The following is a 144,179-nucleotide window of genomic DNA, read 5'->3' as shown; positions in this document are numbered from 1 at the left end:
GGGGGCAGCAATGTATAAAGGTCAGCAGCGTGGAGTGGAAAGGTATAGATGGGATTGTACGTGATTCACTGGCTCTGGTTGTACGATACAGTTATGGGGGACGTCCAGTTTATATAACACAATCATTAAAAAACCCATTTAAGGCATTGTGATTTATTAGAGGGGAGTTCCTCATTCAGGACCCTCACCCATTAATACCCCGAGCCAGGGGCGTAGCTAAAGGCTCATGGGCCCAGGTGCAAAAATTCAGCTTGGGCCCCCCTACTCCTCCCCAACACCACCAGACCCCTGTGCACGCCAATGCCCAGCTAGCTTGCCCGAAAGACCCTATGAATGCCCCCACACTATAATGCCCCCACAGTATAATGCCACCACACAGTATAGTGGCCCCCCATAGCTGCCCCCACACAGTATAATGCTCCCCATAGCAGCCCCCACACAGTATAATGCCCCTTATAGCTGACCACCACAGAATAATGTCCCCATAGTTGGACCCCTACAGTATAATGCGCCCATTGTTGCCCCTCGCACTATAATGCCCTCCAGAGCTGTGTCAACAGTATAATGCCCCTATAGCTGCCCCCACAGTATATTGCCACCCATAGCTGCCACATCAAGTATAATGCCCCCCTACAGTATAAAGCCCCCATAGCTGTCTTATTCAGTATAATGCACCCGCAGCAGCTGCCATATAACCCTCCCCCCTCCAATACCCAGTATAATGCCCCAATAAGTATGTACCTAATAGAAAACTTCTAACATAATTACTTACCTATCCCCGTTCCCACGATGGGTGGAGGATCCTTCTCCTCTGCACTGTGCTGTGAGTGACTCGGCGCAGACAGGCTTAGGGGCCGGGGTGCCGTTTGCGACCCCTATAGCTACACCACTGCCCTCATCTATAAAGAGCGTCTCTCTGGTGGAACCAGCACATCCGTGTATTACATAGAGGGTCAGTATTTTGTTCCCTGGTGGTCTTGGGTAAGGAAAAGGTAAATTGCTGTCTCCTTGGTGGTCTAATAGTTTACCATCCTCCACAGGCTCTAGTGGTGTGTCTGGCCGCTGACGGGAAGCTGAATGCAATATTCACATCGTGATCGAATTCCCTCCCCACACACCATCGATCATACAGATCATGGAATAACATTCGCAACCCCTCAAAAACCTTAAATAAAAGTCAAGCATAGAAAATAGTTGGAAGTAAAAGGCTGTGGTGTTTATTATGGGTAACATAAAAATATTAATAAATCTTTATAATCAACTTGAATGAATTAATAAATAAATAATTAAATAAATAATGTCCAATAACGACATAGAGACAAACCACTAACAAACTCCGCGACGGGGATTCTGTCCTTGAACAAGGGAGGGCGGGCGGGAATTCTGTCCTTGAACAAGGGAGGGTGAGGGGGGGAATTCTGTCCTTGAACAAGGGAGGGTGAGCGGGAATTCTGTCCTTGAACAAGGTAGGGTGGGCGGGAATTCTGTCCTTGAACAAGGGAGGGTGGGCGGGAATTCTGTCCTTGAACAAGGGAGGGTGAGCGGGAATTCTGTCCTTGAACAAGGGAGAGTGAGCGGGAATTCTGTACTTGAACAAGGTAGGGTGGGCGGGAATTCTGTCCTTGAACAAGGGAGGGTGGGCGGGAATTCTGTCCTTGAACAAGGGAGGGTGAGCGGGAATTCTGTCCTTGAACAAGGGAGAGTGAGCGGGAATTCTGTACTTGAACAAGGGAGAGTGGGCGGGCTACTTCAAACAGCTTCTTCAGACAATCTGCTGATCCGACCAGACATCCTTTTATCCTCCAGCATTTCCCGCCGCTCAGCTCCTCAAACCAATCCCTGGACAGTTGCCAACATCTGCCTGGTCACAAGGTCAAACCTGAGGAAACTTCTAGAACAAGGTAAATACCGTAAAGCCACACCCCAAAGAAGGGGTGTGGGAAGACACCAAAAGACAAAATAGGGGGAAAAGCAGAATATAGGAAAAACAAGGGAACAGAATAATGGAAAAGAAAGAAGAAAAAAGGGTAAAAGGGGGTGCGAAGTGATCCCATGTGTCCCCCACGCTATTCGCTCTAAAGGGGGGGCCTCTCATTAGGTTTAATAATGGGCCGCCAGGCTCCCCTGAGTCCGGACTATCACGTGTACACATTTTGTAGCAAGATTTTTTTATTGATAAAATGTACGTCTTATAGTGTAAAAAATATATTAATATTTTTCATAATTCTGAATTTTGCTACAAAAACATTGAGACGTTCTTATTCCTCCAGGTTCATGAGGACAGATCTATGGAAGACTCAGTGTTATTATTATTATTATTATTATTATTGACAGTAATGAAGACAAAAACAGGTTTCAGGTGGTAGAAAATGACTTTACTAAACCGTTTTATAAGCCAACAAACAAGGACCATGAGGATAGTAATCAGTCCGCTGCTTCTCTCTCCTTGTGGTAAGATGATATTTGGGAGAAAGGTTGGAGGTGGTGGATGTCTCGGCACTTGGTTGTATAACCGGAGCTTCTGCAGTTTGAGATATTCCTGCTCGGCTGTGACGTGCCATTCCACCTCGCTGTAGAGTCCGCTGGTCATAAACGGATCTTGTAGATCTTTCTCCCTGATGTAAGTTGTTTTTTGGAGAAAGGTTGGAGCTGGTAGATTTCGTGGCATTTCCAGAGCCTTTGCAGTTTGAGATGTTCCTGCTCGGCTGTGACTTGCCATTCCACCTCGCTGTAGAGTCCGCTGGTATAAACGGTTCTTGTAACTCTTTCTCCCTGATGTAAGATGATATTTGGGAGAAAGGTTGGAGCTGGTGGATTGGTCGCCATCTCTGGAGTTAAGCAGTTTAGGATGTTCCCAGAGAAGTTCCTGCTCGGCTGTGACGTGCCATTCCACCTCATCTGTAGTGTCCACTGTTTATAAATGGTTCTTCTCGCTCTTGGAGATGGTGAAGCTTTTCCAGGTAATTGTTATAGATAAACTCTAAGAAAAGAAACACATATCCACATTATAAATCCCATGATTGTAGAGATGAATAATAATGTTATTACGAGGTCTGGTATACGAGGTGATAATGAGGTGACGTCTACTGACCTGCATATTCTTATAGTAGCTCAATAGATTCACCAGAATGAGGACCAACATCGACCACTCCATGATCTTTGATGTCATTTCACTGATCTGTGAAAAAATATCAAAATTAATATAGAAAAAATTGCGCAAAACAAGAACTTTCCGCCCCAGCCGAGGTTTTGCCGCATTAATATTTATTACATGGAGTCATGTGACTGACGGCGATGCCAAAATGGACCTGACCCATTGTCATATGACACCATATCCATTACATTGCGGACGTCACGATCACCATGGTGCTGAGAACGAGCCCAAAGATTATAGGTCCAATTGCTTTCCTATAGAACGGCTTCTAGGGGTGCAAATAAAATCTATACAATAATCCAGAATAATCTCATTAATACCGGATTAAAGGAATTTTACATCGACTGGTTTGTACCAGCAGCTCAGCATGTCAATAACTTGATATTATGTATGAGATATACTGTACATACCTTTACACACTGATCTCCAGCACACAGGTGGGTGTATACAGATACCTTATTTCCAATGACTGGTAATTTATTATATAGGAAAATAAAGTTTCTTATGTTTAGTAAGTGTCTTATAGGATTTACTACATATTTATGTGAGATAAATGTTAACATAATACATATATAGCAATGACAGTACCGCTGCTTTCTATTCAGCATCTTCCTGCAAGAAGCTGAACAATGTTACCAGATGACGCTGTGTTACACCAGCATGTCGCCATCTGACGGCAGAGATCAGAAAATGAAGGGAAATGATCACCTCAGGATCTGAAGTTTTCTACATGTGAACCTAAAGACAAGGACGGTTGGATTCCATTCAAATATTATTTAAGAAAGGATACATGAAACCACTAAGGTCACGGCCATTATGCAGGACGCCAGTCTGAAATGGCTGATGAAGTTTCGGATTTTGGACAATTTGTAGAGGAGTATGGACTGCCAAAGGTTGTAAAGGCTGCCAAACCCGAATGCAATGCAAGCATTAATCCGGTGAGTTATTGGATAATAGTAGGTCTAGAAAACAAGCAGACAGAGGTTAGAGCAAATCTTATGGAACTAATCACTAATTTACCCTCAGAACTTCCCAATAAATCCTAAATAACGTGTTCTGATATAATAACCCCAGAGATATAATGGATCTATAGAGGGGGGTCTCCTGCTTCCCTATTAGAAAGAGCAGAAAGCCACTAACAAAAAATGGCTTCTGCTCTGGGGGGATTGAGGACACACATCTATTACATGGCCGTCCATTCATTCTAATAAGCCATGTAATACCACTTTAGTGTGTGGCCACCCGGTGATAACCGCTGATCATGATCACCAGGGGTTCAGCTGCCGGACCTACAGTAATTAGCTAATTGCCAGCGGGTCCCTATTTAGTGAAGATGGGACAACCCTATCAACGTAAAACATTTATTAACTTACCGAGAATGTAGCCATCATGGCTGTCCCGACGCATGATGACCATCCAATTGCCAGGAGGATCTTTTGAACCAAGGCCTGACGATCCCCAAAGGCTTCAGCATGGAGCATGATGTACTTATAGTGTAGAAACGTCAGGCCCAGAGCTGAAAAAGAGCAAATGTGCCGAATTAATCCTGTACCACGTGTAAAACAACCTAATAACATCTATGAAGCACGGACCAAACGCTAAACCAACAAGAAACCTTCAATAATGGACGGGAACATTTATCTACATCGTCTAATCCGGACAATTATTATCAGTTGAAATTAACAAAACTTTATTTTTATTTTTTAGAAAATTCTGATTACTACTGTAGACTGAGATGGGGCAGGGTGCGACTGATGCCAAGTCTGAGTCATGTCTGACAGTCTGGTTGCTAGGGATACACTACCTAACAACCACAGTCTTGTCCAGCAATGAGTCCCTAGCAACCAGCCTGCATCTCTCACTGACGTAGTAATCACATTTTTGTAAAAAATAAATGTAGGTTTGACCCCAGAGTAATATAATCAGATATAAGACTTTTTATAATAACCCGCCATCCCCCAGAAGTAAGAGCATATTATAATCACTTCCGTGATATTTACTTACAGGCAATGGCCATTCCTATGAATCCTATTCTAAACAGGATATTTTCGGGAAAGAAATTTCCCGTTTCACTGTAAAAGAAAAAGAAAAACGTTCAATGTTAAATAATATAGAAAAATTGTCAGAATTGTTTCATCTTAATAATCAGCAGTCAGATAATAATCTATAGGACTGAGGAGATGCGTTTCTCTGTCCTCTTGCGGCTCCTCTGGGTAATGGAAGCCATTTTGTTAATTAGATATTTCCTCCTTATTTAAGTAATTACCTTATACATTCCCAAACTATAAAAGTCGTGTAATTCTCCATCTTACCTGATGTACATCAGTGGAGGGGCATGGCTGTTGATAACAGTCAGTGTGTAGCTACCAGAGAGCCAGGCCACACACCAAAAGGCCAAGAAGATGGTGAAGAATCCCAGTCCATTGATTTCCATAATAATGAAAAGTCGCCAATCAATTAGAAAATCGCGCTCTGTGTCAATTCACAGAAAGTAAGACCGCGCAGCTGTCACGTGAATATTTATAACCTCTCATTATCTCTCTGTGACATCATAGCTCCGTGATGTCATCATGATGTCACAGTAAGGTCAGTTCTGCTGCTGTCAAGGGGAATTCCCAACTTCTCAGCTCTCTGTGACATCATAGCTCCGTGATGTCATCATGATGTCACAGTAAGGTCAGTTCTGCTCTGGAGCTGCTATGGTTTAGTATCTGCTATGAACTTATATCTGCTATGGGCTTCGCAGACCCCAAAACACAAGTCATTGATGTAGTGACATTTTCGCGTCTTTTTTCACAGAGGTCAATGTAAGGTCATCTGTTATACTGTGCTAATAAAAAGTATTTACCCCCCTCCATTGATTTTTCCATGTTGTTTTGGGTGATGGCATTGTTTCACAGGGGATTACATTTGGTAAAACAAGACTGACAGGACCAATGATGGCATCACCCCCATATAACACAACCTCTAACATTTATATGAAATAACTGAGACCCAGACCAAGATGTGGGGTAAAGTGGGGGTCGGCCACAGCTTTTATTATTAACAATAAATTTGAGGACGTTGTCCGCTGGTTGGATAAACACATTGCAAGATAAACAGGTCACCCTGGGTGCCAGAACATTGCAGGCGCGATGGACATGCTCCACTTGTTTCCGGGTGATTTCACGAGCGGTAGAGACAAGATCCTCCTAGAACCGCCGCTGTGACATCTGGAACAGAACAAAATGATCAAAACAGGATGAACATAAAAACTCTGAAACAATTATCAACAAAATGACATTTAAGGCTATGTTCACACGCAAACTCAAAAACGTATGAAAATACGGAGCTGTTTTCAGGCGAAAATAACTCCTGATTTTCAGACTTTTTTTAACAACTCGCGTTTTTCGCGGCGTTCTTTACGGACATTTTTGGAGCTGTTTTTCAATAGAGTCAATGAAAAACGCCTCCACAAACGCCCCAAGAAATGACCTGCACTTCTTTTGACGAGCCGACATTTTACGCGCCGTATTTTGACAGCGACGCGTAAAATAAAGGCTCGTGGGAACAGAACATCGTAATTCCCATTGAAAGCAATGGGCAGATGTTTGTAGGCGTATTAGGGGCGATTTTTCAGGCGGAATTCGAGGCTTAAAACTCCCGAATTACGTCTGAAACCACTGCGTGTGAACATACCCTAACTCCTTAACAAGATGCCACATACATGTACGTGACAGTCATTAAGGGAAAGTATGGAGCGGGATCACGGGCTGAGCTCGCTCCATACTTAGCGGGTATTCGCTGTGTAATATAGCCAACACCTCACTGCAACGGACAGAATCAAAAATCACTTTGTCTTCCCGTTTAACCCCTTAGATGCCACAGTCAATCACGACCGCAGCATCTAAAGCATTAGAATGAGAGGGGCGACCCCCTCTGACGTGCCCTTGTGCCCCCACGATGCTCTAGCGGGATGCCGATGGTTATCATGGCAGCCCGGGGGCCTAATGAAGGGTCTGCCATCTTTGTTCTCCGGCAGGGCTTCATAGGTGGCTGTAAAAATCATGATATACTGCAATACTTTAGTATTGCAGTGGATCGTGTGAGCAATCCAATGATTGCTGGTTCAAGTCCACTAGGGGGACTTCTAAACTGAATTTTAAAAAGTTAAAAAAAGTTTTTTGCAAATATCCCAAAAAATAATATTTAAATTTCTAAAAAATTCCCCCTCTTCCCATTTTTTCTCTAAAGTAATGTTGAACAACATATAAGTTAGAACAACTCATATCGCCGCGTTTGCAAAAGTCCGAACTATGAGGGTATGTTCACACGAGGTCATTAGGTCATTACGTCCGTAATTGACGGACGTATTTCGGCCGCAAGTACCGGACCGAACACAGTGCAATCATGTTTTCAGTACGAGACAGTTGTCCGGCAGCGAGGCAGGGACTCCTAGCGTCATACATAACTATAATGCTAGGAGACCGGCTCCCTGCACTGTGTTCGGTCCGGTACTTGCGGCCAAAATACGTCCGTCAATTACGGACCTAATGACCTCGTATGAACATACCCTTACAATCTAATGTTATCTAACCCACTCGCTGAACAGCTTAAAAAAAACAAAAAAAAATGTTTAAAACACCCAATTTGCTGTTTTTTGGTCACGTTAGTTTCCCCAAAAAATAGAATAAAAACTAGTCAAAAAGACGCACCCCAAAATGGTAACAACAAAAGCTCGCCTCGCAAAAAATAAGCCCTCACATCGCTCAATCAATGGAAACATAAAAAAGTTATGGCTCTCAGATTTTTGCGACGCAAAACTAATTTTTTTTAACAAATAGTTTTCCAAAGTGGTAAAACATGAAAAAATATAAAGTCGATATCACCGTAATCGTATTAATCCGTAGAATAAAGTGAACATGTAGTTATTACTGCACAATAGACGCCGTAAAAACGAAATCCCCCAGAAATGGCGCATTTGCTTTTTTTTTTTTTTTTGCTAATTTCACCCCACAAATAGTAATAAACTAAAATAAAAAAAACTACATTGGTCGTGTCATTAAGGAGTCAAATCAAGAGAGGGAGTGGGGGAGGGAAAGACGCCAAGCTGCAGGGTCCAAAGAGGACGAAGGGCATTACTATCTTATAGGGAGCTCTATAGCCCCCCTACCATGTGATCACTGGCCAATCCCTGTAGATCATGATGATGTGATGCCACCCCCCATTTATTTATGCTAAGGGCTTATTCAGACGAACGGGATATACGTCCGTGCAACGCGCGTGATTTTCACACACAGACCTTCCCCACCGTGCAGACATGTGCGTGATTTTTACGCTGCGTGAGTCCGTTGCGAAAAAGTCACTACATGTCCGTTCTTTGGGCGTTTTTCACGCATCACGCACCCATTGAAGTCAATGCCACACGGAAGCACTTCCGTGCGGACTGCATTTTTCACACAAGACTTGTTAAGTCTATGTAAATGAGTTGAGAAAACTTGGCCAAACAAGCACCAACCAGGAAGTGGATTTTCACTTGTTGGGTGTCACGGCACAGGGTGTGGACCCACTGGGCCGTACCGCGTAGCGGGAAAGCAGCTGGCCAACAAGGTACAAAACAATGTCTATAGTTCTGAACGGGTAGCTGAGGCAAAGTAGACAGTGGCAAGAACACGACTTGGCTTTCACAGCAGGTAACGATAGTACGGGATGCAGGGTATAGGCAGCAGGAACGGGTAACACTGGGAACTAGAAAACACTGGGAGACCTTTAGCAAGACAGACTAGGGTATACAATGCCCAGCTAGCTTGCCCGACAGACCCTATGAATGCCCCCACACTATAATGCCCCCACAGTTTAATGCCACCACACAGTATAGTGGCCCCCCATAGCTGCCCCCACACAGTATAATGCTCCCCATAGCAGCCCCCACACAGTATAATGCCCCTTATAGCTGACCACCACAGAATAATGTCCCCATAGTTGAACCCCTACAGTATAATGCGCCCATTGTTGCCCCTCACACTATAATGCCCCCCAGAGCTGCGCCAACAGTATAATGCCCCTATAGCTGCCCCCACAGTATATTGCCACCCATAGCTGCCACATAAAGTATAATGCCCCCCTACAGCATAAAGCCCCCATAGCTGTCTCATTCAGTATAATGCCCCCTCAGCAGCTGCCATATAACGCCCCCCCCTCCAATACCCAGTATAATGCCCCAATAAGTATGTACCTAATAGAAAACTTATAACATAATTACTTACCTATCCCCGTTCCCACGATGGGTGGAGGATCCTTCTCCTCTGCACTGTGCTGTGAGTGACTCGGCGCAGACAGGCTTAGGGGCCTGGTTGCATTTGCGACCCCTATAGCTACGCCACTGCCCTCATCTATAAAGAGCGTCTCTCTGGTGGAACCAGCACATCCGTGTATTACATAGAGGGTCAGTATTTGGTTCCCTGGTGGTCTTGGGTAAGGAAAATGTAATGACGGGGGTAGGGAAACGGACAAGTTAGCCCTAATCTACCCGCCACTCTGTCCCTGCCTACTTGCAACGACCCGCCCTAGGCGACGGGGTACAACTGGGCGGCGGTCCCTATGCTCAGTAAGTGCAAGAGACAAACAGACAAGGGAACACAAAGCAAAGGGAAATGGGGCAGTTGCCCACGGCAACACCTTGAGCAAAAAGAGTGGTGAACGAGCCGAGTCAAACCAGGAGTGCACGAGGTACCAAACGCAGAGCAGGAGAGTAGTCAGCAAGCCAGGGTCAGTATGGAGCAGGATCAAATAGTCAGAAGCTGTAGCTGGGCCAGGAAACCACACGAGAAGAATCACAAGCAAAGGAGGAACAGGAAAGGCAGGTATAAATAGACAGAGGGCGGGAGCTAGCTCCGTCTGGCCAGGCTGCGATAGGCTCTCCCACTCCTAAGCCTGCCATCCTGAGTGGTGGAAGCTGGAGTCAGTCTCAGAGACATAGACTCAGGTGCAGACTGATTACCTATGGGCGTATACACAGAAGTTGTGCCTGGCAGATCCTTTACAGTACCCCCCCTTTTATGAGGGGCCACCGGACCCTTTCTAAGTGGACCTGGTTTTTTGGGGAAACGAAGGTGGAACCTCCTGACCAATACCCCAGCGTGAACATCCCGGGCGGGTACCCAAGTCCTCTCCTCAGGCCCGTATCCTCTCCAATGGACCAGGTACTGGAGGGAGCCTTGGACTATCTTGCTGTCCACAATCTTGGCCACCTCGAATTCCACCCCCTCAGGGGTGAGAATGGGAACAGGAGGTTTCCTCGAGGGAGCCAAGGACGGGGAGCAGCGTTTAAGGAGGGAGGCATGAAACACGTCATGTATTCGAAAAGATGAGGGCAACTCCAGTCGGAAGGAGACAGGATTGAGGACTTCAATGACCTTATACGGCCCAATAAACCGGGGAGCAAACTTCTTGGACGGGACCTTAAGGCGCAAGTTCCTAGACGATAACCACACCAGATCCCCGACCATAAACAAGGGGTTCGCAGAACGTCTTCTATCAGCCTGAGTTTTTTGTACGCTCTGGGACGCCTCTAGGTTCTTCTGAACCTGGGCCCAGACTGTGCACAGTTCCCGATGAACGACCTCTACCTCGGGATTGTTGGAACTACCAGGTGAGACGGAGGAGAACCATGGATTAAACCCAAAATTACAGAAAAAGGGGGAGACCCCTGACGAGTTACTGACCCGGTTATTAAGGGAAAATTTGGCGAGGGGAATGAATGAGACCCAATCATATTGACAGTCAGAGATAAAACACCTTAAATATTGTTCTAGAGATTGATTAGTCCTCTCAGTTTTACCATTAGTTTCAGGATGGAAGGCAGAGGAGAAGGACAGATCAATCTCCAACTTTTTACAGAAGGCTCTCCAAAACAATGAAACAAATTGTACCCCTCTGACCGAAACAATATTGACAGGGACCCCATGGAGACGCAGGATGTGTTTGACAAACAAGGTAGCTAACGTCTTGGCATTAGGTAGTTTCTTGAGGGGCACAAATTGGCACATCTTACTGAAGCGGTCTACTACCACCCACACCACCGACTTGCCTTGAGATGGAGGCAAATCGGTGATAAAATCCATGGAGATATGGGTCCAAGGTCTCTGGGGAATGGGCAAAGAATGTAGTAAGCCCGCTGGTCGAGACCTGGGAGTCTTGGACCTAGCACAAACCTCACAAGCGGCGAAGTAGGCCTTAACGTCTTTAGGCCACCAATAGTTTCTGGCAATGAGGTGTTTGGTACCCAGGACGCCTGGATGACCAGATAGTGCGGAGTCATGATTTTCCCTAAGTACCCTTAGCCGGTATTGCAGGGGAACAAACAGCTTGTCCTCAGGAAGGTTCCCGGGAGCTGAACCTTGATCAGCCGCAATTTCAGAGACTAAATCAGAATCAATAGAAGAAATGATTATACCAGGAGGCAAAATTCAAGCAGGATCTTCCTCCGAAGGAGGGCTGGCCACGAAGCTACGCGACAGTGCATCGGCCTTAATATTTTTAGACCCAGCCCTATAGGTAACCAAAAAGTTGAATCTGGTAAAAAATAGTGCCCATCGAGCTTGTCTCGGGTTTAGCCTCCGGGCAGATTCTAGGAAAACCAGATTCTTGTGGTCGGTAAGGACGTTACCTGGTGCCTAGCCCCCTCCAGGAAGTGGCGCCACTCTTCAAATGCCCATTTAATGGCTAAGAGTTTGCGGTTGCCAATATCATAGTTACTCTCAGTGTGCGAAAACTTCCTGGAGAAGTAGGCACAGGGACGGAGATGGGTGAGGGACCTGGTACAAGACAGCCCCCACTCCCACCTCGGATGCGTCAACTTCCACGATAAATGGCTCCATTTGGTTGGGCTGAACCAGCACCGTGGCCGAAATAAAGCACTTCTTAAGGACCTCAAAAGCCTGGACAGCCTCAGGGGGCCAGTGGAGGAGATCAGCACCTTTGCGAGTGAGGTCCGTAAGAGGCTTAGCGATGACCGAGAAGTTAGCAATAAATCTCCTGTAATAATTAGCGAACCCCAAGAAACACTGTAACGCCTTCAGGGAGGCAGGTTGGACCCATTCCGCCACAGCTTGGACCTTGGCGGGGTCCATGCAGAATTCATGAGGAGTGAGGATTTGACCCAAAAATGGTATCTCCTGTACCCCAAACAAACATATTTTGGTTTTCGCAAACAGTTTGTTTTCCCGAAGGACCTGGAGCACCTTCCTGACATGCTCAATGTGGGAGGACCAGTCCTTGGAAAACACCAGTATGTCATCAAGGTACACTACAAGAAATACCCCCAGGTAATCTCTTAAAATCTAACTTCTGAAATTCTGGAAGACCGCAGGAGCATTACAAAACCCAAAGGGCATGACGAGGTATTCGAAATGACCTTCGGGCATGTTAAACGCAGTCTTCCACTCATCCCCCTCTTTGATGCGGATAAGGTTATACGCCCACCGTAGATCAAACTTAGAGAACCATTGGGCCCCCTGAACCTGATTAAAGAGACCAGGAATCAAAGGAAGGGGATACTGGTTCCTTACAGTGACCTTATTCAAGTTACGGTAGTCAATGCATGGCCTAAGACCACCATCCTTCTTCCCTACGTAGAAGAAGCCAGCACCTACCGGAGAAGTAGAGGGGCGAATGTAACCCTTGGCCAGGCATCCCTGGATATACTCTCTCATGGCTTCACGTTCGGGACAAGAAAGATTAAATATCCTACCCTTAGGGAGCTTAGCTCCTGGTACCAATTCGATAGCGCAATCGTATTCTCTATGAGGAGGTAACACTTCGCAGGCCTCCTTAGAGAAAACATTAGCAAAGTCCTGAACAAACTCAGGTAGCGTGTTCACCTCCTCAGGGGGAGAAATAGAATTAACAGAAAAACATGACGTCAAGCATTCATTACCCCATTTGGTAAGCTCCCCAGTATTCCAGTCAAACGTGGGATTATGCAACTGCAACCAGGGAAGGCCTAAAACCAAATCGGACGATAATCCCTGCATCAACAGTACAGAGCACTGCTCCAAATGCATGGAGCCAACAAGGAGTTCAAAAACAGGGGTATGCTGTGTAAAATAACCATTAGCAAGAGGAGTGGAGTCGATACCCACTACCGGGACAGGTTTAGGCAAATCAATTAAAGGCATAGCTAGAGATCTGGCAAATTCCACAGACATGATATTAGTAGAAGACCCTGAATCCACGAAGGCACTGCCGGTAGCAGACCTACCACCAAAAGAGACCTGAAAGGGAAGCAAGATTTTATTACGTTTCATATTTACGGGAAATACCTGTGCGCCCAAGTGACCTCCCCGATGATAACTTAGGCGCGGAAGTTTTCCGGCTGCTTATTCTTACGCCTAGGACAGTTGTTCACTTGATGCTTGTCATCTCCACAGTAGAAGCAGAGACCATTCTTCCTGCGGAACTCTCTATGTTGTCGGGGGGACACGGAGGCCCCGAGTTGCATAGGTACCTCCGAGTCTGCCGTGGAAGAGCGAAGCAACGGGACCTCAGGAGGCATCATGGGGGAGTCAGAGGGGAAAACACAAAAACGTTCAAGTTGTCGTTCCCTGAGACGTCGGTCAAGTCGTACCGCTAAAGCCATAACCTGGTCAAGGAAGTCAGAAGAGGGATAGCTAACTAGCAGGTCTTTCAGGGCGTTCGACAGACCCAACCTAAACTGGCACCTTAAGGCAGGGTCATTCCACCGAGAAGCTACGCACCACTTCCTAAAGTCAGAACAATACTCCTCAACAGGTCTCTTACCCTGACGTAAGTTCACCAGCTGACTCTCAGCAAAGGCAGTCCTGTCAGTCTCGTCATAAATGAGTCCGAGAGCAGAAAAGAAACGATCAACGGAGGAAAGTTCAGGGGCGTCAGGAGCCAAGGAGAAGGCCCACTCTTCGGGCCCTTCCTGGAGCCGGGACATAATAATACGCACCCGCTGGCTCTCAGAACCTGAGGAGTGAGGCTTTAAGCGAAAGTAGAGCCTACAACTCTCCCGAAAGGAGAGAAAAGTCCTCCGGTCCCCTGAGAACCGGTCAGGCAACTTGAGGTGGGGTTCAAGAGGTGAGGTGAGGGGCACTACCATGGTAGCGTCAGGCTGGTTGACCCTCTGAGCCAGGGCCTGGACCTGTAGGGAGAGACCCTGCATTTGCTGGGCCAGGGTCTCAAGGGGGTCCATAGTAGTGTCAGGGACCAGGGTAGACTAGGTATATGGGCTTGTGATTATGTAATGACGGGGGTAGGGAAACGGAGAAGTGAGCCCTAATCTACCCGCCACTCTGTCCCTGCCTACTTGCAACGACCCGCCGTAGGCGACGGGGTACAACTGGGCGGCGGTCCCTACGCTCAGTAAGTGCAAGAGACAAACAGACAAGGGAACACAAAGCAAAGGGAAATGGGGCAGTTGCCCACGGCAGCACCGTGAGCAACAAGATTGGTGAACGAGCCGAGTCAAAGCAGGAGTGCACGAGGTACCAAACGCAGAGCAGGAGAGTAGTCAGAAAGCCAGGGTCAGTATGGAGCAGGATCAAATAGTCAGAAGCTGTAGCTGGGCCAGGAAACCACACGAGAAGAATCACAAGCAAAGGAGGAACAGGAAAGGCAGGTATAAATAGACAGAGGGCGGGAGATAGCTCCGTCTGGCCAGGCTGCGATAGGCTCTCCCATTCCTAAGCCTGCCATCCTGAGTGGTGGAAGCTGGAGTCAGTCTCAGAGACATAGACTCGGGTGCAGACTGATTACCTATGGGCGTATACACAGAAGTTGTGCCTGGCAGATCCTTTACAGAAAAGGTAAATTGCTGTCTCCTTGGTGGTCTAATAGTTTACCATCCTCCACAGGCTCTAGTGGTGTGTCTGGCCGCTGACGGGAAGCTGAATGCAATATTCACATCGTGATCGAATTCCCTCCCCACCCACCATCGATCATACAGATCATGGAATAACATTCGCAACCCCTCAAAAACCTTAAATAAAAGTCAAGCGTACAATATAGTTGGAAGTAAAAGGCTGTGGTGTTTATTATGGGTAACATAAAAATATTAATAAATCTTTATAATCAACTTGAATGAATTAATAAATAAATAATTAAATAAATAATGTCCAATAATGAAACGTCCAATAAACAAGCACTTGTCCACACAGCATTAGCTGCTAGACAACCCACTAACAAACTCCGTGACGGGGATTCTGTCCTTGAACAAGGGAGGGTGGGCGGGAATTCTGTCCTTGAACAAGGGAGGGTGGGCGGGAATTCTGTCCTTGAACAACGGAGGGTGGGCGGGAATTCTGTCCTTGAACAAGGGAGGGTGAGCGGGAATTCTGTCCTTGAACAAGGGAGGGTGGGCGGGAATTCTGTCCTTGAACAAGGCGGGGCGGGGCTGCTTCAAACAGCTTCTTCAGACAATCTGCTGATCGGACCAGACATCCTTTTATCCTACAGGATTTCCCGCCGCTCAGCTCCTCAAACCAATCCCTGGACTGTTGCCAACATCTGCCTGGTCACAAGGTCAAACCTGAGGAAACTTCTAGAACAAGGTAAATACCGTAAAGCCACACCCCAAAGAAGGGGTGTGAGAAGACACCAAAAGACAAAATAGGGGGAAAAGCAGAATATAGGAAAAACAAGGGAACAGAATAAGGGAAAAGAAAGAAGAAAAAAGGGTAAAAGGGGATGCGAAGTGATCCCATGTGTCCCCCACGCTATTCGCTCTAAAGGGGGGGCCTCTCATTAGGTTTAATAAGGGGCCGCCAGGCTCCCCTGAGTCCGGACTATCACGTGTACACATTTTGTAGCAAGATTTTTTTATTGATAAAATGTACGTCTTATAGTGTAAAAAATATATTTATATTTTTCATAAATCTGAATTTTGCTACAAAAACATTGAGACGTTCTTATTCCTCCAGGTTCATGAGGACAGATCTATGGAAGACTCAGGATTATTATTATTATTGACAGTAATGAAGACAAAACCAGGTTTCAGGTGGTAGAAAATGACTTTACTAAACCGTTTTATAAGCCAACAAACAAGGACCATGAGAATAGTAAACAGTCCGCTGCTTCTCTCCTTGTGGTAAGATGATATTTGGGAGAAAGGTTGGAGGTGGTGGATGTCTCGGCACTTGGTTGTATAACCGGAGCTTCTGCAGTTTGAGATGTTCCTGCTCGGCTGTGACGTGCCATTCCACCTCGCTGTAGAGTCCGCTGGTTATAAACGGATCTTGTAGATCTTTCTCCCTGATGTAAGTTGTTTTTTGGAGAAAGCTTGGAGCTGGTAGATTTCGTGGCATTTCTAGAGCCTTTGCAGTTTGAGATGTTCCTGCTCGGCTGTGACTTGCTATTCCACCTCGCTGTAGAGTCCGCTGGTTATAAACGGTTCTTGTAGCTCTTTCCCCCTGATGTAAGATGATATTTGGGAGAAAGGTTGGAGCTGGTGGAGTGGTCGCCATCTCTAGAGTTAAGCAGTTTAGGATGTTCCCAGAGAAGTTCCTGCTCGGCTGTGACGTGCCATTCCACCTCATCTGTAGTGTCCATTGTTTATAAATGGTTCTTCTCGCTCTTGGAGATGGTGAAGCTTTTCCAGGTAATTGTTATAGATAAACTCTAAGAAAAGAAACAAATATCCACATTATAAACCCCATGATTGTAGAGATGAATAATAATGTTATTACGAGGTCTGGTATACGAGGAGATAATGAGGTGACGTCTACTGACCTGCATATTCTGATAGTAGCTCAATACATTCACCAGAATGAGGACCAACATCGACCACTCTATGATCTTTGATGTCATTTCACTGATCTGTTAAAAAAATATCAAAATTAATATAGAAAAAATTGCGCAAAACAAGAACTTTCCACCCCAGCCGAGGTTTTGCCGCATTAATGTTTATTACATGGAGTCATGTGACTGACGGCGATGCCAAAATGGACCTGACCCATTGTCATATGACACCATATCCATTACATTGCGGACGTCACGATCACCATGGTGCTGAGAACGAGCACAAAGATTATAGGTCCAATTGTTTTCCTATAGAACGGCTTCTAGGGGTACAAATAAAATCTATACAATAATCCAGAATAATCTCATTAATACCGGATTAAAGGAATTTTACATCGACTGGTTTGTACCAGCAGCTCAGCATGTCAATAACTTGATATTATGTATGAGATATACTGTACATACCTTTACACACTGATCTCCAGCGCACAGGTGGGTGTATACGGATACCTTATTTCCAATGACTGGTAATTTATTATATAGGAAAATAAAGTTTCTTATGTTTAGTAAGTGTCTTATAGGATTTACTACACTTTTATGTAAGATAAATGTTAATATAATACATATATAGCAATGACAGTACCGCTGCTTTCTATTCAGCATCTTCCTGCAAGAAGCTGAACAATGTTACCAGATGACGCTGTGTTACACCAGCATATCGCCATCTGACGGCAGAGATCAGAAAATAAAGGGAAATGATCACCTCAGGATCTGAAGTTTTCTACATGTGAACCTAAAGACAAGGACGGTTGGATTCCATTCAAATATTATTTAAGAAAGGATACATGAAACCACTAAGGTCACGGCCATTATGCAGGACGCCAGTCTGAAATGGCTGATGAAGTTTCGGCTTTCGGACAATTTGTAGAGGAGTATGGACTGCCAAAGGTTGTAAAGGCTGCCAAACCCGAATGCAATGCAAGCATTAATCCGGTGAGTTATTGGATAATAGTAGGTCTAGAAAACAAGCAGACAGAGGTTAGAGCAAATCTTATGGAACTAATCACTAATTTACCCTCAGAACTTCCCAATAAATCCTAAATAACGTGTTCTGATATAATAACCCCAGAGACATAATGGATATAGAGGGGGGTCTCCTGCTTCCCTATTAGACAGAGCAGAAAGCCACTAACAAAAAATGGCTTCTGCTCTTGGGGGATTGAGGACACACATCTATTACATGGCCGTCCATTCATTCTAATAAGCCATGTAATACCACTTTAGTGTGTGGCCACTCGGTGATAACCGCTGATCATGATCACCAGGGGTTCAGCTGCCGGACCTACAGTAATTAGCTAATTGCCAGCGGGTCCCTATTTAGTGAAGATGGGACAACCCTATCAACGTAAAACATTTATTAACTTACCGAGAATGTAGCCATCATGGCTGTCCCGACGCATGATGACCATCCAATTGCCAGGAGGATCTTTTGAACCAAGGCCTGACGATCCCCAAAGGCTTCAGCATGGAGCATGATGTACTTATAGTGTAGAAACGTCAGGCCCAGAGCTGAAAAAGAGCAAATGAGCCGAATTAATCCTGTACCACGTGTAAAACCACCTAATAACATCTATGAAACGCGGACCAAATGCTAAACCCAACAAGAAACCTTCAATAATGGACGGGAACATTTATCTGCATCGTCTAATCCGGACAATTATTATCAGTTGAAATTAACAAAACTTTATTTTTATTTTTTAGAAAATTCTGATTACTACTGTAGACTGAGATGGGGCCAGGGTGCGACTGATGCCAAGTCTGAGTCACGTCTGACAGTCTGGTTGCTAGGGATACACTACCTAACAACCACAGTCTTGTCCAGCAATGAGTCCCTAGCAACCAGCCTGCATCTCTCACTGACGTAGTAATCACATTTTTGTAAAAAATAAATGTAGGTTTGACCCCAGAGTAATATAATCAGATATAAGACTTTTTATAATAACCCGCCATCCCCCAGAAGTAAGAGCATATTATAATCACTTCCGTGATATTTACTTACAGGCAATGGCCATTCCTATGAATCCTATTCTAAACAGGATATTTTCGGGAAAGAAATTTCCCGTTTCACTGTAAAAGAAAAAGAAAAACGCTCAATGTTAAATAATATAGAAAAATTGTCAGAAATGTTTTATCTTAATAATCAGCAGTCAGATAATAATCTATAGGACTGAGGAGATGCGTTTCTCTGTCCTCTTGCGGCTCCTCTGGGTAATGGAAGCCATTTTGTTAATTAGATATTTCCTCCTTATTTAAGTAATTACCTTATACATTCCCAAACTATAAAAGTCGTGTAATTCTCCATCTTACCTGATGTACATCAGTGGGGGGGCATGGCTGTTGATAACAGTCAGTGTGTAGCTACCAGAGAGCCAGGCCACACACCAAAAGGCCAAGAAGATGGTGAAGAATCCCAGTCCATTGATTTCCATAATAATGAAAAGTCGCCAATCAATTAGAAAATCGCGCTCTGTGTCAATTCACAGAAAGTAAGACCGCGCAGCTGTCAGGGGAATATTTATAACCTCTCATTATCTCTCTGTGACATCATAGCTCTGTGATGTCATCATGATGTCACAGTAAGGTCAGTTCTGCTGCTATCAAGGGGAATTCCCAACTTCTCAGCTCTCTGTGACATCATAGCTCCGTGATGTCATCATGATGTCACAGTAAGGTCAGTTCTGCTCTGGAGCTGCCATGGTTTAGTATCTGCTATGAACTTATATCTGCTATGGGCTTCGCAGACCCCAGAACACAAGTCATTGATGTAGTGACATTTTAGCGTCTTTTTTCACAGAGGTAAATGTAAGGTCATCTGTTATACTGTGCTAATAAAAAGTATTTACCCCCCTCCATTGATTTTTCCATGTTGTTTTGGGTGATGGCATTGTATCACAGGGGATTAAATTAGGTAAAACAAGACTGACAGGACCAATGATGTCATCACGCCCACATAACACAACCTCTAACATTTATATGAAATAACTGAGACCCAGACCAAGATGTGGGGTAAAGTGGGGTCGGCCACAGCTTTTATTATTAACAATAAATTTGAGGACGTTGTCCGCTGGTTGGATAAACACATTGCAAGATAAACATGTCACCCTGGGTGCCAGAACATTGCAGGCGCGATGGACATGCTCCAGTTGTTTCCGGGTGATTTCACGCACGGTAGAGACAAGATCCTCCTAGAACCGCCGCTGTGACATCTGGAACAGAACAAAATGATCAAAACAGGATGAACATAAAAACTCTGAAACAATTATCAACAAAATGACATTTAAGGCTATGTTCACACGCAAACTCAAAAACGTCTGAAAATACGGAGCTGTTTTCAGGCGAAAATAACTCCTGATTTTCAGACTTTTTTTAACAACTCGCGTTTTTCGCGGCGTTCTTTACGGACATTTTTGGAGCTGTTTTTCAATGGAGTCAATGAAAAATGCCTCCACAAACGCCCCAAGAAATGACCTGCACTTCTTTTGACGAGCCGTCATTTTACGCGCCGTATTTTGACAAAGGCTCGTGGGAACAGAACATCGTAATTCCCATTGAAAGCAATGGGCAGATGTTTGTAGACGTATTATGGGTGTTTTTTAATGCGTAATTCGAGGCTTAAAACTCCCGAATTACGTCTGAAACCACTGCGTGTGAACATACCCTAACTCCTTAACAAGATTCCTCATACATGTACGTGGCAGTCGTTAAGGGAAAGTATGGAGCGGGATCACGGGCTGAGCTCGCTCCTTACTTAGCGGGTATTCGCTGTGTAATATGGCCAACACCTCACTGCAACGGACAGAATCAAAAATCACTTTGAGTCTTCCCGTTTAACCCCTTAGATGCCACAGTCAATCCCGACCGCAGCATCTAAAGCATTAGAATGAGAGGGGCGACCCCCACCGACGTGCCCTTGTGCCCCCACGATGCTATAGCGGGATGCCGATGGTTATCATGGCAGCCTGGGGCCCTAATGAAGGGTCTGCCATCTTTGTTCTCCGGCAGGGCTTCATAGGTGGCTGTAAAAATCATGATATACTGTAATACTTTAGTATTGCAGTGGATCGTGTGAGCAATCCAATAATCGCTGGTTCAAGTTGTCGTGGAAGTCCATCGCTCAAAATATATTAGACTGAAATTTATACGAGTCCCAACAGACTCTCAAGGCCAGACTCCATTAGTCAGTATCCTAATTAGGATATTTCACCGATATATATCGAGAGAGGAGAAGAAAACACACAGACTCGCTTATATGTTCAAAATGCTCCTCTGAAGGATTTATTACCAAACTCAAACTGTTAAACTGAAATTCAGAAGGGGTGTCGGCTTGAGGTAAACCAATCAGAGACAATGTAACAGTATTTGTTATTCAGTAAAAAGCATACAATAAAATACATCCCAGATACATCATTATAATTCTTCACACATTATGTTTACAAGTGTCTTATCTCTCTTTTGGACAGAATGTCCTCGTGGAGATGGGGGAGACCTTCCCTCACGCATACTTGCCATCCCCCCATCTCACGCCCTATCCAACTTCACATGGGAACCAAGGTCAAAGATAAAACATACGAAATCAACATTACTTGTATTAAAGGAACAATGACTTTCCTATTCACTACAAAAGAACCAAGATGAGAACTCCAGACAAGATGGCTGCTGCACGAAACTAAATCATTTAAACATTATCATCACTTTCACATATTACATATCTTAGTAATTTGGCCTCCTGCTTGATAATTCACAATGTAATTTCATACAGAGAATATAAGCAAATAAATCATCCACTAGGGGGACTTCTAAACTGAATTTTAAGGCTATGTTCACACGGGGTATTTTGCCGAGTTTTTTGACGCGGAAACCGCGTCGCAAAACTCGGCAAAAACGGCCCGAGAACGCCTCCCATTGATTTCAATGGGAGGCGTCGGCGTGTTTTTCCCGCGAGCAGTAAAACTGCCTCGCGGGAAAAAGAAGCGACATGCCCTATCTTCGGGCGCTTCCGCCTCTGACCTCCCATTGACTTCAATGGGAGGCAGGAGAAAGCGTATTTCTCGCTGTTTTATGCCCGCGGCGCTCAATAGCCGCGGGCGAAAAACGGCGCGATAATCGCCGCGAAAATCGGCGTCCAGGGAGAGGAATATCTGCCTCAAAGTTCCAAACGGAATTTTGAGGCAGATATTCCTCCACCAAAATACTCCGTGTGAACATAGCCTAAAAAGTAAAATAAAGTTTTTTGCAAATATCCCAAAAAATAATATTTACATTTCTAAAAAATTCCCTCTTCCCATTTTTTCCCTAAAGTAATGTTAAACAACATATAAGTTAGTATAATTGCAGACACTGAAGCGCCTAGGGAGAGTGTCAGGGACTGCGAGGGGTTAAAGAAGGATGGAACGTTTAAATAATGCCCAGGACCAGTATTGGTGAACAAGGGGTAAGAGGGGAGTGGTTAAGGAGATATAAGGCTGGGGTTTGGGGCAGAACGCCCTCTTACCTCCAAGCTGCAGCAGGAGAAACATCCTCTGGTGGAGCTGGGAGATTCAGAGCCTTTTTTCCTGTCGTTTCGGCGGACAGTCTTGCACTGATGGTGGAGGATCTTTTGCGGCAGGTGGCACAGCGGGTGGCTTTGGAGGGGCCTGTCTGGCTGGAATCCCTGTTGGCGGATGGGAGAAGGAGTGGATCGGATTGGGGCATTGCTGCTTCTCACCCCCGGTCTCCTCCGGTCCCCTGCCAGCAGGGGTCGAGGCCGGGTGGGGATTGTTCTAGTGAGTGTAGGGTCAGGGGAACGTCTGGTCCGGTTTGCCCTTCTCCTGCCTCAACTAATTTTTCTCCTGTAGGTTCGGTGAGGGAGCGTTCCAGGCGAGGGAGGAAACGTCGTTCTGGAAGACATCGCCGCCACGGCCATCGCAGACGTCGCAGATCGGGTGGCGCGAAGAGGCATGGTCGGCGGTCTTCCTCGTCATCCAGCGAAGGATTCTCCTCCTCGTCAGCGTCATCAGCATCTGCCTCATCGGAGTCGCGGAAGAGGTCTTCGCGGAGATCATCACGGCCGCAGGGACACAGTCGACGCCGGGAGGTGCGGCACTTGTCGGAGGATCGTGAGCAGCTGTCCCAGGTTGTTTCTCCCGCCGGGTCGGTGGAGGAGGTTCAGGCCATGGTTCCAGTGCCGCGGCAAGTGGCTGAAGGACCCTCTGGAGTCGGTGGGACCTCTGGGAGCGGTGAGTCGGCCTGCGGTGACGCATGGCTTAATAAATCTAAGGCATCGGGTACGGATCTGATTTCTGTTTTAAAAGCCGTGGTGGCTGGTTTGAATGTGAACGAGGGAACGTCAGTTCCCTCTGTGCCACCAGGGGGGGGCTAGGCTCCCCTCTGAGAGAGAAAATACTTTAGCTAGTCTAAAGTTTCGGGATTCTTTGTTTTGTGGGGTCGCTCCTCTCGGGACTCATTTGTCAGCGGAGATCAAGGACAAAATTATGAGGAATGAATTTGTGGATATTTGGTCCTTGGTCTCTGTGGAGCAGGTGACTGTCGATAAGGAGCGGGTATTTGAGAGAGGTTCAGATAAAAAAGTTAAGGTCGCGAAAACTTTTGGCAACTGGGTACAGTGTTATGCTACACTGGCTCATGTTATTTGCCAGCGCTACTCCGTAAAAGGGGCCGAGTTGTTTGTTTACTTTGACACAATTTTCAGCGCCCACAGGCTGCACGGAGGTGCAGCCTGGTGGCGTTACGATGAAGAATTTAGGCGTCGTTTGGCTGTGTCGCCGGATATTAGTTGGGCGACAAAGGCAACGGATGTTTGGTTGCAGCTCATCTTAGCGCAAGGGAGCAGACAACAACGCCCCTTTCCCAGTGCGGCCGAAGCGCCAGGCCCCGTCCCTGGAGCTGCGGCCGCTAGGCCCACGGGAGCCTGCTGGCTCTACAACGAGGGTCATTGTCGGTTCTTTGCCACGTGCAAATTCCGACATGAATGCTCCATCTGTGGGTGCGCTCATTCGGCGCTCAGGTGTTTCCGGAGAGGTAAGCAGCCGGCCAAGGCACCTCCTTCCGGCGCAGCGGAGAACGCCGGTGGACGTTCTCGAGATGGGCCCATGGTTTGAGCGGTACCACAGGAGACGGGAAGCAGAGGTGCTCACTAGTGGCTTTTCCTATGGTTTTGAGATCCCTTTTGAATATTCTGCAACATTGTCATTGGCTGACAATTTGAAGTCGATCAATGAGAATGTCGGTGTTGCGCGTCTAAAATTGGCAAAGGAAGTTGAGTTGGGGTGGATGGCAGATCCATTTCGCGAGCCGCCGTATCCAAACTTACGAGTTTCCCCCCTTGGCTTAGTTCCAAAGAAGGAGCAGGGGAAGTTTAGGTTGATTCATCACCTTTCCTTTCCCCGCGGTGGATCGGTTAACGACGGGATCTCCAGGGCGGATGCGGCGGTTTCGTATACTTCTTTCGATGTTGCAGTGAGGTTGGTGCAGGCGGCAGGACAGGGCGCGTTTTTAGCTAAGTCTGACATTGAAGCGGCATTTCGGTTGCTGCCGCTTCATCCGGACTGTTTTCACCTGCTGGGTTGCTGTTTGGACGGTGCATTTTATGTTGATATGTGCCTTCCCATGGGTTGTTCCATATCGTGCAGTTATTTTGAAATGTTTGCTTCATTTCTAGAATGGGTAGTTCGCTTGGAGTCTGGGTTTGCTTCGGTCATTTATTATTTGGATGATTTTCTTTTTGTGGGCCCTAGGGACTCTGGGTTGTGCAGCACGTTGCTGCGGGTGTTTCGACAGGTGATGTCTCGTTTTGGTGTACCTATTTCAGAAGAAAAAACTGAGGGCCCGGTAACTGTTTTGTCCTTTTTGGGTATTGAAATAGATACCGTACGGATGATTTTTTGCTTGCCTGATGACAAATTGGCAAGTTTGGTGTCCCAGGTTGACCAGGTCATGGGGTCTAAAAAAGTGACATTAAAGCAGTTACAGTCGTTGTTGGGATTGCTGGTGTTTGCCTGTCGGATAATTCCTATGGGTCGTGTTTTTTCTCGGCGTTTGTCATTAGCCACTAGGGGTATATTGAAATCGGATCATTTCATCCGGGTAACTTCTTGGATGAAAAAGGATTTATTTGTCTGGCATTCGTTTTTGAGTTCATTTAATGGGAGGTCGGTTTGTCAGGACGCTGAGTTGTCTAATATAGATTTGGAATTGTTCACGGATGCAGCTGGGAGTGATGGTTTTGGAGCAATTTTAGGCCGAAGTTGGTGTAGGTCCCCTTGGCCCTCGAATTGGAGGGAGTTAGGTTTTGTACGTAATTTGACGTTATTAGAGTTGTTTCCTATTATAGTTGCTATAGATTTGTGGGGTAGCGTGATGGTGAATAAGCGGATTGTATTCTGGAGAGACAACATGGCGGTTGTGCACGCGGTGAACGGTTTGTCGTCTAGTTCATTGCCGGTATTAGCTTTATTACGATGGTTGGTTTTGAAATGTTTGGAGCTGAATGTGTGGTTTCGGGCGAAACATGTTCCGGGAGTTCATAATGTGATGGCCGATGCTTTGTCTCGTTCACAGATGTCCTGGTTTCGGGAATTGCACGCGGCAGCTTTGGCAGAAGGGGAGTCCCCACCCCTTCACTTATGGGCCCTGGTCGAGGACAACTTATGAGACTGTTGAGAGGTTCTGTGGTGGCAGCGACTTGGAAGAGTCATTGCAGAGCGTGGGATCGGTGGTTGGAGATTGCGGGGGGTAATTTTCCATCACAGGATGGTTGTCACCTTGATATCACCCTTACGAGTTTGGTGCAATTACGTCAGGAGGGTTGCAGTGCGGTCACTGCAGGTAAACATTTAGCAGGGGTGGCCTTTATGTTAAAATTGTGGGGATGTAGAGATGTTACAAAAGAATTTGTCGTTAGGCAGTCTTTGAAAGGGTGGAGAAAAGAGGCGTTTTCCAGGGACACGTGGCGTCCGGTATCCTTTGCGCTCCTGGGTCGGCTTCTATCCGTTTTGTGTGCCGGGATAAATATGAGGTTTCGTTGTTTGGCGCAGCGTTTTCTTTGGCTTTCTTTGCCACATTGCGGGTTAGTGAGCTGGTTCCACCCAGCGTGAACACACGCGGTGGGCTTCTCGGATCTGATTTGGTGGTGTTGGGTGATTCCCTCCGGGTCTGCGTTCGGAGGTCAAAAACAGATACGGCAGGGAGGGGAGCTTGGTTGTCGATTGGGAAGATGGGAGGCCAGGATTGTCTAGTAAGGTTGGTTCAAGAATTTGTGTCTGTCCGGGCGGCCGGGGCTCAATTCTTGATACATCAAGATGGTTCAGCATTGTCGCGCTTTCAATTTGAGGTGGTTTTTAAGGCTGGGCTGAAATACCTGGGGCTGCCACCGGGCGAGTTTGGTACGCATTCGTTTAGGATTGGCGCTGCCACGGATTCAGTGGCTATCATGCGTTTGGGTAGATGGTGTTCGAATAGCTATAAGTCGTATGTGCGACCGGATTTGGTTTTAAAGTGTGATTAATTATGGTGGTCCCTCTGTTAGTTCTTCTTTTTTCCCCCCTTGTGTTGCCCCCCTCCCCTCCCTCTCTTCCCCCCTCCCCTCCTTCCTCGGTTCTTTCCGGGTATCGTGTTATGCTATTCCTGTCTGTATCCTTTCTCTCATTTGACCTGGAATTTAGCTCGACTTCTCTTTTTGTTAGGGTCGCGGCGCCCCCAGGTGTGGATCCTGGGGCACTCATATGTGTATTGGGCGGCGGTCCGAGCAGTACGGAGGCCGTTGAGTCCGAATTTGGGCCTCTCACAGGCCGACGTCCACTGGAGAGGTGTCCAGGGACTACGGTGGGTGCAGTTGCTGCCAGAAGTAGTGGCAGTTCCGAGGCACACTGACGGACCTGTTGTCCTGATCATTAACGCCGGGGGGAATGATATCGGCCAAGTTAAAATGGCCGAGTTGTTATCATTAATTCGGACAGATTTGGCGCGTTTACAGGATCTGTTCGCTCGCTGCGTGGTGGTATGGTCTGAGATAGTGGCGCGGACGGTGTGGCGGGGTGCCAGGAACTTGGCAGCGTTGGAGAGAGTGCGCAGGTTGCTTAATGTGCGGGTGTCGCGGTTCGTTCGCTTGATAGGTGGAGTTGGGCTGCGGCACCAATCCTTGGAAGGGGATAATGCAGATTTGCTGGCGCCGGATGGGGTACACCTCAATGATATTGGGCTCGATATCTTTCTGTTAGATTTGTTGGATGGTGCCGAGAGAGGACTGGCGTTGCTTGGTGGGGGTGGTCGAGGGACTGAGTAGGTTTCTCAGTTCCCCTCCTTGGCGGAAAGTACGGCAAAGAAGACAGAGTTAGCACCCTACATGCCTGATGGAGTACAGGGAGCATCGGCATTTCAGGAGAAGGAGAGAAAAGAAAATATATATATATGTCTTCATGCCGATGGTTGTAAATAATAATAAAGCTGTGGCCACTTCCACATTTCCATAAAGAAGGTGTTGGTGTTTTATTTAAAGAAGGATGGTATAAGGTCCTGGGCAGGTAAGGTGGACAATGGGTCCTTGCAGTCTTGCAGACACTGAAGCGTCTAGGGAGAGTGTCAGGGACTGCGAGGGGTTAAAGAAGGATGGAACGTTTAAATAATGCCCAGGACCAGGATTGGTGAACAAGGGGTAAGAGGGGCCTGGTTAAGGAGATATAAGGCTGGGGTTTGGGGCAGAACGCCCTCTTACCTTCAAGCTGCAGCGGGAGAAACACCCGCCCTCCCTCCCCTTGTGGTGTTGGTTTTGGTTTTAAAAAATTTTCTACGGTTATGTTCTGGTGTTTTTCTGGTTCTTTTGTAGATGTCACAGCTGGCGGAAAGTACGGCAAAGAAGACAGAGTTAGCACCCTACATGCCTGATGGAGTACAGGGAGCATCGGCATTTCAGGAGAAGGAGAGAAAGAAATATATATATGTCTTCATGTCGATGGTTGTAAATAATAATAAAGCTGTGGCCACTTCCACATTTCCATAAAGAAGGTGTTGGTGTTTTATTTAAAGAAGGATGGTATAAGGTCCTGGGCAAATTAGGTGGACAATGGGTCCTTGCAGTCCTGATATCGCCGCGTTTGCAAAAGTCCGAACTATGAGGGTATGTTCACACGAGGTCATTAGGTCATTACGTCCGTAATTGACGGACGTATTTCGGGCGCAAGTACCGGACCGAACACAGTGCGATCATATTTTCAGTGCGAGACAGTTGTCCGGCAGCGAGGCAGGAATTGTATTAATCCGTAGAATAAAGTGAACATGTAGTTATTACTGCACAATAGACGCCGTAAAAACGAAATCCCCCAGAAAATGGTGCATTTGCTGTTTTTTTTTTTGTTGCTAATTTCACCCCACAAATAGTAATAAACTAAAATAAAAAAAACTAAATTGGTCGTGTCATTAAGGAGTCAAATCAAGAGAGGGAGTGGGGGAGGGAAAGACGCCAAGCTGCAGGGTCCAAAGAGGACGAAGGGCATTACTATCTTATAGGGAGCTCTATAGCCCCCCTACCATGTGATCACTGGCCAATCCCTGTAGATCATGATGATGTGATGCCACCCCCCATTTATTTATGCTAAGGGATTATTCCGACGAGCGGGATATACGTCCGTGCAACGCGCGTGATTTTCACGCGCATCACACAGACCTATTGGGGCCGTGCAGACATGTGCGTGATTTTTACGCTGCGTGAGTCCGTTGCGAAAAAGTCACGAGATGTCCGTTCTTTGGGCGTTTTTCACGCATCACGCACCCATTGAAGTAAATGCCACACGGAAGCACTTCCGTGCGGACTGCATTTTTCACGCAAGACTTGTTAAGTCTATGTAAATGAGTTGAGAAAACTTGGCCAAACAAGCACCAACCAGGAAGTGGATTTTCACTTGTTGGGTGTCACGGCACAGGGTGTGGACCCACTGGGCCGTACCGCGTAGCGGGGTAGCAGCTGGCCAACAAGGTACAAAACAATGTCTATAGTTCTGAACGGGTACCTGAGGCAATGTAGACAGTGGCAGGAACACGACTTGGCTTTCACAGCAGGTGACGCCGCGGATGCAGCGGAAGACACGACTTTGCTTTCACAGCAGGTGATGCCGCGGATGCAGTGGAAGACACGACTTGGCTTTCACAGCAGGTGACGCCGCGGATGCAGCGGAAGACACGACTTGGCTTTCACAGCAGGTGACGCCGCGGATGCAGTGGAAGACACGACTTGGCTTTCACAGCAGGTAACGATTGTACGGGATGCAGGGCACAGGCAGCAGGAACGGGTAACACTGGGAACTAGAAAACACTGGGAGACCTTTAGCCAGACAGACTAGGGTATACAATGCCCAGCTAGCTTGCCCAACAGACCCTATGAATGCCCCCACACTATAATGCCCCCACAGTATAATGCCACCACACAGTATAGTGGCCCCCCATAACTGCCCCCACACAGTATAATGCTCCCCATAGCAGCCCCCACACCGTATAATGCCCCTTATAGCTGACCACCACAGAATAATGTTCCCATAGTTGGACCCCTACAGTATAATGCGCCCATTGTTGCCCCTCACACTATAATGCCCCCTAGAGCTGCGCCAACAGTATAATGCCCCTATAGCTGCCCCCACAGTATATTGCCACCCATAGCTGGCCACATAAAGTATAATGCCCCCCTACAGTATAATGCCCCCATCGCTGTCTCATTCAGTATAATGCCCCCTCAGCAGCTGCCATATAACCCCCCCTCCAATACCCAGTATAATGCCCCAATAAGTATGTACCCAATAGAAGACTTATAACATAATTACTTACCTATCCCCGTTCCCACGATGGGTGGAGGATCCTTCTCCTCTGCACTGTGCTGTGAGTGACTCGGCGCAGACAGGCTTAGGGGCCCGGTTGCAGTTGCGACCCCTATAGCTACGCCACAGCCCTCATCTATAAAGAGCGTCTCTCTGGTGGAACCAGCACATCCGTGTATTACATAGAGGGTCAGTATTTGGTTCCCTGGTGGTCTTGGGTAAGGAAAAGGTAAATTGCTGTCTCCTTGGTGGTCTAATAGTTTACCATCCTCCACAGGCTCTAGTGGTGTGTCTGGCCGCTGACGGGAAGCTAAATGCAATATTCACATCGTGATCGAATTCCCTCCCCGCCCACCATCGATCATACAGATCATGGAATAACATTCGCAACCCCTCAAAAACCTTAAAGAGGCTCTGTCACCAGATTTTGCAACCCCTATCTGCTATTGCAGCAGATAGGCGCTGCAATGTAGATTACAGTAACGTTTTTATTTTAAAAAAACGAGCATTTTTGGCCAAGTTATGACCATTTTTGTAGTTATGCAAATGAGGCTTGCAAAAGTCCAAGTGGGTGTGTTTAAAAGTACAAGTCCAAGTGGGCGTGTATTATGTGCGTACATCGGGGCGTTTTTAATACTTTCACTAGCTGGGCGCTCTGATGAGAAGTAACATCCTCTTCTCTTCAGAACGCCCAGCTTGTGACAGTGCAGATCTGTGACGTCACTCACAGGTCCTGCATCGTGACGGCCACATCGGCACCAGAGGCTACAGCTGATTCTGCAGCAGCATCAGCGTTTGCAGGTAAGTCGATCTTACCTGCAAACGCTGATGCTGCTGCAGAATCAGCTGTAGCCTCTGGTGCCGATGTGGCCGTCACGATGCAGGACCTGTGAGTGACGTCACAGGTCTGCACTGTCAGAAGCTGGGCGTTCTGAAGAGAAGAGGATGTTACTTCTCTTCACAGCGCCCAGCTAGTACAAGTATTAAAAACGCCCCGATGTACGCACATAATACACACCCACTTGGACTTGTACTTTTAAACACACCCACTTGGACTTTTGCAAGCCTCATTTGCATAACTACAAAAATGGTCATAACTTGGCCAAAAATGCTCGTTTTTTTAAAATAAAAACGTTACTGTAATCTACATTGCATCGCCGATCTGCTGCAATAGCAGATAGGGGTTGCAAAATCTGGTGACAGAGCCTCTTTAAATAAAAGTCAAGCATACAATATAGTTGGAAGTAAAAGGCTGTGGTGTTCATTATGGGTAACATAAAAATATTAATAAATCTTTATAATCAACTTGAATGAATTAATAAATAAATAATTAAATAAATAATGTCCAATAATGAAACGTCCAATAAACAAGCACTTGTCCACACAGCATTAGCTGCGAGACAACCCACTAACAAACTCCGCGACGGGGATTCTGTCCTTGAACAAGGGAAGGTGGGCGGGAATTCTGTCCTTGAACAACGGAGGGTGGGCGGGAATTCTGTCCTTGAACAAGGGAGGGTGAGCGGGAATTCTGTCCTTGAACAAGGGAGGGTGGGCGGGAATTCTGTCCTTGAACAACGGAGGGTGAGCGGGAATTCTGTCCTTGAACAAGGGAGGGTGAGCGGGAATTCTGTCCTTGAACAAGGGAGGGTGGGCGGGAATTCTGTCCTTGAACAAGGGAGGGTGAGCGGGAATTCTGTCCTTGAACAAGGGAGGGTGGGCGGGAATTCTGTCCTTGAACAAGGGAGGTTGGGCGGGAATTCTGTCCTTGAACAAGGGAGGGTGGGCGGGAATTCTGTCCTTAAACAACGGAGGGTGGGCGGGAATTCTGTCCTTGAACAAGGGAGGGTGGGCGGGGCTGCTTCAAACAGCTTCTTCAGACAATCTGCTGATCGGACCAGACATCCTTTTATCCTCCAGGATTTCCCGCCGCTCAGCTCCTCAAACCAATCCCTGGACTGTTGCCAACATCTGCCTGGTCACAAGGTCAAACCTGAGGAAACTTCTAGAACAAGGTAAATACCGTAAAGCCACACCCCAAAGAAGGGGTGTGAGAAGACACCAAAAGACAAAATAGGGGGAAAAGCAGAATATAGGAAAAACAAGGGAACAGAATAAGGGAAAAGAAAGAAGAAAAAAGGGTAAAAGGGGGTGCGAAGTGATCCCATGTGTCCCCCACGCTATTCGCTCTAAAGGGGGGCCTCTCATTAGGTTTAATAAGGGGCCGCCAGGCTCCCCTGAGTCCGGACTATCACGTGTACACATTTTGTAGCAAGATTTTTTTATTGATAAAATGTACGTCTTATAGTGTAAAAAATATAATTATATTTTTCATAAATCTGAATTTTGCTACAAAAACATTGAGACGTTCTTATTCCTCCAGGTTCATGAGGACAGATCTATGGAAGACTCAGTGTTATTATTATTATTATTATTGACAGTAATAAAGACAAAAACAGGTTTCAGGTGGTAGAAAATGACTTTACTAAACCGTTTTATAAGCCAACAAACAATGACCATGAGGATAGTAAACAGTCCGCTGCTTCTCTCTCCTTGTGGTAAGATGATATTTGGGAGAAAGGTTGGAGGTGGTGGATGTCTCGGCACTTGGTTGTATAACCGGAGCTTCTGCAGTTTGAGATATTCCTGCTCGGCTGTGACGTGCCATTTATCCTCGCTGTAGAATCCGCTGGTTATAAACGGATCTTGTAGATCTTTCTCCCTGATGTAAGTTGTTTTTTGGAGAAAGCTTGGAGCTGGTAGATTTCGTGGCATTTCTAGAGCCTTTGCAGTTTGAGATGTTCCTGCTCGGCTGTGACGTGCCATTCCACCTCGCTGTAGAGTCCGCTGGTCATAAACGGATCTTGTAGATCTTTCTCCCTGATGTAAGTTGTTTTTTGGAGAAAGGTTGGAGCTGGTAGATTTCGTGGCATTTCCAGAGCCTTTGCAGTTTGAGATGTTCCTGCTCGGCTGTGACTTGTTATTCCACCTCGCTGTAGAGTCCGCTGGTCATAAACGGTTCTTGTAGCTCTTTCTCCCTGATGTAAGATGATATTTGGGAGAAAGGTTGGAGCTGGTGGATTGGTCGCCATCTCTGGAGTTAAGCAGTTTAGGATGTTCCCAGAGAAGTTCCTGCTCGGCTGTGACGTGCCATTCCACCTCATCTGTATTGTCCATTGTTTATAAATGGTTCTTCTCGCTCTTGGAGATGGTGAAGCTTTTCCAGGTAATTGTTATAGATAAACTCTAAGAAAAGAAACAAATATCCACATTATAAACCCCATGATTGTAGAGATGAATAATAATGTTATTACGAGGTCAGGTATACGAGGTGATAATGAGGTGACGTCTACTGACCTGCATATTCTGATAATAGCTCAATACATTCACCAGAATGAGGACCAACATCGACCACTCTATGATCTTTGATGTCATTTCACTGATCTGTTAAAAAAATATCAAAATTAATATAGAAAAAATTGCGCAAAACAAGAACTTTCCGCCCCAGCCGAGGTTTTGCCGCATTAATGTTTATTACATGGAGTCATGTGACTGACGGCGATGCCAAAATGGACCTGACCCATTGTCATATGACACCATATCCATTACATTGCGGACGTCACGATCACCATGGTGCTGAGAACGAGCACAAAGATTATAGGTCCAATTGTTTTCCTATAGAACGGCATCTAGGGGTACAAATAAAATCTATACAATAATCCAGAATAATCTCATTAATACCGGATTAAAGGAATTTTACATCGACTGGTTTGTACCAGCAGCTCAGCATGTCAATAACTTGATATTATGTATGAGATATACTGTACATACCTTTACACACTGATCTCCAGCGCACAGGTGGGTGTATACGGATACCTTATTTCCAATGACTGGTAATTTATTATATAGGAAAATAAAGTTTCTTATGTTTAGTAAGTGTCTTATAGGATTTACTACACTTTTATGTAAGATAAATGTTAATATAATACATATATAGCAATGACAGTACCGCTGCTTTCTATTCAGCATCTTCCTGCAAGAAGCTGAACAATGTTACCAGATGACGCTGTGTTACACCAGCATGTCGCCATCTGACGGCAGAGATCAGAAAATGAAGGGAAATGATCACCTCAGGATCTGAAGTTTTCTACATGTGAACCTAAAGACAAGGACGGTTGGATTCCATTCAAATATTATTTAAGAAAGGATACATGAAACCACTAAGGTCACGGCCATTATGCAGGACGCCAGTCTGAAATGGCTGATGAAGTTTCGGCTTTCGGACAATTTGTAGAGTAGTATGGACTGCCAAAGGTTGTAAAGGCTGCCAAACCCGAATGCAATGCAAGCATTAATCCGGTGAGTTATTGGATAATAGTAGGTCTAGAAAACAAGCAGACAGAGGTTAGAGCAAATCTTATGGAACTAATCACTAATTTACCCTCAGAACTTCCCAATAAATCCTAATTAACGTGTTCTGATATAATAACCCCAGAGACATAATGGATATAGAGGGGGGTCTCCTGCTTCCCTATTAGACAGAGCAGAAAGCCACTAACAAAAAATGGCTTCTGCTCTTGGGGGATTGAGGACACACATCTATTACATGGCCGTCCATTCATTCTAATAAGCCATGTAATACCACTTTAGTGTGTGGCCACTCGGTGATAACCGCTGATCATGATCACCAGGGCTTCAGCTGCCGGACCTACAGTAATTAGCTAATTGCCAGCGGGTCCCTATTTAGTGAAGATGGGACAACCCTATTAACGTAAAACATTTATTAACTAACCGAGAATGTAGCCATCATGGCTGTCCCGACGCATGATGACCATCCAATTGCCAGGAGGATCTTTTGAACCAAGGCCTGACGATCCCCAAAGGCTTCAGCATGGAGCATGATGTACTTATAGTGTAGAAACGTCAGGCCCAGAGCTGAAAAAGAGCAAATGAGCCGAATTAATCCTGTACCACGTGTAAAACAACCTAATAACATCTATGAAACGCGGACCAAACGCTAAACCAACAAGAAACCTTCAATAATGGACGGGAACATTTATCTGCATCGTCTAATCCGGACAATTATTATCAGTTGAAATTAACAAAACTTTATTTTTATTTTTTAGAAAATTTTGATTACTACTGCAGGCTGAGATGGGGGCAGGGTGCGATTGATGCCAAGTCTGAGTCATGTCTGACAGTCTGGTTGCTAGGGATACACTACCTAACAACCACAGTCTTGTCCAGCAATGAGTCCCCTAGCAACCGGCCTGCATCTCTCACTGACGTAGTAATCACATTTTTGTAAAAAATAAATGTAGGTTTGACCCCAGAGTAATATAATCAGATATAAGACTTTTTATAATAACCCGCCATCCCCCAGAAGTAAGAGCATATTATAATCACTTCCGTGATATTTACTTACAGGCAATGGCCATTCCTATGAATCCTATTCTAAACAGGATATTTTCGGGAAAGAAATTTCCCGTTTCACTGTAAAAGAAAAAGAAAAACGCTCAATGTTAAATAATATAGAAAAATTGTCAGAAATGTTTTATCTTAATAATCAGCAGTCAGATAATAATCTATAGGACTGAGGAGATGCGTTTCTCTGTCCTCTTGCGGCCCCTCTGGGTAATGGAAGCCATTTTGTTAATTAGATAATTTCCTCCTTATTTAAGTAATTACCTTATACATTCCCAAACTATAAAAGTCGTGTAATTCTCCATCTTACCTGATGTACATCAGTGGAGGGGCATGGCTGTTGATAACAGTCAGTGTGTAGCTACCAGAGAGCCAGGCCACACACCAAAAGGCCAAGAAGATGGTGAAGAATCCCAGTCCATTGATTTCCATAATAATGAAAAGTCGCCAATCAATTAGAAAATCGCGCTCTGTGTCAATTCACAGAAAGTAAGACCGCGCAGCTGTCACGTGAATATTTATAACCTCTCATTATCTCTCTGTGACATCATAGCTCCGTGATGTCATCATGATGTCACAGTAAGGTCAGTTCTGCTGCTGTCAAGGGGAATTCCCAACTTCTCAGCTCTCTGTGACATCATAGCTCCGTGATGTCATCATGATGTCACAGTAAGGTCAGTTCTGCTCTGGAGCTGCCATGGTTTAGTATCAGCTATGAACTTATATCTGCTATGGGCTTCGCAGACCCCAGAACACAAGTCATTGATGTAGTGACATTTTAGCGTCTTTTTTCACAGAGGTCAATGTAAGGTCATCTGTTATACTGTGCTAATAAAAAGTATTTACCCCCTCCATTGATTTTTCCATGTTGTTTTGGGTGACGGCATTGTATCACAGGGGATTAAATTTGGTAAAACAAGACTGACAGGACCAATGATGGCATCACCCCCATATAACACAACCTCTAAAATTTATATGAAATAACTGAGACCCAGACCAAGATGTGGGGTAAAGTGGGGTCGGCCACAGCTTTTATTATTAATAATAAATTTGAGGACGTTGTCCGCTGGTTGGATAAACACATTGCAAGATAAACATGTCACCCTGGGTGCCAGAACATTGCAGGCGCGATGGGCATGCTCCAGTTGTTTCCGGGTGATTTCACGAACGGTAGAGACAAGATCCTCCAAGAACCGCCGCTGTGACATCTGGAACAGAACAAAATGATCAAAACAGGATGAACATAAAAACTCTGAAACAATTATCAACAAAATGACATTTAAGGCTATGTTCACACGCAAACTCAAAAACGTATGAAAATACGGAGCTGTTTTCAGGCGAAAATAACTCCTGATTTTCAGACTTTTTTTAACAACTCGCGTTTTTCGCGGCGTTCTTTACGGACGTTTTTGGAGCTGTTTTTCAATGGTGTCAATGAAAAACACCTCCACACGTCCCAAGAAATGACCTGCACTTCTTTTGACGAGCCGTCATTTTACGCGCCGTATTTTGACAGCGACGCGTAAAATAAAGGCTCGTGGGAACAGAACATCGTAATTCCCATTGAAAGCAATGGCCAGATGTTTGTAGACATATTATGGGTGTTTTTTAATGCGTAATTCGAGGCTTAAAACTCCCGAATTACGTCTGAAACCACTGCGTGTGAACATACCCTAACTCCTTAACAAGATTCCTCATACATGTACTTGGCAGTCGTTAAGGGAAAGTATGGAGCGGGATCACGGGCTGAGCTCGCTCCATACTTAGTGGGTATTCGCTGTGTAATATAGCCAACACCTCACTGCAACGGACAGAATCAAAAATCACTTTGAGTCTTCCCGTTTAACCCCTTAGATGCCACAGTCAATCACGACCGCAGCATCTAAAGCATTAGTATGAGAGGGGCGACCCCCACCGACGTGCCCTTGTGCCCCCACGATGCTATAGCGGGATGCCGATGGTTATCATGGCAGCCCGGGGGCGTAATGAGGGGTCTGCCATCTTTGTTCTCCGGCAGGGCTTCATAGGTGGCTGTAAAAATCATGATATACTGTAGTACGTTAGTATTGCAGTGGATCGTTTGAGCAATCCAATAATCGCTGGTTCATGTCCACTCGGGGGACTTCTAAACTGAATTTTAAAAAGGAAAATAAAGTTTTTTACAAGTATCCCAAAAATAATATTTACATTTCTAAAAAATTCCCTCTTCCCATTTTTTCCCTAAAGTAATGTTAAACAACATATAAGTTAGCATAACTGATATCGCCGCGTTTGCAAAAGTCCGAACTATTACAATCTGATGTTATCTAACCCACTCGCTGAACACCGTAAAAAAAACAATAAAAATGTTTAAAACACCCAATTTGCTGTTTTTTGGTCACGTTAGTTTCCCCAAAAAATAGAATAAAACCTAGTCAAAAAGTCGCACCCCAAAATGGTAACAACAAAAGCTCGCCTCGCAAAAAATAAGCCCTCACATCGCTCAATCAACGGAAACATAAAAAAGTTATGGCTCTCAGAATTTGGTGACACAAAACAAATTTTTTTAACAAATAGTTTTACAAAGTGGTAAAACATGAAAAAAATATAAAGTCGATATCACCGTAATCGTATTAATCCGTAGAATAAAGTGAACATGTAGTTATTACTGCACAATAGACGCCGTAAAAACAAAATCCCCCAGAAAATGGCGCATTTGCTTTTTTTTTTTTTTTTGCTAATTTCACCCCACAAATAGTAATAAACTAAAATAAAAAAAAATAAATTGGTCGTGTCATTAAGGAGTCAAATCAAGAGAGGGAGTGGGGGAGGGAAAGACGCCAAGCTGCAGGGTCCAAAGAGGACGAAGGGCATTACTATCTTATAGGGAGCTCTATAGCCCCCCTACCATGTGATCACTGGCCAATCCCTGTAGATCAGGATGATGTGATGCCACCCCCCATTTATTTATTCTTAAAGTGACCCCGCCAGTCAAAGCTCCCAACCGTATGCCCCTGGGGAACTGAGAAGCTGTATACAGTGATCTGCATGTAATATAATTATTAACCCCTTGATGTTGCAACCAATTTTGTCGATTAAGCTGCAAATAATTTTTTCCGCTTTTGTCTTCCTTCATTGTGACCATTTTGCAGTACATTTAAATTAGCATTTAAAGGAGCACTCCACTTTATTGTTTTATTGCACCCTCCATTTGTACATTGGTGTTTCACTGGAGTGCTGTGTGTAGAAATACTTACCGATCCCCGAATCCTGTCGTTTTCCGGGTCCATTCTGACCTGGTCTAGAATCACTGCTGTTCAGAATTCCTGGAAGTCAATGCATTCCTATGGAGCCTCGTTCTGGCCTCGTTGTGGCCTCGTTCTGGCTCCCATAGGAATGCATTGAGAGCCGGAGTTCCGGTTTATTCAAAAGCACAGTAACTTCAGACAAGTCTGGGGGAAGGTCACGTGAGCGGCGTTGGACCCGAAAAATACAAGATGCGGGGATCGGTAAGTATTTTGCTCACAGCACCCCACTGAAACACCAATGTACAAATGGAGGGTGCAATAAAAAAATAAAGTGGAGTGCTCCAATAATTTATCTTTATTTTTATTGTTTTTTGAAGTTTTTTAAGCCCTTCATCATTCACCATAAATAAGATGTTATTGTTCGCGTCAGAAAACTGTTATAGGAGTCAGTAGCTGTCACTGTTATAGGGGTCAGTAGCTGTCACTGTTATTGGGGTCAGTAGCTGTCACTATTATTGGGATCAGTAGCTGTCACTATTATTGGGGTCAGTAGCTGTCACTATTATTGGGGTCAGTAGCTGTCACTATTATTGGGGTCAGTAGCTGTCACTATTATTGGGGTCAGTAGCTGTCACTATTATTGGGGTCAGTAGCTGTCACTATTATTGGGGTCAGTAGCTGTCACTATTATTGGGGTCAGTAGCTGTCACTATTATTGGGGTCAGTAGCTGTCACTATTATTGGGGTCAGTAGCTGTCACTATTATTGGGGTCAGTAGCTGTCACTATTATCGGGGTCAGTAGCTGTCACTATTATTGGGGTCAGTAGCTGTCACTATTATTGGGGTCAGTAGCTGTCACTATTATTGAGTCAGTAGCTGCCACTATTATTGGGGTCAGTAGCTGTCACTATTATTGGGATCAGTAGCTGTCACTATTATTGGGTTCAAAAGCTGTCACTATTATTGGGGTCAGTAGCTGTCACTATTATTGGGGTCAGTAGCTGTCACTGTTATTGGGGTCAGTAGCTGTCACTATTATTGGGGTCAGTAGCTGTCACTATTATTGGGGTCAGTAGCTGTCACTATTATTGGGGTCAGTAGCTGTCACTATTATTGGGGTCAGTAGCTGTCACTATTATTGGGGTCAGTAGCTGTCACTTTTATTGGGGGTTGCAGCTGTCACTATTATCGGGGTCAGTAGCTGTCACTATTATTGGTGTCAGTAGCTGTCACTATTATTGGGGTCAGTAGCTGTCACTGTTATTGGGGTCAGTAGCTGTCACTGTTATTGGGGTCAGTAGCTGTTACTATTATTGGGGTCAGTAGCTGTCACTATTATTGGAGTCAGTAGCTGTCACTATTATTGGGGTCAGTAGTTGTCACTATTATTGGGGTCAGTAGCTGTCACTATTATTGGGGTCAGTAGCTGTCACTGTTATTGGGGTCAGTAGCAGTCACTGTTATTGGGGTCAGTAGCTGTCACTATTATTGGAGTCAGTAGCTGTCACTATTATTGGGGTCAGTAGTTGTCACTATTATTGGGGTCAGTAGCTGTCACTATAATGGTGGCAGTAGCTGTTACCTCTAGAGGATCTGGCTGTTACTGCATGGTGGGCTATGGTTGTCACTTATCAGACCCTCCAATCTACCTACCAACTCTCATCTTTTGAATTGGTTGCTATGGTTACTTCTGGGAAGATGTGGAGTCGAAAAATTAGCAGTTTTCCCCCCATTCTTTTCGGATTGGGGCAGCGACAGAGGCGGTGGCATGGGGATTGGGTGAGGAAGTGGTAAAGCGGATAGGTCGATGGGATTCCCGCCGTTTCCAGCTGTATGTGCGCCCTCAGTTTATATCAGGGGTCTCAAACTCGGCCGGGTAAGTGGGCCGCATATAGAAAAAATGGGAAGTTGACGGGCCGCATTACTTTCAAATTTGATACAATACTAAATTATTGTTAATCAATTAGTTATTTGAACTACTATAACACTATATTACTAGAATAATAATACTACATTACTATAATAATAGCGCTAGGTTTAAAATTTGAGATATTTCTCCACGTGCTTATTTCAACAATCCAACTTTCCAGTTTAAGTGTCGCTAAATGCAGTCCGGCGGCTCAGTTAGCACACATGTCAAGATTGGGCAGCCCCTTTTTAGATAGTGCCGCAGTGCCCTCTGTGGATGCTGCCACAGTGCCCTCTGTGGATGCTGCCGCAGTACCCTCTGTGGATAATGCAACACACAGTGCCCTCTGTAGATAAGGCCACAGTGCCCTCTGTAGATAAAGCCACAGTGCCCTCTGTAGATAAGGCCACAGTGCCCTCTGTAGATAAGGCCACAGTGCCCTCTGTAGATAAGGCCACAGTGCCCTCTGTAGATAAGGCCACAGTGCCCTCTGTAGATAAGGCCACTGTGCCCTCTGTAGATAAGGCCACAGTGCCCTCTGTAGATAATGCAACACACCCCTAGATAATGCCAGTGTCCTCTTCAGATACTGTCACACACCCACTTGTAGATAACGCCACAGTGCCCTCCCTAGAGGCTGCCACAGTGCCCTCTGTAGAGGCTGCCACAGTGTCCTCTGTAGAGGGTGCCCTATGTTGAGGCTGCCACAGTGCCCTCTGTAGAGGCTGCCACAGTGCCCTCTGTAGAGGCTGCCACAGTGCCCTCTGTAGAGGCTGCCCCAGTGCCCTCTGTAGAGGCTGCCACAGTGCCCTCTGTAGAGGCTGCCACAGTGCCCTCTGTAGAGGCTGCCCCAGTGCCCTGTGTAGAGGCTGCCACAGAGCCCTCTGTAGAGGCTGCCCCAGAGCCCTCTGTAGAGGCTGCCCCAGTGCCCTCTGTAGAGGCTGCCTGAGTTCCCTCTGTAGAGGCTGCCCCAGTGCCCTCTGTAGAGGCTGCCCCAGGGCCCTCTGTAGAGGCTGCCCCAGTGATGTCAGGGGCTTGCCCAGAGCTGTAGTCCCAGGCAAAGCGCTAGTAGGCTCTTCCTGGGACTCCAGCTGTGCTCCTGACATCACTGGGACTCCTGCTCTAGGGAAGCCCCTGACATCATTGTCGATGTATGGACAGCGATGTCAGAGGCTTCCCCAGAGTCCCGGAGCAGAGCCGATAATAGCGCTCTGCTCGGGACTCCGCTCTGGGGAAGACCCTGACACACTGTCCATATATGGGCAGCGATGTCAGGGAATTCCACAGAGTCCCGGAGCAGAGCCGACACCAGCGCTCTGCTCGGGACTCCGGCTCTGGGGAAGCCCCAGACATTGCTGTTCATATGTGGACAGCGATGTCAGGGAATTCCACAGAGTCCCGGAGCAGAGCTGACACCAGCGCTCTGCTCGGGACTCCGGCTCTGGGGAAGCCCCAGACATCGCTGTTCATATGTGGACAGCGATGTCAGGGAATTCCACAGAGTCCAGGAGCAGAGCCGACACCAGCGCTCTGCTCGGGACTCAGGCTCTGGGGAAGCCCCAGACATCGCTGTTCATATGTGGACAGCGATGTCAGGGAATTCCACAGAGTCCAGGAGCAGAGCCGACACCAGCGCTCTGCTCCGCTCTGGGCAAGACCCTGACACACTGTCCATATATGGGCAGCGATGTCAGGGAATTCCACAGAGTCCCGGAGCAGAGCCGACACCAGCGCTCTGCTCGGGACTCCGGCTCTGGGGAAGCCCCAGACATCGCTGTTCATATGTGGACAGCGATGTCAGGGAATTCCACAGAGTCCAGGAGCAGAGCCGACACCAGCGCTCTCCTCCGCTCTGGGCAAGACCCTGACACACTGTCCATATATGGGCAGCGATGTCAGGGAATTCCACAGAGTCCCGGAGCAGAGCCGACACCAGCGCACTTCTCGGGACTCCGGCTCTGGGGAAGCCCCAGACATTGCTGTTCATATGTGGACAGCGATGTCAGGGAATTCCACAGAGTCCCGGAGCAGAGCTGACACCAGCGCTCTGCTCGGGACTCCGGCTCTGGGGAAGCCCCAGACATCGCTGTTCATATGTGGACAGCGATGTCAGGGAATTCCACAGAGTCCAGGAGCAGAGCCGACACCAGCGCTCTGCTCGGGACTCAGGCTCTGGGGAAGCCCCAGACATCGCTGTTCATATGTGGACAGCGATGTCAGGGAATTCCACAGAGTCCAGGAGCAGAGCCGACACCAGCGCTCTGCTCCGCTCTGGGCAAGACCCTGACACACTGTCCATATATGGGCAGCGATGTCAGGGAATTCCACATAGTCCCGGAGCAGAGCCGACACCAGCGCTCTTCTCGGGACTCCGGCTCTGGGGAAGCCCCAGACATCGCTGTTCATATGTGGACAGCGATGTCAGGGAATTCCACAGAGTCCCGGAGCAGAGCCGACACCAGCGCTCTGCTCGGGACTCCGGCTCTGGGGAAGCCCCAGACATCGCTGTTCATATGTGGACAGTGATGTCAGGGAATTCCACAGAGTCCAGGAGCAGAGCCGACACCAGCGCTCTGCTCCGCTCTGGGCAAGACCCTGACACACTGTCCATATATGGGCAGCGATGTCAGGGAATACCACAGAGTCCCGGAGCAGAGCCGACACCAGCGCTCTGCTCGGGACTCCGGCTCTGGGGAAGCCCCAGACATCGCTGTTCATATGTGGACAGCGATGTCAGGGAATTCCACAGAGTCCCGGAGCAGAGCCGACACCAGCGCTCTGCTCGGGACTCTGGCTCTGGGGAAGCCCCAGACATCGCTGTTCATATGTGGACAGCGATGTCAGGGAATTCCACAGAGTCCCGGAGCAGAGCCGACACCAGCGCTCTGCTCGGGACTCCGGCTCTGGGGAAGCCCCAGACATCGCTGTTCATATGTGAACAGCGATGTCAGGGAATTCCAGAGTCTCGGAGCAGAGCCTATACTAGCGGCTCTGTGTCCCGCGGGCCGCAGATGACAGCCCCAGGGGCCGCATGCAGCCCGCGGGCCGCGTGCTTGAGACCCCTGGTTTATATGATAGTCCAGTCGTAATCCCTCCTTCTCTACACTCCCTCCTGCTCCCCTCGTCGCTTTTTCTCTCCTCCTCCATGTTTCGCTTGCATCCTTACTCGTTTTGTTAATCAGTGGTTTTATTTTTCAGGACCCGCGGGCCGATTGGTGTGGATCGTCGGGCATTCCTACGTTCATTGGGGGGCGGAGCGGGCGGATGTTCGTCCGGACGGGCGGCAGTTGGGTTTTCGGCGGGAGGATGTAGTCGTGCGGTGGCTTGGGAGTAGGGGGATGCTGTGGAGTCGGGTGTTGCCGGACGTGCATCGGTTTGCACTGATGGACAGGGCCCCGGATGTCTTGGTGTTACATGTCGGGGGTAACGATTTGGGTAGTCGTCCTTTTCGTGAGTTGATCAGGGATATAAAATACGATCTACTCAGGTTATGGTCCGTTTTCCCGCGTATTAAGGTGGTGTGGTCAGAGATTGTCCCGCGGAAGTTTTGGCGGCATGCATGATCGGTGCCGCGGTTAAATAAAGCCAGGGTAAAGGTTAATCGGGCAGTTTCGGGTTTCGTGGTGAGAAACGGGGGGGTCTTCGTGCGTCATATGACTTCGAGGATGGCCAGGGTAATTATTAGCTAGGTGATGGTGTGCACCTGACGGCCGTGGGGATTGACCTGTGGACTCTGCGCCTGCAGGAAGGTATCGAAAAGGCCCTCTTGTTGGGTGGGGGCTTGCATACTTAAAGGTGTCTAAGTATGTTCGTGTGGCGGATTGGGGGTCCTTGGAGTTGGTGGTAAATTACTGTGGGGGGGGATTCATAGGGGGTATGGTCCCTCCCCAATTTATTATGGTTGGTAGTCTGGTCAATTTGGGCTCCTGCTGGGTGGTGTCCCGAGGAGTGGTCAATTTGGGCTCCCGCTGGGTGGAGTCCCGGGGAGTGGTTGCGGTTGAGGTCAGCCAACTGCAGGTATACCGGTGCCCCTGAGCTAGTAGGGTGATGGCTGGGAGTAAAATACTATGCAGGTGGGCTGTTTCGTGACAGACTTTTGTAGCTCCAAGGACTCCCCTTCCATTGTTATTATTATTTGTAAATTGTTGTTCTTGATGTTTGTTTGTAAATAAAATGGCTGCTGTGGCCAAATTTATCCAACCCAAGTGTCTGAGTCTTATTAGAGGGACAGGGGGTTTGGGAAAAGGTATGGCCATTAATGGGGAAGGTGAGTAGATGAAGCCACTTCCCCCCGGTAGGAGTGTACGCACTCTACAGTCCCCTGATCAAGTACAGGCTGGACCCGGCAGAATGCCATAGGGGGAGGCCACCATGATCAGGGATGTAGGAAGGGAAGGAGTTAAGGAGTTAGGGGTGTGGTTAGGAGGGGGCGTATGTGAGTGGGGCGAGGTCAGGTTACTTAAGGGTAGGAGAGAGGAAGGACGCTGCCATCTTTAGTTAACAGCACAGGGAAGCTTGTCCCACCCTCCCTCCCAAAATGTTGTGTTCGTCTGTGTTGGTTATTTTGGTATTTCGCTTTGTTGCTCGTTGTTTTTGTTTTTCCGCAGGTACCAGAGGATGCTGTGGAACAGTTTTGCAATGTCGCAGCAGTTGTATGGCGGATTGGGGGTCCTTGGAGTTGGTGGTAAATTACTGTGGGGGGGGGATTCATAGGGGGTATGGTCCCTCCCCAATTTATTATGGTTGGTAGTCTGGTCAATTTGGGCTCCTGCTGGGTGGTGTCCCGAGGAGTGGTCAATTTGGGATCCCGCTGGGTGGAGTCCCGGGGAGTGGTTGCGGTTGAGGTCAGCCAACTGCAGGTATAACGGTGCCCCTGAGCCAGTAGGGTGACGGCTGGGAGTAAAATACTATGCAGTTGGGCTGTTTCGTGACAGACTTTTGTAGCTCCAAGGACTCCCCTTCCATTGTTACTATTATTTGTAAATTGTTGTTCTTGATGTTTGTTTGTAAATAAAATGGCTGCTGTGGCCAAATTTATCCAACCCAAGTGTCTGAGTCTTATTAGAGGGACAGGGGGTTTGGGAAAAGGTATGGCCATTAATGGGGAAGGTGAGTAGGTGAAGCCACTTCCCCCCGGTAGGAGTGTACGCACTCTACAGTCCCCTGATCATGGTCCAGTGCCGGCAAGTGCTGTGATTTGGCAGTCTGTATTGACTGGCCAATCACAACGCAGAAGTATTATTTTACCAGCATCTCCTGCTCTGTGAGGGCTCAACTGTGTCCTGGAAACTGACAGAGCCAGATGCTGTGTAGATAGGAATGAAAATGAACATAAAGCCGGCAATCAGTCCCCTCACCAGCTGATAAAACACTACAACCACCATCATCTGGTGATCAGTGTCACCAAACCAGTCCTTAGTCCTGTCCTCAGTCCTGTCCTCAGTCCTCTTATCACCTGTACCCAGCTGTATACCCCTAGATTGCCCACTGCCTGAGGTCCTGGTTAGGTAGCAACGACACTTCTCATTTAGAATTTGGTAGGTAGGTAGGGTTTCCACACTTTCAAATACAGCAGGGTCAATGGTGGACGCTCCGCTCCTATGGTTCAGTTGAAATGTAAAAAAACCAACGCTCATCAGACCTGTCATCGCCTGTCATCAGACCTGTCATCGCCTGTCATCAGACCTGCAATCGCCTGTCATCAGATGTGTCATCGCCTATCATCACCTGTCATCAGACCTGTCATTGCCTGTCATCAGACCTGTCATAGCTAATTGTAATATTAGTAAAAACCCAAAATAAACTAAATATTTTCCCTATAGCCAATACACTATGCCCTGTAGGCAGCTGTAATAGTAATGGAGGGAGTGACCCTCTCACCCGGGTTATAAAGCTGGGTGAGAGGATAAAATGCAGAGTAGATGTGTAACTTTAGCAAAAAAAAATATTTTCATATGTTTTTTAATAAATGTATTTTCTGGGCTGCATTTTATGGAATGGTGGGTGGGTTAGCAGTGGGACCTGCCATTCCACCTCCCTCCAGTGCGGGATTTTCAGGCTGCCAACTTCACAACTAATAATTCTTACTATACCCCTAGATGAATACCATGAGATGTGTCCGTCACATAGTCACAATTCTCACTATACCCCTAGGTAAATTTCTTGAGGGGTGTAGCTTCAAAAATTGGGTTACTTCTGTGGGGTTTATAATATTTTGACACCTCAAATCGTCTGTAATCACGGCACAACATGATAAATACCACCATAGTGGGCCTTGAAATATTGCATAGTGCTCCTTATTTCCTGAGCCGAACCGTGTGCCTAAACACCAGTTTACATCCACATATGGGGTGTTGCCGTACTTGGTAGAAATTGTGTACAAACTTTTGCCGTGCTATTTCTCCTATTACACCTTAGGAACAAAAATGGAGAAATTTAGATTTTTCATTTTTCATGGACCAAACAACTGTGGGGACAAGTTTTCTAGGCCACTAGATTAATTCCTTTCTTTTATGGGTATAGATTCCAAAATGGCATCATTTTTTGGGGTTTCCACTGTATTGATACTTCAGGGGCTCTGCAAATGCAATATGGCGGCCTTAAAGCATCCCAACAAAATCTGTGCTCCAAAAATCCAAATGGCGCTCCTTCCCTTCTGAGCCCTGCTGTGGGTCCAAACAGCAGTTTATTACCACATATGGGATATTTCCGTAATCAGGAGAAATTGCTTTACAAATGTTGTGGTGCTCTTTCTCCTTTATTCTTTCCAAAAATTAGAAAATTCAACGTTTTTCTTAGAAAAAAAGTAGATTTTCATTTTCACAGACTAATTCAAATAAATTTAGCTAAAAAACCTCTAGAAAAATTCCTTGAGGGGTGTAGTTTCCAGATTGGTGTAACTTTTGGGGTGGTTTCCACTGTTTTGGCACCACAAAAGCTCTGCAAACCTGACATGGTGCCTAAAATATATTCTTAAAAAAAAGGAGGCCCCAAAATCCACTGGGTGCTCCTTTGCTCCAGAGGCCTCTGCCATTAGCACACTAGGGCCAAATGCTTTACAAATTAATTTTGACCAAAAAAACAATAAATTGTAAATTTCACCTGTTATTCCTGTGAAACGCCTAAAGGGTTAAAACACGTTGTGAATGCTGTTTTGAATACTTTTAGGGGTGCAGTTTTGAAAATGAGGTGTTTTATGGGGGTTTCTAATATATGGACCCCTCATAGCCACTTCAGACTGAACTGGTCCCTGAAAAAATAGCCTTTTGAAATTTTCTTGAAAATGTGAGAAATTGCTGCTAAAGTTCTAAGCCTTGTAACATCCGAGAAAAACGAGGCACACATAAACTAGACATATGGGGGATGTGAACTAGTAACTATTTTGTGTGGTATTACTAATTATCTTACAAGCAAATACATTTACATTTTATAGAAAAATCACAATTTTTGTAAATTTTCTTGTTTTTCACAAATAAATATTGAATTTATCGACCAAACTTTTCCACTAATATAAAGTACAACATGTCCCAAGAAAACAATCTCAGAATCGCTGGGATAGGTAAAAGCATTCCCAAGTTATTTCCACATAAAGGGACACATGTCAGATTTGAAAATATCGGTTTGGTTTTTAAGGCCAAAACAGGCTGGGGTTAAAGCCGCTTACTTCTGTGTATTAGATCGCATGTAAGGGCCTGAGGTAATTCCTTTTATGGCTAACAATTACTGATGGATTGGTAGAGCGACATAAGTCTGGTGATCGATGATGAGATATTGCAGAGCAAGGGGCCCATATACTGTTCTTGCATGTGGCCCCCGGCTGTCTACAGCGAGTGCATGGAGTACATTGGGGCCGGTCACATGACGAAGAGTCGTGTCGTCATAAAGGAAGACTGTGTGTCTAGACTTCCGGTCCCCACGGCAGAGCCGACAGCCTATGAGAACCAGCCGGAGGCCGGTCCTCATAAGCTTCCTGTCAGTGTGACTCTCATCGTCACACTGACAGTTTATAATACGTTACACTACCTAGGTAGTGTAATGTATTATAGCAGCGATCAGTGCCGCAGGTCTTCAAGTAAAACAAGTAAAAAATAAAGTAATAAAAATGTTTCATAAAAGTGTAAAAACAAGTTATAAAAGTTACAAAAACAAAAAATGCTTTTTTTCCTATAATAAGTCTTTTATTATAGGGAAAAAATGAAAATGTTAAAAAAAAGTACATATATTTGGTATGACCGCGTTCACAACGACCCAAACTATAAAACTATAATATTATTTTTTCCGCACGGTGAACAGCGCAAAAAAAATAATTGAAAAACTATGTCAGAATCACAATTTTTTTGGTCATCAACCCTCCAAAAATATAGAATAAAAAGTGATCAAAAAGCCGCATGTACCCTAAAATAGTACCAATAAAAACTGCAGCCCGTCCCGCAAAAAACAAGCCCTTACAAAGCTTTTTTGACTGAAAAATAAAAAAGTTATGGCTCTCAGAATATGGTGACACAAAAAAGAAATAATTTTATCAAAAAGTGATTTTATTGCGCAAATGCCACAAAACATAAAAAAAACGATATACATCTGGTATCGCCGTAATCGTACCGACCCGCAGAATAAACTAAAATGTAATTTATAGCGCAAGGTGAAAAGTGTAAAAAAAAAAAGACAAAAAACATTGTCAGAATTTTTTTTTTGTCACTTTGCTTGCCAAAAAAATCTAATAAAAAGTGATAAAAAAATCACATGTACCCTAAAATGGTACCAATGAAAACTACAGATTGTCCCGCAACAAATAAGTCCTCGCACGGCTCCGGTGAAGAAAAAATAAAAAAAGTTCTGTCTCTCAGAATATAGCGACAGAAATTGTGCAGTGTCCAAAAGCTGATAAGATCGGGCGCCATTTATCAGTGCGACATTGGCCACATATCTGCGGATTATTATTTATTTACCAAATTATTATACCCTCTTATTATGTCCTGATGTACTCTGCCCAGCCTACATGTAGCCCCACATTATAAACTGAAATACCAGCAAAACCCCAAACAGAACAGTTACCAAGCATACTCTGCGCTCCAAAAGCCAAATGGCGCTCCCTCCCTTCTGAGCCCCACAGCGTGCCCAAACACCAGCTTACGTCCACATATATGATATTTTATATCCGGGAGAACCCGCTCAACATTGTATGAGGTATTTGTCTTCAGTGGCACAAACTGGGCACAACACATTGTGCATTAAAATGGCATATCAGTGGAAAATTTTAATTTTCACTTTGAACCATCCGCTGCGCATTAACGCCTTTGCGCACCACGACTTAATAGCATGTCGTCGTGCAGGGGGTTATATATGGAGCGGGCTCATGCGCTGCGCCCGCTCCATATTCTGCAGGTGTCCGCTGTGTATTACAGCTGACATCCGGGACTATGGACCGGAACAGAGATCGAGCTGTTACAGGAGCCTGTAAAAATGATATTATACTGCAATACATTAGTACTGCAGTGTATTGTACCAGCGACCTAATGATCGCTCGTTCCAGTCCCCTAAAGGGACTTTTGGGAGGTTTCCACTGTTTTGGTACCTCAGGGGCTTTGCAAATGCGACATGACACCGGAAAACCGTTCCAGCTAAATTTGAGCTCCAAAAGCCAAATATTGTTCCTTCCCTTCTGAATCTTGCTGTGGGTCCAAACAGCAGTTTATTACCACATATGGCGTATTGCTGTAATCAGGACAAATTGATTTACAAATTTTGGGGAGATTTTTCTCCTTTATTCATTGTAAAAATTAAACATTTCTATGTTTTTTCATAAAAAAAATAGGTTTTCATTTTCACGGCCTAATTCCACTAAATTCAGCAAAAAAACTGTGGGGTCAAAATGCTAACTATACCCCTAGAAAAATTCCTTGAGGGGTGTAGTGTACAAAATGGGGTCACTTTTGGGGGGTTTCCACCGTTTTACTCCCTCCAGGGCGTTGCAAACGCGACATGGCACTGAAAACCAATCCAGCAAAATCTGCGCTTCAAAATCCAAATGGCGCTCCTTCCCTTCTGAGCTCTGCCGTGGGTCCAAACAGCAGTTTAGTACCACATATGGGGTATTGCTGTAATCGGGAGAAGTAGCTTTATAAGTTTTGGGGTGCTTTTTATTCTTTATTCCTTGCAAATATTATTTTTTTTCATATTTTGTTCAGAAAAAAGTAGATTTTTACTTTCACAGGCAAACTCCAATAAATATAGCAGAAGACCTGTGGGGTCAAGATGCTAACTATACCCCTAGATAAATTCCTTGAGGGGTGCAGTTTCCAAAACCGTGTCACTTTTGGGGGATTTCCACTGTTTTGGCACTACAAGACCTCTTCAAACCCAACATGGTGCCTAAAATATATTCTAAAAAAAGGAGGCCACAAAATCCACTATGTGCTCCTTTGCTTCTGAGGCCGGTGCTTCAGTCCATTATCACACTAGGGCCACATGTGGGATATTTCTAAAAACTGCAGAATCTGGGCAATAAATATTGTGTTGCGTTTCTCTAGTAAAACCTTCTGTATTACAAATAAAATGGTTTACCAATGAATTGCAGCAAAAAAAAAAAAAATTTGTCAATTTCCCCTCTACATTGCTTTAATTCTTGTGAAACGCCTAAAGAGTTAAGAAACTTTCTGAATGCTGTTTTGAATACTTTGAGGGGTGCAGTTTTTAATATGGGGTGATTTATGGGGTCTATCTAGTACATAAGGCCCTCAAAGCCGCTTTAGAACTGAACTGGTCCTTGTAAGAATCGCCTTTTGAAATTTTCTAGAAAATGTGAGAAATTGCTGATAAAGTTCTAAGCCTTGTAACGTAATAGAAAAATAAAATAATGTTCAAAAAACGATGCAAATATAAAGTAGACATATGGAATATGTGAAATTTTAACTATTTTGTGTGGTATTACTATCTCTTTTACAAGCAGATACATTTAAAATTAGAAAAATCATAATTTTTGCCAATTTTCTCAAAATTTTGGTGTTTTTCACAAATAAGCAATGAAATTATTGACCACATTTTTCCACTAATATAAAGTACAATATGTCACGAGAAAACAATCTCAGAATCGCTTGGATAGGCAAAAGCATTCCAGAGTTATTACCACATAAAGTGATACATGTCAGATTTGAAAAAATGGGGCTGGTCCTGAAGGCCAAAATGAGCTCGGTCTTGAAAGGGTTAAAGGGCCAATACATGAGGAATGAAGTAAATCATCATTTTTATAAAAACAATGCAAAAAGCTCACGATTGGCCCCCAATATAAAATAAAAAGAGGGGAAGCAGGATAAGAATGGATAATCTGCGTTGGTCCCGCACTTGACCTTGGGTGACGAAGAAAAGTGCAGAGTGTAAAGTCCTTATACCTACAATGTGGAGATATAGATAAAGCTGCATAAACCAGCCAAAGCCACTGGGGGCAGCAATGTATAAAGGTCAGCAGCGTGGAGTGGAAAGGTATAGATGGGATTGTACGTGATTCACTGGCTCTGGTTGTACGATACAGTTATGGGGGACGTCCAGTTTATATAACACAATCATTAAAAAACCCATTTAAGGCATTGTGATTTATTAGAGGGGAGTTCCTCATTCAGGACCCTCACCCATTAATACCCCGAGCCAGGGGCGTAGCTAAAGGCTCATGGGCCCTGGTGCAAAAATTCAGCTTGGGCCCCCCTACTCCTCCCCAACACCACCAGACCCCTGTGCACGCCAATGCCCAGCTAGCTTGCCCGAAAGACCCTATGAATGCCCCCACACTATAATGCCCCCACAGTATAATGCCACCACACAGTATAGTGGCCCCCCATAGCTGCCCCCACACAGTATAATGCTCCCCATAGCAGCCCCCACACAGTATAATGCCCCTTATAGCTGACCACCACAGAATAATGTCCCCATAGTTGGACCCCTACAGTATAATGCGCCCATTGTTGCCCCTCGCACTATAATGCCCTCCAGAGCTGTGTCAACAGTATAATGCCCCTATAGCTGCCCCCACAGTATATTGCCACCCATAGCTGCCACATCAAGTATAATGCCCCCCTACAGTATAAAGCCCCCATAGCTGTCTCATTCAGTATAATGCACCCGCAGCAGCTGCCATATAACCCTCCCCCCTCCAATACCCAGTATAATGCCCCAATAAGTATGTACCTAATAGAAAACTTCTAACATAATTACTTACCTATCCCCGTTCCCACGATGGGTGGAGGATCCTTCTCCTCTGCACTGTGCTGTGAGTGACTCGGCGCAGACAGGCTTAGGGGCCGGGGTGCCGTTTGCGACCCCTATAGCTACACCACTGCCCTCATCTATAAAGAGCGTCTCTCTGGTGGAACCAGCACATCCGTGTATTACATAGAGGGTCAGTATTTTGTTCCCTGGTGGTCTTGGGTAAGGAAAAGGTAAATTGCTGTCTCCTTGGTGGTCTAATAGTTTACCATCCTCCACAGGCTCTAGTGGTGTGTCTGGCCGCTGACGGGAAGCTGAATGCAATATTCACATCGTGATCGAATTCCCTCCCCACACACCATCGATCATACAGATCCCTGGACAGTTGCCAACATCTGCCTGGTCACAAGGTCAAACCTGAGGAAACTTCTAGAACAAGGTAAATACCGTAAAGCCACACCCCAAAGAAGGGGTGTGGGAAGACACCAAAAGACAAAATAGGGGGAAAAGCAGAATATAGGAAAAACAAGGGAACAGAATAATGGAAAAGAAAGAAGAAAAAAGGGTAAAAGGGGGTGCGAAGTGATCCCATGTGTCCCCCACGCTATTCGCTCTAAAGGGGGGGCCTCTCATTAGGTTTAATAATGGGCCGCCAGGCTCCCCTGAGTCCGGACTATCACGTGTACACATTTTGTAGCAAGATTTTTTTATTGATAAAATGTACGTCTTATAGTGTAAAAAATATATTAATATTTTTCATAATTCTGAATTTTGCTACAAAAACATTGAGACGTTCTTATTCCTCCAGGTTCATGAGGACAGATCTATGGAAGACTCAGTGTTATTATTATTATTATTATTATTATTATTATTGACAGTAATGAAGACAAAAACAGGTTTCAGGTGGTAGAAAATGACTTTACTAAACCGTTTTATAAGCCAACAAACAAGGACCATGAGGATAGTAATCAGTCCGCTGCTTCTCTCTCCTTGTGGTAAGATGATATTTGGGAGAAAGGTTGGAGGTGGTGGATGTCTCGGCACTTGGTTGTATAACCGGAGCTTCTGCAGTTTGAGATATTCCTGCTCGGCTGTGACGTGCCATTCCACCTCGCTGTAGAGTCCGCTGGTCATAAACGGATCTTGTAGATCTTTCTCCCTGATGTAAGTTGTTTTTTGGAGAAAGGTTGGAGCTGGTAGATTTCGTGGCATTTCCAGAGCCTTTGCAGTTTGAGATGTTCCTGCTCGGCTGTGACTTGCCATTCCACCTCGCTGTAGAGTCCGCTGGTATAAACGGTTCTTGTAACTCTTTCTCCCTGATGTAAGATGATATTTGGGAGAAAGGTTGGAGCTGGTCGATTGGTCGCCATCTCTGGAGTTAAGCAGTTTAGGATGTTCCCAGAGAAGTTCCTGCTCGGCTGTGACGTGCCATTCCACCTCATCTGTAGTGTCCACTGTTTATAAATGGTTCTTCTCGCTCTTGGAGATGGTGAAGCTTTTCCAGGTAATTGTTATAGATAAACTCTAAGAAAAGAAACACATATCCACATTATAAATCCCATGATTGTAGAGATGAATAATAATGTTATTACGAGGTCTGGTATACGAGGTGATAATGAGGTGACGTCTACTGACCTGCATATTCTTATAGTAGCTCAATAGATTCACCAGAATGAGGACCAACATCGACCACTCCATGATCTTTGATGTCATTTCACTGATCTGTGAAAAAATATCAAAATTAATATAGAAAAAATTGCGCAAAACAAGAACTTTCCGCCCCAGCCGAGGTTTTGCCGCATTAATATTTATTACATGGAGTCATGTGACTGACGGCGATGCCAAAATGGACCTGACCCATTGTCATATGACACCATATCCATTACATTGCGGACGTCACGATCACCATGGTGCTGAGAACGAGCCCAAAGATTATAGGTCCAATTGCTTTCCTATAGAACGGCTTCTAGGGGTGCAAATAAAATCTATACAATAATCCAGAATAATCTCATTAATACCGGATTAAAGGAATTTTACATCGACTGGTTTGTACCAGCAGCTCAGCATGTCAATAACTTGATATTATGTATGAGATATACTGTACATACCTTTACACACTGATCTCCAGCACACAGGTGGGTGTATACAGATACCTTATTTCCAATGACTGGTAATTTATTATATAGGAAAATAAAGTTTCTTATGTTTAGTAAGTGTCTTATAGGATTTACTACATATTTATGTGAGATAAATGTTAACATAATACATATATAGCAATGACAGTACCGCTGCTTTCTATTCAGCATCTTCCTGCAAGAAGCTGAACAATGTTACCAGATGACGCTGTGTTACACCAGCATGTCGCCATCTGACGGCAGAGATCAGAAAATGAAGGGAAATGATCACCTCAGGATCTGAAGTTTTCTACATGTGAACCTAAAGACAAGGACGGTTGGATTCCATTCAAATATTATTTAAGAAAGGATACATGAAACCACTAAGGTCACGGCCATTATGCAGGACGCCAGTCTGAAATGGCTGATGAAGTTTCGGCTTTTGGACAATTTGTAGAGGAGTATGGACTGCCAAAGGTTGTAAAGGCTGCCAAACCCGAATGCAATGCAAGCATTAATCCGGTGAGTTATTGGATAATAGTAGGTCTAGAAAACAAGCAGACAGAGGTTAGAGCAAATCTTATGGAACTAATCACTAATTTACCCTCAGAACTTCCCAATAAATCCTAAATAACGTGTTCTGATATAATAACCCCAGAGATATAATGGATCTATAGAGGGGGGTCTCCTGCTTCCCTATTAGAAAGAGCAGAAAGCCACTAACAAAAAATGGCTTCTGCTCTGGGGGGATTGAGGACACACATCTATTACATGGCCGTCCATTCATTCTAATAAGCCATGTAATACCACTTTAGTGTGTGGCCACCCGGTGATAACCGCTGATCATGATCACCAGGGGTTCAGCTGCCGGACCTACAGTAATTAGCTAATTGCCAGCGGGTCCCTATTTAGTGAAGATGGGACAACCCTATCAACGTAAAACATTTATTAACTTACCGAGAATGTAGCCATCATGGCTGTCCCGACGCATGATGACCATCCAATTGCCAGGAGGATCTTTTGAACCAAGGCCTGACGATCCCCAAAGGCTTCAGCATGGAGCATGATGTACTTATAGTGTAGAAACGTCAGGCCCAGAGCTGAAAAAGAGCAAATGTGCCGAATTAATCCTGTACCACGTGTAAAACAACCTAATAACATCTATGAAGCACGGACCAAACGCTAAACCAACAAGAAACCTTCAATAATGGACGGGAACATTTATCTACATCGTCTAATCCGGACAATTATTATCAGTTGAAATTAACAAAACTTTATTTTTATTTTTTAGAAAATTCTGATTACTACTGTAGACTGAGATGGGGCAGGGTGCGACTGATGCCAAGTCTGAGTCATGTCTGACAGTCTGGTTGCTAGGGATACACTACCTAACAACCACAGTCTTGTCCAGCAATGAGTCCCTAGCAACCAGCCTGCATCTCTCACTGACGTAGTAATCACATTTTTGTAAAAAATAAATGTAGGTTTGACCCCAGAGTAATATAATCAGATATAAGACTTTTTATAATAACCCGCCATCCCCCAGAAGTAAGAGCATATTATAATCACTTCCGTGATTGTTACTTACAGGCAATGGCCATTCCTATGAATCCTATTCTAAACAGGATATTTTCGGGAAAGAAATTTCCCGTTTCACTGTAAAAGAAAAAGAAAAACGTTCAATGTTAAATAATATAGAAAAATTGTCAGAATTGTTTCATCTTAATAATCAGCAGTCAGATAATAATCTATAGGACTGAGGAGATGCGTTTCTCTGTCCTCTTGCGGCTCCTCTGGGTAATGGAAGCCATTTTGTTAATTAGATATTTCCTCCTTATTTAAGTAATTACCTTATACATTCCCAAACTATAAAAGTCGTGTAATTCTCCATCTTACCTGATGTACATCAGTGGAGGGGCATGGCTGTTGATAACAGTCAGTGTGTAGCTACCAGAGAGCCAGGCCACACACCAAAAGGCCAAGAAGATGGTGAAGAATCCCAGTCCATTGATTTCCATAATAATGAAAAGTCGCCAATCAATTAGAAAATCGCGCTCTGTGTCAATTCACAGAAAGTAAGACCGCGCAGCTGTCACGTGAATATTTATAACCTCTCATTATCTCTCTGTGACATCATAGCTCCGTGATGTCATCATGATGTCACAGTAAGGTCAGTTCTGCTGCTGTCAAGGGGAATTCCCAACTTCTCAGCTCTCTGTGACATCATAGCTCCGTGATGTCATCATGATGTCACAGTAAGGTCAGTTCTGCTCTGGAGCTGCTATGGTTTAGTATCTGCTATGAACTTATATCTGCTATGGGCTTCGCAGACCCCAAAACACAAGTCATTGATGTAGTGACATTTTCGCGTCTTTTTTCACAGAGGTCAATGTAAGGTCATCTGTTATGCTGTGCTAATAAAAAGTATTTACCCCCCTCCATTGATTTTTCCATGTTGTTTTGGGTGATGGCATTGTTTCACAGGGGATTACATTTGGTAAAACAAGACTGACAGGACCAATGATGGCATCACCCCCATATAACACAACCTCTAACATTTATATGAAATAACTGAGACCCAGACCAAGATGTGGGGTAAAGTGGGGGTCGGCCACAGCTTTTATTATTAACAATAAATTTGAGGACGTTGTCCGCTGGTTGGATAAACACATTGCAAGATAAACAGGTCACCCTGGGTGCCAGAACATTGCAGGCGCGATGGGCATGCTCCAGTTGTTTCCGGGTGATTTCACGAGCGGTAGAGACAAGATCCTCCTAGAACCGCCGCTGTGACATCTGGAACAGAACAAAATGATCAAAACAGGATGAACATAAAAACTCTGAAACAATTATCAACAAAATGACATTTAAGGCTATGTTCACACGCAAACTCAAAAACGTATGAAAATACGGAGCTGTTTTCAGGCGAAAATAACTCCTGATTTTCAGACTTTTTTTAACAACTCGCGTTTTTCGCGGCGTTCTTTACGGACATTTTTGGAGCTGTTTTTCAATGGAGTCAATGAAAAACGCCTCCACAAACGCCCCAAGAAATGACCTGCACTTCTTTTGACGAGCCGACATTTTACGCGCCGTATTTTGACAGCGACGCGTAAAATAAAGGCTCGTGGGAACAGAACATCGTAATTCCCATTGAAAGCAATGGGCAGATGTTTGTAGGCGTATTAGGGGCGATTTTTCAGGCGGAATTCGAGGCTTAAAACTCCCGAATTACGTCTGAAACCACTGCGTGTGAACATACCCTAACTCCTTAACAAGATGCCACATACATGTACGTGACAGTCATTAAGGGAAAGTATGGAGCGGGATCACGGGCTGAGCTCGCTCCATACTTAGCGGGTATTCGCTGTGTAATATAGCCAACACCTCACTGCAACGGACAGAATCAAAAATCACTTTGTCTTCCCGTTTAACCCCTTAGATGCCACAGTCAATCACGACCGCAGCATCTAAAGCATTAGAATGAGAGGGGCGACCCCCTCTGACGTGCCCTTGTGCCCCCACGATGCTCTAGCGGGATGCCGATGGTTATCATGGCAGCCCGGGGGCCTAATGAAGGGTCTGCCATCTTTGTTCTCCGGCAGGGCTTCATAGGTGGCTGTAAAAATCATGATATACTGCAATACTTTAGTATTGCAGTGGATCGTGTGAGCAATCCAATGATTGCTGGTTCAAGTCCACTAGGGGGACTTCTAAACTGAATTTTAAAAAGTTAAATAAAGTTTTTTGCAAATATCCCAAAAAATAATATTTAAATTTCTCAAAAATTCCCCCTCTTCCCATTTTTTCTCTAAAGTAATGTTGAACAACATATAAGTTAGAACAACTCATATCGCCGCGTTTGCAAAAGTCCGAACTATGAGGGTATGTTCACACGAGGTCATTAGGTCATTACGTCCGTAATTGACGGACGTATTTCGGCCGCAAGTACCGGACCGAACACAGTGCAATCATGTTTTCAGTACGAGACAGTTGTCCGGCAGCGAGGCAGGGACTCCTAGCGTCATACATAACTATAATGCTAGGAGACCGGCTCCCTGCACTGTGTTCGGTCCGGTACTTGCGGCCAAAATACGTCCGTCAATTACGGACCTAATGACCTCGTATGAACATACCCTTACAATCTAATGTTATCTAACCCACTCGCTGAACAGCTTAAAAAAAACAAAAAAAAATGTTTAAAACACCCAATTTGCTGTTTTTTGGTCACGTTAGTTTCCCCAAAAAATAGAATAAAAACTAGTCAAAAAGACGCACCCCAAAATGGTAACAACAAAAGCTCGCCTCGCAAAAAATAAGCCCTCACATCGCTCAATCAATGGAAACATAAAAAAGTTATGGCTCTCAGATTTTTGCGACGCAAAACTAATTTTTTTTAACAAATAGTTTTCCAAAGTGGTAAAACATGAAAAAATATAAAGTCGATATCACCGTAATCGTATTAATCCGTAGAATAAAGTGAACATGTAGTTATTACTGCACAATAGACGCCGTAAAAACGAAATCCCCCAGAAATGGCGCATTTGCTTTTTTTTTTTTTTTTGCTAATTTCACCCCACAAATAGTAATAAACTAAAATAAAAAAAACTACATTGGTCGTGTCATTAAGGAGTCAAATCAAGAGAGGGAGTGGGGGAGGGAAAGACGCCAAGCTGCAGGGTCCAAAGAGGACGAAGGGCATTACTATCTTATAGGGAGCTCTATAGCCCCCCTACCATGTGATCACTGGCCAATCCCTGTAGATCATGATGATGTGATGCCACCCCCCATTTATTTATGCTAAGGGCTTATTCAGACGAACGGGATATACGTCCGTGCAACGCGCGTGATTTTCACACACAGACCTTCCCCACCGTGCAGACATGTGCGTGATTTTTACGCTGCGTGAGTCCGTTGCGAAAAAGTCACTACATGTCCGTTCTTTGGGCGTTTTTCACGCATCACGCACCCATTGAAGTCAATGCCACACGGAAGCACTTCCGTGCGGACTGCATTTTTCACACAAGACTTGTTAAGTCTATGTAAATGAGTTGAGAAAACTTGGCCAAACAAGCACCAACCAGGAAGTGGATTTTCACTTGTTGGGTGTCACGGCACAGGGTGTGGACCCACTGGGCCGTACCGCGTAGCGGGAAAGCAGCTGGCCAACAAGGTACAAAACAATGTCTATAGTTCTGAACGGGTAGCTGAGGCAAAGTAGACAGTGGCAAGAACACGACTTGGCTTTCACAGCAGGTAACGATAGTACGGGATGCAGGGTATAGGCAGCAGGAACGGGTAACACTGGGAACTAGAAAACACTGGGAGACCTTTAGCAAGACAGACTAGGGTATACAATGCCCAGCTAGCTTGCCCGACAGACCCTATGAATGCCCCCACACTATAATGCCCCCACAGTTTAATGCCACCACACAGTATAGTGGCCCCCCATAGCTGCCCCCACACAGTATAATGCTCCCCATAGCAGCCCCCACACAGTATAATGCCCCTTATAGCTGACCACCACAGAATAATGTCCCCATAGTTGAACCCCTACAGTATAATGCGCCCATTGTTGCCCCTCACACTATAATGCCCCCCAGAGCTGCGCCAACAGTATAATGCCCCTATAGCTGCCCCCACAGTATATTGCCACCCATAGCTGCCACATAAAGTATAATGCCCCCCTACAGCATAAAGCCCCCATAGCTGTCTCATTCAGTATAATGCCCCCTCAGCAGCTGCCATATAACGCCCCCCCCTCCAATACCCAGTATAATGCCCCAATAAGTATGTACCTAATAGAAAACTTATAACATAATTACTTACCTATCCCCGTTCCCACGATGGGTGGAGGATCCTTCTCCTCTGCACTGTGCTGTGAGTGACTCGGCGCAGACAGGCTTAGGGGCCTGGTTGCATTTGCGACCCCTATAGCTACGCCACTGCCCTCATCTATAAAGAGCGTCTCTCTGGTGGAACCAGCACATCCGTGTATTACATAGAGGGTCAGTATTTGGTTCCCTGGTGGTCTTGGGTAAGGAAAATGTAATGACGGGGGTAGGGAAACGGACAAGTTAGCCCTAATCTACCCGCCACTCTGTCCCTGCCTACTTGCAACGACCCGCCCTAGGCGACGGGGTACAACTGGGCGGCGGTCCCTATGCTCAGTAAGTGCAAGAGACAAACAGACAAGGGAACACAAAGCAAAGGGAAATGGGGCAGTTGCCCACGGCAACACCTTGAGCAAAAAGAGTGGTGAACGAGCCGAGTCAAACCAGGAGTGCACGAGGTACCAAACGCAGAGCAGGAGAGTAGTCAGCAAGCCAGGGTCAGTATGGAGCAGGATCAAATAGTCAGAAGCTGTAGCTGGGCCAGGAAACCACACGAGAAGAATCACAAGCAAAGGAGGAACAGGAAAGGCAGGTATAAATAGACAGAGGGCGGGAGCTAGCTCCGTCTGGCCAGGCTGCGATAGGCTCTCCCACTCCTAAGCCTGCCATCCTGAGTGGTGGAAGCTGGAGTCAGTCTCAGAGACATAGACTCAGGTGCAGACTGATTACCTATGGGCGTATACACAGAAGTTGTGCCTGGCAGATCCTTTACAGTACCCCCCCTTTTATGAGGGGCCACCGGACCCTTTCTAAGTGGACCTGGTTTTTTGGGGAAACGAAGGTGGAACCTCCTGACCAATACCCCAGCGTGAACATCCCGGGCGGGTACCCAAGTCCTCTCCTCAGGCCCGTATCCTCTCCAATGGACCAGGTACTGGAGGGAGCCTTGGACTATCTTGCTGTCCACAATCTTGGCCACCTCGAATTCCACCCCCTCAGGGGTGAGAATGGGAACAGGAGGTTTCCTCGAGGGAGCCAAGGACGGGGAGCAGCGTTTAAGGAGGGAGGCATGAAACACGTCATGTATTCGAAAAGATGAGGGCAACTCCAGTCGGAAGGAGACAGGATTGAGGACTTCAATGACCTTATACGGCCCAATAAACCGGGGAGCAAACTTCTTGGACGGGACCTTAAGGCGCAAGTTCCTAGACGATAACCACACCAGATCCCCGACCATAAACAAGGGGTTCGCAGAACGTCTTCTATCAGCCTGAGTTTTTTGTACGCTCTGGGACGCCTCTAGGTTCTTCTGAACCTGGGCCCAGACTGTGCACAGTTCCCGATGAACGACCTCTACCTCGGGATTGTTGGAACTACCAGGTGAGACGGAGGAGAACCGTGGATTAAACCCAAAATTACAGAAAAAGGGGGAGACCCCTGACGAGTTACTGACCCGGTTATTAAGGGAAAATTTGGCGAGGGGAATGAATGAGACCCAATCATATTGACAGTCAGAGATAAAACACCTTAAATATTGTTCTAGAGATTGATTAGTCCTCTCAGTTTTACCATTAGTTTCAGGATGGAAGGCAGAGGAGAAGGACAGATCAATCTCCAACTTTTTACAGAAGGCTCTCCAAAACAATGAAACAAATTGTACCCCTCTGACCGAAACAATATTGACAGGGACCCCATGGAGACGCAGGATGTGTTTGACAAACAAGGTAGCTAACGTCTTGGCATTAGGTAGTTTCTTGAGGGGCACAAATTGGCACATCTTACTGAAGCGGTCTACTACCACCCACACCACCGACTTGCCTTGAGATGGAGGCAAATCGGTGATAAAATCCATGGAGATATGGGTCCAAGGTCTCTGGGGAATGGGCAAAGAACGTAGTAAGCCCGCTGGTCGAGACCTGGGAGTCTTGGACCTAGCACAAACCTCACAAGCGGCGAAGTAGGCCTTAACGTCTTTAGGCCACCAATAGTTTCTGGCAATGAGGTGTTTGGTACCCAGGACGCCTGGATGACCAGATAGTGCGGAGTCATGATTTTCCCTAAGTACCCTTAGCCGGTATTGCAGGGGAACAAACAGCTTGTCCTCAGGAAGGTTCCCGGGAGCTGAACCTTGATCAGCCGCAATTTCAGAGACTAAATCAGAATCAATAGAAGAAATGATTATACCAGGAGGCAAAATTCAAGCAGGATCTTCCTCCGAAGGAGGGCTGGCCACGAAGCTACGCGACAGTGCATCGGCCTTAATATTTTTAGACCCAGCCCTATAGGTAACCAAAAAGTTGAATCTGGTAAAAAATAGTGCCCATCGAGCTTGTCTCGGGTTTAGCCTCCGGGCAGATTCTAGGAAAACCAGATTCTTGTGGTCGGTAAGGACGTTACCTGGTGCCTAGCCCCCTCCAGGAAGTGGCGCCACTCTTCAAATGCCCATTTAATGGCTAAGAGTTTGCGGTTGCCAATATCATAGTTACTCTCAGTGTGCGAAAACTTCCTGGAGAAGTAGGCACAGGGACGGAGATGGGTGAGGGACCTGGTACAAGACAGCCCCCACTCCCACCTCGGATGCGTCAACTTCCACGATAAATGGCTCCATTTGGTTGGGCTGAACCAGCACCGTGGCCGAAATAAAGCACTTCTTAAGGACCTCAAAAGCCTGGACAGCCTCAGGGGGCCAGTGGAGGAGATCAGCACCTTTGCGAGTGAGGTCCGTAAGAGGCTTAGCGATGACCGAGAAGTTAGCAATAAATCTCCTGTAATAATTAGCGAACCCCAAGAAACACTGTAACGCCTTCAGGGAGGCAGGTTGGACCCATTCCGCCACAGCTTGGACCTTGGCGGGGTCCATGCAGAATTCATGAGGAGTGAGGATTTGACCCAAAAATGGTATCTCCTGTACCCCAAACAAACATATTTTGGTTTTCGCAAACAGTTTGTTTTCCCGAAGGACCTGGAGCACCTTCCTGACATGCTCAATGTGGGAGGACCAGTCCTTGGAAAACACCAGTATGTCATCAAGGTACACTACAAGAAATACCCCCAGGTAATCTCTTAAAATCTAACTTATGAAATTCTGGAAGACCGCAGGAGCATTACAAAACCCAAAGGGCATGACGAGGTATTCGAAATGACCTTCGGGCATGTTAAACGCAGTCTTCCACTCATCCCCCTCTTTGATGCGGATAAGGTTATACGCCCACCGTAGATCAAACTTAGAGAACCATTGGGCCCCCTGAACCTGATTAAAGAGACCAGGAATCAAAGGAAGGGGATACTGGTTCCTTACAGTGACCTTATTCAAGTTACGGTAGTCAATGCATGGCCTAAGACCACCATCCTTCTTCCCTACGTAGAAGAAGCCAGCACCTACCGGAGAAGTAGAGGGGCGAATGTAACCCTTGGCCAGGCATCCCTGGATATACTCTCTCATGGCTTCACGTTCGGGACAAGAAAGATTAAATATCCTACCCTTAGGGAGCTTAGCTCCTGGTACCAATTCGATAGCGCAATCGTATTCTCTATGAGGAGGTAACACTTCGCAGGCCTCCTTAGAGAAAACATTAGCAAAGTCCTGAACAAACTCAGGTAGCGTGTTCACCTCCTCAGGGGGAGAAATAGAATTAACAGAAAAACATGACGTCAAGCATTCATTACCCCATTTGGTAAGCTCCCCAGTATTCCAGTCAAACGTGGGATTATGCAACTGCAACCAGGGAAGGCCTAAAACCAAATCGGACGATAATCCCTGCATCAACAGTACAGAGCACTGCTCCAAATGCATGGAGCCAACAAGGAGTTCAAAAACAGGGGTATGCTGTGTAAAATAACCATTAGCAAGAGGAGTGGAGTCGATACCCACTACCGGGACAGGTTTAGGCAAATCAATTAAAGGCATAGCTAGAGATCTGGCAAATTCCACAGACATGATATTAGTAGAAGACCCTGAATCCACGAAGGCACTGCCGGTAGCAGACCTACCACCAAAAGAGACCTGAAAGGGAAGCAAGATTTTATTACGTTTCATATTTACGGGAAATACCTGTGCGCCCAAGTGACCTCCCCGATGATAACTTAGGCGCGGAAGTTTTCCGGCTGCTTATTCTTACGCCTAGGACAGTTGTTCACTTGATGCTTGTCATCTCCACAGTAGAAGCAGAGACCATTCTTCCTGCGGAACTCTCTATGTTGTCGGGGGGACACGGAGGCCCCGAGTTGCATAGGTACCTCCGAGTCTGCCGTGGAAGAGCGAAGCAACGGGACCTCAGGAGGCATCATGGGGGAGTCAGAGGGGAAAACACAAAAACGTTCAAGTTGTCGTTCCCTGAGACGTCGGTCAAGTCGTACCGCTAAAGCCATAACCTGGTCAAGGAAGTCAGAAGAGGGATAGCTAACTAGCAGGTCTTTCAGGGCGTTCGACAGACCCAACCTAAACTGGCACCTTAAGGCAGGGTCATTCCACCGAGAAGCTACGCACCACTTCCTAAAGTCAGAACAATACTCCTCAACAGGTCTCTTACCCTGACGTAAGTTCACCAGCTGACTCTCAGCAAAGGCAGTCCTGTCAGTCTCGTCATAAATGAGTCCGAGAGCAGAAAAGAAACGATCAACGGAGGAAAGTTCAGGGGCGTCAGGAGCCAAGGAGAAGGCCCACTCTTCGGGCCCTTCCTGGAGCCGGGACATAATAATACGCACCCGCTGGCTCTCAGAACCTGAGGAGTGAGGCTTTAAGCGAAAGTAGAGCCTACAACTCTCCCGAAAGGAGAGAAAAGTCCTCCGGTCCCCTGAGAACCGGTCAGGCAACTTGAGGTGGGGTTCAAGAGGTGAGGTGAGGGGCACTACCATGGTAGCGTCAGGCTGGTTGACCCTCTGAGCCAGGGCCTGGACCTGTAGGGAGAGACCCTGCATTTGCTGGGCCAGGGTCTCAAGGGGGTCCATAGTAGTGTCAGGGACCAGGGTAGACTAGGTATATGGGCTTGTGATTATGTAATGACGGGGGTAGGGAAACGGAGAAGTGAGCCCTAATCTACCCGCCACTCTGTCCCTGCCTACTTGCAACGACCCGCCGTAGGCGACGGGGTACAACTGGGCGGCGGTCCCTACGCTCAGTAAGTGCAAGAGACAAACAGACAAGGGAACACAAAGCAAAGGGAAATGGGGCAGTTGCCCACGGCAGCACCGTGAGCAACAAGATTGGTGAACGAGCCGAGTCAAAGCAGGAGTGCACGAGGTACCAAACGCAGAGCAGGAGAGTAGTCAGAAAGCCAGGGTCAGTATGGAGCAGGATCAAATAGTCAGAAGCTGTAGCTGGGCCAGGAAACCACACGAGAAGAATCACAAGCAAAGGAGGAACAGGAAAGGCAGGTATAAATAGACAGAGGGCGGGAGATAGCTCCGTCTGGCCAGGCTGCGATAGGCTCTCCCACTCCTAAGCCTGCCATCCTGAGTGGTGGAAGCTGGAGTCAGTCTCAGAGACATAGACTCGGGTGCAGACTGATTACCTATGGGCGTATACACAGAAGTTGTGCCTGGCAGATCCTTTACAGAAAAGGTAAATTGCTGTCTCCTTGGTGGTCTAATAGTTTACCATCCTCCACAGGCTCTAGTGGTGTGTCTGGCCGCTGACGGGAAGCTGAATGCAATATTCACATCGTGATCGAATTCCCTCCCCACCCACCATCGATCATACAGATCATGGAATAACATTCGCAACCCCTCAAAAACCTTAAATAAAAGTCAAGCGTACAATATAGTTGGAAGTAAAAGGCTGTGGTGTTTATTATGGGTAACATAAAAATATTAATAAATCTTTATAATCAACTTGAATGAATTAATAAATAAATAATTAAATAAATAATGTCCAATAATGAAACGTCCAATAAACAAGCACTTGTCCACACAGCATTAGCTGCTAGACAACCCACTAACAAACTCCGTGACGGGGATTCTGTCCTTGAACAAGGGAGAGTGGGCGGGAATTCTGTCCTTGAACAAGGGAGGGTGGGCGGGAATTCTGTCCTTGAACAACGGAGGGTGGGCGGGAATTCTGTCCTTGAACAAGGGAGGGTGAGCGGGAATTCTGTCCTTGAACAAGGGAGGGTGGGCGGGAATTCTGTCCTTGAACAAGGCGGGGCGGGGCTGCTTCAAACAGCTTCTTCAGACAATCTGCTGATCGGACCAGACATCCTTTTATCCTACAGGATTTCCCGCCGCTCAGCTCCTCAAACCAATCCCTGGACTGTTGCCAACATCTGCCTGGTCACAAGGTCAAACCTGAGGAAACTTCTAGAACAAGGTAAATACCGTAAAGCCACACCCCAAAGAAGGGGTGTGAGAAGACACCAAAAGACAAAATAGGGGGAAAAGCAGAATATAGGAAAAACAAGGGAACAGAATAAGGGAAAAGAAAGAAGAAAAAAGGGTAAAAGGGGATGCGAAGTGATCCCATGTGTCCCCCACGCTATTCGCTCTAAAGGGGGGGCCTCTCATTAGGTTTAATAAGGGGCCGCCAGGCTCCCCTGAGTCCGGACTATCACGTGTACACATTTTGTAGCAAGATTTTTTTATTGATAAAATGTACGTCTTATAGTGTAAAAAATATATTTATATTTTTCATAAATCTGAATTTTGCTACAAAAACATTGAGACGTTCTTATTCCTCCAGGTTCATGAGGACAGATCTATGGAAGACTCAGGATTATTATTATTATTGACAGTAATGAAGACAAAACCAGGTTTCAGGTGGTAGAAAATGACTTTACTAAACCGTTTTATAAGCCAACAAACAAGGACCATGAGAATAGTAAACAGTCCGCTGCTTCTCTCCTTGTGGTAAGATGATATTTGGGAGAAAGGTTGGAGGTGGTGGATGTCTCGGCACTTGGTTGTATAACCGGAGCTTCTGCAGTTTGAGATGTTCCTGCTCGGCTGTGACGTGCCATTCCACCTCGCTGTAGAGTCCGCTGGTTATAAACGGATCTTGTAGATCTTTCTCCCTGATGTAAGTTGTTTTTTGGAGAAAGCTTGGAGCTGGTAGATTTCGTGGCATTTCTAGAGCCTTTGCAGTTTGAGATGTTCCTGCTCGGCTGTGACTTGCTATTCCACCTCGCTGTAGAGTCCGCTGGTTATAAACGGTTCTTGTAGCTCTTTCCCCCTGATGTAAGATGATATTTGGGAGAAAGGTTGGAGCTGGTGGAGTGGTCGCCATCTCTGGAGTTAAGCAGTTTAGGATGTTCCCAGAGAAGTTCCTGCTCGGCTGTGACGTGCCATTCCACCTCATCTGTAGTGTCCATTGTTTATAAATGGTTCTTCTCGCTCTTGGAGATGGTGAAGCTTTTCCAGGTAATTGTTATAGATAAACTCTAAGAAAAGAAACAAATATCCACATTATAAACCCCATGATTGTAGAGATGAATAATAATGTTATTACGAGGTCTGGTATACGAGGAGATAATGAGGTGACGTCTACTGACCTGCATATTCTGATAGTAGCTCAATACATTCACCAGAATGAGGACCAACATCGACCACTCTATGATCTTTGATGTCATTTCACTGATCTGTTAAAAAAATATCAAAATTAATATAGAAAAAATTGCGCAAAACAAGAACTTTCCACCCCAGCCGAGGTTTTGCCGCATTAATGTTTATTACATGGAGTCATGTGACTGACGGCGATGCCAAAATGGACCTGACCCATTGTCATATGACACCATATCCATTACATTGCGGACGTCACGATCACCATGGTGCTGAGAACGAGCACAAAGATTATAGGTCCAATTGTTTTCCTATAGAACGGCTTCTAGGGGTACAAATAAAATCTATACAATAATCCAGAATAATCTCATTAATACCGGATTAAAGGAATTTTACATCGACTGGTTTGTACCAGCAGCTCAGCATGTCAATAACTTGATATTATGTATGAGATATACTGTACATACCTTTACACACTGATCTCCAGCGCACAGGTGGGTGTATACGGATACCTTATTTCCAATGACTGGTAATTTATTATATAGGAAAATAAAGTTTCTTATGTTTAGTAAGTGTCTTATAGGATTTACTACACTTTTATGTAAGATAAATGTTAATATAATACATATATAGCAATGACAGTACCGCTGCTTTCTATTCAGCATCTTCCTGCAAGAAGCTGAACAATGTTACCAGATGACGCTGTGTTACACCAGCATATCGCCATCTGACGGCAGAGATCAGAAAATGAAGGGAAATGATCACCTCAGGATCTGAAGTTTTCTACATGTGAACCTAAAGACAAGGACGGTTGGATTCCATTCAAATATTATTTAAGAAAGGATACATGAAACCACTAAGGTCACGGCCATTATGCAGGACGCCAGTCTGAAATGGCTGATGAAGTTTCGGCTTTCGGACAATTTGTAGAGGAGTATGGACTGCCAAAGGTTGTAAAGGCTGCCAAACCCGAATGCAATGCAAGCATTAATCCGGTGAGTTATTGGATAATAGTAGGTCTAGAAAACAAGCAGACAGAGGTTAGAGCAAATCTTATGGAACTAATCACTAATTTACCCTCAGAACTTCCCAATAAATCCTAAATAACGTGTTCTGATATAATAACCCCAGAGACATAATGGATATAGAGGGGGGTCTCCTGCTTCCCTATTAGACAGAGCAGAAAGCCACTAACAAAAAATGGCTTCTGCTCTTGGGGGATTGAGGACACACATCTATTACATGGCCGTCCATTCATTCTAATAAGCCATGTAATACCACTTTAGTGTGTGGCCACTCGGTGATAACCGCTGATCATGATCACCAGGGGTTCAGCTGCCGGACCTACAGTAATTAGCTAATTGCCAGCGGGTCCCTATTTAGTGAAGATGGGACAACCCTATCAACGTAAAACATTTATTAACTTACCGAGAATGTAGCCATCATGGCTGTCCCGACGCATGATGACCATCCAATTGCCAGGAGGATCTTTTGAACCAAGGCCTGACGATCCCCAAAGGCTTCAGCATGGAGCATGATGTACTTATAGTGTAGAAACGTCAGGCCCAGAGCTGAAAAAGAGCAAATGAGCCGAATTAATCCTGTACCACGTGTAAAACCACCTAATAACATCTATGAAACGCGGACCAAATGCTAAACCCAACAAGAAACCTTCAATAATGGACGGGAACATTTATCTGCATCGTCTAATCCGGACAATTATTATCAGTTGAAATTAACAAAACTTTATTTTTATTTTTTAGAAAATTCTGATTACTACTGTAGACTGAGATGGGGCCAGGGTGCGACTGATACCAAGTCTGAGTCACGTCTGACAGTCTGGTTGCTAGGGATACACTACCTAACAACCACAGTCTTGTCCAGCAATGAGTCCCTAGCAACCAGGCTGCATCTCTCACTGACGTAGTAATCACATTTTTGTAAAAAATAAATGTAGGTTTGACCCCAGAGTAATATAATCAGATATAAGACTTTTTATAATAACCCGCCATCCCCCAGAAGTAAGAGCATATTATAATCACTTCCGTGATATTTACTTACAGGCAATGGCCATTCCTATGAATCCTATTCTAAACAGGATATTTTCGGGAAAGAAATTTCCCGTTTCACTGTAAAAGAAAAAGAAAAACGCTCAATGTTAAATAATATAGAAAAATTGTCAGAAATGTTTTATTTTAATAATCAGCAGTCAGATAATAATCTATAGGACTGAGGAGATGCGTTTCTCTGTCCTCTTGCGGCTCCTCTGGGTAATGGAAGCCATTTTGTTAATTAGATATTTCCTCCTTATTTAAGTAATTACCTTATACATTCCCAAACTATAAAAGTCGTGTAATTCTCCATCTTACCTGATGTACATCAGTGGGGGGGCATGGCTGTTGATAACAGTCAGTGTGTAGCTACCAGAGAGCCAGGCCACACACCAAAAGGCCAAGAAGATGGTGAAGAATCCCAGTCCATTGATTTCCATAATAATGAAAAGTCGCCAATCAATTAGAAAATCGCGCTCTGTGTCAATTCACAGAAAGTAAGACCGTGCAGCTGTCAGGGGAATATTTATAACCTCTCATTATCTCTCTGTGACATCATAGCTCTGTGATGTCATCATGATGTCACAGTAAGGTCAGTTCTGCTGCTATCAAGGGGAATTCCCAACTTCTCAGCTCTCTGTGACATCATAGCTCCGTGATGTCATCATGATGTCACAGTAAGGTCAGTTCTGCTCTGGAGCTGCCATGGTTTAGTATCTGCTATGTTATATCTGCTATGGGCTTCGCAGACCCCAGAACACAAGTCATTGATGTAGTGACATTTTAGCGTCTTTTTTCACAGAGGTAAATGTAAGGTCATCTGTTATACTGTGCTAATAAAAAGTATTTACCCCCCTCCATTGATTTTTCCATGTTGTTTTGGGTGATGGCATTGTATCACAGGGGATTAAATTAGGTAAAACAAGACTGACAGGACCAATGATGTCATCACGCCCACATAACACAACCTCTAACATTTATATGAAATAACTGAGACCCAGACCAAGATGTGGGGTAAAGTGGGGTCGGCCACAGCTTTTATTATTAACAATAAATTTGAGGACGTTGTCCGCTGGTTGGATAAACACATTGCAAGATAAACATGTCACCCTGGGTGCCAGAACATTGCAGGCGCGATGGACATGCTCCAGTTGTTTCCGGGTGATTTCACGCACGGTAGAGACAAGATCCTCCTAGAACCGCCGCTGTGACATCTGGAACAGAACAAAATGATCAAAACAGGATGAACATAAAAACTCTGAAACAATTATCAACAAAATGACATTTAAGGCTATGTTCACACGCAAACTCAAAAACGTCTGAAAATACGGAGCTGTTTTCAGGCGAAAATAACTCCTGATTTTCAGACTTTTTTTAACAACTCGCGTTTTTCGCGGCGTTCTTTACGGACATTTTTGGAGCTGTTTTTCAATGGAGTCAATGAAAAACGCCTCCACAAACGCCCCAAGAAATGACCTGCACTTCTTTTGACGAGCCGTCATTTTACGCGCCGTATTTTGACAAAGGCTCGTGGGAACAGAACATCGTAATTCCCATTGAAAGCAATGGGCAGATGTTTGTAGACGTATTATGGGTGTTTTTTAATGCGTAATTCGAGGCTTAAAACTCCCGAATTACGTCTGAAACCACTGCGTGTGAACATACCCTAACTCCTTAACAAGATTCCTCATACATGTACGTGGCAGTCGTTAAGGGAAAGTATGGAGCGGGATCACGGGCTGAGCTCGCTCCATACTTAGCGGGTATTCGCTGTGTAATATGGCCAACACCTCACTGCAACGGACAGAATCAAAAATCACTTTGAGTCTTCCCGTTTAACCCCTTAGATGCCACAGTCAATCCCGACCGCAGCATCTAAAGCATTAGAATGAGAGGGGCGACCCCCACCGACGTGCCCTTGTGCCCCCACGATGCTATAGCGGGATGCCGATGGTTATCATGGCAGCCTGGGGCCCTAATGAAGGGTCTGCCATCTTTGTTCTCCGGCAGGGCTTCATAGGTGGCTGTAAAAATCATGATATACTGTAATACTTTAGTATTGCAGTGGATCGTGTGAGCAATCCAATAATCGCTGGTTCAAGTTGTCGTGGAAGTCCATCGCTCAAAATATATTAGACTGAAATTTATACGAGTCCCAACAGACTCTCAAGGCCAGACTTCATTAGTCAGTATCCTAATTAGGATATTTCACCGATATATATCGAGAGAGGAGAAGAAAACACACAGACTCGCTTATATGTTCAAAATGCTCCTCTGAAGGATTTATTACCAAACTCAAACTGTTAAACTGAAATTCAGAAGGGGTGTCGGCTTGAGGTAAACCAATCAGAGACAATGTAACAGTATTTGTTATTCAGTAAAAAGCATACAATAAAATACATCCCAGATACATCATTATAATTCTTCACACATTATGTTTACAAGTGTCTTATCTCTCTTTTGGACAGAATGTCCTCGTGGAGATGGGGGAGACCTTCCCTCACGCATACTTGCCATCCCCCCATCTCACGCCCTATCCAACTTCACATGGGAACCAAGGTCAAAGATAAAACATACGAAATCAACATTACTTGTATTAAAGGAACAATGACTTTCCTATTCACTACAAAAGAACCAAGATGAGAACTCCAGACAAGATTGCTGCTGCACGAAACTAAATCATTTAAACATTATCATCACTTTCACATATTACATATCTTAGTAATTTGGCCTCCTGCTTGATAATTCACAATGTAATTTCAAACAGATAATATAAGCAAATAAATCATCCACTAGGGGGACTTCTAAACTGAATTTTAAGGCTATGTTCACACGGGGTATTTTGCCGAGTTTTTTGATTCGGAAACCGCGTCGCAAAACTCGGCAAAAACGGCCCGAGAACGCCTCCCATTGATTTCAATGGGAGGCGTCGGCGTGTTTTTCCCGCGAGCAGTAAAACTGCCTCGCGGGAAAAAGAAGCGACATGCCCTATCTTCGGGCGCTTCCGCCTCTGACCTCCCATTGACTTCAATGGGAGGCAGGAGAAAGCGTATTTCTCGCTGTTTTATGCCCGCGGCGCTCAATAGCCGCGGGCGAAAAACGGCGCGATAATCGCCGCGAAAATCGGCGTCCAGGGAGAGGAATATCTGCCTCAAAGTTCCAAACGGAATTTTGAGGCAGATATTCCTCCACCAAAATACTCCGTGTGAACATAGCCTAAAAAGTAAAATAAAGTTTTTTGCAAATATCCCAAAAAATAATATTTACATTTCTAAAAAATTCCCTCTTCCCATTTTTTCCCTAAAGTAATGTTAAACAACATATAAGTTAGTATAATTGCAGACACTGAAGCGCCTAGGGAGAGTGTCAGGGACTGCGAGGGGTTAAAGAAGGATGGAACGTTTAAATAATGCCCATGACCAGTATTGGTGAACAAGGGGTAAGAGGGGAGTGGTTAAGGAGATATAAGGCTGGGGTTTGGGGCAGAACGCCCTCTTACCTCCAAGCTGCAGCAGGAGAAACATCCTCTGGTGGAGCTGGGAGATTCAGAGCCTTTTTTCCTGTCGTTTTGGCGGACAGTCTTGCACTGATGGTGGAGGATCTTTTGCGGCAGGTGGCACAGCGGGTGGCTTTGGAGGGGCCTGTCTGGCTGGAATCCCTGTTGGCGGATGGGAGAAGGAGTGGATCGGATTGGGGCATTGCTGCTTCTCACCCCCGGTCTCCTCCGGTCCCCTGCCAGCAGGGGTCGAGGCCGGGTGGGGATTGTTCTAGTGAGTGTAGGGTCAGGGGAACGTCTGGTCCGGTTTGCCCTTCTCCTGCCTCATCTAATTTTTCTCCTGTAGGTTCGGTGAGGGAGCGTTCCAGGCGAGGGAGGAAACGTCGTTCTGGAAGACATCGCCGCCACGGCCATCGCAGACGTCGCAGATCGGGTGGCGCGAAGAGGCATGGTCGGCGGTCTTCCTCGTCATCCAGCGAAGGATTCTCCTCCTCGTCAGCGTCATCAGCATCTGCCTCATCGGAGTCGCGGAAGAGGTCTTCGCGGAGATCATCACGGCCGCAGGGACACAGTCGACGCCGGGAGGTGCGGCACTTGTCGGAGGATCGTGAGCAGCTGTCCCAGGTTGTTCCTCCCGCCGGGTCGGTGGAGGAGGTTCAGGCCATGGTTCCAGTGCCGCGGCAAGTGGCTGAAGGACCCTCTGGAGTCGGTGGGACCTCTGGGAGCGGTGAGTCGGCCTGCGGTGACGCATGGCTTAATAAATCTAAGGCATCGGGTACGGATCTGATTTCTGTTTTAAAAGCCGTGGTGGCTGGTTTGAATGTGAACGAGGGAACGTCAGTTCCCTCTGTGCCACCAGGGGGGGCTAGGCTCCCCTCTGAGAGAGAAAATACTTTAGCTAGTCTAAAGTTTCGGGATTCTTTGTTTTGTGGGGTCGCTCCTCTCGGGACTCATTTGTCAGCGGAGATCAAGGACAAAATTATGAGGAATGAATTTGTGGATATTTGGTCCTTGGTCTCTGTGGAGCAGGTGACTGTCGATAAGGAGCGGGTATTTGAGAGAGGTTCAGATAAAAAAGTTAAGGTCGCGAAAACTTTTGGCAACTGGGTACAGTGTTATGCTACACTGGCTCATGTTATTTGCCAGCGCTACTCCGTAAAAGGGGCCGAGTTGTTTGTTTACTTTGACACAATTTTCAGCGCCCACAGGCTGCACGGAGGTGCAGCCTGGTGGCGTTACGATGAAGAATTTAGGCGTCGTTTGGCTGTGTCGCCGGATATTAGTTGGGCGACAAAGGCAACGGATGTTTGGTTGCAGCTCATCTTAGCGCAAGGGAGCAGACAACAACGCCCCTTTCCCAGTGCGGCCGAAGCGCCAGGCCCCGTCCCTGGAGCTGCGGCCGCTAGGCCCACGGGAGCCTGCTGGCTCTACAACGAGGGTCATTGTCGGTTCTTTGCCACGTGCAAATTCCGACATGAATGCTCCATCTGTGGGTGCGCTCATTCGGCGCTCAGGTGTTTCCGGAGAGGTAAGCAGCCGGCCAAGGCACCTCCTTGCGGCGCAGCGGAGAACGCCGGTGGACGTTCTCGAGATGGGCCCATGGTTTGAGCGGTACCACAGGAGACGGGAAGCAGAGGTGCTCACTAGTGGGTTTTCCTATGGTTTTGAGATCCCTTTTGAATATTCTGCAACATTGTCATTGGCTGACAATTTGAAGTCGATCAATGAGAATGTCGGTGTTGCGCGTCTAAAATTGGCAAAGGAAGTTGAGTTGGGGTGGATGGCAGATCCATTTCGCGAGCCGCCGTATCCAAACTTACGAGTTTCCCCCCTTGGCTTAGTTCCAAAGAAGGAGCAGGGGAAGTTTAGGTTGATTCATCACCTTTCCTTTCCCCGCGGTGGATCGGTTAACGACGGGATCTCCAGGGCGGATGCGGCGGTTTCGTATACTTCTTTCGATGTTGCAGTGAGGTTGGTGCAGGCGGCAGGACAGGGCGCGTTTTTAGCTAAGTCTGACATTGAAGCGGCATTTCGGTTGCTGCCGCTTCATCCGGACTGTTTTCACCTGCTGGGTTGCTGTTTGGACGGTGCATTTTATGTTGATATGTGCCTTCCCATGGGTTGTTCCATATCGTGCAGTTATTTTGAAATGTTTGCTTCATTTCTAGAATGGGTAGTTCGCTTGGAGTCTGGGTTTGCTTCGGTCATTTATTATTTGGATGATTTTCTTTTTGTGGGCCCTAGGGACTCTGGGTTGTGCAGCACGTTGCTGCGGGTGTTTCGACAGGTGATGTCTCGTTTTGGTGTACCTATTTCAGAAGAAAAAACTGAGGGCCCGGTAACTGTTTTGTCCTTTTTGGGTATTGAAATAGATACCGTACGGATGATTTTTTGCTTGCCTGATGACAAATTGGCAAGTTTGGTGTCCCAGGTTGACCAGGTCATGGGGTCTAAAAAAGTGACATTAAAGCAGTTACAGTCGTTGTTGGGATTGCTGGTGTTTGCCTGTCGGATAATTCCTATGGGTCGTGTTTTTTCTCGGCGTTTGTCATTAGCCACTAGGGGTATATTGAAATCGGATCATTTCATCCGGGTAACTTCTTGGATGAAAAAGGATTTATTTGTCTGGCATTCGTTTTTGAGTTCATTTAATGGGAGGTCGGTTTGTCAGGACGCTGAGTTGTCTAATATAGATTTGGAATTGTTCACGGATGCAGCTGGGAGTGATGGTTTTGGAGCAATTTTAGGCCGAAGTTGGTGTAGGTCCCCTTGGCCCTCGAATTGGAGGGAGTTAGGTTTTGTACGTAATTTGACGTTATTAGAGTTGTTTCCTATTATAGTTGCTATAGATTTGTGGGGTAGCGTGATGGTGAATAAGCGGATTGTATTCTGGAGAGACAACATGGCGGTTGTGCACGCGGTGAACGGTTTGTCGTCTAGTTCATTGCCGGTATTAGCTTTATTACGATGGTTGGTTTTGAAATGTTTGGAGCTGAATGTGTGGTTTCGGGCGAAACATGTTCGGGAGTTCATAATGTGATGGCCGATGCTTTGTCTCGTTCACAGATGTCCTGGTTTCGGGAATTGCACGCGGCAGCTTTGGCAGAAGGGGAGTCCCCACCCCTTCACTTATGGGCCCTGGTCGAGGACAACTTATGAGACTGTTGAGGGGTTCTGTGGTTGCAGCGACTTGGAAGAGTCATTGCAGAGCGTGGGATCGGTGGTTGGAGATTGCGGGGGGTAATTTTCCATCACAGGATGGTTGTCACCTTGATATCACCCTTACGAGTTTGGTGCAATTACGTCAGGAGGGTTGCAGTGCGGCCACTGCAGGTAAACATTTAGCAGGGGTGGCCTTTATGTTAAAATTGTGGGGATGTAGAGATGTTACAAAAGAATTTGTCGTTAGGCAGTCTTTGAAAGGGTGGAGAAAAGAGGCGTTTTCCAGGGACACGTGGCGTCCGGTATCCTTTGCGCTCCTGGGTCGGCTTCTATCCGTTTTGTGTTTTGTGTGCCGGGATAAATATGAGGTTTCGTTGTTTGGCGCAGCGTTTTCTTTGGCTTTCTTTGCCGCATTGCGGGTTAGTTTGCTGGTTCCACCCAGCGTGAACACACGCGGTGGGCTTCTCGGATCTGATGTGGTGGTGTTGGGTGATTCCCTCCGGGTCTGCGTTCGGAGGTCAAAAACAGATACGGCAGGGAGGGGAGCTTGGTTGTCGATTGGGAAGATGGGAGGCCAGGATTGTCTAGTAAGGTTGGTTCAAGAATTTGTGTCTGTCCGGGCGGCCGGGGCTCAATTCTTGATACATCAAGATGGTTCAGCATTGTCGCGCTTTCAATTTGAGGCGGTTTTTAAGGCTGGGCAGAAATACCTGGGGCTGCCACCGGGCGAGTTTGGTACGCATTCGTTTAGGATTGGCGCTGCCACGGATTCAGTGGCTATCATGCGTTTGGGTAGATGGTGTTCGAATAGCTATAAGTCGTATGTGCGACCGGATTTGGTTTTAAAGTGTGATTAATTATGGTGGTCCCTCTGTTAGTTCTTCTTTTTTCCCCCCTTGTGTTGCCCCCCTCCCCTCCCTCTCTTCCCCCCTCCCCTCCTTCCTCGGTTCTTTCCGGGTATCGTGTTATGCTATTCCTGTCTGTATCCTTTCTCTCATTTGACCTGGAATTTAGCTCGACTTCTCTTTTTGTTAGGGTCGCGGCGCCCCCAGGTGTGGATCCTGGGGCACTCATATGTGCATTGGGCGGCGGTCCGAGCAGTACGGAGGCCGTTGAGTCCGAATTTGGGCCTCTCACAGGCCGACGTCCACTGGAGAGGTGTCCGGGGACTACGGTGGGTGCAGTTGCTGCCAGAAGTAGTGGCAGTTCCGAGGCACACTGACGGACCTGTTGTCCTGATCATTAACGCCGGGGGGAATGATATCGGCCAAGTTAAAATGGCCGAGTTGTTATCATTAATTCGGACAGATTTGGCGCGTTTACAGGATCTGTTCGCTCGCTGCGTGGTGGTATGGTCTGAGATAGTGGCGCGGACGGTGTGGCGGGGTGCCAGGAACTTGGCAGCGTTGGAGAGAGTGCGCAGGTTGCTTAATGTGCGGGTGTCGCGGTTCGTTCGCTTGATAGGTGGAGTTGGGCTGCGGCACCAATCCTTGGAAGGGGATAATGCAGATTTGCTGGCGCCGGATGGGGTACACCTCAATGATATTGGGCTCGATATCTTTCTGTTAGATTTGTTGGATGGTGCCGAGAGAGGACTGGCGTTGCTTGGTGGGGGTGGTCGAGGGACTGAGTAGGTTTCTCAGTTCCCCTCCTTGGCGGAAAGTACGGCAAAGAAGACAGAGTTAGCACCCTACATGCCTGATGGAGTACAGGGAGCATCGGCATTTCAGGAGAAGGAGAGAAAAGAAAATATATATATATGTCTTCATGCCGATGGTTGTAAATAATAATAAAGCTGTGGCCACTTCCACATTTCCATAAAGAAGGTGTTGGTGTTTTATTTAAAGAAGGATGGTATAAGGTCCTGGGCAGGTAAGGTGGACAATGGGTCCTTGCAGTCTTGCAGACACTGAAGCGTCTAGGGAGAGTGTCAGGGACTGCGAGGGGTTAAAGAAGGATGGAACGTTTAAATAATGCCCAGGACCAGGATTGGTGAACAAGGGGTAAGAGGGGCCTGGTTAAGGAGATATAAGGCTGGGGTTTGGGGCAGAACGCCCTCTTACCTTCAAGCTGCAGCGGGAGAAACACCCGCCCTCCCTCCCCTTGTGGTGTTGGTTTTGGTTTTAAAAAAATTTCTACGGTTATGTTCTGGTGTTTTTCTGGTTCTTTTGTAGATGTCACAGCTGGCGGAAAGTACGGCAAAGAAGACAGAGTTAGCACCCTACATGCCTGATGGAGTACAGGGAGCATCGGCATTTCAGGAGAAGGAGAGAAAGAAATATATATATGTCTTCATGTCGATGGTTGTAAATAATAATAAAGCTGTGGCCACTTCCACATTTCCATAAAGAAGGTGTTGGTGTTTTATTTAAAGAAGGATGGTATAAGGTCCTGGGCAAATTAGGTGGACAATGGGTCCTTGCAGTCCTGATATCGCCGCGTTTGCAAAAGTCCGAACTATGAGGGTATGTTCACACGAGGTCATTAGGTCATTACGTCCGTAATTGACGGACGTATTTCGGGCACAAGTACCGGACCGAACACAGTGCGATCATATTTTCAGTGCGAGACAGTTGTCCGGCAGCGAGGCAGGAATTGTATTAATCCGTAGAATAAAGTGAACATGTAGTTATTACTGCACAATAGACGCCGTAAAAACGAAATCCCCCAGAAAATGGTGCATTTGCTGTTTTTTTTTTTGTTGCTAATTTCACCCCACAAATAGTAATAAACTAAAATAAAAAAAACTAAATTGGTCGTGTCATTAAGGAGTCAAATCAAGAGAGGGAGTGGGGGAGGGAAAGACGCCAAGCTGCAGGGTCCAAAGAGGACGAAGGGCATTACTATCTTATAGGGAGCTCTATAGCCCCCCTACCATGTGATCACTGGCCAATCCCTGTAGATCATGATGATGTGATGCCACCCCCCATTTATTTATGCTAAGGGATTATTCCGACGAGCGGGATATACGTCCGTGCAACGCGCGTGATTTTCACGCGCATCACACAGACCTATTGGGGCCGTGCAGACATGTGCGTGATTTTTACGCTGCGTGAGTCCGTTGCGAAAAAGTCACGAGATGTCCGTTCTTTGGGCGTTTTTCACGCATCACGCACCCATTGAAGTAAATGCCACACGGAAGCACTTCCGTGCGGACTGCATTTTTCACGCAAGACTTGTTAAGTCTATGTAAATGAGTTGAGAAAACTTGGCCAAACAAGCACCAACCAGGAAGTGGATTTTCACTTGTTGGGTGTCACGGCACAGGGTGTGGACCCACTGGGCCGTACCGCGTAGCGGGGTAGCAGCTGGCCAACAAGGTACAAAACAATGTCTATAGTTCTGAACGGGTACCTGAGGCAATGTAGACAGTGGCAGGAACACGACTTGGCTTTCACAGCAGGTGACGCCGCGGATGCAGCGGAAGACACGACTTTGCTTTCACAGCAGGTGATGCCGCGGATGCAGTGGAAGACACGACTTGGCTTTCACAGCAGGTGACGCCGCGGATGCAGCGGAAGACACGACTTGGCTTTCACAGCAGGTGACGCCGCGGATGCAGTGGAAGACACGACTTGGCTTTCACAGCAGGTAACGATTGTACGGGATGCAGGGCACAGGCAGCAGGAACGGGTAACACTGGGAACTAGAAAACACTGGGAGACCTTTAGCCAGACAGACTAGGGTATACAATGCCCAGCTAGCTTGCCCAACAGACCCTATGAATGCCCCCACACTATAATGCCCCCACAGTATAATGCCACCACACAGTATAGTGGCCCCCCATAACTGCCCCCACACAGTATAATGCTCCCCATAGCAGCCCCCACACCGTATAATGCCCCTTATAGCTGACCACCACAGAATAATGTTCCCATAGTTGGACCCCTACAGTATAATGCGCCCATTGTTGCCCCTCACACTATAATGCCCCCTAGAGCTGCGCCAACAGTATAATGCCCCTATAGCTGCCCCCACAGTATATTGCCACCCATAGCTGGCCACATAAAGTATAATGCCCCCCTACAGTATAATGCCCCCATCGCTGTCTCATTCAGTATAATGCCCCCTCAGCAGCTGCCATATAACCCCCCCTCCAATACCCAGTATAATGCCCCAATAAGTATGTACCCAATAGAAGACTTATAACATAATTACTTACCTATCCCCGTTCCCACGATGGGTGGAGGATCCTTCTCCTCTGCACTGTGCTGTGAGTGACTCGGCGCAGACAGGCTTAGGGGCCCGGTTGCAGTTGCGACCCCTATAGCTACGCCACAGCCCTCATCTATAAAGAGCGTCTCTCTGGTGGAACCAGCACATCCGTGTATTACATAGAGGGTCAGTATTTGGTTCCCTGGTGGTCTTGGGTAAGGAAAAGGTAAATTGCTGTCTCCTTGGTGGTCTAATAGTTTACCATCCTCCACAGGCTCTAGTGGTGTGTCTGGCCGCTGACGGGAAGCTAAATGCAATATTCACATCGTGATCGAATTCCCTCCCCGCCCACCATCGATCATACAGATCATGGAATAACATTCGCAACCCCTCAAAAACCTTAAAGAGGCTCTGTCACCAGATTTTGCAACCCCTATCTGCTATTGCAGCAGATAGGCGCTGCAATGTAGATTACAGTAACGTTTTTATTTTAAAAAAACGAGCATTTTTGGCCAAGTTATGACCATTTTTGTAGTTATGCAAATGAGGCTTGCAAAAGTCCAAGTGGGTGTGTTTAAAAGTACAAGTCCAAGTGGGCGTGTATTATGTGCGTACATCGGGGCGTTTTTAATACTTTCACTAGCTGGGCGCTCTGATGAGAAGTAACATCCTCTTCTCTTCAGAACGCCCAGCTTGTGACAGTGCAGATCTGTGACGTCACTCACAGGTCCTGCATCGTGACGGCCACATCGGCACCAGAGGCTACAGCTGATTCTGCAGCAGCATCAGCGTTTGCAGGTAAGTCGATCTTACCTGCAAACGCTGATGCTGCTGCAGAATCAGCTGTAGCCTCTGGTGCCGATGTGGCCGTCACGATGCAGGACCTGTGAGTGACGTCACAGGTCTGCACTGTCAGAAGCTGGGCGTTCTGAAGAGAAGAGGATGTTACTTCTCTTCACAGCGCCCAGCTAGTACAAGTATTAAAAACGCCCCGATGTACGCACATAATACACACCCACTTGGACTTGTACTTTTAAACACACCCACTTGGACTTTTGCAAGCCTCATTTGCATAACTACAAAAATGGTCATAACTTGGCCAAAAATGCTCGTTTTTTTAAAATAAAAACGTTACTGTAATCTACATTGCATCGCCGATCTGCTGCAATAGCAGATAGGGGTTGCAAAATCTGGTGACAGAGCCTCTTTAAATAAAAGTCAAGCATACAATATAGTTGGAAGTAAAAGGCTGTGGTGTTCATTATGGGTAACATAAAAATATTAATAAATCTTTATAATCAACTTGAATGAATTAATAAATAAATAATTAAATAAATAATGTCCAATAATGAAACGTCCAATAAACAAGCACTTGTCCACACAGCATTAGCTGCGAGACAACCCACTAACAAACTCCGCGACGGGGATTCTGTCCTTGAACAAGGGAAGGTGGGCGGGAATTCTGTCCTTGAACAACGGAGGGTGGGCGGGAATTCTGTCCTTGAACAAGGGAGGGTGAGCGGGAATTCTGTCCTTGAACAAGGGAGGGTGGGCGGGAATTCTGTCCTTGAACAACGGAGGGTGAGCGGGAATTCTGTCCTTGAACAAGGGAGGGTGAGCGGGAATTCTGTCCTTGAACAAGGGAGGGTGGGCGGGAATTCTGTCCTTGAACAAGGGAGGGTGAGCGGGAATTCTGTCCTTGAACAAGGGAGGGTGGGCGGGAATTCTGTCCTTGAACAAGGGAGGTTGGGCGGGAATTCTGTCCTTGAACAAGGGAGGGTGGGCGGGAATTCTGTCCTTAAACAACGGAGGGTGGGCGGGAATTCTGTCCTTGAACAAGGGAGGGTGGGCGGGGCTGCTTCAAACAGCTTCTTCAGACAATCTGCTGATCGGACCAGACATCCTTTTATCCTCCAGGATTTCCCGCCGCTCAGCTCCTCAAACCAATCCCTGGACTGTTGCCAACATCTGCCTGGTCACAAGGTCAAACCTGAGGAAACTTCTAGAACAAGGTAAATACCGTAAAGCCACACCCCAAAGAAGGGGTGTGAGAAGACACCAAAAGACAAAATAGGGGGAAAAGCAGAATATAGGAAAAACAAGGGAACAGAATAAGGGAAAAGAAAGAAGAAAAAAGGGTAAAAGGGGGTGCGAAGTGATCCCATGTGTCCCCCACGCTATTCGCTCTAAAGGGGGGCCTCTCATTAGGTTTAATAAGGGGCCGCCAGGCTCCCCTGAGTCCGGACTATCACGTGTACACATTTTGTAGCAAGATTTTTTTATTGATAAAATGTACGTCTTATAGTGTAAAAAATATAATTATATTTTTCATAAATCTGAATTTTGCTACAAAAACATTGAGACGTTCTTATTCCTCCAGGTTCATGAGGACAGATCTATGGAAGACTCAGGATTATTATTATTATTATTATTGACAGTAATAAAGACAAAAACAGGTTTCAGGTGGTAGAAAATGACTTTACTAAACCGTTTTATAAGCCAACAAACAATGACCATGAGGATAGTAAACAGTCCGCTGCTTCTCTCTCCTTGTGGTAAGATGATATTTGGGAGAAAGGTTGGAGGTGGTGGATGTCTCGGCACTTGGTTGTATAACCGGAGCTTCTGCAGTTTGAGATATTCCTGCTCGGCTGTGACGTGCCATTTATCCTCGCTGTAGAATCCGCTGGTTATAAACGGATCTTGTAGATCTTTCTCCCTGATGTAAGTTGTTTTTTGGAGAAAGCTTGGAGCTGGTAGATTTCGTGGCATTTCTAGAGCCTTTGCAGTTTGAGATGTTCCTGCTCGGCTGTGACGTGCCATTCCACCTCGCTGTAGAGTCCGCTGGTCATAAACGGATCTTGTAGATCTTTCTCCCTGATGTAAGTTGTTTTTTGGAGAAAGGTTGGAGCTGGTAGATTTCGTGGCATTTCCAGAGCCTTTGCAGTTTGAGATGTTCCTGCTCGGCTGTGACTTGTTATTCCACCTCGCTGTAGAGTCTGCTGGTCATAAACGGTTCTTGTAGCTCTTTCTCCCTGATGTAAGATGATATTTGGGAGAAAGGTTGGAGCTGGTGGATTGGTCGCCATCTCTGGAGTTAAGCAGTTTAGGATGTTCCCAGAGAAGTTCCTGCTCGGCTGTGACGTGCCATTCCACCTCATCTGTAGTGTCCATTGTTTATAAATGGTTCTTCTCGCTCTTGGAGATGGTGAAGCTTTTCCAGGTAATTGTTATAGATAAACTCTAAGAAAAGAAACAAATATCCACATTATAAACCCCATGATTGTAGAGATGAATAATAATGTTATTACGAGGTCAGGTATACGAGGTGATAATGAGGTGACGTCTACTGACCTGCATATTCTGATAATAGCTCAATACATTCACCAGAATGAGGACCAACATCGACCACTCTATGATCTTTGATGTCATTTCACTGATCTGTTAAAAAAATATCAAAATTAATATAGAAAAAATTGCGCAAAACAAGAACTTTCCGCCCCAGCCGAGGTTTTGCCGCATTAATGTTTATTACATGGAGTCATGTGACTGACGGCGATGCCAAAATGGACCTGACCCATTGTCATATGACACCATATCCATTACATTGCGGACGTCACGATCACCATGGTGCTGAGAACGAGCACAAAGATTATAGGTCCAATTGTTTTCCTATAGAACGGCATCTAGGGGTACAAATAAAATCTATACAATAATCCAGAATAATCTCATTAATACCGGATTAAAGGAATTTTACATCGACTGGTTTGTACCAGCAGCTCAGCATGTCAATAACTTGATATTATGTATGAGATATACTGTACATACCTTTACACACTGATCTCCAGCGCACAGGTGGGTGTATACGGATACCTTATTTCCAATGACTGGTAATTTATTATATAGGAAAATAAAGTTTCTTATGTTTAGTAAGTGTCTTATAGGATTTACTACACTTTTATGTAAGATAAATGTTAATATAATACATATATAGCAATGACAGTACCGCTGCTTTCTATTCAGCATCTTCCTGCAAGAAGCTGAACAATGTTACCAGATGACGCTGTGTTACACCAGCATGTCGCCATCTGACGGCAGAGATCAGAAAATGAAGGGAAATGATCACCTCAGGATCTGAAGTTTTCTACATGTGAACCTAAAGACAAGGACGGTTGGATTCCATTCAAATATTATTTAAGAAAGGATACATGAAACCACTAAGGTCACGGCCATTATGCAGGACGCCAGTCTGAAATGGCTGATGAAGTTTCGGCTTTCGGACAATTTGTAGAGTAGTATGGACTGCCAAAGGTTGTAAAGGCTGCCAAACCCGAATGCAATGCAAGCATTAATCCGGTGAGTTATTGGATAATAGTAGGTCTAGAAAACAAGCAGACAGAGGTTAGAGCAAATCTTATGGAACTAATCACTAATTTACCCTCAGAACTTCCCAATAAATCCTAATTAACGTGTTCTGATATAATAACCCCAGAGACATAATGGATATAGAGGGGGGTCTCCTGCTTCCCTATTAGACAGAGCAGAAAGCCACTAACAAAAAATGGCTTCTGCTCTTGGGGGATTGAGGACACACATCTATTACATGGCCGTCCATTCATTCTAATAAGCCATGTAATACCACTTTAGTGTGTGGCCACTCGGTGATAACCGCTGATCATGATCACCAGGGCTTCAGCTGCCGGACCTACAGTAATTAGCTAATTGCCAGCGGGTCCCTATTTAGTGAAGATGGGACAACCCTATTAACGTAAAACATTTATTAACTAACCGAGAATGTAGCCATCATGGCTGTCCCGACGCATGATGACCATCCAATTGCCAGGAGGATCTTTTGAACCAAGGCCTGACGATCCCCAAAGGCTTCAGCATGGAGCATGATGTACTTATAGTGTAGAAACGTCAGGCCCAGAGCTGAAAAAGAGCAAATGAGCCGAATTAATCCTGTACCACGTGTAAAACAACCTAATAACATCTATGAAACGCGGACCAAATGCTAAACCAACAAGAAACCTTCAATAATGGACGGGAACATTTATCTGCATCGTCTAATCCGGACAATTATTATCAGTTGAAATTAACAAAACTTTATTTTTATTTTTTAGAAAATTTTGATTACTACTGCAGGCTGAGATGGGGGCAGGGTGCGATTGATGCCAAGTCTGAGTCATGTCTGACAGTCTGGTTGCTAGGGATACACTACCTAACAACCACAGTCTTGTCCAGCAATGAGTCCCTAGCAACCGGCCTGCATCTCTCACTGACGTAGTAATCACATTTTTGTAAAAAATAAATGTAGGTTTGACCCCAGAGTAATATAATCAGATATAAGACTTTTTATAATAACCCGCCATCCCCCAGAAGTAAGAGCATATTATAATCACTTCCGTGATATTTACTTACAGGCAATGGCCATTCCTATGAATCCTATTCTAAACAGGATATTTTCGGGAAAGAAATTTCCCGTTTCACTGTAAAAGAAAAAGAAAAACGCTCAATGTTAAATAATATAGAAAAATTGTCAGAAATGTTTTATCTTAATAATCAGCAGTCAGATAATAATCTATAGGACTGAGGAGATGCGTTTCTCTGTCCTCTTGCGGCCCCTCTGGGTAATGGAAGCCATTTTGTTAATTAGATAATTTCCTCCTTATTTAAGTAATTACCTTATACATTCCCAAACTATAAAAGTCGTGTAATTCTCCATCTTACCTGATGTACATCAGTGGAGGGGCATGGCTGTTGATAACAGTCAGTGTGTAGCTACCAGAGAGCCAGGCCACACACCAAAAGGCCAAGAAGATGGTGAAGAATCCCAGTCCATTGATTTCCATAATAATGAAAAGTCGCCAATCAATTAGAAAATCGCGCTCTGTGTCAATTCACAGAAAGTAAGACCGCGCAGCTGTCAGGGGAATATTTATAACCTCTCATTATCTCTCTGTGACATCATAGCTCCGTGATGTCATCATGATGTCACAGTAAGGTCAGTTCTGCTCTGGAGCTGCCATGGTTTAGTATCAGCTATGAACTTATATCTGCTATGGGCTTCGCAGACCCCAGAACACAAGTCATTGATGTAGTGACATTTTAGCGTCTTTTTTCACAGAGGTCAATGTAAGGTCATCTGTTATACTGTGCTAATAAAAAGTATTTACCCCCTCCATTGATTTTTCCATGTTGTTTTGGGTGATGGCATTGTATCACAGGGGATTAAATTTGGTAAAACAAGACTGACAGGACCAATGATGGCATCACCCCCATATAACACAACCTCTAAAATTTATATGAAATAACTGAGACCCAGACCAAGATGTGGGGTAAAGTGGGGTCGGCCACAGCTTTTATTATTAATAATAAATTTGAGGACGTTGTCCGCTGGTTGGATAAACACATTGCAAGATAAACATGTCACCCTGGGTGCCAGAACATTGCAGGCGCGATGGGCATGCTCCAGTTGTTTCCGGGTGATTTCACGAACGGTAGAGACAAGATCCTCCAAGAACCGCCGCTGTGACATCTGGAACAGAACAAAATGATCAAAACAGGATGAACATAAAAACTCTGAAACAATTATCAACAAAATGACATTTAAGGCTATGTTCACACGCAAACTCAAAAACGTATGAAAATACGGAGCTGTTTTCAGGCGAAAATAACTCCTGATTTTCAGACTTTTTTTAACAACTCGCGTTTTTCGCGGCGTTCTTTACGGACGTTTTTGGAGCTGTTTTTCAATGGTGTCAATGAAAAACACCTTCACACGTCCCAAGAAATGACCTGCACTTCTTTTGACGAGCCGTCATTTTACGCGCCGTATTTTGACAGCGACGCGTAAAATAAAGGCTTGTGGGAACAGAACATCGTAATTCCCATTGAAAGCAATGGGCAGATGTTTGTAGGCGTATTATGGGTGTTTTTTAATGCGTAATTCGAGGCTTAAAACTCCCGAATTACGTCTGAAACCACTGCGTGTGAACATACCCTAACTCCTTAACAAGATTCCTCATACATGTACTTGGCAGTCGTTAAGGGAAAGTATGGAGCGGGATCACGGGCTGAGCTCGCTCCATACTTAGCGGGTATTCGCTGTGTAATATAGCCAACACCTCACTGCAACGGACAGAATCAAAAATCACTTTGAGTCTTCCCGTTTAACCCCTTAGATGCCACAGTCAATCACGACCGCAGCATCTAAAGCATTAGTATGAGAGGGGCGACCCCCACCGACGTGCCCTTGTGCCCCCACGATGCTATAGCGGGATGCCGATGGTTATCATGGCAGCCCGGGGGCGTAATGAAGGGTCTGCCATCTTTGTTCTCCGGCAGGGCTTCATAGGTGGCTGTAAAAATCATGATATACTGTAGTACGTTAGTATTGCAGTGGATCGTTTGAGCAATCCAATAATCGCTGGTTCAATTCCACTAGGGGGACTTCTAAACTGAATTTTAAAAAGGAAAATAAAGTTTTTTACAAGTATCCCAAAAATAATATTTACATTTCTAAAAAATTCCCTCTTCCCATTTTTTCCCTAAAGTAATGTTAAACAACATATAAGTTAGCATAACTGATATCGCCGCGTTTGCAAAAGTCCGAACTATTACAATCTGATGTTATCTAACCCACTCGCTGAACACCGTAAAAAAAACAATAAAAATGTTTAAAACACCCAAATTGCTGTTTTTTGGTCACGTTAGTTTCCCCAAAAAATAGAATAAAACCTAGTCAAAAAGTCGCACCCCAAAATGGTAACAACAAAAGCCCTCACATCGCTCAATCAACGGAAACATAAAAAAGTTATGGCTCTCAGAATTTGGTGACACAAAACAAATTTTTTTAACAAATAGTTTTACAAAGTGGTAAAACATGAAAAAAATATAAAGTCGATATCACCGTAATCGTATTAATCCGTAGAATAAAGTGAACATGTAGTTATTACTGCACAATAGACGCCGTAAAAACAAAATCCCCCAGAAAATGGCGCATTTGCTTTTTTTTTTTTTTTTGCTAATTTCACCCCACAAATAGTAATAAACTAAAATAAAAAAAAATTAATTGGTCGTGTCATTAAGGAGTCAAATCAAGAGAGGGAGTGGGGGAGGGAAAGACGCCAAGCTGCAGGGTCCAAAGAGGACGAAGGGCATTACTATCTTATAGGGAGCTCTATAGCCCCCCTACCATGTGATCACTGGCCAATCCCTGTAGATCAGGATGATGTGATGCCACCCCCCATTTATTTATTCTTAAAGTGACCCCGCCAGTCAAAGCTCCCAACCGTATGCCCCTGGGGAACTGAGAAGCTGTATACAGTGATCTGCATGTAATATAATTATTAACCCCTTGATGTTGCAACCAATTTTGTCGATTAAGCTGCAAATAATTTTTTCCGCTTTTGTCTTCCTTCATTGTGACCATTTTGCAGTACATTTAAATTAGCATTTAAAGGAGCACTCCACTTTATTGTTTTATTGCACCCTCCATTTGTACATTGGTGTTTCACTGGAGTGCTGTGTGTAGAAATACTTACCGATCCCCGAATCCTGTCGTTTTCCGGGTCCATTCTGACCTGGTCTAGAATCACTGCTGTTCAGAATTCCTGGAAGTCAATGCATTCCTATGGAGCCTCGTTCTGGCCTCGTTGTGGCCTCGTTCTGGCTCCCATAGGAATGCATTGAGAGCCTGAGTTCCGGTTTATTCAAAAGCACAGTAACTTCAGACAAGTCTGGGGGAAGGTCACGTGAGCGGCGTTGGACCCGAAAAATACAAGATGCGGGGATCGGTAAGTATTTTGCTCACAGCACCCCACTGAAACACCAATGTACAAATGGAGGGTGCAATAAAAAAATAAAGTGGAGTGCTCCAATAATTTATCTTTATTTTTATTGTTTTTTGAAGTTTTTTAAGCCCTTCATCATTCACCATAAATAAGATGTTATTGTTCGCGTCAGAAAACTGTTATAGGAGTCAGTAGCTGTCACTGTTATAGGGGTCAGTAGCTGTCACTATTATTGGGGTCAGTAGCTGTCACTGTTATTGGGGTCAGTAGCTGTCACTATTATTGGGATCAGTAGCTGTCACTATTATTGGGGTCAGTAGCTGTCACTATTATTGGGGTCAGTAGCTGTCACTATTATTGGGGTCAGTAGCTGTCACTATTATTGGGGTCAGTAGCTGTCACTATTATTGGGGTCAGTAGCTGTCACTATTATTGGGGTCAGTAGCTGTCACTATTATTGGGGGTTGCAGCTGTCACTATTATCGGGGTCAGTAGCTGTCACTATTATTGGTGTCAGTAGCTGTCACTATTATTGGGGTCAGTAGCTGTCACTGTTATTGGGGTCAGTAGCTGTCACTGTTATTGGGGTCAGTAGCTGTTACTATTATTGGGGTCAGTAGCTGTCACTATTATTGGAGTCAGTAGCTGTCACTATTATTGGGGTCAGTAGTTGTCACTATTATTGGAGTCAGTAGCTGTCACTATTATTGGGGTCAGTAGCTGTCACTGTTATAGGGGTCAGTAGCTGTCACTGTTATTGGGGTCAGTAGCTGTCACTATTATTGGGATCAGTAGCTGTCACTATTATTGGGGTCAGTAGCTGTCACTATTATTGGGGTCAGTAGCTGTCACTATTATTGGGGTCAGTAGCTGTCACTATTATTGGGGTCAGTAGCTGTCACTATTATTGGGGTCAGTAGCTGTCACTATTATTGGGGTCAGTAGCTGTCACTATTATTGGGGTCAGTAGCTGTCACTATTATTGGGGTCAGTAGCTGTCACTATTATTGGGGTCAGTAGCTGTCACTATTATTGGGGTCAGTAGCTGTCACTATTATCGGGGTCAGTAGCTGTCACTATTATTGGGGTCAGTAGCTGTCACTATTATTGGGGTCAGTAGCTGTCACTATTATTGAGTCAGTAGCTGCCACTATTATTGGGGTCAGTAGCTGTCACTATTATTGGGATCAGTAGCTGTCACTATTATTGGGTTCAAAAGCTGTCACTATTATTGGGGTCAGTAGCTGTCACTATTATTGGGGTCAGTAGCTGTCACTGTTATTGGGGTCAGTAGCTGTCACTATTATTGGGGTCAGTAGCTGTCACTATTATTGGGGTCAGTAGCTGTCACTATTATTGGGGTCAGTAGCTGTCACTATTATCGGGGTCAGTAGCTGTCACTATTATTGGGGTCAGTAGCTGTCACTATTATTGGGGGTTGCAGCTGTCACTATTATCGGGGTCAGTAGCTGTCACTATTATTGGTGTCAGTAGCTGTCACTATTATTGGGGTCAGTAGCTGTCACTGTTATTGGGGTCAGTAGCTGTCACTGTTATTGGGGTCAGTAGCTGTTACTATTATTGGGGTCAGTAGCTGTCACTATTATTGGAGTCAGTAGCTGTCACTATTATTGGGGTCAGTAGTTGTCACTATTATTGGGGTCAGTAGCTGTCACTATTATTGGGGTCAGTAGCTGTCACTGTTATTGGGGTCAGTAGCAGTCACTGTTATTGGGGTCAGTAGCTGTCACTATTATTGGAGTCAGTAGCTGTCACTATTATTGGGGTCAGTAGTTGTCACTATTATTGGGGTCAGTAGCTGTCACTATAATGGTGGCAGTAGCTGTTACCTCTAGAGGATCTGGCTGTTACTGCATGGTGGGCTATGGTTGTCACTTATCAGACCCTCCAATCTACCTACCAACTCTCATCTTTTGAATTGGTTGCTATGGTTACTTCTGGGAAGATGTGGAGTCGAAAAATTAGCAGTTTTCCCCCCATTCTTTTCGGATTGGGGCAGCGACAGAGGCGGTGGCATGGGGATTGGGTGAGGAAGTGGTAAAGCGGATAGGTCGATGGGATTCCCGCCGTTTCCAGCTGTATGTGCGCCCTCAGTTTATATCAGGGGTCTCAAACTCGGCCGGGTAAGTGGGCCGCATATAGAAAAAATGGGAAGTTGACGGGCCGCATTACTTTCAAATTTGATACAATACTAAATTATTGTTAATCAATTAGTTATTTGAACTACTATAACACTATATTACTAGAATAATAATACTACATTACTATAATAATAGCGCTAGGTTTAAAATTTGAGATATTTCTCCACGTGCTTATTTCAACAATCCAACTTTCCAGTTTAAGTGTCGCTAAATGCAGTCCGGCGGCTCAGTTAGCACACATGTCAAGATTGGGCAGCCCCTTTTTAGATAGTGCCGCAGTGCCCTCTGTGGATGCTGCCACAGTGCCCTCTGTGGATGCTGCCGCAGTACCCTCTGTGGATAATGCAACACACAGTGCCCTCTGTAGATAAGGCCACAGTGCCCTCTGTAGATAAAGCCACAGTGCCCTCTGTAGATAAGGCCACAGTGCCCTCTGTAGATAAGGCCACAGTGCCCTCTGTAGATAAGGCCACAGTGCCCTCTGTAGATAAGGCCACAGTGCCCTCTGTAGATAAGGCCACTGTGCCCTCTGTAGATAAGGCCACAGTGCCCTCTGTAGATAATGCAACACACCCCTAGATAATGCCAGTGTCCTCTTCAGATACTGTCACACACCCACTTGTAGATAACGCCACAGTGCCCTCCCTAGAGGCTGCCACAGTGCCCTCTGTAGAGGCTGCCACAGTGTCCTCTGTAGAGGGTGCCCTATGTTGAGGCTGCCACAGTGCCCTCTGTAGAGGCTGCCACAGTGCCCTCTGTAGAGGCTGCCCCAGTGCCCTCTGTAGAGGCTGCCACAGTGCCCTCTGTAGAGGCTGCCACAGTGCCCTCTGTAGAGGCTGCCCCAGTGCCCTGTGTAGAGGCTGCCACAGAGCCCTCTGTAGAGGCTGCCCCAGAGCCCTCTGTAGAGGCTGCCCCAGTGCCCTCTGTAGAGGCTGCCTGAGTTCCCTCTGTAGAGGCTGCCCCAGTGCCCTCTGTAGAGGCTGCCCCAGGGCCCTCTGTAGAGGCTGCCCCAGTGATGTCAGGGGCTTGCCCAGAGCTGTAGTCCCAGGCAAAGCGCTAGTAGGCTCTTCCTGGGACTCCAGCTGTGCTCCTGACATCACTGGGACTCCTGCTCTGGGGAAGCCCCTGACATCATTGTCGATGTATGGACAGCGATGTCAGAGGCTTCCCCAGAGTCCCGGAGCAGAGCCGATAATAGCGCTCTGCTTGGGACTCCGCTCTGGGGAAGACCCTGACACACTGTCCATATATGGGCAGCGATGTCAGGGAATTCCACAGAGTCCCGGAGCAGAGCCGACACCAGCGCTCTGCTCGGGACTCCGGCTCTGGGGAAGCCCCAGACATTGCTGTTCATATGTGGACAGCGATGTCAGGGAATTCCACAGAGTCCAGGAGCAGAGCCGACACCAGCGCTCTGCTCGGGACTCAGGCTCTGGGGAAGCCCCAGACATCGCTGTTCATATGTGGACAGCGATGTCAGGGAATTCCACAGAGTCCAGGAGCAGAGCCGACACCAGCGCTCTGCTCCGCTCTGGGCAAGACCCTGACACACTGTCCATATATGGGCAGCGATGTCAGGGAATTCCACAGAGTCCCGGAGCAGAGCCGACACCAGCGCTCTGCTCGGGACTCCGGCTCTGGGGAAGCCCCAGACATCGCTGTTCATATGTGGACAGCGATGTCAGGGAATTCCACAGAGTCCAGGAGCAGAGCCGACACCAGCGCTCTCCTCCGCTCTGGGCAAGACCCTGACACACTGTCCATATATGGGCAGCGATGTCAGGGAATTCCACAGAGTCCCGGAGCAGAGCTGACACCAGCGCTCTGCTCGGGACTCCGGCTCTGGGGAAGCCCCAGACATCGCTGTTCATATGTGGACAGCGATGTCAGGGAATTCCACAGAGTCCAGGAGCAGAGCCGACACCAGCGCTCTGCTCGGGACTCAGGCTCTGGGGAAGCCCCAGACATCGCTGTTCATATGTGGACAGCGATGTCAGGGAATTCCACAGAGTCCCGGAGCAGAGCTGACACCAGCGCTCTGCTCGGGACTCCGGCTCTGGGGAAGCCCCAGACATCGCTGTTCATATGTGGACAGCGATGTCAGGGAATTCCACAGAGTCCAGGAGCAGAGCCGACACCAGCGCTCTCCTCCGCTCTGGGCAAGACCCTGACACACTGTCCATATATGGGCAGCGATGTCAGGGAATTCCACAGAGTCCCGGAGCAGAGCCGACACCAGCGCACTTCTCGGGACTCCGGCTCTGGGGAAGCCCCAGACATTGCTGTTCATATGTGGACAGCGATGTCAGGGAATTCCACAGAGTCCCGGAGCAGAGCTGACACCAGCGCTCTGCTCGGGACTCCGGCTCTGGGGAAGCCCCAGACATCGCTGTTCATATGTGGACAGCGATGTCAGGGAATTCCACAGAGTCCAGGAGCAGAGCCGACACCAGCGCTCTGCTCGGGACTCAGGCTCTGGGGAAGCCCCAGACATCGCTGTTCATATGTGGACAGCGATGTCAGGGAATTCCACAGAGTCCAGGAGCAGAGCCGACACCAGCGCTCTGCTCCGCTCTGGGCAAGACCCTGACACACTGTCCATATATGGGCAGCGATGTCAGGGAATTCCACATAGTCCCGGAGCAGAGCCGACACCAGCGCTCTTCTCGGGACTCCGGCTCTGGGGAAGCCCCAGACATCGCTGTTCATATGTGGACAGCGATGTCAGGGAATTCCACAGAGTCCCGGAGCAGAGCCGACACCAGCGCTCTGCTCGGGACTCCGGCTCTGGGGAAGCCCCAGACATCGCTGTTCATATGTGGACAGTGATGTCAGGGAATTCCACAGAGTCCAGGAGCAGAGCCGACACCAGCGCTCTGCTCCGCTCTGGGCAAGACCCTGACACACTGTCCATATATGGGCAGCGATGTCAGGGAATACCACAGAGTCCCGGAGCAGAGCCGACACCAGCGCTCTGCTCGGGACTCCGGCTCTGGGGAAGCCCCAGACATCGCTGTTCATATGTGGACAGCGATGTCAGGGAATTCCACAGAGTCCAGGAGCAGAGTCGACACCAGCGCTCTCCTCCGCTCTGGGCAAGACCCTGACACACTGTCCATATATGGGCAGCGATGTCAGGGAATTCCACAGAGTCCCGGAGCAGAGCCGACACCAGCGCTCTTCTCGGGACTCTGGCTCTGGGGAAGCCCCAGACATCGCTGTTCATATGTGGACAGCGATGTCAGGGAATTCCACAGAGTCCCGGAGCAGAGCCGACACCAGCGCTCTGCTCGGGACTCTGGCTCTGGGGAAGCCCCAGACATCGCTGTTCATATGTGGACAGCGATGTCAGGGAATTCCACAGAGTCCCGGAGCAGAGCCGACACCAGCGCTCTGCTCGGGACTCCGGCTCTGGGGAAGCCCCAGACATCGCTGTTCATATGTGAACAGCGATGTCAGGGAATTCCAGAGTCTCGGAGCAGAGCCTATACTAGCGGCTCTGTGTCCCGCGGGCCGCAGATGACAGCCCCAGGGGCCGCATGCAGCCCGCGGGCCGCGTGCTTGAGACCCCTGGTTTATATGATAGTCCAGTCGTAATCCCTCCTTCTCTACACTCCCTCCTGCTCCCCTCGTCGCTTTTTCTCTCCTCCTCCATGTTTCGCTTGCATCCTTACTCGTTTTGTTAATCAGTGGTTTTATTTTTCAGGACCCGCGGGCCGATTGGTGTGGATCGTCGGGCATTCCTACGTTCATTGGGGGGCGGAGCGGGCGGATGTTCGTCCGGACGGGCGGCAGTTGGGTTTTCGGCGGGAGGATGTAGTCGTGCGGTGGCTTGGGAGTAGGGGGATGCTGTGGAGTCGGGTGTTGCCGGACGTGCATCGGTTTGCACTGATGGACAGGGCCCCGGATGTCTTGGTGTTACATGTCGGGGGTAACGATTTGGGTAGTCGTCCTTTTCGTGAGTTGATCAGGGATATAAAATACGATCTACTCAGGTTATGGTCCGTTTTCCCGCGTATTAAGGTGGTGTGGTCAGAGATTGTCCCGCGGAAGTTTTGGCGGCATGCATGATCGGTGCCGCGGTTAAATAAAGCCAGGGTAAAGGTTAATCGGGCAGTTTCGGGTTTCGTGGTGAGAAACGGGGGGGTCTTCGTGCGTCATATGACTTCGAGGATGGCCAGGGTAATTATTAGCTAGGTGATGGTGTGCACCTGACGGCCGTGGGGATTGACCTGTGGACTCTGCGCCTGCAGGAAGGTATCGAAAAGGCCCTCTTGTTGGGTGGGGGCTTGCATACTTAAAGGTGTCTAAGTATGTTCGTGTGGCGGATTGGGGGTCCTTGGAGTTGGTGGTAAATTACTGTGGGGGGGGGATTCATAGGGGGTATGGTCCCTCCCCAATTTATTATGGTTGGTAGTCTGGTCAATTTGGGCTCCTGCTGGGTGGTGTCCCGAGGAGTGGTCAATTTGGGCTCCCGCTGGGTGGAGTCCCGGGGAGTGGTTGCGGTTGAGGTCAGCCAACTGCAGGTATACCGGTGCCCCTGAGCTAGTAGGGTGATGGCTGGGAGTAAAATACTATGCAGTTGGGCTGTTTCGTGACAGACTTTTGTAGCTCCAAGGACTCCCCTTCCATTGTTATTATTATTTGTAAATTGTTGTTCTTGATGTTTGTTTGTAAATAAAATGGCTGCTGTGGCCAAATTTATCCAACCCAAGTGTCTGAGTCTTATTAGAGGGACAGGGGGTTTGGGAAAAGGTATGGCCATTAATGGGGAAGGTGAGTAGATGAAGCCACTTCCCCCCGGTAGGAGTGTACGCACTCTACAGTCCCCTGATCAAGTACAGGCTGGACCCGGCAGAATGCCATAGGGGGAGGCCACCATGATCAGGGATGTAGGAAGGGAAGGAGTTAAGGAGTTAGGGGTGTGGTTAGGAGGGGGCGTATGTGAGTGGGGCGAGGTCAGGTTACTTAAGGGTAGGAGAGAGGAAGGACGCCGCCATCTTTAGTTAACAGCACAGGGAAGCTTGTCCCACCCTCCCTCCCAAAATGTTGTGTTCGTCTGTGTTGGTTATTTTGGTATTTCGCTTTGTTGCTCGTTGTTTTTGTTTTTCCGCAGGTACCAGAGGATGCTGTGGAACAGTTTTGCAATGTCGCAGCAGTTGTATGGCGGATTGGGGGTCCTTGGAGTTGGTGGTAAATTACTGTGGGGGGGGGATTCATAGGGGGTATGGTCCCTCCCCAATTTATTATGGTTGGTAGTCTGGTCAATTTGGGCTCCTGCTGGGTGGTGTCCCGAGGAGTGGTCAATTTGGGATCCCGCTGGGTGGAGTCCCGGGGAGTGGTTGCGGTTGAGGTCAGCCAACTGCAGGTATAACGGTGCCCCTGAGCCAGTAGGGTGACGGCTGGGAGTAAAATACTATGCAGTTGGGCTGTTTCGTGACAGACTTTTGTAGCTCCAAGGACTCCCCTTCCATTGTTATTATTATTTGTAAATTGTTGTTCTTGATGTTTGTTTGTAAATAAAATGGCTGCTGTGGCCAAATTTATCCAACCCAAGTGTCTGAGTCTTATTAGAGGGACAGGGGGTTTGGGAAAAGGTATGGCCATTAATGGGGAAGGTGAGTAGATGAAGCCACTTCCCCCCGGTAGGAGTGTACGCACTCTACAGTCCCCTGATCAAGTACAGGCTGGACCCGGCAGAATGCCATAGGGGGAGGCCACCATGATCAGGGATGTAGGAAGGGAAGGAGTTAAGGAGTTAGGGGTGTGGTTAGGAGGGGGCGTATGTGAGTGGGGCGAGGTCAGGTTACTTAAGGGTAGGAGAGAGGAAGGACGCCGCCATCTTTAGTTAACAGCACAGGGAAGCTTGTCCCACCCTCCCTCCCAAAATGTTGTGTTCGTCTGTGTTGGTTATTTTGGTATTTCGCTTTGTTGCTCGTTGTTTTTGTTTTTCCGCAGGTACCAGAGGATGCTGTGGAACAGTTTTGCAATGTCGCAGCAGTTGTATGGCGGATTGGGGGTCCTTGGAGTTGGTGGTAAATTACTGTGGGGGGGGGGATTCATAGGGGGTATGGTCCCTCCCCAATTTATTATGGTTGGTAGTCTGGTCAATTTGGGCTCCTGCTGGGTGGTGTCCCGAGGAGTGGTCAATTTGGGATCCCGCTGGGTGGAGTCCCGGGGAGTGGTTGCGGTTGAGGTCAGCCAACTGCAGGTATAACGGTGCCCCTGAGCCAGTAGGGTGACGGCTGGGAGTAAAATACTATGCAGTTGGGCTGTTTCGTGACAGACTTTTGTAGCTCCAAGGACTCCCCTTCCATTGTTACTATTATTTGTAAATTGTTGTTCTTGATGTTTGTTTGTAAATAAAATGGCTGCTGTGGCCAAATTTATCCAACCCAAGTGTCTGAGTCTTATTAGAGGGACAGGGGGTTTGGGAAAAGGTATGGCCATTAATGGGGAAGGTGAGTAGGTGAAGCCACTTCCCCCCGGTAGGAGTGTACGCACTCTACAGTCCCCTGATCATGGTCCAGTGCCGGCAAGTGCTGTGATTTGGCAGTCTGTATTGACTGGCCAATCACAACGCAGAAGTATTATTTTACCAGCATCTCCTGCTCTGTGAGGGCTCAACTGTGTCCTGGAAACTGACAGAGCCAGATGCTGTGTAGATAGGAATGAAAATGAACATAAAGCCGGCAATCAGTCCCCTCACCAGCTGATAAAACACTACAACCACCATCATCTGGTGATCAGTGTCACCAAACCAGTCCTTAGTCCTGTCCTCAGTCCTGTCCTCAGTCCTCTTATCACCTGTACCCAGCTGTATACCCCTAGATTGCCCACTGCCTGAGGTCCTGGTTAGGTAGCAACGACACTTCTCATTTAGAATTTGGTAGGTAGGTAGGGTTTCCACACTTTCAAATACAGCAGGGTCAATGGTGGACGCTCCGCTCCTATGGTTCAGTTGAAATGTAAAAAAAACAACGCTCATCAGACCTGTCATCGCCTGTCATCAGACCTGTCATCGCCTGTCATCAGACCTGCAATCGCCTGTCATCAGATGTGTCATCGCCTATCATCACCTGTCATCAGACCTGTCATTGCCTGTCATCAGACCTGTCATAGCTAATTGTAATATTAGTAAAAACCCAAAATAAACTAAATATTTTCCCTATAGCCAATACACTATGCCCTGTAGGCAGCTGTAATAGTAATGGAGGGAGTGACCCTCTCACCCGGGTTATAAAGCTGGGTGAGAGGATAAAATGCAGAGTAGATGTGTAACTTTAGCAAAAAAAAATATTTTCATATGTTTTTTAATAAATGTATTTTCTGGGCTGCATTTTATGGAATGGTGGGTGGGTTAGCAGTGGGACCTGCCATTCCACCTCCCTCCAGTGCGGGATTTTCAGGCTGCCAACTTCACAACTAATAATTCTTACTATACCCCTAGATGAATACCATGAGATGTGTCCGTCACATAGTCACAATTCTCACTATACCCCTAGGTAAATTTCTTGAGGGGTGTAGCTTCAAAAATTGGGTTACTTCTGTGGGGTTTATAATATTTTGACACCTCAAATCGTCTGTAATCACGGCACAACATGATAAATACCACCATAGTGGGCCTGAAATATTGCATAGTGCTCCTTATTTCCTGAGCCGAACCGTGTGCCTAAACACCAGTTTACATCCACATATGGGGTGTTGCCGTACTTGGTAGAAATTGTGTACAAACTTTTGCCGTGCTATTTCTCCTATTACACCTTAGGAACAAAAATGGAGAAATTTAGATTTTTCATTTTTCATGGACCAAACAACTGTGGGGACAAGTTTTCTAGGCCACTAGATTAATTCCTTTCTTTTATGGGTATAGATTCCAAAATGGCATCATTTTTTTGGGTTTCCACTGTATTGATACTTCAGGGGCTCTGCAAATGCAATATGGCGGCCTTAAAGCATCCCAACAAAATCTGTGCTCCAAAAATCCAAATGGCGCTCCTTCCCTTCTGAGCCCTGCTGTGGGTCCAAACAGCAGTTTATTACCACATATGGGATATTTCCGTAATCAGGAGAAATTGCTTTACAAATGTTGTGGTGCTCTTTCTCCTTTATTCTTTCCAAAAATTAGAAAATTCAACGTTTTTCTTAGAAAAAAAGTAGATTTTCATTTTCACAGACTAATTCAAATAAATTTAGCTAAAAAACCTCTAGAAAAATTCCTTGAGGGGTGTAGTTTCCAGATTGGTGTAACTTTTGGGGTGGTTTCCACTGTTTTGGCACCACAAAAGCTCTGCAAACCTGACATGGTGCCTAAAATATATTCTTAAAAAAAAGGAGGCCCCAAAATCCACTGGGTGCTCCTTTGCTCCAGAGGCCTCTGCCATTAGCACACTAGGGCCAAATGCTTTACAAATTAATTTTGACCAAAAAAACAATAAATTGTAAATTTCACCTGTTATTCCTGTGAAACGCCTAAAGGGTTAAAACACGTTGTGAATGCTGTTTTGAATACTTTTAGGGGTGCAGTTTTGAAAATGAGGTGTTTTATGGGGGTTTCTAATATATGGACCCCTCATAGCCACTTCAGACTGAACTGGTCCCTGAAAAAATAGCCTTTTGAAATTTTCTTGAAAATGTGAGAAATTGCTGCTAAAGTTCTAAGCCTTGTAACATCCGAGAAAAACGAGGCACACATAAACTAGACATATGGGGGATGTGAACTAGTAACTATTTTGTGTGGTATTACTAATTATCTTACAAGCAAATACATTTACATTTTATAGAAAAATCACAATTTTTGTAAATTTTCTTGTTTTTCACAAATAAATATTGAATTTATCGACCAAACTTTTCCACTAATATAAAGTACAACATGTCCCAAGAAAACAATCTCAGAATCGCTGGGATAGGTAAAAGCATTCCCAAGTTATTTCCACATAAAGGGACACATGTCAGATTTGAAAATATCGGTTTGGTTTTTAAGGCCAAAACAGGCTGGGGTTAAAGCCGCTTACTTCTGTGTATTAGATCGCATGTAAGGGCCTGAGGTAATTCCTTTTATGGCTAACAATTACTGATGGATTGGTAGAGCGACATAAGTCTGGTGATCGATGATGAGATATTGCAGAGCAAGGGGCCCATATACTGTTCTTGCATGTGGCCCCCGGCTGTCTACAGCGAGTGCATGGAGTACATTGGGGCCGGTCACATGACGAAGAGTCGTGTCGTCATAAAGGAAGACTGTGTGTCTAGACTTCCGGTCCCCACGGCAGAGCCGACAGCCTATGAGAACCAGCCGGAGGCCGGTCCTCATAAGCTTCCTGTCAGTGTGACTCTCATCGTCACACTGACAGTTTATAATACGTTACACTACCTAGGTAGTGTAATGTATTATAGCAGCGATCAGTGCCGCAGGTCTTCAAGTAAAACAAGTAAAAAATAAAGTAATAAAAATGTTTCATAAAAGTGTAAAAACAAGTTATAAAAGTTACAAAAACAAAAAATGCTTTTTTTCCTATAATAAGTCTTTTATTATAGGGAAAAAATGAAAATGTTAAAAAAAAGTACATATATTTGGTATGACCGCGTTCACAACGACCCAAACTATAAAACTATAATATTATTTTTTCCGCACGGTGAACAGCGCAAAAAAAATAATTGAAAAACTATGTCAGAATCACAATTTTTTTGGTCATCAACCCTCCAAAAATATAGAATAAAAAGTGATCAAAAAGCCGCATGTACCCTAAAATAGTACCAATAAAAACTGCAGCCCGTCCCGCAAAAAACAAGCCCTTACAAAGCTTTTTTGACTGAAAAATAAAAAAGTTATGGCTCTCAGAATATGGTGACACAAAAAAGAAATAATTTTATCAAAAAGTGATTTTATTGCGCAAATGCCACAAAACATAAAAAAAACGATATACATCTGGTATCGCCGTAATCGTACCGACCCGCAGAATAAACTAAAATGTAATTTATAGCGCAAGGTGAAAAGTGTAAAAAAAAAAAGACAAAAAACATTGTCAGAATTTTTTTTTTGTCACTTTGCTTGCCAAAAAAATCTAATAAAAAGTGATAAAAAAATCACATGTACCCTAAAATGGTACCAATGAAAACTACAGATTGTCCCGCAACAAATAAGTCCTCGCACGGCTCCGGTGAAGAAAAAATAAAAAAAGTTCTGTCTCTCAGAATATAGCGACAGAAATTGTGCAGTGTCCAAAAGCTGATAAGATCGGGCGCCATTTATCAGTGCGACATTGGCCACATATCTGCGGATTATTATTTATTTACCAAATTATTATACCCTCTTATTATGTCCTGATGTACTCTGCCCAGCCTACATGTAGCCCCACATTATAAACTGAAATACCAGCAAAACCCCAAACAGAACAGTTACCAAGCATACTCTGCGCTCCAAAAGCCAAATGGCGCTCCCTCCCTTCTGAGCCCCACAGCGTGCCCAAACACCAGCTTACGTCCACATATATGATATTTTATATCCGGGAGAACCCGCTCAACATTGTATGAGGTATTTGTCTTCAGTGGCACAAACTGGGCACAACACATTGTGCATTAAAATGGCATATCAGTGGAAAATTTTAATTTTCACTTTGAACCATCCGCTGCGCATTAACGCCTTTGCGCACCACGACTTAATAGCATGTCGTCGTGCAGGGGGTTATATATGGAGCGGGCTCATGCGCTGCGCCCGCTCCATATTCTGCAGGTGTCCGCTGTGTATTACAGCTGACATCCGGGACTATGGACCGGAACAGAGATCGAGCTGTTACAGGAGCCTGTAAAAATGATATTATACTGCAATACATTAGTACTGCAGTGTATTGTACCAGCGACCTAATGATCGCTCGTTCCAGTCCCCTAAAGGGACTTTTGGGAGGTTTCCACTGTTTTGGTACCTCAGGGGCTTTGCAAATGCGACATGACACCGGAAAACCGTTCCAGCTAAATTTGAGCTCCAAAAGCCAAATATTGTTCCTTCCCTTCTGAATCTTGCTGTGGGTCCAAACAGCAGTTTATTACCACATATGGCGTATTGCTGTAATCAGGACAAATTTATTTACAAATTTTGGGGAGATTTTTCTCCTTTATTCATTGTAAAAATTAAACATTTCTATGTTTTTTCATAAAAAAAATAGGTTTTCATTTTCACGGCCTAATTCCACTAAATTCAGCAAAAAAACTGTGGGGTCAAAATGCTAACTATACCCCTAGAAAAATTCCTTGAGGGGTGTAGTGTACAAAATGGGGTCACTTTTGGGGGGTTTCCACCGTTTTACTCCCTCCAGGGCGTTGCAAACGCGACATGGCACTGAAAACCAATCCAGCAAAATCTGCGCTTCAAAATCCAAATGGCGCTCCTTCCCTTCTGAGCTCTGCCGTGGGTCCAAACAGCAGTTTAGTACCACATATGGGGTATTGCTGTAATCGGGAGAAGTAGCTTTATAAGTTTTGGGGTGCTTTTTATTCTTTATTCCTTGCAAATATTATTTTTTTTCATATTTTGTTCAGAAAAAAGTAGATTTTTACTTTCACAGGCAAACTCCAATAAATATAGCAGAAGACCTGTGGGGTCAAGATGCTAACTATACCCCTAGATAAATTCCTTGAGGGGTGCAGTTTCCAAAACCGTGTCACTTTTGGGGGATTTCCACTGTTTTGGCACTACAAGACCTCTTCAAACCCAACATGGTGCCTAAAATATATTCTAAAAAAAGGAGGCCACAAAATCCACTATGTGCTCCTTTGCTTCTGAGGCCGGTGCTTCAGTCCATTATCACACTAGGGCCACATGTGGGATATTTCTAAAAACTGCAGAATCTGGGCAATAAATATTGTGTTGCGTTTCTCTAGTAAAACCTTCTGTATTACAAATAAAATGGTTTACCAATGAATTGCAGCAAAAAAAAAAAAAATTTGTCAATTTCCCCTCTACATTGCTTTAATTCTTGTGAAACGCCTAAAGAGTTAAGAAACTTTCTGAATGCTGTTTTGAATACTTTGAGGGGTGCAGTTTTTAATATGGGGTGATTTATGGGGTCTATCTAGTACATAAGGCCCTCAAAGCCGCTTTAGAACTGAACTGGTCCTTGTAAGAATCGCCTTTTGAAATTTTCTAGAAAATGTGAGAAATTGCTGATAAAGTTCTAAGCCTTGTAACGTAATAGAAAAATAAAATAATGTTCAAAAAACGATGCAAATATAAAGTAGACATATGGAATATGTGAAATTTTAACTATTTTGTGTGGTATTACTATCTCTTTTACAAGCAGATACATTTAAAATTAGAAAAATCATAATTTTTGCCAATTTTCTCAAAATTTTGGTGTTTTTCACAAATAAGCAATGAAATTATTGACCACATTTTTCCACTAATATAAAGTACAATATGTCACGAGAAAACAATCTCAGAATCGCTTGGATAGGCAAAAGCATTCCAGAGTTATTACCACATAAAGTGATACATGTCAGATTTGAAAAAATGGGGCTGGTCCTGAAGGCCAAAATGAGCTCGGTCTTGAAAGGGTTAAAGGGCCAATACATGAGGAATGAAGTAAATCATCATTTTTATAAAAACAATGCAAAAAGCTCACGATTGGCCCCCAATATAAAATAAAAAGAGGGGAAGCAGGATAAGAATGGATAATCTGCGTTGGTCCCGCACTTGACCTTGGGTGACGAAGAAAAGTGCAGAGTGTAAAGTCCTTATACCTACAATGTGGAGATATAGATAAAGCTGCATAAACCAGCCAAAGCCACTGGGGGCAGCAATGTATAAAGGTCAGCAGCGTGGAGTGGAAAGGTATAGATGGGATTGTACGTGATTCACTGGCTCTGGTTGTACGATACAGTTATGGGGGACGTCCAGTTTATATAACACAATCATTAAAAAACCCATTTAAGGCATTGTGATTTATTAGAGGGGAGTTCCTCATTCAGGACCCTCACCCATTAATACCCCGAGCCAGGGGCGTAGCTAAAGGCTCATGGGCCCAGGTGCAAAAATTCAGCTTGGGCCCCCCTACTCCTCCCCAACACCACCAGACCCCTGTGCACGCCAATGCCCAGCTAGCTTGCCCGAAAGACCCTATGAATGCCCCCACACTATAATGCCCCCACAGTATAATGCCACCACACAGTATAGTGGCCCCCCATAGCTGCCCCCACACAGTATAATGCTCCCCATAGCAGCCCCCACACAGTATAATGCCCCTTATAGCTGACCACCACAGAATAATGTCCCCATAGTTGGACCCCTACAGTATAATGCGCCCATTGTTGCCCCTCGCACTATAATGCCCTCCAGAGCTGTGTCAACAGTATAATGCCCCTATAGCTGCCCCCACAGTATATTGCCACCCATAGCTGCCACATCAAGTATAATGCCCCCCTACAGTATAAAGCCCCCATAGCTGTCTCATTCAGTATAATGCACCCGCAGCAGCTGCCATATAACCCTCCCCCCTCCAATACCCAGTATAATGCCCCAATAAGTATGTACCTAATAGAAAACTTCTAACATAATTACTTACCTATCCCCGTTCCCACGATGGGTGGAGGATCCTTCTCCTCTGCACTGTGCTGTGAGTGACTCGGCGCAGACAGGCTTAGGGGCCGGGGTGCCGTTTGCGACCCCTATAGCTACACCACTGCCCTCATCTATAAAGAGCGTCTCTCTGGTGGAACCAGCACATCCGTGTATTACATAGAGGGTCAGTATTTTGTTCCCTGGTGGTCTTGGGTAAGGAAAAGGTAAATTGCTGTCTCCTTGGTGGTCTAATAGTTTACCATCCTCCACAGGCTCTAGTGGTGTGTCTGGCCGCTGACGGGAAGCTGAATGCAATATTCACATCGTGATCGAATTCCCTCCCCACACACCATCGATCATACAGATCATGGAATAACATTCGCAACCCCTCAAAAACCTTAAATAAAAGTCAAGCATACAAAATAGTTGGAAGTAAAAGGCTGTGGTGTTTATTATGGGTAACATAAAAATATTAATAAATCTTTATAATCAACTTGAATGAATTAATAAATAAATAATTAAATAAATAATGTCCAATAACGACATAGAGACAAACCACTAACAAACTCCGCGACGGGGATTCTGTCCTTGAACAAGGGAGGGCGGGCGGGAATTCTGTCCTTGAACAAGGGAGGGTGAGGGGGGGAATTCTGTCCTTGAACAAGGGAGGGTGAGCGGGAATTCTGTCCTTGAACAAGGTAGGGTGGGCGGGAATTCTGTCCTTGAACAAGGGAGGGTGGGCGGGAATTCTGTCCTTGAACAAGGGAGGGTGAGCGGGAATTCTGTCCTTGAACAAGGGAGAGTGAGCGGGAATTCTGTACTTGAACAAGGTAGGGTGGGCGGGAATTCTGTCCTTGAACAAGGGAGGGTGGGCGGGAATTCTGTCCTTGAACAAGGGAGGGTGAGCGGGAATTCTGTCCTTGAACAAGGGAGAGTGAGCGGGAATTCTGTACTTGAACAAGGTAGGGTGGGCGGGAATTCCGTCCTTGAACAAGGGAGGGTGAGCGGGAATTCTGTCCTTGAACAAGGGAGAGTGGGCGGGCTACTTCAAACAGCTTCTTCAGACAATCTGCTGATCCGACCAGACATCCTTTTATCCTCCAGCATTTCCCGCCGCTCAGCTCCTCAAACCAATCCCTGGACAGTTGCCAACATCTGCCTGGTCACAAGGTCAAACCTGAGGAAACTTCTAGAACAAGGTAAATACCGTAAAGCCACACCCCAAAGAAGGGGTGTGGGAAGACACCAAAAGACAAAATAGGGGGAAAAGCAGAATATAGGAAAAACAAGGGAACAGAATAATGGAAAAGAAAGAAGAAAAAAGGGTAAAAGGGGGTGCGAAGTGATCCCATGTGTCCCCCACGCTATTCGCTCTAAAGGGGGCCTCTCATTAGGTTTAATAATGGGCCGCCAGGCTCCCCTGAGTCCGGACTATCACGTGTACACATTTTGTAGCAAGATTTTTTTATTGATAAAATGTACGTCTTATAGTGTAAAAAATATATTAATATTTTTCATAATTCTGAATTTTGCTACAAAAACATTGAGACGTTCTTATTCCTCCAGGTTCATGAGGACAGATCTATGGAAGACTCAGTGTTATTATTATTATTATTATTATTATTATTATTATTGACAGTAATGAAGACAAAAACAGGTTTCAGGTGGTAGAAAATGACTTTACTAAACCGTTTTATAAGCCAACAAACAAGGACCATGAGGATAGTAATCAGTCCGCTGCTTCTCTCTCCTTGTGGTAAGATGATATTTGGGAGAAAGGTTGGAGGTGGTGGATGTCTCGGCACTTGGTTGTATAACCGGAGCTTCTGCAGTTTGAGATATTCCTGCTCGGCTGTGACGTGCCATTCCACCTCGCTGTAGAGTCCGCTGGTCATAAACGGATCTTGTAGATCTTTCTCCCTGATGTAAGTTGTTTTTTGGAGAAAGGTTGGAGCTGGTAGATTTCGTGGCATTTCCAGAGCCTTTGCAGTTTGAGATGTTCCTGCTCGGCTGTGACTTGCCATTCCACCTCGCTGTAGAGTCCGCTGGTATAAACGGTTCTTGTAACTCTTTCTCCCTGATGTAAGATGATATTTGGGAGAAAGGTTGGAGCTGGTGGATTGGTCGCCATCTCTGGAGTTAAGCAGTTTAGGATGTTCCCAGAGAAGTTCCTGCTCGGCTGTGACGTGCCATTCCACCTCATCTGTAGTGTCCACTGTTTATAAATGGTTCTTCTCGCTCTTGGAGATGGTGAAGCTTTTCCAGGTAATTGTTATAGATAAACTCTAAGAAAAGAAACACATATCCACATTATAAATCCCATGATTGTAGTGATGAATAATAATGTTATTACGAGGTCTGGTATACGAGGTGATAATGAGGTGACGTCTACTGACCTGCATATTCTTATAGTAGCTCAATAGATTCACCAGAATGAGGACCAACATCGACCACTCCATGATCTTTGATGTCATTTCACTGATCTGTGAAAAAATATCAAAATTAATATAGAAAAAATTGCGCAAAACAAGAACTTTCCGCCCCAGCCGAGGTTTTGCCGCATTAATATTTATTACATGGAGTCATGTGACTGACGGCGATGCCAAAATGGACCTGACCCATTGTCATATGACACCATATCCATTACATTGCGGACGTCACGATCACCATGGTGCTGAGAACGAGCCCAAAGATTATAGGTCCAATTTTTTTCCTATAGAACGGCTTCTAGGGGTGCAAATAAAATCTATACAATAATCCAGAATAATCTCATTAATACCGGATTAAAGGAATTTTACATCGACTGGTTTGTACCAGCAGCTCAGCATGTCAATAACTTGATATTATGTATGAGATATACTGTACATACCTTTACACACTGATCTCCAGCACACAGGTGGGTGTATACAGATACCTTATTTCCAATGACTGGTAATTTATTATATAGGAAAATAAAGTTTCTTATGTTTAGTAAGTGTCTTATAGGATTTACTACATATTTATGTGAGATAAATGTTAACATAATACATATATAGCAATGACAGTACCGCTGCTTTCTATTCAGCATCTTCCTGCAAGAAGCTGAACAATGTTACCAGATGACACTGTGTTACACCAGCATGTCGCCATCTGACGGCAGAGATCAGAAAATGAAGGGAAATGATCACCTCAGGATCTGAAGTTTTCTACATGTGAACCTAAAGACAAGGACGGTTGGATTCCATTCAAATATTATTTAAGAAAGGATACATGAAACCACTAAGGTCACGGCCATTATGCAGGACGCCAGTCTGAAATGGCTGATGAAGTTTCGGCTTTTGGACAATTTGTAGAGGAGTATGGACTGCCAAAGGTTGTAAAGGCTGCCAAACCCGAATGCAATGCAAGCATTAATCCGGTGAGTTATTGGATAATAGTAGGTCTAGAAAACAAGCAGACAGAGGTTAGAGCAAATCTTATGGAACTAATCACTAATTTACCCTCAGAACTTCCCAATAAATCCTAAATAACGTGTTCTGATATAATAACCCCAGAGATATAATGGATCTATAGAGGGGGGTCTCCTGCTTCCCTATTAGAAAGAGCAGAAAGCCACTAACAAAAAATGGCTTCTGCTCTGGGGGGATTGAGGACACACATCTATTACATGGCCGTCCATTCATTCTAATAAGCCATGTAATACCACTTTAGTGTGTGGCCACCCGGTGATAACCGCTGATCATGATCACCAGGGGTTCAGCTGCCGGACCTACAGTAATTAGCTAATTGCCAGCGGGTCCCTATTTAGTGAAGATGGGACAACCCTATCAACGTAAAACATTTATTAACTTACCGAGAATGTAGCCATCATGGCTGTCCCGACGCATGATGACCATCCAATTGCCAGGAGGATCTTTTGAACCAAGGCCTGACGATCCCCAAAGGCTTCAGCATGGAGCATGATGTACTTATAGTGTAGAAACGTCAGGCCCAGAGCTGAAAAAGAGCAAATGTGCCGAATTAATCCTGTACCACGTGTAAAACAACCTAATAACATCTATGAAGCACGGACCAAACGCTAAACCAACAAGAAACCTTCAATAATGGACGGGAACATTTATCTACATCGTCTAATCCGGACAATTATTATCAGTTGAAATTAACAAAACTTTATTTTTATTTTTTAGAAAATTCTGATTACTACTGTAGACTGAGATGGGGCAGGGTGCGACTGATGCCAAGTCTGAGTCATGTCTGACAGTCTGGTTGCTAGGGATACACTACCTAACAACCACAGTCTTGTCCAGCAATGAGTCCCTAGCAACCAGCCTGCATCTCTCACTGACGTAGTAATCACATTTTTGTAAAAAATAAATGTAGGTTTGACCCCAGAGTAATATAATCAGATATAAGACTTTTTATAATAACCCGCCATCCCGCAGAAGTAAGAGCATATTATAATCACTTCCGTGATATTTACTTACAGGCAATGGCCATTCCTATGAATCCTATTCTAAACAGGATATTTTCGGGAAAGAAATTTCCCGTTTCACTGTAAAAGAAAAAGAAAAACGTTCAATGTTAAATAATATAGAAAAATTGTCAGAATTGTTTCATCTTAATAATCAGCAGTCAGATAATAATCTATAGGACTGAGGAGATGCGTTTCTCTGTCCTCTTGCGGCTCCTCTGGGTAATGGAAGCCATTTTGTTAATTAGATATTTCCTCCTTATTTAAGTAATTACCTTATACATTCCCAAACTATAAAAGTCGTGTAATTCTCCATCTTACCTGATGTACATCAGTGGAGGGGCATGGCTGTTGATAACAGTCAGTGTGTAGCTACCAGAGAGCCAGGCCACACACCAAAAGGCCAAGAAGATGGTGAAGAATCCCAGTCCATTGATTTCCATAATAATGAAAAGTCGCCAATCAATTAGAAAATCGCGCTCTGTGTCAATTCACAGAAAGTAAGACCGCGCAGCTGTCACGTGAATATTTATAACCTCTCATTATCTCTCTGTGACATCATAGCTCCGTGATGTCATCATGATGTCACAGTAAGGTCAGTTCTGCTGCTGTCAAGGGGAATTCCCAACTTCTCAGCTCTCTGTGACATCATAGCTCCGTGATGTCATCATGATGTCACAGTAAGGTCAGTTCTGCTCTGGAGCTGCTATGGTTTAGTATCTGCTATGAACTTATATCTGCTATGGGCTTCGCAGACCCCAAAACACAAGTCATTGATGTAGTGACATTTTCGCGTCTTTTTTCACAGAGGTCAATGTAAGGTCATCTGTTATACTGTGCTAATAAAAAGTATTTACCCCCCTCCATTGATTTTTCCATGTTGTTTTGGGTGATGGCATTGTATCACAGGGGATTACATTTGGTAAAACAAGACTGACAGGACCAATGATGGCATCACCCCCATATAACACAACCTCTAACATTTATATGAAATAACTGAGACCCAGACCAAGATGTGGGGTAAAGTGGGGGTCGGCCACAGCTTTTATTATTAACAATAAATTTGAGGACGTTGTCCGCTGGTTGGATAAACACATTGCAAGATAAACAGGTCACCCTGGGTGCCAGAACATTGCAGGCGCGATGGGCATGCTCCAGTTGTTTCCGGGTGATTTCACGAGCGGTAGAGACAAGATCCTCCTAGAACCGCCGCTGTGACATCTGGAACAGAACAAAATGATCAAAACAGGATGAACATAAAAACTCTGAAACAATTATCAACAAAATGACATTTAAGGCTATGTTCACACGCAAACTCAAAAACGTATGAAAATACGGAGCTGTTTTCAGGCGAAAATAACTCCTGATTTTCAGACTTTTTTTAACAACTCGCGTTTTTCGCGGCGTTCTTTACGGACATTTTTGGAGCTGTTTTTCAATAGAGTCAATGAAAAACGCCTCCACAAACGCCCCAAGAAATGACCTGCACTTCTTTTGACGAGCCGACATTTTACGCGCCGTATTTTGACAGCGACGCGTAAAATAAAGGCTCGTGGGAACAGAACATCGTAATTCCCATTGAAAGCAATGGGCAGATGTTTGTAGGCGTATTAGGGGCGATTTTTCAGGCGGAATTCGAGGCTTAAAACTCCCGAATTACGTCTGAAACCACTGCGTGTGAACATACCCTAACTCCTTAACAAGATGCCACATACATGTACGTGACAGTCATTAAGGGAAAGTATGGAGCGGGATCACGGGCTGAGCTCGCTCCATACTTAGCGGGTATTCGCTGTGTAATATAGCCAACACCTCACTGCAACGGACAGAATCAAAAATCACTTTGTCTTCCCGTTTAACCCCTTAGATGCCACAGTCAATCACGACCGCAGCATCTAAAGCATTAGAATGAGAGGGGCGACCCCCTCTGACGTGCCCTTGTGCCCCCACGATGCTCTAGCGGGATGCCGATGGTTATCATGGCAGCCCGGGGGCCTAATGAAGGGTCTGCCATCTTTGTTCTCCGGCAGGGCTTCATAGGTGGCTGTAAAAATCATGATATACTGCAATACTTTAGTATTGCAGTGGATCGTGTGAGCAATCCAATGATTGCTGGTTCAAGTCCACTAGGGGGACTTCTAAACTGAATTTTAAAAAGTTAAATAAAGTTTTTTGCAAATATCCCAAAAAATAATATTTAAATTTCTAAAAAATTCCCCCTCTTCCCATTTTTTCTCTAAAGTAATGTTGAACAACATATAAGTTAGAACAACTCATATCGCCGCGTTTGCAAAAGTCCGAACTATGAGGGTATGTTCACACGAGGTCATTAGGTCATTACGTCCGTAATTGACGGACGTATTTCGGCCGCAAGTACCGGACCGAACACAGTGCAATCATGTTTTCAGTACGAGACAGTTGTCCGGCAGCGAGGCAGGGACTCCTAGCGTCATACATAACTATAATGCTAGGAGACCGGCTCCCTGCACTGTGTTCGGTCCGGTACTTGCGGCCAAAATACGTCCGTCAATTACGGACCTAATGACCTCGTATGAACATACCCTTACAATCTAATGTTATCTAACCCACTCGCTGAACAGCTTAAAAAAAACAAAAAAAAATGTTTAAAACACCCAATTTGCTGTTTTTTGGTCACGTTAGTTTCCCCAAAAAATAGAATAAAAACTAGTCAAAAAGACGCACCCCAAAATGGTAACAACAAAAGCTCGCCTCGCAAAAAATAAGCCCTCACATCGCTCAATCAATGGAAACATAAAAAAGTTATGGCTCTCAGATTTTTGCGACGCAAAACTAATTTTTTTTAACAAATAGTTTTCCAAAGTGGTAAAACATGAAAAAATATAAAGTCGATATCACCGTAATCGTATTAATCCGTAGAATAAAGTGAACATGTAGTTATTACTGCACAATAGACGCCGTAAAAACGAAATCCCCCAGAAATGGCGCATTTGCTTTTTTTTTTTTTTTTGCTAATTTCACCCCACAAATAGTAATAAACTAAAATAAAAAAAACTACATTGGTCGTGTCATTAAGGAGTCAAATCAAGAGAGGGAGTGGGGGAGGGAAAGACGCCAAGCTGCAGGGTCCAAAGAGGACGAAGGGCATTACTATCTTATAGGGAGCTCTATAGCCCCCCTACCATGTGATCACTGGCCAATCCCTGTAGATCATGATGATGTGATGCCACCCCCCATTTATTTATGCTAAGGGCTTATTCAGACGAACGGGATATACGTCCGTGCAACGCGCGTGATTTTCACACACAGACCTTCCCCACCGTGCAGACATGTGCGTGATTTTTACGCTGCGTGAGTCCGTTGCGAAAAAGTCACTACATGTCCGTTCTTTGGGCGTTTTTCACGCATCACGCACCCATTGAAGTCAATGCCACACGGAAGCACTTCCGTGCGGACTGCATTTTTCACACAAGACTTGTTAAGTCTATGTAAATGAGTTGAGAAAACTTGGCCAAACAAGCACCAACCAGGAAGTGGATTTTCACTTGTTGGGTGTCACGGCACAGGGTGTGGACCCACTGGGCCGTACCGCGTAGCGGGAAAGCAGCTGGCCAACAAGGTACAAAACAATGTCTATAGTTCTGAATGGGTAGCTGAGGCAAAGTAGACAGTGGCAAGAACACGACTTGGCTTTCACAGCAGGTAACGATTGTACGGGATGCAGGGCACAGGCAGCAGGAATGGGTAACACTGGGAACTAGAAAACACTGGGAGACCTTTAGCAAGACAGACTAGGGTATACAATGCCCAGCTAGCTTGCCCGACAGACCCTATGAATGCCCCCACACTATAATGCCCCCACAGTTTAATGCCACCACACAGTATAGTGGCCCCCCATAGCTGCCCCCACACAGTATAATGCTCCCCATAGCAGCCCCCACACAGTATAATGCCCCTTATAGCTGACCACCACAGAATAATGTCCCCATAGTTGAACCCCTACAGTATAATGCGCCCATTGTTGCCCCTCACACTATAATGCCCCCCAGAGCTGCGCCAACAGTATAATGCCCCTATAGCTGCCCCCACAGTATATTGCCACCCATAGCTGCCACATAAAGTATAATGCCCCCCTACAGCATAAAGCCCCCATAGCTGTCTCATTCAGTATAATGCTCCCTCAGCAGCTGCCATATAACGCCCCCCCCTCCAATACCCAGTATAATGCCCCAATAAGTATGTACCTAATAGAAAACTTATAACATAATTACTTACCTATCCCCGTTCCCACGATGGGTGGAGGATCCTTCTCCTCTGCACTGTGCTGTGAGTGACTCGGCGCAGACAGGCTTAGGGGCCTGGTTGCATTTGCGACCCCTATAGCTACGCCACTGCCCTCATCTATAAAGAGCGTCTCTCTGGTGGAACCAGCACATCCGTGTATTACATAGAGGGTCAGTATTTGGTTCCCTGGTGGTCTTGGGTAAGGAAAATGTAATGACGGGGGTAGGGAAACGGACAAGTTAGCCCTAATCTACCCGCCACTCTGTCCCTGCCTACTTGCAACGACCCGCCCTAGGCGACGGGGTACAACTGGGCGGCGGTCCCTATGCTCAGTAAGTGCAAGAGACAAACAGACAAGGGAACACAAAGCAAAGGGAAATGGGGCAGTTGCCCACGGCAACACCTTGAGCAAAAAGAGTGGTGAACGAGCCGAGTCAAACCAGGAGTGCACGAGGTACCAAACGCAGAGCAGGAGAGTAGTCAGCAAGCCAGGGTCAGTATGGAGCAGGATCAAATAGTCAGAAGCTGTAGCTGGGCCAGGAAACCACACGAGAAGAATCACAAGCAAAGGAGGAACAGGAAAGGCAGGTATAAATAGACAGAGGGCGGGAGCTAGCTCCGTCTGGCCAGGCTGCGAAAGGCTCTCCCACTCCTAAGCCTGCCATCCTGAGTGGTGGAAGCTGGAGTCAGTCTCAGAGACATAGACTCAGGTGCAGACTGATTACCTATGGGCGTATACACAGAAGTTGTGCCTGGCAGATCCTTTACAGTACCCCCCCTTTTATGAGGGGCCACCGGACCCTTTCTAAGTGGACCTGGTTTTTTGGGGAAACGAAGGTGGAACCTCCTGACCAATACCCCAGCGTGAACATCCCGGGCGGGTACCCAAGTCCTCTCCTCAGGCCCGTATCCTCTCCAATGGACCAGGTACTGGAGGGAGCCTTGGACTATCTTGCTGTCCACAATCTTGGCCACCTCGAATTCCACCCCCTCAGGGGTGAGAATGGGAACAGGAGGTTTCCTCGAGGGAGCCAAGGACGGGGAGCAGCGTTTAAGGAGGGAGGCATGAAACACGTCATGTATTCGAAAAGATGAGGGCAACTCCAGTCGGAAGGAGACAGGATTGAGGACTTCAATGACCTTATACGGCCCAATAAACCGGGGAGCAAACTTCTTGGACGGGACCTTAAGGCGCAAGTTCCTAGACGATAACCACACCAGATCCCCGACCATAAACAAGGGGTTCGCAGAACGTCTTCTATCAGCCTGAGTTTTTTGTACGCTCTGGGACGCCTCTAGGTTCTTCTGAACCTGGGCCCAGACTGTGCACAGTTCCCGATGAACGACCTCTACCTCGGGATTGTTGGAACTACCAGGTGAGACGGAGGAGAACCGTGGATTAAACCCAAAATTACAGAAAAAGGGGGAGACCCCTGACGAGTTACTGACCCGGTTATTAAGGGAAAATTTGGCGAGGGGAATGAATGAGACCCAATCATATTGACAGTCAGAGATAAAACACCTTAAATATTGTTCTAGAGATTGATTAGTCCTCTCAGTTTTACCATTAGTTTCAGGATGGAAGGCAGAGGAGAAGGACAGATCAATCTCCAACTTTTTACAGAAGGCTCTCCAAAACAATGAAACAAATTGTACCCCTCTGACCGAAACAATATTGACAGGGACCCCATGGAGACGCAGGATGTGTTTGACAAACAAGGTAGCTAACGTCTTGGCATTAGGTAGTTTCTTGAGGGGCACAAATTGGCACATCTTACTGAAGCGGTCTACTACCACCCACACCACCGACTTGCCTTGAGATGGAGGCAAATCGGTGATAAAATCCATGGAGATATGGGTCCAAGGTCTCTGGGGAATGGGCAAAGAACGTAGTAAGCCCGCTGGTCGAGACCTGGGAGTCTTGGACCTAGCACAAACCTCACAAGCGGCGAAGTAGGCCTTAACGTCTTTAGGCCACCAATAGTTTCTGGCAATGAGGTGTTTGGTACCCAGGACGCCTGGATGACCAGATAGTGCGGAGTCATGATTTTCCCTAAGTACCCTTAGCCGGTATTGCAGGGGAACAAACAGCTTGTCCTCAGGAAGGTTCCCGGGAGCTGAACCTTGATCAGCCGCAATTTCAGAGACTAAATCAGAATCAATAGAAGAAATGATTATACCAGGAGGCAAAATTCAAGCAGGATCTTCCTCCGAAGGAGGGCTGGCCACGAAGCTACGCGACAGTGCATCGGCCTTAATATTTTTAGACCCAGCCCTATAGGTAACCAAAAAGTTGAATCTGGTAAAAAATAGTGCCCATCGAGCTTGTCTCGGGTTTAGCCTCCGGGCAGATTCTAGGAAAACCAGATTCTTGTGGTCGGTAAGGACGTTACCTGGTGCCTAGCCCCCTCCAGGAAGTGGCGCCACTCTTCAAATGCCCATTTAATGGCTAAGAGTTTGCGGTTGCCAATATCATAGTTACTCTCAGTGTGCGAAAACTTCCTGGAGAAGTAGGCACAGGGACGGAGATGGGTGAGGGACCTGGTACAAGACAGCCCCCACTCCCACCTCGGATGCGTCAACTTCCACGATAAATGGCTCCATTTGGTTGGGCTGAACCAGCACCGTGGCCGAAATAAAGCACTTCTTAAGGACCTCAAAAGCCTGGACAGCCTCAGGGGGCCAGTGGAGGAGATCAGCACCTTTGCGAGTGAGGTCCGTAAGAGGCTTAGCGATGACCGAGAAGTTAGCAATAAATCTCCTGTAATAATTAGCGAACCCCAAGAAACACTGTAACGCCTTCAGGGAGGCAGGTTGGACCCATTCCGCCACAGCTTGGACCTTGGCGGGGTCCATGCAGAATTCATGAGGAGTGAGGATTTGACCCAAAAATGGTATCTCCTGTACCCCAAACAAACATATTTTGGTTTTCGCAAACAGTTTGTTTTCCCGAAGGACCTGGAGCACCTTCCTGACATGCTCAATGTGGGAGGACCAGTCCTTGGAAAACACCAGTATGTCATCAAGGTACACTACAAGAAATACCCCCAGGTAATCTCTTAAAATCTAACTTCTGAAATTCTGGAAGACCGCAGGAGCATTACAAAACCCAAAGGGCATGACGAGGTATTCGAAATGACCTTCGGGCATGTTAAACGCAGTCTTCCACTCATCCCCCTCTTTGATGCGGATAAGGTTATACGCCCACCGTAGATCAAACTTAGAGAACCATTGGGCCCCCTGAACCTGATTAAAGAGACCAGGAATCAAAGGAAGGGGATACTGGTTCCTTACAGTGACCTTATTCAAGTTACGGTAGTCAATGCATGGCCTAAGACCACCATCCTTCTTCCCTACGTAGAAGAAGCCAGCACCTACCGGAGAAGTAGAGGGGCGAATGTAACCCTTGGCCAGGCATCCCTGGATATACTCTCTCATGGCTTCACGTTCGGGACAAGAAAGATTAAATATCCTACCCTTAGGGAGCTTAGCTCCTGGTACCAATTCGATAGCGCAATCGTATTCTCTATGAGGAGGTAACACTTCGCAGGCCTCCTTAGAGAAAACATTAGCAAAGTCCTGAACAAACTCAGGTAGCGTGTTCACCTCCTCAGGGGGAGAAATAGAATTAACAGAAAAACATGACGTCAAGCATTCATTACCCCATTTGGTAAGCTCCCCAGTATTCCAGTCAAACGTGGGATTATGCAACTGCAACCAGGGAAGGCCTAAAACCAAATCGGACGATAATCCCTGCATCAACAGTACAGAGCACTGCTCCAAATGCATGGAGCCAACAAGGAGTTCAAAAACAGGGGTATGCTGTGTAAAATAACCATTAGCAAGAGGAGTGGAGTCGATACCCACTACCGGGACAGGTTTAGGCAAATCAATTAAAGGCATAGCTAGAGATCTGGCAAATTCCACAGACATGATATTAGTAGAAGACCCTGAATCCACGAAGGCACTGCCGGTAGCAGACCTACCACCAAAAGAGACCTGAAAGGGAAGCAAGATTTTATTACGTTTCATATTTACGGGAAATACCTGTGCGCCCAAGTGACCTCCCCGATGATAACTTAGGCGCGGAAGTTTTCCGGCTGCTTATTCTTACGCCTAGGACAGTTGTTCACTTGATGCTTGTCATCTCCACAGTAGAAGCAGAGACCATTCTTCCTGCGGAACTCTCTATGTTGTCGGGGGGACACGGAGGCCCCGAGTTGCATAGGTACCTCCGAGTCTGCCGTGGAAGAGCGAAGCAACGGGACCTCAGGAGGCATCATGGGGGAGTCAGAGGGGAAAACACAAAAACGTTCAAGTTGTCGTTCCCTGAGACGTCGGTCAAGTCGTACCGCTAAAGCCATAACCTGGTCAAGGAAGTCAGAAGAGGGATAGCTAACTAGCAGGTCTTTCAGGGCGTTCGACAGACCCAACCTAAACTGGCACCTTAAGGCAGGGTCATTCCACCGAGAAGCTACGCACCACTTCCTAAAGTCAGAACAATACTCCTCAACAGGTCTCTTACCCTGACGTAAGTTCACCAGCTGACTCTCAGCAAAGGCAGTCCTGTCAGTCTCGTCATAAATGAGTCCGAGAGCAGAAAAGAAACGATCAACGGAGGAAAGTTCAGGGGCGTCAGGAGCCAAGGAGAAGGCCCACTCTTCGGGCCCTTCCTGGAGCCGGGACATAATAATACGCACCCGCTGGCTCTCAGAACCTGAGGAGTGAGGCTTTAAGCGAAAGTAGAGCCTACAACTCTCCCGAAAGGAGAGAAAAGTCCTCCGGTCCCCTGAGAACCGGTCAGGCAACTTGAGGTGGGGTTCAAGAGGTGAGGTGAGGGGCACTACCATGGTAGCGTCAGGCTGGTTGACCCTCTGAGCCAGGGCCTGGACCTGTAGGGAGAGACCCTGCATTTGCTGGGCCAGGGTCTCAAGGGGGTCCATAGTAGTGTCAGGGACCAGGGTAGACTAGGTATATGGGCTTGTGATTATGTAATGACGGGGGTAGGGAAACGGAGAAGTGAGCCCTAATCTACCCGCCACTCTGTCCCTGCCTACTTGCAACGACCCGCCGTAGGCGACGGGGTACAACTGGGCGGCGGTCCCTACGCTTAGTAAGTGCAAGAGACAAACAGACAAGGGAACACAAAGCAAAGGGAAATGGGGCAGTTGCCCACGGCAGCACCGTGAGCAACAAGATTGGTGAACGAGCCGAGTCAAAGCAGGAGTGCACGAGGTACCAAACGCAGAGCAGGAGAGTAGTCAGAAAGCCAGGGTCAGTATGGAGCAGGATCAAATAGTCAGAAGCTGTAGCTGGGCCAGGAAACCACACGAGAAGAATCACAAGCAAAGGAGGAACAGGAAAGGCAGGTATAAATAGACAGAGGGCGGGAGATAGCTCCGTCTGGCCAGGCTGCGATAGGCTCTCCCACTCCTAAGCCTGCCATCCTGAGTGGTGGAAGCTGGAGTCAGTCTCAGAGACATAGACTCGGGTGCAGACTGATTACCTATGGGCGTATACACAGAAGTTGTGCCTGGCAGATCCTTTACAGAAAAGGTAAATTGCTGTCTCCTTGGTGGTCTAATAGTTTACCATCCTCCACAGGCTCTAGTGGTGTGTCTGGCCGCTGACGGGAAGCTGAATGCAATATTCACATCGTGATCGAATTCCCTCCCCACCCACCATCGATCATACAGATCATGGAATAACATTCGCAACCCCTCAAAAACCTTAAATAAAAGTCAAGCGTACAATATAGTTGGAAGTAAAAGGCTGTGGTGTTTATTATGGGTAACATAAAAATATTAATAAATCTTTATAATCAACTTGAATGAATTAATAAATAAATAATTAAATAAATAATGTCCAATAATGAAACGTCCAATAAACAAGCACTTGTCCACACAGCATTAGCTGCTAGACAACCCACTAACAAACTCCGTGACGGGGATTCTGTCCTTGAACAAGGGAGGGTGGGCGGGAATTCTGTCCTTGAACAAGGGAGGGTGGGCGGGAATTCTGTCCTTGAACAACGGAGGGTGGGCGGGAATTCTGTCCTTGAACAAGGGAGGGTGAGCGGGAATTCTGTCCTTGAACAAGGGAGGGTGGGCGGGAATTCTGTCCTTGAACAAGGCGGGGCGGGGCTGCTTCAAACAGCTTCTTCAGACAATCTGCTGATCGGACCAGACATCCTTTTATCCTACAGGATTTCCCGCCGCTCAGCTCCTCAAACCAATCCCTGGACTGTTGCCAACATCTGCCTGGTCACAAGGTCAAACCTGAGGAAACTTCTAGAACAAGGTAAATACCGTAAAGCCACACCCCAAAGAAGGGGTGTGAGAAGACACCAAAAGACAAAATAGGGGGAAAAGCAGAATATAGGAAAAACAAGGGAACAGAATAAGGGAAAAGAAAGAAGAAAAAAGGGTAAAAGGGGATGCGAAGTGATCCCATGTGTCCCCCACGCTATTCGCTCTAAAGGGGGGGCCTCTCATTAGGTTTAATAAGGGGCCGCCAGGCTCCCCTGAGTCCGGACTATCACGTGTACACATTTTGTAGCAAGATTTTTTTATTGATAAAATGTACGTCTTATAGTGTAAAAAATATATTTATATTTTTCATAAATCTGAATTTTGCTACAAAAACATTGAGACGTTCTTATTCCTCCAGGTTCATGAGGACAGATCTATGGAAGACTCAGGATTATTATTATTATTGACAGTAATGAAGACAAAACCAGGTTTCAGGTGGTAGAAAATGACTTTACTAAACCGTTTTATAAGCCAACAAACAAGGACCATGAGAATAGTAAACAGTCCGCTGCTTCTCTCCTTGTGGTAAGATGATATTTGGGAGAAAGGTTGGAGGTGGTGGATGTCTCGGCACTTGGTTGTATAACCGGAGCTTCTGCAGTTTGAGATGTTCCTGCTCGGCTGTGACGTGCCATTCCACCTCGCTGTAGAGTCCGCTGGTTATAAACGGATCTTGTAGATCTTTCTCCCTGATGTAAGTTGTTTTTTGGAGAAAGCTTGGAGCTGGTAGATTTCGTGGCATTTCTAGAGCCTTTGCAGTTTGAGATGTTCCTGCTCGGCTGTGACTTGCTATTCCACCTCGCTGTAGAGTCCGCTGGTTATAAACGGTTCTTGTAGCTCTTTCCCCCTGATGTAAGATGATATTTGGGAGAAAGGTTGGAGCTGGTGGAGTGGTCGCCATCTCTGGAGTTAAGCAGTTTAGGATGTTCCCAGAGAAGTTCCTGCTCGGCTGTGACGTGCCATTCCACCTCATCTGTAGTGTCCATTGTTTATAAATGGTTCTTCTCGCTCTTGGAGATGGTGAAGCTTTTCCAGGTAATTGTTATAGATAAACTCTAAGAAAAGAAACAAATATCCACATTATAAACCCCATGATTGTAGAGATGAATAATAATGTTATTACGAGGTCTGGTATACGAGGAGATAATGAGGTGACGTCTACTGACCTGCATATTCTGATAGTAGCTCAATACATTCACCAGAATGAGGACCAACATCGACCACTCTATGATCTTTGATGTCATTTCACTGATCTGTTAAAAAAATATCAAAATTAATATAGAAAAAATTGCGCAAAACAAGAACTTTCCACCCCAGCCGAGGTTTTGCCGCATTAATGTTTATTACATGGAGTCATGTGACTGACGGCGATGCCAAAATGGACCTGACCCATTGTCATATGACACCATATCCATTACATTGCGGACGTCACGATCACCATGGTGCTGAGAACGAGCACAAAGATTATAGGTCCAATTGTTTTCCTATAGAACGGCTTCTAGGGGTACAAATAAAATCTATACAATAATCCAGAATAATCTCATTAATACCGGATTAAAGGAATTTTACATCGACTGGTTTGTACCAGCAGCTCAGCATGTCAATAACTTGATATTATGTATGAGATATACTGTACATACCTTTACACACTGATCTCCAGCGCACAGGTGGGTGTATACGGATACCTTATTTCCAATGACTGGTAATTTATTATATAGGAAAATAAAGTTTCTTATGTTTAGTAAGTGTCTTATAGGATTTACTACACTTTTATGTAAGATAAATGTTAATATAATACATATATAGCAATGACAGTACCGCTGCTTTCTATTCAGCATCTTCCTGCAAGAAGCTGAACAATGTTACCAGATGACGCTGTGTTACACCAGCATATCGCCATCTGACGGCAGAGATCAGAAAATAAAGGGAAATGATCACCTCAGGATCTGAAGTTTTCTACATGTGAACCTAAAGACAAGGACGGTTGGATTCCATTCAAATATTATTTAAGAAAGGATACAGAAAACCACTAAGGTCACGGCCATTATGCAGGACGCCAGTCTGAAATGGCTGATGAAGTTTCGGCTTTCGGACAATTTGTAGAGGAGTATGGACTGCCAAAGGTTGTAAAGGCTGCCAAACCCGAATGCAATGCAAGCATTAATCCGGTGAGTTATTGGATAATAGTAGGTCTAGAAAACAAGCAGACAGAGGTTAGAGCAAATCTTATGGAACTAATCACTAATTTACCCTCAGAACTTCCCAATAAATCCTAAATAACGTGTTCTGATATAATAACCCCAGAGACATAATGGATATAGAGGGGGGTCTCCTGCTTCCCTATTAGACAGAGCAGAAAGCCACTAACAAAAAATGGCTTCTGCTCTTGGGGGATTGAGGACACACATCTATTACATGGCCGTCCATTCATTCTAATAAGCCATGTAATACCACTTTAGTGTGTGGCCACTCGGTGATAACCGCTGATCATGATCACCAGGGGTTCAGCTGCCGGACCTACAGTAATTAGCTAATTGCCAGCGGGTCCCTATTTAGTGAAGATGGGACAACCCTATCAACGTAAAACATTTATTAACTTACCGAGAATGTAGCCATCATGGCTGTCCCGACGCATGATGACCATCCAATTGCCAGGAGGATCTTTTGAACCAAGGCCTGACGATCCCCAAAGGCTTCAGCATGGAGCATGATGTACTTATAGTGTAGAAACGTCAGGCCCAGAGCTGAAAAAGAGCAAATGAGCCGAATTAATCCTGTACCACGTGTAAAACCACCTAATAACATCTATGAAACGCGGACCAAATGCTAAACCCAACAAGAAACCTTCAATAATGGACGGGAACATTTATCTGCATCGTCTAATCCGGACAATTATTATCAGTTGAAATTAACAAAACTTTATTTTTATTTTTTAGAAAATTCTGATTACTACTGTAGACTGAGATGGGGCCAGGGTGCGACTGATGCCAAGTCTGAGTCACGTCTGACAGTCTGGTTGCTAGGGATACACTACCTAACAACCACAGTCTTGTCCAGCAATGAGTCCCTAGCAACCAGCCTGCATCTCTCACTGACGTAGTAATCACATTTTTGTAAAAAATAAATGTAGGTTTGACCCCAGAGTAATATAATCAGATATAAGACTTTTTATAATAACCCGCCATCCCCCAGAAGTAAGAGCATATTATAATCACTTCCGTGATATTTACTTACAGGCAATGGCCATTCCTATGAATCCTATTCTAAACAGGATATTTTCGGGAAAGAAATTTCCCGTTTCACTGTAAAAGAAAAAGAAAAACGCTCAATGTTAAATAATATAGAAAAATTGTCAGAAATGTTTTATCTTAATAATCAGCAGTCAGATAATAATCTATAGGACTGAGGAGATGCGTTTCTCTGTCCTCTTGCGGCTCCTCTGGGTAATGGAAGCCATTTTGTTAATTAGATATTTCCTCCTTATTTAAGTAATTACCTTATACATTCCCAAACTATAAAAGTCGTGTAATTCTCCATCTTACCTGATGTACATCAGTGGGGGGGCATGGCTGTTGATAACAGTCAGTGTGTAGCTACCAGAGAGCCAGGCCACACACCAAAAGGCCAAGAAGATGGTGAAGAATCCCAGTCCATTGATTTCCATAATAATGAAAAGTCGCCAATCAATTAGAAAATCGCGCTCTGTGTCAATTCACAGAAAGTAAGACCGCGCAGCTGTCAGGGGAATATTTATAACCTCTCATTATCTCTCTGTGACATCATAGCTCTGTGATGTCATCATGATGTCACAGTAAGGTCAGTTCTGCTGCTATCAAGGGGAATTCCCAACTTCTCAGCTCTCTGTGACATCATAGCTCCGTGATGTCATCATGATGTCACAGTAAGGTCAGTTCTGCTCTGGAGCTGCCATGGTTTAGTATCTGCTATGAACTTATATCTGCTATGGGCTTCGCAGACCCCAGAACACAAGTCATTGATGTAGTGACATTTTAGCGTCTTTTTTCACAGAGGTAAATGTAAGGTCATCTGTTATACTGTGCTAATAAAAAGTATTTACCCCCCTCCATTGATTTTTCCATGTTGTTTTGGGTGATGGCATTGTATCACAGGGGATTAAATTAGGTAAAACAAGACTGACAGGACCAATGATGTCATCACGCCCACATAACACAACCTCTAACATTTATATGAAATAACTGAGACCCAGACCAAGATGTGGGGTAAAGTGGGGTCGGCCACAGCTTTTATTATTAACAATAAATTTGAGGACGTTGTCCGCTGGTTGGATAAACACATTGCAAGATAAACATGTCACCCTGGGTGCCAGAACATTGCAGGCGCGATGGACATGCTCCAGTTGTTTCCGGGTGATTTCACGCACAGTAGAGACAAGATCCTCCTAGAACCGCCGCTGTGACATCTGGAACAGAACAAAATGATCAAAACAGGATGAACATAAAAACTCTGAAACAATTATCAACAAAATGACATTTAAGGCTATGTTCACACGCAAACTCAAAAACGTCTGAAAATACGGAGCTGTTTTCAGGCGAAAATAACTCCTGATTTTCAGACTTTTTTTAACAACTCGCGTTTTTCGCGGCGTTCTTTACGGACATTTTTGGAGCTGTTTTTCAATGGAGTCAATGAAAAACGCCTCCACAAACGCCCCAAGAAATGACCTGCACTTCTTTTGACGAGCCGTCATTTTACGCGCCGTATTTTGACAAAGGCTCGTGGGAACAGAACATCGTAATTCCCATTGAAAGCAATGGGCAGATGTTTGTAGACGTATTATGGGTGTTTTTTAATGCGTAATTCAAGGCTTAAAACTCCCGAATTACGTCTGAAACCACTGCGTGTGAACATACCCTAACTCCTTAACAAGATTCCTCATACATGTACGTGGCAGTCGTTAAGGGAAAGTATGGAGCGGGATCACGGGCTGAGCTCGCTCCTTACTTAGCGGGTATTCGCTGTGTAATATGGCCAACACCTCACTGCAACGGACAGAATCAAAAATCACTTTGAGTCTTCCCGTTTAACCCCTTAGATGCCACAGTCAATCCCGACCGCAGCATCTAAAGCATTAGAATGAGAGGGGCGACCCCCACCGACGTGCCCTTGTGCCCCCACGATGCTATAGCGGGATGCCGATGGTTATCATGGCAGCCTGGGGCCCTAATGAAGGGTCTGCCATCTTTGTTCTCCGGCAGGGCTTCATAGGTGGCTGTAAAAATCATGATATACTGTAATACTTTAGTATTGCAGTGGATCGTGTGAGCAATCCAATAATCGCTGGTTCAAGTTGTCGTGGAAGTCCATCGCTCAAAATATATTAGACTGAAATTTATACGAGTCCCAACAGACTCTCAAGGCCAGACTCCATTAGTCAGTATCCTAATTAGGATATTTCACCGATATATATCGAGAGAGGAGAAGAAAACACACAGACTCGCTTATATGTTCAAAATGCTCCTCTGAAGGATTTATTACCAAACTCAAACTGTTAAACTGAAATTCAGAAGGGGTGTCGGCTTGAGGTAAACCAATCAGAGACAATGTAACAGTATTTGTTATTCAGTAAAAACCATACAATAAAATACATCCCAGATACATCATTATAATTCTTCACACATTATGTTTACAAGTGTCTTATCTCTCTTTTGGACAGAATGTCCTCGTGGAGATGGGGGAGACCTTCCCTCACGCATACTTGCCATCCCCCCATCTCACGCCCTATCCAACTTCACATGGGAACCAAGGTCAAAGATAAAACATACGAAATCAACATTACTTGTATTAAAGGAACAATGACTTTCCTATTCACTACAAAAGAACCAAGATGAGAACTCCAGACAAGATGGGAACTCCAGACAAGATGGCTGCTGCACGAAACTAAATCATTTAAACATTATCATCACTTTCACATATTACATATCTTAGTAATTTGGCCTCCTGCTTGATAATTCACAATGTAATTTCATACAGAGAATATAAGCAAATAAATCATCCACTAGGGGGACTTCTAAACTGAATTTTAAGGCTATGTTCACACGGGGTATTTTGCCGAGTTTTTTGACGCGGAAACCGCGTCGCAAAACTCGGCAAAAACGGCCCGAGAACGCCTCCCATTGATTTCAATGGGAGGCGTCGGCGTGTTTTTCCCGCGAGCAGTAAAACTGCCTCGCGGGAAAAAGAAGCGACATGCCCTATCTTCGGGCGCTTCCGCCTCTGACCTCCCATTGACTTCAATGGGAGGCAGGAGAAAGCGTATTTCTCGCTGTTTTATGCCCGCGGCGCTCAATAGCCGCGGGCGAAAAACGGCGCGATAATCGCCGCGAAAATCGGCGTCCAGGGAGAGGAATATCTGCCTCAAAGTTCCAAACGGAATTTTGAGGCAGATATTCCTCCACCAAAATACTCCGTGTGAACATAGCCTAAAAAGTAAAATAAAGTTTTTTGCAAATATCCCAAAAAATAATATTTACATTTCTAAAAAATTCCCTCTTCCCATTTTTTCCCTAAAGTAATGTTAAACAACATATAAGTTAGTATAATTGCAGACACTGAAGCGCCTAGGGAGAGTGTCAGGGACTGCGAGGGGTTAAAGAAGGATGGAACGTTTAAATAATGCCCAGGACCAGTATTGGTGAACAAGGGGTAAGAGGGGAGTGGTTAAGGAGATATAAGGCTGGGGTTTGGGGCAGAACGCCCTCTTACCTCCAAGCTGCAGCAGGAGAAACATCCTCTGGTGGAGCTGGGAGATTCAGAGCCTTTTTTCCTGTCGTTTCGGCGGACAGTCTTGCACTGATGGTGGAGGATCTTTTGCGGCAGGTGGCACAGCGGGTGGCTTTGGAGGGGCCTGTCTGGCTGGAATCCCTGTTGGCGGATGGGAGAAGGAGTGGATCGGATTGGGGCATTGCTGCTTCTCACCCCCGGTCTCCTCCGGTCCCCTGCCAGCAGGGGTCGAGGCCGGGTGGGGATTGTTCTAGTGAGTGTAGGGTCAGGGGAACGTCTGGTCCGGTTTGCCCTTCTCCTGCCTCATCTAATTTTTCTCCTGTAGGTTCGGTGAGGGAGCGTTCCAGGCGAGGGAGGAAACGTCGTTCTGGAAGACATCGCCGCCACGGCCATCGCAGACGTCGCAGATCGGGTGGCGCGAAGAGGCATGGTCGGCGGTCTTCCTCGTCATCCAGCGAAGGATTCTCCTCCTCGTCAGCGTCATCAGCATCTGCCTCATCGGAGTCGCGGAAGAGGTCTTCGCGGAGATCATCACGGCCGCAGGGACACAGTCGACGCCGGGAGGTGCGGCACTTGTCGGAGGATCGTGAGCAGCTGTCCCAGGTTGTTCCTCCCGCTGGGTCGGTGGAGGAGGTTCAGGCCATGGTTCCAGTGCCGCGGCAAGTGGCTGAAGGACCCTCTGGAGTCGGTGGGACCTCTGGGAGTGGTGAGTCGGCCTGCGGTGACGCATGGCTTAATAAATCTAAGGCATCGGGTACGGATCTGATTTCTGTTTTAAAAGCCGTGGTGGCTGGTTTGAATGTGAACGAGGGAACGTCAGTTCCCTCTGTGCCACCAGGGGGGGCTAGGCTCCCCTCTGAGAGAGAAAATACTTTAGCTAGTCTAAAGTTTCGGGATTCTTTGTTTTGTGGGGTCGCTCCTCTCGGGACTCATTTGTCAGCGGAGATCAAGGACAAAATTATGAGGAATGAATTTGTGGATATTTGGTCCTTGGTCTCTGTGGAGCAGGTGACTGTCGATAAGGAGCGGGTATTTGAGAGAGGTTCAGATAAAAAAGTTAAGGTCGCGAAAACTTTTGGCAACTGGGTACAGTGTTATGCTACACTGGCTCATGTTATTTGCCAGCGCTACTCCGTAAAAGGGGCCGAGTTGTTTGTTTACTTTGACACAATTTTCAGCGCCCACAGGCTGCACGGAGGTGCAGCCTGGTGGCGTTACGATGAAGAATTTAGGCGTCGTTTGGCTGTGTCGCCGGATATTAGTTGGGCGACAAAGGCAACGGATGTTTGGTTGCAGCTCATCTTAGCGCAAGGGAGCAGACAACAACGCCCCTTTCCCAGTGCGGCCGAAGCGCCAGGCCCCGTCCCTGGAGCTGCGGCCGCTAGGCCCACGGGAGCCTGCTGGCTCTACAACGAGGGTCATTGTCGGTTCTTTGCCACGTGCAAATTCCGACATGAATGCTCCATCTGTGGGTGCGCTCATTCGGCGCTCAGGTGTTTCCGGAGAGGTAAGCAGCCGGCCAAGGCACCTCCTTGCGGCGCAGCGGAGAACGCCGGTGGACGTTCTCGAGATGGGCCCATGGTTTGAGCGGTACCACAGGAGACGGGAAGCAGAGGTGCTCACTAGTGGGTTTTCCTATGGTTTTGAGATCCCTTTTGAATATTCTGCAACATTGTCATTGGCTGACAATTTGAAGTCGATCAATGAGAATGTCGGTGTTGCGCGTCTAAAATTGGCAAAGGAAGTTGAGTTGGGGTGGATGGCAGATCCATTTCGCGAGCCGCCGTATCCAAACTTACGAGTTTCCCCCCTTGGCTTAGTTCCAAAGAAGGAGCAGGGGAAGTTTAGGTTGATTCATCACCTTTCCTTTCCCCGCGGTGGATCGGTTAACGACGGGATCTCCAGGGCGGATGCGGCGGTTTCGTATACTTCTTTCGATGTTGCAGTGAGGTTGGTGCAGGCGGCAGGACAGGGCGCGTTTTTAGCTAAGTCTGACATTGAAGCGGCATTTCGGTTGCTGCCGCTTCATCCGGACTGTTTTCACCTGCTGGGTTGCTGTTTGGACGGTGCATTTTATGTTGATATGTGCCTTCCCATGGGTTGTTCCATATCGTGCAGTTATTTTGAAATGTTTGCTTCATTTCTAGAATGGGTAGTTCGCTTGGAGTCTGGGTTTGCTTCGGTCATTTATTATTTGGATGATTTTCTTTTTGTGGGCCCTAGGGACTCTGGGTTGTGCAGCACGTTGCTGCGGGTGTTTCGACAGGTGATGTCTCGTTTTGGTGTACCTATTTCAGAAGAAAAAACTGAGGGCCCGGTAACTGTTTTGTCCTTTTTGGGTATTGAAATAGATACCGTACGGATGATTTTTTGCTTGCCTGATGACAAATTGGCAAGTTTGGTGTCCCAGGTTGACCAGGTCATGGGGTCTAAAAAAGTGACATTAAAGCAGTTACAGTCGTTGTTGGGATTGCTGGTGTTTGCCTGTCGGATAATTCCTATGGGTCGTGTTTTTTCTCGGCGTTTGTCATTAGCCACTAGGGGTATATTGAAATCGGATCATTTCATCCGGGTAACTTCTTGGATGAAAAAGGATTTATTTGTCTGGCATTCGTTTTTGAGTTCATTTAATGGGAGGTCGGTTTGTCAGGACGCTGAGTTGTCTAATATAGATTTGGAATTGTTCACGGATGCAGCTGGGAGTGATGGTTTTGGAGCAATTTTAGGCCGAAGTTGGTGTAGGTCCCCTTGGCCCTCGAATTGGAGGGAGTTAGGTTTTGTACGTAATTTGACGTTATTAGAGTTGTTTCCTATTATAGTTGCTATAGATTTGTGGGGTAGCGTGATGGTGAATAAGCGGATTGTATTCTGGAGAGACAACATGGCGGTTGTGCACGCGGTGAACGGTTTGTCGTCTAGTTCATTGCCGGTATTAGCTTTATTACGATGGTTGGTTTTGAAATGTTTGGAGCTGAATGTGTGGTTTCGGGCGAAACATGTTCCGGGAGTTCATAATGTGATGGCCGATGCTTTGTCTCGTTCACAGATGTCCTGGTTTCGGGAATTGCACGCGGCAGCTTTGGCAGAAGGGGAGTCCCCACCCCTTCACTTATGGGCCCTGGTCGAGGACAACTTATGAGACTGTTGAGAGGTTCTGTGGTGGCAGCGACTTGGAAGAGTCATTGCAGAGCGTGGGATCGGTGGTTGGAGATTGCGGGGGGTAATTTTCCATCACAGGATGGTTGTCACCTTGATATCACCCTTACGAGTTTGGTGCAATTACGTCAGGAGGGTTGCAGTGCGGTCACTGCAGGTAAACATTTAGCAGGGGTGGCCTTTATGTTAAAATTGTGGGGATGTAGAGATGTTACAAAAGAATTTGTCGTTAGGCAGTCTTTGAAAGGGTGGAGAAAAGAGGCGTTTTCCAGGGACACGTGGCGTCCGGTATCCTTTGCGCTCCTGGGTCGGCTTCTATCCGTTTTGTGTGCCGGGATAAATATGAGGTTTCGTTGTTTGGCGCAGTGTTTTCTTTGGCTTTCTTTGCCACATTGCGGGTTAGTGAGCTGGTTCCACCCAGCGTGAACACACGCGGTGGGCTTCTCGGATCTGATTTGGTGGTGTTGGGTGATTCCCTCCGGGTCTGCGTTCGGAGGTCAAAAACAGATACGGCAGGGAGGGGAGCTTGGTTGTCGATTGGGAAGATGGGAGGCCAGGATTGTCTAGTAAGGTTGGTTCAAGAATTTGTGTCTGTCCGGGCGGCCGGGGCTCAATTCTTGATACATCAAGATGGTTCAGCATTGTCGCGCTTTCAATTTGAGGTGGTTTTTAAGGCTGGGCTGAAATACCTGGGGCTGCCACCGGGCGAGTTTGGTACGCATTCGTTTAGGATTGGCGCTGCCACGGATTCAGTGGCTATCATGCGTTTGGGTAGATGGTGTTCGAATAGCTATAAGTCGTATGTGCGACCGGATTTGGTTTTAAAGTGTGATTAATTATGGTGGTCCCTCTGTTAGTTCTTCTTTTTTCCCCCCTTGTGTTGCCCCCCTCCCCTCCCTCTCTTCCCCCCTCCCCTCCTTCCTCGGTTCTTTCCGGGTATCGTGTTATGCTATTCCTGTCTGTATCCTTTCTCTCATTTGACCTGGAATTTAGCTCGACTTCTCTTTTTGTTAGGGTCGCGGCGCCCCCAGGTGTGGATCCTGGGGCACTCATATGTGTATTGGGCGGCGGTCCGAGCAGTACGGAGGCCGTTGAGTCCGAATTTGGGCCTCTCACAGGCCGACGTCCACTGGAGAGGTGTCCAGGGACTACGGTGGGTGCAGTTGCTGCCAGAAGTAGTGGCAGTTCCGAGGCACACTGACGGACCTGTTGTCCTGATCATTAACGCCGGGGGGAATGATGCCCCCACAGTATATTGCCACCCATAGCTGGCCACATAAAGTATAATGCCCCCCTACAGTATAATGCCCCCATCGCTGTCTCATTCAGTATAATGCCCCCTCAGCAGCTGCCATATAACCCCCCCTCCAATACCCAGTATAATGCCCCAATAAGTATGTACCCAATAGAAGACTTATAACATAATTACTTACCTATCCCCGTTCCCACGATGGGTGGAGGATCCTTCTCCTCTGCACTGTGCTGTGAGTGACTCGGCGCAGACAGGCTTAGGGGCCCGGTTGCAGTTGCGACCCCTATAGCTACGCCACAGCCCTCATCTATAAAGAGCGTCTCTCTGGTGGAACCAGCACATCCGTGTATTACATAGAGGGTCAGTATTTGGTTCCCTGGTGGTCTTGGGTAAGGAAAAGGTAAATTGCTGTCTCCTTGGTGGTCTAATAGTTTACCATCCTCCACAGGCTCTAGTGGTGTGTCTGGCCGCTGACGGGAAGCTAAATGCAATATTCACATCGTGATCGAATTCCCTCCCCGCCCACCATCGATCATACAGATCATGGAATAACATTCGCAACCCCTCAAAAACCTTAAAGAGGCTCTGTCACCAGATTTTGCAACCCCTATCTGCTATTGCAGCAGATAGGCGCTGCAATGTAGATTACAGTAACGTTTTTATTTTAAAAAAACGAGCATTTTTGGCCAAGTTATGACCATTTTTGTAGTTATGCAAATGAGGCTTGCAAAAGTCCAAGTGGGTGTGTTTAAAAGTACAAGTCCAAGTGGGCGTGTATTATGTGCGTACATCGGGGCGTTTTTAATACTTTCACTAGCTGGGCGCTCTGATGAGAAGTAACATCCTCTTCTCTTCAGAACGCCCAGCTTGTGACAGTGCAGATCTGTGACGTCACTCACAGGTCCTGCATCGTGACGGCCACATCGGCACCAGAGGCTACAGCTGATTCTGCAGCAGCATCAGCGTTTGCAGGTAAGTCGATCTTACCTGCAAACGCTGATGCTGCTGCAGAATCAGCTGTAGCCTCTGGTGCCGATGTGGCCGTCACGATGCAGGACCTGTGAGTGACGTCACAGGTCTGCACTGTCAGAAGCTGGGCGTTCTGAAGAGAAGAGGATGTTACTTCTCTTCACAGCGCCCAGCTAGTACAAGTATTAAAAACGCCCCGATGTACGCACATAATACACACCCACTTGGACTTGTACTTTTAAACACACCCACTTGGACTTTTGCAAGCCTCATTTGCATAACTACAAAAATGGTCATAACTTGGCCAAAAATGCTCGTTTTTTAAAAATAAAAACGTTACTGTAATCTACATTGCATCGCCGATCTGCTGCAATAGCAGATAGGGGTTGCAAAATCTGGTGACAGAGCCTCTTTAAATAAAAGTCAAGCATACAATATAGTTGGAAGTAAAAGGCTGTGGTGTTCATTATGGGTAACATAAAAATATTAATAAATCTTTATAATCAACTTGAATGAATTAATAAATAAATAATTAAATAAATAATGTCCAATAATGAAACGTCCAATAAACAAGCACTTGTCCACACAGCATTAGCTGCGAGACAACCCACTAACAAACTCCGCGACGGGGATTCTGTCCTTGAACAAGGGAAGGTGGGCGGGAATTCTGTCCTTGAACAACGGAGGGTGGGCGGGAATTCTGTCCTTGAACAAGGGAGGGTGAGCGGGAATTCTGTCCTTGAACAAGGGAGGGTGGGCGGGAATTCTGTCCTTGAACAACGGAGGGTGAGCGGGAATTCTGTCCTTGAACAAGGGAGGGTGAGCGGGAATTCTGTCCTTGAACAAGGGAGGGTGGGCGGGAATTCTGTCCTTGAACAAGGGAGGGTGAGCGGGAATTCTGTCCTTGAACAAGGGAGGGTGGGCGGGAATTCTGTCCTTGAACAAGGGAGGTTGGGCGGGAATTCTGTCCTTGAACAAGGGAGGGTGGGCGGGAATTCTGTCCTTAAACAACGGAGGGTGGGCGGGAATTCTGTCCTTGAACAAGGGAGGGTGGGCGGGGCTGCTTCAAACAGCTTCTTCAGACAATCTGCTGATCGGACCAGACATCCTTTTATCCTCCAGGATTTCCCGCCGCTCAGCTCCTCAAACCAATCCCTGGACTGTTGCCAACATCTGCCTGGTCACAAGGTCAAACCTGAGGAAACTTCTAGAACAAGGTAAATACCGTAAAGCCACACCCCAAAGAAGGGGTGTGGGAAGACACCAAAAGACAAAATAGGGGGAAAAGCAGAATATAGGAAAAACAAGGGAACAGAACAAGGGAAAAGAAAGAAGAAAAAAATGGTAAAAGGGGGTGCGAAGTGATCCCATGTGTCCCCCACGCTATTCGCTCTAAAGGGGGGCCTCTCATTAGGTTTAATAAGGGGCCGCCAGGCTCCCCTGAGTCCGGACTATCACGTGTACACATTTTGTAGCAAGATTTTTTTATTGATAAAATGTACGTCTTATAGTGTAAAAAATATAATTATATTTTTCATAAATCTGAATTTTGCTACAAAAACATTGAGACGTTCTTATTCCTCCAGGTTCATGAGGACAGATCTATGGAAGACTCAGGATTATTATTATTATTATTATTGACAGTAATAAAGACAAAAACAGGTTTCAGGTGGTAGAAAATGACTTTACTAAACCGTTTTATAAGCCAACAAACAATGACCATGAGGATAGTAAACAGTCCGCTGCTTCTCTCTCCTTGTGGTAAGATGATATTTGGGAGAAAGGTTGGAGGTGGTGGATGTCTCGGCACTTGGTTGTATAACCGGAGCTTCTGCAGTTTGAGATATTCCTGCTCGGCTGTGACGTGCCATTTATCCTCGCTGTAGAATCCGCTGGTTATAAACGGATCTTGTAGATCTTTCTCCCTGATGTAAGTTGTTTTTTGGAGAAAGCTTGGAGCTGGTAGATTTCGTGGCATTTCTAGAGCCTTTGCAGTTTGAGATGTTCCTGCTCGGCTGTGACGTGCCATTCCACCTCGCTGTAGAGTCCGCTGGTCATAAACGGATCTTGTAGATCTTTCTCCCTGATGTAAGTTGTTTTTTGGAGAAAGGTTGGAGCTGGTAGATTTCGTGGCATTTCCAGAGCCTTTGCAGTTTGAGATGTTCCTGCTCGGCTGTGACTTGTTATTCCACCTCGCTGTAGAGTCCGCTGGTCATAAACGGTTCTTGTAGCTCTTTCTCCCTGATGTAAGATGATATTTGGGAGAAAGGTTGGAGCTGGTGGATTGGTCGCCATCTCTGGAGTTAAGCAGTTTAGGATGTTCCCAGAGAAGTTCCTGCTCGGCTGTGACGTGCCATTCCACCTCATCTGTATTGTCCATTGTTTATAAATGGTTCTTCTCGCTCTTGGAGATGGTGAAGCTTTTCCAGGTAATTGTTATAGATAAACTCTAAGAAAAGAAACAAATATCCACATTATAAACCCCATGATTGTAGAGATGAATAATAATGTTATTACGAGGTCAGGTATACGAGGTGATAATGAGGTGACGTCTACTGACCTGCATATTCTGATAATAGCTCAATACATTCACCAGAATGAGGACCAACATCGACCACTCTATGATCTTTGATGTCATTTCACTGATCTGTTAAAAAAATATCAAAATTAATATAGAAAAAATTGCGCAAAACAAGAACTTTCCGCCCCAGCCGAGGTTTTGCCGCATTAATGTTTATTACATGGAGTCATGTGACTGACGGCGATGCCAAAATGGACCTGACCCATTGTCATATGACACCATATCCATTACATTGCGGACGTCACGATCACCATGGTGCTGAGAACGAGCACAAAGATTATAGGTCCAATTGTTTTCCTATAGAACGGCATCTAGGGGTACAAATAAAATCTATACAATAATCCAGAATAATCTCATTAATACCGGATTAAAGGAATTTTACATCGACTGGTTTGTACCAGCAGCTCAGCATGTCAATAACTTGATATTATGTATGAGATATACTGTACATACCTTTACACACTGATCTCCAGCGCACAGGTGGGTGTATACGGATACCTTATTTCCAATGACTGGTAATTTATTATATAGGAAAATAAAGTTTCTTATGTTTAGTAAGTGTCTTATAGGATTTACTACACTTTTATGTAAGATAAATGTTAATATAATACATATATAGCAATGACAGTACCGCTGCTTTCTATTCAGCATCTTCCTGCAAGAAGCTGAACAATGTTACCAGATGACGCTGTGTTACACCAGCATGTCGCCATCTGACGGCAGAGATCAGAAAATGAAGGGAAATGATCACCTCAGGATCTGAAGTTTTCTACATGTGAACCTAAAGACAAGGACGGTTGGATTCCATTCAAATATTATTTAAGAAAGGATACATGAAACCACTAAGGTCACGGCCATTATGCAGGACGCCAGTCTGAAATGGCTGATGAAGTTTCGGCTTTCGGACAATTTGTAGAGTAGTATGGACTGCCAAAGGTTGTAAAGGCTGCCAAACCCGAATGCAATGCAAGCATTAATCCGGTGAGTTATTGGATAATAGTAGGTCTAGAAAACAAGCAGACAGAGGTTAGAGCAAATCTTATGGAACTAATCACTAATTTACCCTCAGAACTTCCCAATAAATCCTAATTAACGTGTTCTGATATAATAACCCCAGAGACATAATGGATATAGAGGGGGGTCTCCTGCTTCCCTATTAGACAGAGCAGAAAGCCACTAACAAAAAATGGCTTCTGCTCTTGGGGGATTGAGGACACACATCTATTACATGGCCGTCCATTCATTCTAATAAGCCATGTAATACCACTTTAGTGTGTGGCCACTCGGTGATAACCGCTGATCATGATCACCAGGGCTTCAGCTGCCGGACCTACAGTAATTAGCTAATTGCCAGCGGGTCCCTATTTAGTGAAGATGGGACAACCCTATTAACGTAAAACATTTATTAACTAACCGAGAATGTAGCCATCATGGCTGTCCCGACGCATGATGACCATCCAATTGCCAGGAGGATCTTTTGAACCAAGGCCTGACGATCCCCAAAGGCTTCAGCATGGAGCATGATGTACTTATAGTGTAGAAACGTCAGGCCCAGAGCTGAAAAAGAGCAAATGAGCCGAATTAATCCTGTACCACGTGTAAAACAACCTAATAACATCTATGAAACGCGGACCAAACGCTAAACCAACAAGAAACCTTCAATAATGGACGGGAACATTTATCTGCATCGTCTAATCCGGACAATTATTATCAGTTGAAATTAACAAAACTTTATTTTTATTTTTTAGAAAATTTTGATTACTACTGCAGGCTGAGATGGGGGCAGGGTGCGATTGATGCCAAGTCTGAGTCATGTCTGACAGTCTGGTTGCTAGGGATACACTACCTAACAACCACAGTCTTGTCCAGCAATGAGTCCCTAGCAACCGGCCTGCATCTCTCACTGACGTAGTAATCACATTTTTGTAAAAAATAAATGTAGGTTTGACCCCAGAGTAATATAATCAGATATAAGACTTTTTATAATAACCCGCCATCCCCCAGAAGTAAGAGCATATTATAATCACTTCCGTGATATTTACTTACAGGCAATGGCCATTCCTATGAATCCTATTCTAAACAGGATATTTTCGGGAAAGAAATTTCCCGTTTCACTGTAAAAGAAAAAGAAAAACGCTCAATGTTAAATAATATAGAAAAATTGTCAGAAATGTTTTATCTTAATAATCAGCAGTCAGATAATAATCTATAGGACTGAGGAGATGCGTTTCTCTGTCCTCTTGCGGCCCCTCTGGGTAATGGAAGCCATTTTGTTAATTAGATAATTTCCTCCTTATTTAAGTAATTACCTTATACATTCCCAAACTATAAAAGTCGTGTAATTCTCCATCTTACCTGATGTACATCAGTGGAGGGGCATGGCTGTTGATAACAGTCAGTGTGTAGCTACCAGAGAGCCAGGCCACACACCAAAAGGCCAAGAAGATGGTGAAGAATCCCAGTCCATTGATTTCCATAATAATGAAAAGTCGCCAATCAATTAGAAAATCGCGCTCTGTGTCAATTCACAGAAAGTAAGACCGCGCAGCTGTCAGGGGAATATTTATAACCTCTCATTATCTCTCTGTGACATCATAGCTCCGTGATGTCATCATGATGTCACAGTAAGGTCAGTTCTGCTCTGGAGCTGCCATGGTTTAGTATCAGCTATGAACTTATATCTGCTATGGGCTTCGCAGACCCCAGAACACAAGTCATTGATGTAGTGACATTTTAGCGTCTTTTTTCACAGAGGTCAATGTAAGGTCATCTGTTATACTGTGCTAATAAAAAGTATTTACCCCCTCCATTGATTTTTCCATGTTGTTTTGGGTGATGGCATTGTATCACAGGGGATTAAATTTGGTAAAACAAGACTGACAGGACCAATGATGGCATCACCCCCATATAACACAACCTCTAAAATTTATATGAAATAACTGAGACCCAGACCAAGATGTGGGGTAAAGTGGGGTCGGCCACAGCTTTTATTATTAATAATAAATTTGAGGACGTTGTCCGCTGGTTGGATAAACACATTGCAAGATAAACATGTCACCCTGGGTGCCAGAACATTGCAGGCGCGATGGGCATGCTCCAGTTGTTTCCGGGTGATTTCACGAACGGTAGAGACAAGATCCTCCAAGAACCGCCGCTGTGACATCTGGAACAGAACAAAATGATCAAAACAGGATGAACATAAAAACTCTGAAACAATTATCAACAAAATGACATTTAAGGCTATGTTCACACGCAAACTCAAAAACGTATGAAAATACGGAGCTGTTTTCAGGCGAAAATAACTCCTGATTTTCAGACTTTTTTTAACAACTCGCGTTTTTCGCGGCGTTCTTTACGGACGTTTTTGGAGCTGTTTTTCAATGGTGTCAATGAAAAACACCTTCACACGTCCCAAGAAATGACCTGCACTTCTTTTGACGAGCCGTCATTTTACGCGCCGTATTTTGACAGCGACGCGTAAAATAAAGGTTCGTGGGAACAGAACATCGTAATTCCCATTGAAAGCAATGGGCAGATGTTTGTAGGCGTATTATGGGTGTTTTTTAATGCGTAATTCGAGGCTTAAAACTCCCGAATTACGTCTGAAACCACTGCGTGTGAACATACCCTAACTCCTTAACAAGATTCCTCATACATGTACTTGGCAGTCGTTAAGGGAAAGTATGGAGCGGGATCACGGGCTGAGCTCGCTCCATACTTAGCGGGTATTCGCTGTGTAATATAGCCAACACCTCACTGCAACGGACAGAATCAAAAATCACTTTGAGTCTTCCCGTTTAACCCCTTAGATGCCACAGTCAATCACGACCGCAGCATCTAAAGCATTAGTATGAGAGGGGCGACCCCCACCGACGTGCCCTTGTGCCCCCACGATGCTATAGCGGGATGCCGATGGTTATCATGGCAGCCCGGGGGCGTAATGAAGGGTCTGCCATCTTTGTTCTCCGGCAGGGCTTCATAGGTGGCTGTAAAAATCATGATATACTGTAGTACGTTAGTATTGCAGTGGATCGTTTGAGCAATCCAATAATCGCTGGTTCAAGTCCACTAGGGGGACTTCTAAACTGAATTTTAAAAAGGAAAATAAAGTTTTTTACAAGTATCCCAAAAATAATATTTACATTTCTAAAAAATTCCCTCTTCCCATTTTTTCCCTAAAGTAATGTTAAACAACATATAAGTTAGCATAACTGATATCGCCGCGTTTGCAAAAGTCCGAACTATTACAATCTGATGTTATCTAACCCACTCGCTGAACACCGTAAAAAAAACAATAAAAATGTTTAAAACACCCAAATTGCTGTTTTTTGGTCACGTTAGTTTCCCCAAAAAATAGAATAAAACCTAGTCAAAAAGTCGCACCCCAAAATGGTAACAACAAAAGCTCGCCTCGCAAAAAATAAGCCCTCACATCGCTCAATCAACGGAAACATAAAAAAGTTATGGCTCTCAGAATTTGGTGACACAAAACAAATTTTTTTAACAAATAGTTTTACAAAGTGGTAAAACATGAAAAAAATATAAAGTCGATATCACCGTAATCGTATTAATCCGTAGAATAAAGTGAACATGTAGTTATTACTGCACAATAGACGCCGTAAAAACAAAATCCCCCAGAAAATGGCGCATTTGCTTTTTTTTTTTTTTTTGCTAATTTCACCCCACAAATAGTAATAAACGAAAATAAAAAAAAATAAATTGGTCGTGTCATTAAGGAGTCAAATCAAGAGAGGGAGTGGGGGAGGGAAAGACGCCAAGCTGCAGGGTCCAAAGAGGACGAAGGGCATTACTATCTTATAGGGAGCTCTATAGCCCCCCTACCATGTGATCACTGGCCAATCCCTGTAGATCAGGATGATGTGATGCCACCCCCCATTTATTTATTCTTAAAGTGACCCCGCCAGTCAAAGCTCCCAACCGTATGCCCCTGGGGAACTGAGAAGCTGTATACAGTGATCTGCATGTAATATAATTATTAACCCCTTGATGTTGCAACCAATTTTGTCGATTAAGCTGCAAATAATTTTTTCCGCTTTTGTCTTCCTTCATTGTGACCATTTTGCAGTACATTTAAATTAGCATTTAAAGGAGCACTCCACTTTATTGTTTTATTGCACCCTCCATTTGTACATTGGTGTTTCACTGGAGTGCTGTGTGTAGAAATACTTACCGATCCCCGAATCCTGTCGTTTTCCGGGTCCATTCTGACCTGGTCTAGAATCACTGCTGTTCAGAATTCCTGGAAGTCAATGCATTCCTATGGAGCCTCGTTCTGGCCTCGTTGTGGCCTCGTTCTGGCTCCCATAGGAATGCATTGAGAGCCTGAGTTCCGGTTTATTCAAAAGCACAGTAACTTCAGACAAGTCTGGGGGAAGGTCACGTGAGCGGCGTTGGACCCGAAAAATACAAGATGCGGGGATCGGTAAGTATTTTGCTCACAGCACCCCACTGAAACACCAATGTACAAATGGAGGGTGCAATAAAAAAATAAAGTGGAGTGCTCCAATAATTTATCTTTATTTTTATTGTTTTTTGAAGTTTTTTAAGCCCTTCATCATTCACCATAAATAAGATGTTATTGTTCGCGTCAGAAAACTGTTATAGGAGTCAGTAGCTGTCACTGTTATAGGGGTCAGTAGCTGTCACTATTATTGGGGTCAGTAGCTGTCACTGTTATTGGGGTCAGTAGCTGTCACTATTATTGGGATCAGTAGCTGTCACTATTATTGGGGTCAGTAGCTGTCACTATTATTGGGGTCAGTAGCTGTCACTATTATTGGGGTCAGTAGCTGTCACTATTATTGGGGTCAGTAGCTGTCACTATTATTGGGGTCAGTAGCTGTCACTATTATTGGGGTCAGTAGCTGTCACTATTATTGGGGGTTGCAGCTGTCACTATTATCGGGGTCAGTAGCTGTCACTATTATTGGTGTCAGTAGCTGTCACTATTATTGGGGTCAGTAGCTGTCACTGTTATTGGGGTCAGTAGCTGTCACTGTTATTGGGGTCAGTAGCTGTTACTATTATTGGGGTCAGTAGCTGTCACTATTATTGGAGTCAGTAGCTGTCACTATTATTGGGGTCAGTAGTTGTCACTATTATTGGAGTCAGTAGCTGTCACTATTATTGGGGTCAGTAGCTGTCACTGTTATAGGGGTCAGTAGCTGTCACTGTTATTGGGGTCAGTAGCTGTCACTATTATTGGGATCAGTAGCTGTCACTATTATTGGGGTCAGTAGCTGTCACTATTATTGGGGTCAGTAGCTGTCACTATTATTGGGGTCAGTAGCTGTCACTATTATTGGGGTCAGTAGCTGTCACTATTATTGGGGTCAGTAGCTGTCACTATTATTGGGGTCAGTAGCTGTCACTATTATTGGGGTCAGTAGCTGTCACTATTATTGGGGTCAGTAGCTGTCACTATTATTGGGGTCAGTAGCTGTCACTATTATTGGGGTCAGTAGCTGTCACTATTATCGGGGTCAGTAGCTGTCACTATTATTGGGGTCAGTAGCTGTCACTATTATTGGGGTCAGTAGCTGTCACTATTATTGAGTCAGTAGCTGCCACTATTATTGGGGTCAGTAGCTGTCACTATTATTGGGATCAGTAGCTGTCACTATTATTGGGTTCAAAAGCTGTCACTATTATTGGGGTCAGTAGCTGTCACTATTATTGGGGTCAGTAGCTGTCACTGTTATTGGGGTCAGTAGCTGTCACTATTATTGGGGTCAGTAGCTGTCACTATTATTGGGGTCAGTAGCTGTCACTATTATTGGGGTCAGTAGCTGTCACTATTATTGGGGTCAGTAGCTGTCACTATTATTGGGGTCAGTAGCTGTCACTATTATTGGGGGTTGCAGCTGTCACTATTATCGGGGTCAGTAGCTGTCACTATTATTGGTGTCAGTAGCTGTCACTATTATTGGGGTCAGTAGCTGTCACTGTTATTGGGGTCAGTAGCTGTCACTGTTATTGGGGTCAGTAGCTGTTACTATTATTGGGGTCAGTAGCTGTCACTATTATTGGAGTCAGTAGCTGTCACTATTATTGGGGTCAGTAGTTGTCACTATTATTGGGGTCAGTAGCTGTCACTATTATTGGGGTCAGTAGCTGTCACTGTTATTGGGGTCAGTAGCAGTCACTGTTATTGGGGTCAGTAGCTGTCACTATTATTGGAGTCAGTAGCTGTCACTATTATTGGGGTCAGTAGTTGTCACTATTATTGGGGTCAGTAGCTGTCACTATAATGGTGGCAGTAGCTGTTACCTCTAGAGGATCTGGCTGTTACTGCATGGTGGGCTATGGTTGTCACTTATCAGACCCTCCAATCTACCTACCAACTCTCATCTTTTGAATTGGTTGCTATGGTTACTTCTGGGAAGATGTGGAGTCGAAAAATTAGCAGTTTTCCCCCCATTCTTTTCGGATTGGGGCAGCGACAGAGGCGGTGGCATGGGGATTGGGTGAGGAAGTGGTAAAGCGGATAGGTCGATGGGATTCCCGCCGTTTCCAGCTGTATGTGCGCCCTCAGTTTATATCAGGGGTCTCAAACTCGGCCGGGTAAGTGGGCCGCATATAGAAAAAATGGGAAGTTGACGGGCCGCATTACTTTCAAATTCGATACAATACTAAATTATTGTTAATCAATTAGTTATTTGAACTACTATAACACTATATTACTAGAATAATAATACTACATTACTATAATAATAGCGCTAGGTTTAAAATTTGAGATATTTCTCCACGTGCTTATTTCAACAATCCAACTTTCCAGTTTAAGTGTCGCTAAATGCAGTCCGGCGGCTCAGTTAGCACACATGTCAAGATTGGGCAGCCCCTTTTTAGATAGTGCCGCAGTGCCCTCTGTGGATGCTGCCACAGTGCCCTCTGTGGATGCTGCCGCAGTACCCTCTGTGGATAATGCAACACACAGTGCCCTCTGTAGATAAGGCCACAGTGCCCTCTGTAGATAAAGCCACAGTGCCCTCTGTAGATAAGGCCACAGTGCCCTCTGTAGATAAGGCCACAGTGCCCTCTGTAGATAAGGCCACAGTGCCCTCTGTAGATAAGGCCACAGTGCCCTCTGTAGATAAGGCCACTGTGCCCTCTGTAGATAAGGCCACAGTGCCCTCTGTAGATAATGCAACACACCCCTAGATAATGCCAGTGTCCTCTTCAGATACTGTCACACACCCACTTGTAGATAACGCCACAGTGCCCTCCCTAGAGGCTGCCACAGTGCCCTCTGTAGAGGCTGCCACAGTGTCCTCTGTAGAGGGTGCCCTATGTTGAGGCTGCCACAGTGCCCTCTGTAGAGGCTGCCACAGTGCCCTCTGTAGAGGCTGCCACAGTGCCCTCTGTAGAGGCTGCCCCAGTGCCCTCTGTAGAGGCTGCCACAGTGCCCTCTGTAGAGGCTGCCACAGTGCCCTCTGTAGAGGCTGCCCCAGTGCCCTGTGTAGAGGCTGCCACAGAGCCCTCTGTAGAGGCTGCCCCAGAGCCCTCTGTAGAGGCTGCCCCAGTGCCCTCTGTAGAGGCTGCCTGAGTTCCCTCTGTAGAGGCTGCCCCAGTGCCCTCTGTAGAGGCTGCCCCAGGGCCCTCTGTAGAGGCTGCCCCAGTGATGTCAGGGGCTTGCCCAGAGCTGTAGTCCCAGGCAAAGCGCTAGTAGGCTCTTCCTGGGACTCCAGCTGTGCTCCTGACATCACTGGGACTCCTGCTCTGGGGAAGCCCCTGACATCATTGTCGATGTATGGACAGCGATGCCAGAGGCTTCCCCAGAGTCCCGGAGCAGAGCCGATAATAGCGCTCTGCTCGGGACTCCGCTCTGGGGAAGACCCTGACACACTGTCCATATATGGGCAGCGATGTCAGGGAATTCCACAGAGTCCCGGAGCAGAGCCGACACCAGCGCTCTGCTCGGGACTCCGGCTCTGGGGAAGCCCCAGACATTGCTGTTCATATGTGGACAGCGATGTCAGGGAATTCCACAGAGTCCCGGAGCAGAGCTGACACCAGCGCTCTGCTCGGGACTCAGGCTCTGGGGAAGCCCCAGACATCGCTGTTCATATGTGGACAGCGATGTCAGGGAATTCCACAGAGTC

Source organism: Rhinoderma darwinii, chromosome 10 (genome assembly GCF_050947455.1).
Source record: "Rhinoderma darwinii isolate aRhiDar2 chromosome 10, aRhiDar2.hap1, whole genome shotgun sequence".
Lineage (NCBI taxonomy): Eukaryota > Metazoa > Chordata > Amphibia > Anura > Rhinodermatidae > Rhinoderma > Rhinoderma darwinii.
The sequence above is the reverse complement of the archived record's forward strand: the minus strand, read 5'-3'. Positions refer to the sequence as shown.